The following is a 144,179-nucleotide window of genomic DNA, read 5'->3' on the forward strand; positions in this document are numbered from 1 at the left end:
TTCTTTTACCCTTATTATTTTTGGTAGTTTTAATTACATTTATTAATTAGAATTTTTAACCCTTAGAATCCTTAATTCCTAATGAAAACTAAAAAATAAGAAACTGCAAACTGACAAATATATAAACATATTTTATAATTTCTAAAAGTATACTCTTCCTCATAGTACATTTTCCAGTGTAGTACAAAACATGTTTAGTTATAGACCCAAATATCTTTTGTTTCTCTGAAAAAATTAAAAAGTCAGAAGTAGATAAACTTATGTTTAGCATTTAATGTTTATCTCATTTGGAAATGATTTAGTTATGCAATGAATATCCATTATTCAAAATCTTTATTTTATTTACATTTATTTAAATTACTTGTAGGGCACATGGGTGGCTCAGTGGGTTGAGCATCCCACTTCTGTTGGGGTCATAATCTCACAGTTGGTGGATTCAAGCCCCATGTAGTGCTCTGTGCTGACAGCTAGGAGCCTGGAGCCTGCTTCGGATTCTGTGTCTCTCTCTCTGCCCCTCTCCCACTCATGCTCAGTCTCTCTCTCAAAAATAAATAAACATTAGAAAACTTAAATTACTTGCTTTTAGCAATTATTCTTGGATTAGACATTAAACAGCTAATCATTATCTTAAATTATTTTTTTTGTTGACAAATTTTGAAAGTATAGAGACAGGATGAGCTTATTTGATTAGTAAACCTAGGTAGAAAAAGTTGTATGTGTGCATTACATTTTAATATTGACAACTTTAAACACATTCCTGTTTTTATTAAACCAACAAACTTATACTAGCTTTTATTTATCAAAGATTATCCCAGATCATGTAAACTTGAAAAACATTTGGGTTAGTTTCTATGTTTCTGAGACTATACTTGATTTATGTAAACGCTTAACTTTTCTTTAAGCCAATTAAGTAGAGCTCTTTACAAATTAATTTTGGCAATACTATTCAGAAGTAGAAAAATATCACATATCTGTAACATACATACATAGACATACATAAACATATAGACAAACAGAGATCTTATAGCTTTTGTTTTAAAATTTCTAGCCATGTCTCAAGTACAAAACTCAAAAGAATAGTTGGATCCAAATTGTGTTTCTGGTGGATGGACTAAGTAAGGTTATGCTCAGATGGCCAAAGAGTTTTTACTAAAGATTTTTTATTTGCATGCTGTAAGGATCCTTTTAGAGATGTTTTTTGAAATCATTTTGTTTTTTAGAAGCTTCTGCATACCAAAGAATGCATTCCATTGTCTCTGAGATGTTTGGTATCCTCTCTTTTAAGGGTGCCCTTTAAGGTGGACTTACCTAAGTTAAAGATTCCCCATAGCGGCCACTACAATTCCAAAAGTTCACCCATTTTCCAAAAAGGCCCAAGATCCTGGTCCATAGACCAGGTAGAATCCAACTTTGCCTTCAGATTCCCTAAGACCTTTTAACTATGAGTGGCTCTGTTTACCAACAACTGTTCTAAAACACATAGAATCACACGTTTTCCCCTCTTTTGAACAAAATAGGGGGACTTACCAAGAAGCTTCAACAAACAAAACATAGGCATGCATAATAAAGTTGGAATGCTCAAAATGCAGAGAGAACAGAGCTCAGATCCAAGAGAGATCCTCAGAATCCAGAGTCAGCGAGAAAGTAGTGAGAGTTCAGCGGCTCTGTGGGTACCAGCACTCTTTGCTCACTGGGCTTGGAGTCATTTGGGGTCTTCTTTGTATCTCACTTCTGATGCCATGAAATGTCCAAAATTCATAAGTAGCAGAAATAAAACCAATGAATTACTGAAGTAGCAATTAGTAAAAGTTTATTGTGCACACATCAATAAGACAATTTGTAAACCGGGAGCACTCAAATCAAAACATAGAATGAGACTTGGGTACAGTATTATAAAGCAGCTTACATAGAAAGCAGTAACTGTTTATTCTGCACAGTGATTGATTATAATATTAGAATTTTCTTAAGTGATAGGCAATTGGTCAATGGTTACCTCATATCAACTTTGGGAAGCAATTTAAATTTTACTTTTCATGATTTTCAGAGGCATAGGCAAGAAATGACCCAGGTCAAGTTAGTCTGGCAAAATAAGCTTTGTCTGACTAAATTGGTTTTGTCTGTTCACCGAATTTTCAAGGCTGGTCTTTGTTGTTTTTTTTTTTAATTTTTTTAAAATTTTAATAGTTTCGTTTATTACTGTTGTAATTTTTACTATTTCCTTTCCTCTAGTGGCTTTAGTTTACTCTCTTTTTCTAGTTTTTCAACGTGGAAGCTTGAGTTATTGATTTGAGAGCTTTCTTGTTTTTAATATACATGTCCATAGTTATGAATTTCTCTCTGAGAACCTCCTATGCTGCATCCCGTAAGTTTTAGTGTGTTGTGTTTTTGCTTTCATTCACCTCAAGGTATCTTTTAATTTCTTTTGTGATTTCTCTTTTGATCTATGTTATTTAGGAGGTGTGCTGTATAATTTCCGCATACTTCTGAATTCCCCAAATTTCCTTTTGTTTTTGATTTCCAAGATAATTTCATTGTGATTGGAGAACACACTTTCTGTGATTTCAGTTCTTTTAGATTTATTGAAGCTTGTTTTATGTCCTCACATGTGGTCAGTCCTCGAGAATGTTGCCTATGCACTTATGAAGAATGTATATTAAACAGTAGTTGGGTGCAATGTTCTATCCATGTCTGTTAGGCGCATTCGTTTTTAATAACTACCATTTTTGTTGTAGGACAGGAAGCTTTAGACTTTGAAAAATAAAGACAGCAGCTCTTTGGTTGAGAGGAACACTGACTATATAAGTTACATGTATAGAAAATAAGAAAAGCATTATGAGTTACTCTCTAAAAAAATATGTTGCCTTCATTTCCATTTCTGGGCTTTATCCCTTCTTAGGGTATAGGATCACATTCTTTTAATTAGACAAGTAGGCAAGGATTCAAAGATACAGAACGAGGCTTTGCAGTTGACAACTCTTTTCCTTCTTATGGAAAAATAACACACTATAAAATTTAAAAAAATTAAATTGATATCTGTCATAAAAATTAAAATTCTCTCTAGGCATTTGAAAACATATAATATGAGGGGCACCTGGGTAGCTCAGTCGGTTAAATGCCCGACTTCAGTTCAGGTCATGATCTCACAGTTCCTGAGGTCAATCCCCACTTCCAGCTTTGTGCTGACAGCTCAGAGCCTGGGACCTGTTTCAGATTCTGTCTCCATGTCTCTCTGATGCTCCCCAGCTTGCATGCACTCTCTCTCTCTCTCTCAAAAAATAAACATTAAAAAAATATTAAAAAAATAAAACACGTAACATGACACATGCTTGAATTAACAAACAAGTATCTTATAAGCTGTAGGCTTTATCCTGCTTCATTAAACAGTTTTTTTCCTTCTTCATGTATTTTTTTAGCTTTTTCCCTCAGTTTCTCCTTTCAGTTTATTTGCAGGAAGGGGAAGTGGTTATTTTACTTGTTTTTCTCATGACCTTGGAAGTTCAATGATTGATTGCTTTTGTTTTCATGATAATAAGTATAATATTGGTCTTAGTTAATAGGGCTGTTATTTAATTTTTCTAACTCTGAGTTTTCAAGTGGAGAAAAAAATCGTTATGGGAATATCAGAAAACAAATTAGAGACTTTCTTCCATTTACATGCTGATATGTGATGATAATTTATGACAGTTTTCTTACTTTCCCTTCCTTTTCAATTAAAGTGCTTCCTTCCTCTCTCTATATCTCCCTTCTTCCCTTAATTTTGCCTCCCTCCTTCCCTTCCTTCTTTCCTTGCTTTCTTCCATCCGGTAACAATTGTTGACCCTTTCTATTAGGCTTAACAATGTTTATTTCCTTAACATTCTCTTGTAGCTATATAACTTTTGTTGAGAGAATGTGAGGGAACTCTTTTCATTGAAAGTAAGAGAAACTCAATTTAAACTAGTTCAAATGTAGAGAAAATTTATAGGTTAATTTTTTCTTCAAAGAACTAGGGGATGCCTAAATACAGACAGATTCAGAGGCTCAAATAATGTAGGCAGGATTCTGTCTCTTTCCTCTTCTGCTCTGCTATTTCTGCTTGGCTTCTCTCCATGTGGTAGCAAGATGGCCAAGAATGGCCAGGAATCTTCTGGCTTGGAAACCCCAGCAGAAAGAGGACCTCTCTGATATTCATGTATCATAACCCCAGAATATGTTAATCTGCTCTGCTTTGGTCAAGTGGCCACTCCTGAGCTTACCATTGATCACTGGGATGGGGCACCAAGGTGGGAAGGGTGGGAGGTGGGGGAAATGAGGCACTGTGATTTTTAGTTCTGTCAAGATCACATGGAATCCTGATGATGAAAAATGCAACTTAAGAACCAGCTTCATCTTTGAATGAGAATATAAGGATCTTTTGGAATTAATGATGCAAATTCTTGAATCTGGAAATAGAAGCAATTTTAAGGAGACAAAAGCACTTGGTGGAATGAGCATTGTCAGTATCCATTGCAGAGAATATAGGACTTTCTCATGAGCCAGTACTACTGTTTAATGAGTTTACTGAAGCTCCAAAAAGGGAAGACAACTTTTTTGGTAAAGCATTATTGAGATATAATTCATATATCATAAAATTCAACCTTGTAAATAGTATTACAATTCAGTGGTTTTCAGTATATTCACAGACTTGGGCATCCATCACTTTATCTAATTCTATTTATTTTAAATTTTTAAGTAGGTTCCACACCCTACGTGGGACTTGACCCTGAGACTGAGTCCCATGCTCTGTCGATGAGCTAGCCAGGTGCCCCACCATTATCTAATTTTGGAACATCCTCATCATCTCAAAACAAACAAACAAACAACAACAACAAAAAACCATTACCAATCACATCCCATGTCCTCCTCCTGAGCCCCTGGCAACTACTTATCTACTTTCTGTCTCTACAGATTTACCTATTTAGGACATTTCATAAAAATAGAATTATACAACATGTGGCATTTTGTGACTAGCTTCTCTCATTTAGCATAAAGTTTTCAAGTTTCATCCTTGTTAAGGTATATATCATAATACTTCATCCCTCCTTGTGGTATAGTCACACCACCTTTTGTTTATCCATTCATTATGAATGATTCACGTATCAGTTTTTGTGTGGACATACATCGTCAATGCTCTTGGGGATGTTATTAGTAGTGGAATTGTTGGAACATTTGGTAACTCTGTTTAACATTTGAGGAACTGGGGAGGTCAAGTTTGATGCTTTCTCAGGGATGCATTCTAATATGCCTATGTATCCCAACACAAAAGGAAAATACACTGCTCCAATTTTTTCCCCCTTTATTACAGATATGAATCTGTTTCAAATACTGCCTATCATGATTTCTTCCATGTTCTAAAACTCATCAAGGCTAGAGTGGTCTCTTACAGGGTCAATCCAGTCCACTAGTCTGTGTCAAACAAAGGACCCAGCTTGGAGCTTTTTATATATGAAGGACAGTGGGCAGAAAAAAGAACACTGGGTAAAATGGAAATACAAACCAAAACAAAATCTGTAGTCCACTTGTATCACTCAGGGCTCAGTTCAGAAAGCAGAAAAAGATTGAATACAAAGAATTAGACACTCATACATCACTAAAAGGGCAGGAGGAATAGAAGTTAGAGGGTCAGTGCTAGGCTTCTGGTTTCAGGGTTGCATATCACCACCTCTCTGACCCAGAGATCAGAAACTGCTAGTATCACCCAGAAGTGAGAAAACTATGAATGTCTCATCAGTGCTTCCCTGCATCACAGCGATGGTAAATACACAGGGACATGGAGTTCAGAAGCTGCCAACTCACATCTACCCCAGAAACTTCTTTCCCCTGCACTCTCTTGGAAACAGCCTCTTCTCTCTTTTCCTTCCAAGTCTCATAGAAGTGTATATCACTGGCAGAACGTAAATCATGCAGAAGCCAGGGAAGTACAATTTTTGGCATCCCAGCTTGGTAATAGAGGGGGATGAGGACGGAATAGATGATAGAAATGAAGGCACAGTGACAATAGACAATGTCTTTTTCTTCCAGTTGTCTTCTAAATCCATTCCTGAACCTAGGACAACCAGTACCTAAAACAAGGCTTCTCATACAATAGATATTTTATAATTAGTTATTTTTTAAATGTTTTTATTTATTTTTGAGAGAGAGAAACAGAGTATGAGTGGGGGAGGGGCAGAGAGAGAGAGGGAGACACAGAATTGGAAGCAAGCTCCAGGCTCCCAGCTGTCAGCACAGAGCCTGACGTGGGGCTTGAACCCATGAACTGCGAGATCATGACCGGAATCGAAGTTTGATGCTTAACCAACTGAGCCACCCAGGCGCCCCTAAATATTAGTTATTTGAATGAATATATGAATGAATGAATACTTTATTCAGCCTTCTCTTCATCATCAAGCCTTTCCTCTTAACGGTCTTTGAATGTCTGTAGTCTCCTTACCTGTCATTTAAGGTAGCTAAATAATGCCCATAGCATTTATTCGCAAGTTTAATGTTGGGCAGTAATTCTCAACTGGGGAGATCTGGCCTCCTACAGGACATTTGGTCATGTCTAGAGACATGTGGGCCTGGGGGATACACTATTGGCAACTAGAGGCTAAAGGCCAGGGATGCTGCTAAACATTTCACGGAGTACAGATCGCCCTCTGCAACAAAGTATTAACAGGCTCAAAAAGGCAATAGTGCTAGTGTTGAGAAACACTGGGTTGGAGTACAGAATAGAGGGGAGAAAGGGGGAAAATAATTGAATGCAAAAGGAGGGAAGAACTAAATATAAGATTAGGGGCCAGCAAACTTTTTTGGTAAGGGACACAGAGGTAACTATTTTAGGCTTTTTGTGGGCCATAAGATCTCTGGTGGCAACCACTCAGCACTGCGGTTGCAACAGGAAAGCAGCCATACTCAATATGTAAATGAATGCCTGAACTTGTGTTTCAATAAAACTTTAAGGGCACTGACATTTAAACTTCATACAATGTTCACATACCACAAACTATTATTTGTATTTTTCCCAACCATTTAAAAATGTAAAAACTATTTTTAACTGTAAGTCTTACAAAGATGAAAAGGCAGAAGTTTTCTAACCCCTGATAGAGGAAGGACAAGGTGAGAGAACTGGAACAAAAATAACTATGGGAGAGTATCACATTAGTTTAGTGTTCATACTAGACAGATTAGGCTAGCTTATGCTGAGGTACAGACAACCTCAAAATCTTAATGGTTTACAATAACAAAGGGCATTTCTCACAATGCAGGTGCACTGTGTGCCGGCTACATTCTGCTCCGTGTTGTTTTCATTCTGGAATTCAGACTAATAGAGGTGCCTTTATCTGGGACATCACTGGATCTGGTGGCAGAAGAGAAATGGAGGAGGTGGGAAACCATGTGCCAGCTTTGGACATTTTTGACTAAAATCAACATCGTTCTTACTCGTATTTCAGCCAAAGTAGGTCACACACCCATGCTGGACCATGCTAGAGATAATGAGATCCTCTTTAGGGAGGGGCAGTGACTGTGAACGACAGCATAGTTTGACACACTGCGTCTCCTTAGTGCCTTCAGTTGCTTAGGTTTGGTTATTCTTGAACCCAAGTTGACTGTGTTATGCAAACTAGTGTCTTAAGTGGGGACTAGGAGATACCATAATAATGACAATAAAAGTGTCTAGTGTTTGTTTCTCCAGTGATTATTTCCCATACGTTCATCCTTTACATGCATTTTTGCATTTAATCCTCACAATAACCCGTTGAGATAGTCATTATTTTTATCCCTTTATAGGTGAGGAAACTGAGCAATAGAGAGATTGAAGGTACTTGACTACCAAGTAGCTGAAATTCAAATCCAGAGCACTCCAGTTATAAAGCACATGTTGCTTTTCTAACACTGGGGTTGAGGACAAAGGTTCTGATGATAAATTGGCAAGATTCAAATTCTGGCTGGTGCCAGACACTACTTTAATGACTTGAGCAAGTTCTCCAACTTCTCTTAGTGTTTCCGTCTATAACATAGGACATTAACAGTATCTACCTCATGGGGTTTTTATAAATTTAAATATAGAAATTAATGTATGTGGAGTGCTAGTATTTAAAACAGTGCTTGGTTAAAAGAAAAACTTTGCTACTGTTATTAGTAATGTTTTGAAAAGCTCCACTGGTCATTCTATTCCCCTACTTCTGTTCCCTCCTTATTCTCAATTTCCTTTGAGAATTGTGGCACTGAATTTTTGTTGCCACCTTATGTTTATTTTTCGACTTACACTTTACCAACATGGAGGGTAAACTATAGGAATACCATTGCCATCAACCTAGCTGTATACCTCTGCTTCCCAGACCTTCTCCATCTATCACTTTTATGTTTATTATTTGAATTCCTAGTTTATATTCATGTGGGTACATAGCAGTGATCTGGGATACAGTAGACTGCCTAGGTCAAAGGTACTAATACCGGCCCTGCCCCTTGCTACATGACCTTGCCGATCACTTCTTCCAGTTAATTTTTTTAAAGTTGATGGTTTACTGTGTTTTAATTTTGGAAACATACTAATTTTCCTCCCTTGTGAAAATCATGACAAACCAAGCAAGCAGAGTAGTAAATTGTTCTTGGCATAGGTCTATCGGTCGTCAGCCTTTTAAAAACCAGATGCTTATTGGAAGGGCCCAAAGGGCTAGTGGAGTTATTATGACGGAGGTGTACACATTTCTTTTTCACGTGGGGTAAAGAAAGCTAAGCAATTGATTCTCCATTGTGGTGCTTAAAGTGGAAGGACACAGAATAACTTCTAGGCAAGTTGGAATTTATTTACCATCGCCCTCAAACTTACATTTTTCTTTAAAAAATTATTTATTACATAAAGCAGGAGGATAAACCATTCCACTCCTTATTTGTCCACTTGAAACAATACATAGACTTGAACTGCTGGTTTCGATTATGATTAATCTGAAGTTAGGGTGTTAAGCCTCATGAGGATAGTGGGACTTTCCTGATGATTTATGGTGTTAATGTGTCTTTTCTTCTTTTCTTCTTCTTTAAATATTTTTAAAGTTCTGGTCTGGAAATTTCTTTTTTTTTTTTTAATCTTTTTTCCCCCAGTCCACATTTGAATTTGCCAGTTTAGCTGCGTAGATTGAGAAGCAATAATTATGAAAGAGCAGTAGGAAAGTTTACAAAATTTGGGAGTATTAATGGAGGCACATTATTATGTAAGTAAAGTCAAAGCTAAGATTTTCATTGTTCTTATATGCTTGAATTATCATCAGACCAATCTTAAATTATTTTATACTTCTGAAGGTCCCAAATAAATTTAGATTTTCTAGATATGGCAGACTGGAACATAGTCATTTACCTTCTTTTCTGCCTATTGGACTTACATTGTGGGTCCACTAGGCACCAAGTGCCATATTAAACATATTCTTGCCACCGGCTTCTACAAAATTGATGTCTTTAATCAAGTCACGAACATAAATTTGATCGGTGCTATTCTGTATGGATTAGGATCTAAGGGCTTATACATAAAAGTTGTAAGAAGAAATATCCTCAGATATGCACAGTCATGCTGGAGACATACATGGGTTTCCTCATTTTCACACTTAGATTGCTAGGTTAGATCAAAGCTAAACTCTAATTCCATTTAGTTTTATGGAATAATCAGCCTTCTCTCTTTCCTGACCAGTTTCCAATTATTTAGCCTTTTTCCTCTAAAATCCATGGAGCAAAGTTAAGCACTATCTTCCCTCTAATTTCATAGCATATTTGAAGGAGCTTTGTAGGGAATGGAACAGGATGACAGAGTACCAAGCATGAAAAAGGCTAGGTTCTTGAATCATATTTGCCTCATGCTAAATTATTTGGGGAACGCTGCAGTCATTATTATTCGAGAGTAAAGTGACACTGGAAAACAATATATTTTTTCAAGTTAATCATTCAGATTTATTTTAGAAAGGCAAAGAGAGTTCACTTGTTGATTTTATAGTGAAGGCAAAAGCCATTTATTTGGCTAATTCATGCAATCCTTGAGTAAAATTTAAACCTGGGTTACTTTTTAGGATTTAAAGGAGTAGGACACATGTGAATATAATGATATTAGATATGTGTAATTCTGAATAATAAAATAAAGATTAAGATGGTAATTTTGGTCCCTCAAGTACTGGTATTTAAACTTTAAAAATCAATCAAGAGAGAAGATTAAGTGGTGTTTCTTTGGTACTAAAAATGTAAAGCTAAGACCAAATTGTTCTATTTTCACAGATTTAAGATATAAAGAATGATATTTAAAGACATTAAAATGGCTATTAAATTCTCTTCAGTTTGCAAAGAATCTCCTATGAAGTACACTTAGAAGAAATCCCTGAGTACATTAACTACTCTATTAGTATCTTCCTTCATAAACAAAGAAGAACAATTTAAAAGTTTTGCAAGACATATAAACACACTACTTAGCAAAAGCAGTATCTGGGTATAAGACTCCCTCCATGGTGCTTCTAAATTAGGCCACCAAATGTTTAACAGGAAAAACAACAGATTCACAAAATTAAAACATGATATTTGAACACATTAACCATTCTTAGGTAAATCCAAAAACCATTGTCTTATGGTGTTTCTATTTTGTTTTAACCACTCAATATTGTTCTTCACTGTTTCCAGCACTTGCTGCCTAGGTTTTTCTCCTGCTCCAGCTTCTGGATATTTTTTGAAAAAGCTTTCCATCTAGAAAAGAAAGGGAAATAATGAAGAAAGTCATTTTAAGCCCAACTAGTCTTCAAGACTTTTACTTACAAACTGGATTGGTTTCTTTCTTCCCTGGAAATTCATTCTTATTGTACAACACCGAGGTACAGTCTTGGTGCATCGTTTAGATTAAGCCCATCTCTTACATTAGCAGTCATTACTGGACTTCTGGCACCATGTCAAGTCAAAGGAGGCTCTGCCATATTGGAGAAGGAGAAGCACACTAAATTGCTGGCATGGCCTGCTGTGCTTCTGGGGCTTTCTCTGTTTCCTATGCATTCCCCAGGCATTCCCTGGAAAACCTGGTCTGTCGAATGATGGCTTTCCTTATTAGCCTTTCACTTCAGGAGTCTGGAATATGTTAATATACTCTCAATTCACTTATTAAGGACTTCCAATAACATCTCTTTTAACCTTCGTTCTATTTTCCCTCTTCCTTCCAAAGTCTTTCCCCAAATTCAATTATAGTGTTGTTTGCTACTTACAAAAATGAGAATTCTTTTGTTTCTTTCTAAATTAATTAATTAATTAACTAATTAGTTTTTGAGGTAGGGAAGGTGCAGAGAGAGAGGGAGCAGGCTCTGCACTGGTCCATGAACCATGAGATCATGACCTAAGCTGAAATCAAGAGCTGGACACCCAACTGACTAAGCCATCCAGGTGCCTGAATTTTGTTTCTTTTTTTTTTTTTTTTTTTTTTAATTTTTTTTTCAACGTTTATTTATTTTTGGGACAGAGAGAGACAGAGCATGAATGGGGGAGGGGCAGAGAGAGAGGGAGACACAGAATTGGAAACAGGCTCCAGGCTCTGAGCCATCAGCCCAAAGCCTGATGCGGGGCTCAAACTCACAGACCGCGAGATCGTGACCTGGCTGAAGTCGGACGCTTAACCGACTGCGCCACCCAGGCGCCCCGAATTTTGTTTCTTAATACACAGAATATTATCATTCCAACATATAATATGCAGATACTGAAAATTCATACAATCTCTATTTGTCCAACATTAATAAATGTTTTTCCTTCTGGGAACTGAGATAATTTGAAACCTAAAAAGTCTTTAAACTCCAAAACTATAAAGGGGTGCCTGGGTGGCTCAGTTAAGTGTTGGACTTCAGCTCAGGTCATGATCTCATGGTTTGTGGGTTCAAGCCCCACGTTGGGCTCTGTGCTGACAGCCTGGAGCCTGCTTCAGGTTCTGTGTCTCCCTCTCTCTCTGGCCCTGCCCCACTCACACACATTCTCTCCCTCTCTAAAAAATAAATAAACATTTAAAAAAGTTTAATTCCAAAACTGTGAATTTTAAGAGGAATCAAATCTTGACCATCTTATTCCAGGCTACATTTACTAGGGGACACATACTATCCAAGCTTTGGTAAGCCAAAAGGTAGCCTTCTAAGCCTCCCAAGGTCTCAGCTTTCTCCACTTTTAAACTTTGTTTCTTGATTATTTGAATGCTTTTCAGTTTAGAAAAAAATAGGTACACATTTAATTAGATATAAGAATTATTTCTTTCTCCCTGTCTTCTGAGACCCGAATAGAGAAAATACCATTTCTGTTTGAAACAAAGAAAACAGTTAAATTCTTTCTTCCTGGACAAGTCCAGAGGGATTTATGTTCATACCTGCCAGAGCTGCAGTTCGGTGTTGAATGGTTCTGCTATGGTGACAATTCTGCCAAGGTTTCTGTCATTGAGTGTGTATCTAAAGAGAAGTTTAAGGAAGTAAAAGGGAATATAAGTGCCTAGAACTTTAAATCATTTCTCTGGATGTAGACATCTGCTTTTGATTTGTGCGTGTGTGTGTGTGCGTGCGTGTGTGTGTTAAAGTAATTTGCAGAGTAAGTAAAACATAGAAACACATTTAATTTAATATTTCTATTCAGGAAACATTCTTAGTAAATCCTTCACTTTTTTTGTAGACAGATCCACAACACTATCCCGGATGCGGTAGACTGCTTGCTGTATTCCCCAAATCTGTTCTTCTTTCCTGCACTGTGAGAACCCGGATAGAGATTACATTTGTCAGCCTCCCTCATAGCGAGGTGCAGATGGGTGGCTCAGTTCGTATCCGTGGAACACGAGCAGAAGCGGTATGTTCAACCACTGCCTCCTTGCTTCGGTAAAGGAAAATCGCTTGCCTCGGACTTCTTTTTCTCCCCTCCCTCCAACCTTCAACCACACCAATCGGATAAGGTCCTATGTCTCACAGAGTAGAACTACTTCAACAACTTAGAATGCTCACTTCAGCAGACTAACGTGAGAAGTAATTACGCATATCCTTTAAGCTGCTGCATGTCTGTATTTTCGATACAGCAGGGTAGCTCTAATCACCTTTATTCTGACAAATACCCCGTGCATCTTCCCGCAGGTGCAGAAATTTGAATATAAGCTATTTCTTCTTTCAAAAAGCTCTATTAGCTACTTGCATACCATATGGGTCTATATTAGCCTATATGATCTATATTAGACTAAGCAAAGAGCTAAGTGCAAAGATAGGATTTTAGAGATGATACTCGATTCCTTTCCCTTTTGCACTTTTTCTCTTAAAGAGCAAGGATCAGAAATTTCCTTACAGACTGTAATATGAATAATTATGATACAGGTAAAAATCTCATCACAACTAGTCACAGTGTAAGAAAAACAACCACAAGAACTATGTATTAACTTTGAACCACTGGAATGCCAGAGAAGAATAAAAGAAAATATATCACTATATAGAGAGGTAAACAAATGGTAAGAGAAATTCTACACTTAAAAATTATCACATAACAGAAGCAGAAACCATGGAGATAAAAACTAAGATTGTTACACACATCTTAAAAATTGTTTATACTAAAATTCAACCTCATAAAATTAAGTCAAAATTTGTTGTTTTGATGTGAAAAGAGCAAATATTTTCACTATGTAAATATTTCACTATACAGTTCTTCACTATACAAATACATTTCACTATATAAATTGGTAAAAGGGAGAAATATACCAACGTGAAATTATCAAGGAAATGAATCCACAGTTTGCAGAAGAAACATAAAGACAAAATATGCCAATGGGAAAAAACATGAAATGTTCTAATAACTAACCATTGTCAGTGTACCAGGTCCAGTGCCACCAGACCATCAGATCTTCCTTTTCCTTGCACTTATTTTCTTATATAGTTTTGATTCCTTGGTCTACCATTTTCAACATTTGTTTTCCTAAGCCCTAAACTCCCTTATAGTTTAATAATTTATTTCCAGCAGAAATCCAGCTTTGGAGAAAATCAACTGCCCATTTCCTCTGTGTTTGCACCAGGTGGCTAATCTGTCAAGGACGGTCACCCAACTTTCTTCATAATGTTTCACTAAAAATTCATGAGTATCAATCTTAAATGGACCCTCCACATTGACAGTCCTCCTACATTACCCTGGTCAATTCATTCTCTTTATCCTTGAATTACTTTTTTCAAGTGTTGTCACTCTCTTCCAACCTCCAGACATTCTCCTGCTTTCCTCCCTCTCCAACAAAGATGACCTTGTCTTCTAATCCACAGAGAAAATGTATAGTAACTCCTACATCTTTTAGTTTGCAAATGTACAAAGATACCTAGTTTTCTTCTATCATCTGTGCATTGGCTCCAACTTCTCTCTACTTAAAAACTTTATTTTTGAAAGAATCTTTTCTGGGGGCGCCTGGGTGGCTCAGTCGGTTAAGCGTCCCACTTCGGCTCAGGTCATGATCTCGCGGTCCCTGAGTTCGAGCCCCGCGTTGGGCTCTGTGCTGACAGCTCAGAGCTGGGAGCCTGTTTCAGATTCTGTGTCTCCCTCTCTCTCTGGCCCTCCCCCGTTCATTCTCTGTCTCTCTCTGTCTCAAAAATAAATAAACGTTAAAAAAATTTTTTTAAAGAATCTTTTCTGTACTACATGTTAAAGCTCTCATTCTTCACTGGGTCTTTCTCATCAGCTTTAAAATATATTAAACATATTAAAATGATCTTCCACATAAAGAAAGAAAAAACTCCTCTTCCTTGATCTGGCATCTCTCTCTTAATATCCTTTTTTCTCACCTCCACATCCAGAGTTAACTTATTTTTTTAAAGAACTTATTGTTATTTTTCTTTTTTAAAAAAAATTTTTTAACGTTTATTTTTGAGACAGAGAGAGAGCATGAATCGGGGAGGGTCAGAGAGAGAGGGAGACACAGAATCCGAAACAGGCACCAGGCTCTGAGCTGTCAGCAGAGAGCCTGACGCAGGGCTCGAACTCACGGACCGTGAGATCATGATCTGAGCCGAAGTCGAACGCTTAACCGACTGAGCCACCCAGCGCCCCAAGAATTTATTGTTATTTTTGATAAATTTTTTAATGTCTATTTATTTTTGAGAGACAGAGAGAGACAGAGTGTGAGTGGGGGAGGGGCAGAGAGAGAGGGAGACACAGAATCTGAAGCAGGCTCCAGGCTCTGAGCTATCAGCACACAGCCGCATGCAAGGTTTAAACCTGTGAACTGTGAGATCATGACTTGAGCCAAAGTCGGACGCTTAACTGACTAGGCCACGCAGGCGCCCCCAGAATCAAACTTTTCAAAGAGTCCTCTACATTTCTTGTCTTCATTTTTTCGCCATTGACTGTTTTATTAACTTGCTTGAATTTAGGTTCTGCCCTCATCACTCCACTGAGAAAGTAGATCTCTAGAGTTACTAATAGCTCTTATGCCAGTAAATATAATGGGCATTTTTTGATCTTGGATTTACTTTAAACTTAAATATTTAAGCATTTGACAAGGAACTATAACTTCCTTGAAACCATCTCTACTTCAACATGTCAAAAGAGACTCAAAGGCATCATAAATAGCAAACTGAAGCCATTGTTCTCCTTCTACAAGCCTTATGTTTTCTAGAAATCTAGGCACTATCCTTGTCCCCTCACGACGGTCCTGTTTCTAATTCACCAAGTTCTAAATGTTGTTCCTATCTCTTCATCTTCATCATTACATCCATCGTCCAATCTGCCACTACCTTTTGCTGGGACTGTTCTAGTAGCTCTCTGACTGCTTCTCTCAAACCCACTCTGGCCCCTATCTAGGTCTGTGACTTACTACCAGAGCTTTCTTTTTAAAGTAAAATCAATCATTTCACTTTCTTACTTAAAACCCTTTAGTGGCTTATCATTGCTCTTATAACAACAGCCCAAATATTAACCTGACCCTGCAAAGGTTGGCCATTATCTTTTTACTTTTCTGATAGTAGGCATTCAGCCAAGAGTGCTTCACCTCCTGTTCACATAAGTCACTCCCACTTTTCCTTTAGAATTCAGCTCAATTGTCACTTCCTTGGGGAAGCCCTTAAAGTCCAACTTCCCCTGACTTGGTCAGTTTCCCTTTTACATTCTTTCAGTGTACATAGAACCTCTCCTATTTGTAGTTATTACAGGTTTAAGTATACATGTATTAGTGTGGTTCTTTAATTAATATTGGACCCCATCACCAGATTCTCAGCTCCATGAGGACAGAGAACCAGGTATGTTTCTACTATCGTATCTTCAATGCCAGGCACAGTGCCTAGCACATAATGGATGTTACACAGTATTTACTGGGTGAAAGAATTATATTTAAAATGAGATATCAGTTTTTATGTACTCAATTAGCAAGGATAGGAGTAATTTTTTTTCTGGGTGACAGTTCTGCCACATTCATCACAAAGTTTGGAACAATTTTATGATCCAACATATGGAGATTAGCCAAATAAACTAAGATGTATCTACACATTGAAATATGATTGAGCATTAGAAATAACATTGAAGAGGGGCGCCTGGGTGGCTCAGTCGGTTAAGCAGCCGACTTCGGCTCAGGTCATGATCTCGCAGTCCGTGAGTTCAAGCCCCGCGTCGGGCTCTGTGCTGACAGCTCAGAGCCTGGAGCCTGTTTCAGATTCTGTGTATTCCTCTCTCTCTGACCCTCCCCCATTCATGCTCTGTCTCTCTCTGTCTCAAAATAAATAAACGTTAAAAAAAAAATTAAAAAAAAAAAAGAAATAACATTGAAGAAGCATACTTAAAGACATGAAAAGACATCCATGATATAGGATGATGCAGGGGAAACAGCAGGTTATAAAATCATATGTATAATATGATCCCATTTTTATAAATAAACAGCCATAGGAAAATAACTCAAGGAAACAGTGGTGTGACAATAAGGGTTATTTCTAAATGGTAGAATTATGAGTGATTTTTGCATCCTTATTTTTGCTTATCTGTATTTTGTGCAATAAAATACATACTCATTTTATAATAAGAAAATGGGGATTTAAAAAAGGAAAATCACACAAAAAATAAAAATGATAAAAATAAAAAAGGAGAATCACACTAAGTTGCTGTAATGATATTCTATAGATTCAAAGAAAGTCTGTTAATTAGAGATAAGAACACAATTTTTCTCAGTGACTTTCTATAACTCCTATAATATTCCTCTTCTGCTTTGTTCCTAGTGACTATAAATTAAAGAATATTTTGGGGAACTAGCAATGGAGAGATTGAGTAAAGACTGAAACTACTTGTATAAATACTAAAAATGTCAGAACAAAATATGTTTATCCCAATAAACCAACATCACATAGCCTGTAGCATTTAAAGGGAAATATGCTGTATATTTATCCTATTAATTACTTTTAAAACTAAAATAAAGATTTTTCTTAAATATTTTAAAAATAATATTATGTAACAATCCTCTTCTTGGATTTAATATTTACATAAGTTTTATCATATAATTCAAAAGAAATTATTTCATGTTCATAAAACTTTTAATTAAATTCTAATTAATTTTTTTTTTTGTTTGAGGCAGTCTTTAAATAGTTACAATCATGTCTCTACTGACTTAATTTTCATCCATAGTCATAAATTAAAATCAAACTCTAACACACCACACTACTGACTTACTAAGTTCATTCCCCTTCACAGTTTCATCTAAGACCTTACTGGGATAAACAAAATCAAAGAATAATTGCTGAAGTATCCTTGGAACTTTTTGGTTAAGTCTCAAACTAGAAAGGGCATTAGTGATGTGGCCATCAGTTGTCATAAAAGTCATATGACAAACCCTTTATAAAAAAGCAGCTTATTTATTTTAGGATGACAATAAATTGTTCAGGATCTTAGGCAGGAAAACCACTCATTCGAATTCTGGAAAATATTCAAGTTTGAACATATTTGTATATAGCTTGCTCATTTTTGTTTAATTTATCCTATCCAATTTTAGTGGGAAAATTCTATTTATTCAAACTAACCATAATTAATATTGGGTGTTATTTTTGTGTTCACCATGTGGTTGTAATATAATTTTATGTTTGAGTCTATGTGAAATAATGCCTCATGAGAATTAGATCATTAGACTATGAAGAAATATTAAAAGCCCTGGGCAAGGGTTTTGGAAGTAGCACTGGAAATAGTTTATCATTTTTTTTTTTAATTTCAGGATTAGGTCTAATTTACTTTAGGACCAGATGGTTATGACTTTTATGACAAAGTAACACCTGTTTTTTTCTAGTTCTTAATTATTAAGAGGAATGACAGTGAACTAATTTTTTAAATGAAATATGCATTATTTGAAATCAATCACACTAGAACTATTCAAATAGGCCTTGAGAAGTATTATATTTAATAAACAATAAGGGAATGGCCACTGTATTATGCAAAATGGAACATTATTTACTTATTTTTTTATAATAATTCAAAAGTAAGCACTCTTTATCTGCATAGGTTTCTTGCAGCAAATGCCAAAAAAAATGATTTATGGTCTTTTTGATTAAAACAAAAAACTCAGTACACGTCACTAGGCATATAGTAAGCAAATGGAAGGTACTAGATTGCATAATATGAAGTGTTATCTCCAGATAACAACATGTTCCCAATAGGTAGATTTATTAATTCCATCATGCCTTTCATTGAAATGGTTATACACAGATGGACAGGCATCACACACACATACACACGCACACGCACATGCACACGCATCAGTCAAACTTCATAGAGATGGAGCAGTTTCATTCAATAATTACAAGAACAGAAAGGGGAAAAATTCATCACAAATAGGCAAAAGCAATGTAGGGTATTGGGGCTGAAACATACAGATACAATCTGGATCTCAGAAGGATAAGAAATGTGAAGGAACCTAATGGCAGTCTGATGAATGATGGGGTAAAAAAGAGAACAGAAAATTTTCTTCATAGTTAGTATCTCTGATAAGTCATTGTCAACTAGGTAGTGCTGATGGGAAAACAGGAGAGATTAGGAGAGGATAACGGCCCATTTCCCACCGTGGGGATTGCACACAGTAAAGGTCTTTTGGTCAATGTTTGCACATTTATTTGGGATCTATTTTTTAATGGGAGTAAGCATTAAATTTAGAAGATTAGCACCAAGAATGGCAACATTTCTTCTACATGGGGCTGAAGAAATAAATTTGGGAAAGCATTCCTTTAGTTTGACTTGTTCTCTTGTCCTTTCTATTTCCCATCTTAAGATTGCTATTGCCTGGGAAATATAGGTCCCTTTTTAAGAAGTTTTCAAAATACCTAAAGTTTAATTATCTGGTCAAGGGAGATAAAAATTATCATCCATATAAGCTCAGTAAGATATAGAGCTACAATGTGAACCTAGGTCCAGAAGTTCTCACTTCGTTTTCATTAAATATTAATCGAGAATAAATATGTGTCTGCAATTATACTAAGTGCTAACACAACAGGGAGATTTATATTAACTTATTTTAACCAAACTAAAAATAATACAATTTAGGCAACTCTCCAGATTTCAGAACTCTGTAGATCAGTTAAAACAATAACTTCCAGAAAAGGAATTAGGCCTAAAATTAACTAGTATATTGCTTCCTTAGGAGGAAACTACCATGATTCTTTACTTCTAATAATATGCCATTCCAGATAGTGTATAGATGTCAGAGAAAGCACAGCAAAAAGAAACAGAATATGTAGATGATATCAAACAAAGAGAACAACAGACCACTAGCTGATTATCCCACCTGTTGACTAGATAGTCCCAGTTGAGTTGAATCCAATTCCAGGCCATGGTCTTCCCATAGCTGTTATATGAGATATATCGGATGACTGTAAACACATCCTGAGTTTTAATAAGATTTGGGTCCTTGAGAAAATCCAAATATCTAAGAAAATCCAAAGAGAAAAACAATTCAAATTTTAGCTATTAACTTTTAAAAATTAACTGCATTTATTGAATAAAAGCACTTCACCCACTTTTTATCCCACTGGGGAAAAAAAAAGGGAGCCAGTAAATTAAGGGAAAGTATTTATACTTTTATTTTCTAGAGGATAATAGTCACATCTTATTTGTTCTTCCTTAGATTGTAGGAAACAACCTTTTAACGTAACCTATATGGTTAGATTAATTACCTATAATTATAGTATAATGCAAATAAGTCCAAGATAAATTAAGTGACCAAATCAATAGATTTTTTATTTATGCCATGGCTGTACCTAGAGGGCATCCCTTGTCATACTCTAGACCAGTGAACTTCCAGAAACTGCACTTTAGTGGTGGTCCTGAATTTTTGTGTAACTTATCTTTTATCGTCTAATTCATAAGAGTCTTAGTAAGGCATGTAAGCACTTGCTAATTTTCTCATCAGATAGAACAATGCCATCAAAATAATGGATCAATATCATGTTTTATGGACTGGCAAAACGATCAAGTTCTTGATAGACTATTTTAGGGCAGCGAGAAGGAGAATTGGCATCTACTTTGAGATAAGATGGTGAAAAAGAGCCACTTGGCTCTGCCAGGTGGATACAAGGCATTGCCAATAGTCCTTACAAATTGGGTATTGCATTGTAATTTCCCACTTATACTGTGCCTCTCTCATGAGCTATAAGCTTCTCAAGGATAGATATCACATCTTATTCATTTTTATTCCCACAGTTTATAGACCTATATATAGAAAGGACATCCTCAGTGTTGGTTAAATGAATGAAGTAAATAACTCAGAAACCATAACTCTACAACAAATGAATGAAGACAGATGTTAGTTGATTTGGAGGCATAGGTTTAGTGGGAGAAGATTCATAGATGGTCTTCAAGCAGTCTTTCTGAGTGGAATATAAATGTGTGTGTGTGTGTGTGTGTGTGTGTGTGTGTGTGTGTGTGCGCGCGCGCGCGCGCGCATATCGTGGCAGATACTCCTTCTCTGCTGACAGAAACAATTTTGTTCTGGGCTTGGATCAAGGTATCCTTGATCCTAGGGAAGTAGGTAGGCTCCTACCCCAGCCTCAGAGTATGACGATGGCCCAAATCAGTCAAAGGAATTCAAGTTCTTCCTAGTCAGCAAATGATCAAGTGGTAGACCTAGAGTATAACCCAGAATGATCAAGTGTGATCCAGTTCTAGTTATGAGGGGAAGTGGAGATAATTCAACTTTAGCATAAAAGAAACTTGTGAGGAGAAACTCTTTGCTCTTGTTCTGCTTTCACTTAACATATTTGTGTGAAGACAAAATACTTGGAGCTCTAGAAGTTATGAGACATCCAATATGTTGAGGATGGCAGAATAGAAAGAGAAACACCCCAGGTCCTGGATGAAAATATTGAACCACTGCTCACAACTAGAAACTGCCTACTTCCAGCATGTTTTCATGTGAGGTTACACTTCTTTATTCCACTCTTACATGGATATTTTGTTTCTTGCTGGGAAAATATGTTTTAATAGATGTTCTCGGAAATGTATCTTACTTTAATTAGCATCTTAAAGTGACACATAAGCCATCAAATGCCATTCATATAAGTGAAGAAAAAAGTTACCTGGACAGAAGAGTAACATTCTTCACTGATGCTAATCCATACAGTAGTTTTTCTTTTTCCTGAGCTAATGAAGTTTTCTGGTATTGATCAAGAGTATAGTTCCATGAAGTCTCATTACCAGAGTTCTGCATTCCATACCGATATACCAGAAGCCTGAGGTTTACAGGAAGCCTAGAAGAAGAAACAGTGTTTCAGAGGTTTAAAGTCTTCATTTCTAAGTTTGAAGGCCTCTAGAAATGAACACATGCTGGACAGTCACCTTACAGTCCCACTCAGCCACTGCTGAAATAATTGGGTAGCATTGTCCAAAGCTTCTCGATCTCCCATCTTGCACGCAAGCCCTAATACGGAAGCACGTAGTAACCTTAAAAAACAAACACACACAAAGCTGGGGCCTTGAGCACTTTTTAACATGTTTTAACATACACTGACAAATAATTAAGTGAAAATTTAAAAATGTAAGAACTAACTTTGTAAGGTGGTCTCCGATATCATTCCATTCCAGGAAATCTGCAATGGGCTTCACTTGACTCTGGAAGTATTTCTGAAATAAAAGCACCATGTACAGTGAGTAAGAATTTACTGTTTATCAAGTTTCTTAATAATTATAATATAAAGCCCCTGTTGTAATCTTCTTTCATACTAGTCCAGAGAACTTTGGGTCTCTCCTTAGGGAAGGGACGTATTCAGTTCTATCACATTGCAAATTTGCTTCAGTCCTGAAGATAAGAACATCCTGGGTGATTCTCTAATGTTTTGTAAAACGTTGGGTAAGCCCCTTTTAAGCTCTACTTTTTAGTAAACATTTGTGATAAGTAGAGTAACACCTGACCTACCTACTGCACTAAGAAGATTAATCAAGTACTGATGACATTAAAATAGTGATAACTAATGTATGTATATTGCTTTTGGATTTACAAAGGGTTTTTATTTTATATGGTCTGCACTATCCCATTGCCATGGACAGTGAAGTGCTGACATTCCTATTGTATGAAAGAAATGAAGATTCACAAATATTAAAACATTTGTCCAAGTTATTGCATTTAGTAAGTAGAAGAGCTACAGATTTGAATCCAGAATTTCCTTAAAATCGCAAGTGACCTAGCAAAGTGTGTCAGAAATCACAAAACAAAGTAATCAGAATGACTAGCCCATCATAAACTCTCAAAGTGGAAATAACAGCAGTAAGAATAAGGAAATATAATGTTATATTTTGGTAAGAATAAATTCACTTTAACATTGACAAGTCCATTAAAAATAAGATCTAGTTAGTATCTTGTCTATTTTAACTAAAATATTAATTCTTGTATTCTTTCCAACACTAAAATATATCATTATGTGGTATACTGAACCAGAAATACGGACATACTTCAAGTTGGAAAAAAATAGAGATAGCATCTCTTTGGTTTGACTAGTCATGTCATTGTACTTTCCTTTCATTTCACTTGGCAGGTCGATGTGCTTTGGAAGCTCCTTCTCTCAGAAATCTCCCTACTCTTCTAATTGCTACACATTTACTTTCATAAGATCTAGCATTAACATCACCTCAATCACAGGGTAAAGCTCTTTATCATCTTCAAACATGCTAATGATATAGGTTACGGCTGAAATTGCTCTCTGCCATGGTAAAAAATCTTCTTCCATTCTGAGATACTTGGTCAAGTTTAGAGCCATCTTATAATCTAGAAGTTGAGCTCTAAGGAAGAGAAAAAAAAAAAACCAGTTAATTTAAAACCATAGACTAGTACTCATTTGACTGAAAGTACTCATATGGAAATCACAGAATTCAACATTAATGAGAATCCTTCTATTAAACAATTAAGAAAATGGATTTATATGGGGGGGGCAAGTCAAAGAGGTTTGTTCACATGATGCATTAGTGCTTTCATACTTTCAGTAGTAAAGTGGAAGACAGAATATTGAAAAGTACATTTGAAAAATTGCTGAGGTAAAATTTTGGATAAAAGCCATTTAGCTATGGCTAATATTGATGGACAGACATAAGCTGATTGTAATATACATATGTACCGTGATAAATATATCTTATGGAAATTACATTTGATGTGAAGAAGCATGAATGACAACACTCATGAATTATGAATACTTAAAACATTCCAATTTAACTTATATTGCCCATTAAAACATCTTTTTCATATACTTCCAAGTAACACTAATAAATATAGATTTTGTTCTTCCACAAAATCTGAAGTTTCTATCGACATTTCAAAGTTTAAAGAATCCAATTTCTTCCTCCTTAAAAGGGATTCTAGAGCCTTTTGAAATACTGTTCTCAGAAATCTGTTATGCCTCACATTTTAGACTAGGTTTTAAAAAAGAACCTTAGATGGGAATCCTGTCTTTTCAAATTACATTTTGAAAGTTTAAGTTAAATAATAAATGTTAAATTATTGAATTAGTAATATTGATGTGTTGGCTATTATGTTTGAAATTATTTTGTGAATGAATAAGACAGTAAATATATCTTGATTTCTTCCCAAGAGTTTGATTACAGGATGTACTAATATTGGACAGATAGAGAAGAATACAAATCTTTGATATCATTTGATTTACATAATGAGATATGATACACAGCTTGTTTTCAGTTCAGAGAGTTGATTTCCCCTATTTTCTCAGTTCCTGATCTTATTTAGAAGGAATTATATTTTGAAGCTTTCAACCTCCCTTATTAATAGTATAAATAATATGGAGAAATGGTGTGTTTTATTCAGAATGTTGGTTAAGTAAAAAAAAAAAAAATGTAGAATTTTGTGTTGATACTTGAAACTTGAGAATTTTCTAATTTTAATGATTCTCTATTTTCCCTGGTGGATAGAGCAACAACCATGTCCAGTTGGTGATTTTTTAAGGTGGTTATGAAGAATAGTTGTTGCTCTGAGGATCAATTTAGTGAAAAGGACAATGAAAGTTTAGGAAGGATGACAGATTGTTTGGTCAGAAGCCAAGTGGTCTGTACATTTCAGATAGGTGAAGATTGGAAGGAATGAGTCTTGGTTACTAAGGCCAGAAGAATTGGCTAATTAGGTAGCATAAGTAGAAGTAAGAAGGGAATACTATGTATTCAAATGTTGAAAATCAATATCCTATCCCATTGCCTTATATTTTCCAACATGCTTGATAGCTACGCAACAGTTCCATTTTGGTATCACTTGTTTTCTTTAAGTCTGAGTCATATGGTCAGAACTCTGGACTGGGAGTGAATTTTTGCTGATTATTATAGGGATGACATTTTGAGAAATTAGCCGATGCACCTTTCTTTTTCCACAAATTATGTTACTCCACAGCTCCTACTGGTATTTGATAACTCCAGAGGAAGAGCAGCATCATTTAACGTTTATTTATTTTTGAGAGACAGACTGAGACAGAGTGTGAGCGGGGGTAGGGCAGAGGGGGACACAGAATCCGAAGCAGGCTCCAGGCTCTGAGCTGTCAGCACAGAGTCCGACACAGGGCTTGAACTCATGAGCCCCGAGATCATGACCTCAGCTGAAGTCGGACTCTTAACCTAGGTGCCCTGAAGAGCAGTATCATTTAGAACTATGATTCTCAAATTTGAGCATACATCAGCAACACCTGGAAAGTTCATTCAATCACATACTCCTGATTTAGCAGGGGTTCTGATTTGGCAGATTTGGAGTAGAGCCTAAGAATCTGAATTTCTCACAAGCTCCCAGGTAGTATTGATACTGCTGGGACCACATGTGAAGACCTGCTTTTGAGAACAAAGTCATCTCTAGTGCCCTTCTCACATCCCCTTACAGTCCTGTGTTGGCTCACAGCTGCCACCTTCTTCAGAGACTAGCCCTTGGCCAAATACAGCCATCCTACCTAAAAGGTTATGCAATCCCCGCCCCTGGCCATTGATTTTAGGATTCAGGAATAAAATAAGCCAACTTGTTTCCCTCAAGTTGGACCCACTCTTCAGCACAATTCATAGCTTTCTAGTGGAATCTAGCAAAGCTCGACTCCATCTGAGACCATATTATGGCTTAGCTTTTTATCCCTGTCCCATTCTGTTTCTCATACTCCCTATCTCATGAGAGTTCTCTCTCAATAAACTACACATGCATTAACCCACATTTCATACTCTATTTCTAGAAAGGGAACTCAACCTAGGATATCATTCTTATGCAACTTTGAGTCTCAAATTCCATTAGTTAAATCCATAGACATACAGCATTTCTGAAAGCCAGATGTGGTTAAGAATTTTCTTTATTCAAAAATCATCCAGGGGCACCTGGGTGACTCAGTCAGTTGAATGTTCGATTCTTGATTTCGGCTCAGGTCATGATCTCAGGTTCATGAGATGGAGCCATGCGTTGGGATTTGCACTGAAAGTGTGGAGCCTGCTTGGGATTCTCTCTCTCTCCCTCTCCCTCTGCCCCTCCTCTGCTCACATTCTCTCTCTCTCTCTCTCAAAATCAATAAACATTAAAAAAAAAATCTTCCATCAATCTAGCAGAAGCCTAGCTTGATGGACTTAAACTGTCCTATAATCCAGAGAAGAGGGAAGCTAAAACTTAAAGTTTCCACCAAACTCAATGGCCAAGAGGACAAGCAGGTCTAATGAGAGAATTCTTGCTCTCCTATCTTTGGCTAGGGCAGCCAGGAAGTTTGGGGAATCCTGTAACAAAGGGTTTGTTTTTGCTTCCCTGGATGTGACCTGGAAAGACAGCATAGTCCTCAGAGAAGCTGAGGTAAGCATAGTGTCTTGCCAAACATTACTCTTTACTGGGACATTAGAAACAGTTCAGAGAGGTGCCTGGGTGGAAGGAACTGACCTCATGTGCTGATGTTCCCCTGCAAAGCCTTGGGTGGTGTGGAGAATTTCAAAAGTTCCCATGTGTCTGATCTCTCAGGGTTCACTTGCCAATTAAATTCTAATTTCTGGCTTAAAACAGTCTCTTTGCAAACAAATAGATCCTTTTTGGAGTCTTAGTTGATTACTTCTCCTTCTTTAAAAGGGAGTCCATGGGCGGTGTTGGGGTGTGGGGGAGATTGGGAGGGTGAGGTTGCTTATCCAGGTCTGTGTTGTGCTCTGGTCACCTCTCAAACACCTATAAAATGGTAAAACTAGTGACCTAGAGATCTGTAACCTGGCATAGCTGATGTTCACTGGCTGTCTTTATTTGCTAACCTGCTCCTCACTTCGGATGTCACAGGAGCCACTGCTCTGTGAAGCCTGGCTGAAATTCTGTCCATATCATTAGCTTAGGTGGCCCTTTAAGCCATCCTTTCTGCCCTTCTTCACCTAAAGACCCCTGCTCCCGCCCACTGGCTAGCTAGCCAGTACTCTCTGCTTTCCCTTATGTTACTCTTCACCCCTCTCCTGGCTGTAGCACAGAGTGGGCCACAGAGCACAATATAAGCTACTGAAAAGGAAAAACCTACAGTAACAGGTGGACAAAAAAAAAAAAAAAAAAAAGGATTCTTTCTGTCTCAGTTTTGGCAAGGCCCCTTGCCTCACCCCCCTTGGCCTAAATCCCAAAGTAAGATTCAGGCCCACCAAATTGGAACTAACATGGTCAGGACAGATTTTTGTGATTCTTAGCTGATAACCCACCACTAGCCTATTACAGGCATTGGAGAGGCTAGGGGGAGAGAGGCATTTTAAAAGAAGCCTTTAGGGGGCCACCTAGGTGGCTCAGTCGATTAAGCATCCAACTTCAGCTCAGGTCATGATCTCACGGTGTGTGGGTTTGAGCCCCGTGTCGGGCTCTGTACTGACAGCTCAGAGCCTGGAGCCTGCTTCGGATTCTGTGTCTCCCTCTCTCTCTGTCCCACCCCCACCCACACTCTGTCTCTTTCTCTCTCTCTCTCAAAAATAAATAAACATTAAAAAAATTTTTTTAATAAAAATAAAAGAGGGCTTTTGGGAGCGCTGTCAGTGTCCTGTGAATGCTCTCCTTCCACAGGGGAAAGAGGGATACAAGAGGCTTTTCCCCTTATGTCAAGCTTAGGAAAAGAGGCTTTAATGAGACCACTTGACGAGTTTTACCTGTGTAACCCGGAGTTTGGAGGCACAGTGGCCTGGCGTCTGATACCCCAAGAAATCTAAAGGATAAGAGACTATGGTTGACTACTGCTCTGGCCTCACAGTGAAGAGATAAGACTGCATGGGGTGGCCCATCCTTCCAGACTATGCTGGGAGAAAAGATACATGAATACTTCCTGTGGAGCAGAGGTGGTTCTGAGGTTTTCACTTGCTCACCTCAAGGAACTGCAGGAGAAAGACTCTTAGCAATAAAAATGGGTGTGGATGGCAAACACCCGAAGAAAACAGCACACCAGGAAAAGAGTCAGTATTCAACATCTACGAAGTTCAGACGGCACCAAATGTGGACAGTATGTCAGGCTCTTTCTTCCCTTCACCTGCTCTCCCTTCTGGCTCTCCTTGCCTTAGGTCTGGAGGAAGCAGAGGCAGCCCAGTAAGGGCGGGGAAAAGTAGAAGTTCCATGCCGAACAATGGGGAGGACATCAAGCACCTTGTTCCTGCTGCAGGTAGCCGGCCTACAACCTGCCTGAGTTGGGGGCAGGGAGGAACTTTAAAGGAAGTTGGTAACTTTGATGGTTTTACTGGACTGGCCATCTACTCAAACTGAGCCTGTCTGGGGGACTTGAAGCGTTGCAAGAATTTTTATTCCTTGTCTTAGACAAATGTACCCATCTGGATATTCATCCAGGGCAGTAAGAGTACTGGCTCCTCAAATTTGGGGACAGGGGAATCAAGAATGCATTTATTTTTAGATGTGCTCTTTTAGTCCTGCTTATGAAACATGATAGTTACATTTCTCTTTGAACAACCGAGCGGAACTGCATGAATTCTTATCCTACCCCAGGCACTTACCTGTGTAACTCCTTTTTTCTCCCTAAAGCTTCAGAGTGATCTGAATGTGTTGTGTGTGAATGTGATGTGTTTCTCCTTTTTTCTCCCTAAAGCTTCAGAGTGATCTGTACCTGGCTGCAGTCAACACTAGTGGACTCTGTTTCCCTGAGTCTTGTTTTCCTCATGTGTTACAGAAAGAAATTGGGTGATAGCTCAATAGCCCAGGTGGTAGCTCAGGTATTTTCCAGATGGGTTGCTGTGTGACTCTACACACTTTTTGGTTTTCAGATTTGTTTCACCTTCTTCCTTTCCTTATCTCTTCAAAATTTTACGGGGCTGTGGCCGAGGAGCTGAGCAAATGTGAGAAAGTCTTTCAATTCCATGAGTTATTTGCTTTATACACAGTTCCCCAGAGAGAGCTGTTCAAGAGGCTTTCACTTCTTAAAGCAAAAAGAACTGTCTGCATTGTGTTGTGATGGGAATTAAACCATAAAGAAAGATACTGCCATTCTGTGTAATTTCTAACAGCCAAGAAGATGCCAAGCTTTGGAAACGGTCATGATGCATTCAGAGGAGAGTTTCCCCCAAAAAGAATTCTTAATGGTTCTATTATGTTTTAAAATATTATCTTCCTTTACCACTTAATTTCCCAGGCCTGTGCAGTGTCTGGGACAGGCAAGCGGTACGCTTTAATTAAGTACTTGCTACAGGCCAGACATTGTTTGGGGCGCTTTATGCACATTATTTCATTTATTTCTTACAAGTCTCACCAGGTCACCTCCATTCTACTCAAGAGTCAGAGAGAGGTTAAGAAATTTACTTACGGTTACACAGAACCAAGATTTTCATCTGGTTCCCCAGCTCCTTTTTTAGCCCTACTCATTCCCTCCTTTAAAACTGTCGAGAAGGGGGGCGCCTGGGTGGTGCAGTCGGTTAAGCGTCCGACTTCAGCCGGGTCACGATCTCGCGGTCCGCGAGTTCGAGCCCCGCGTCGGGCTCTGGGTTGGTGGCTCGGAGCCTGGAGCCTGTTTCCGATTCTGTGTCTCCCTCTCTCTCTGCCCCTCCCCCATTCACGCTCTGTCTCTCTCTGTCCCAAAAATAAATAAAAAAAACGTTGAAAAAAAAAAAAAAACTGTCGAGAAGGTTTTCTGACTTCCAGTGTATTATCGAGGAAGTCTGTGTAAAATAGTTCTCTCATTCCTTTAATGCTGGCATACTATCCCTCAGGTATGCATTCAGCTCATATTTAATGAGCTTCTGCCATGGGCCAGTCACAGGAGCTGGGAATAAAATACACCGGGAACATGATCTGGGCTCCTACCCTCACCAACTTACAGTTTGGTAGCTTGGTAGGTGAGATGGACAATTAATAAGAAATGACCATATCATATCGTGGTGAAATACAGAGTCCGCAAAAGGGACACCCAACCCAGACAAAGGGGCCAGTGAAGGCTTTTTTTATGTCTAGGATGAGGCCACTACAAAGCCACGAAACCAGTGGCTGTGTCCCTAGCTCCTACAAGTATCAGAAATTCAACAAATACCAGTTGAATTAGTGGTGTTAGACTACTTGAAAACAAAACAAAACAAAACAACCCTCAAAGGTACTGTGGTTACTACTCCTCCATTTCCCTAATATATGTTGATAATTTTTTTTTTTCTAAGCGTAGGTTACGTTCAAGCCATGGGGAAAAAAAAAAAGTCAAATTTCTTAAACGGTACCTTAGTTCTGATCAATCCTAGAGCACCATGTTTCATTCTTTTTACCTTGATTACTTCAAGATTTGACAACTCTGGCCATAAAATGATACAATGGGCTTAGTTAGGCTCATAGAACTAAGTTAATGAAACACATTGTAATTTTATTAAATCAAATTATGCAAGTGCACTTTTGAGCATTTGCAAATGTCACTCCTAATTAGCTCAAGGGCTCTGGTATAGTCAAACCCTACTCAAAGGTGAGTTTTTGTGGGTCTGATAAGAGCTAATATCAGTATTTGGGCTATGAGGCTTATATGGGTTTTTAAAAAGAGAGTTAAGGAAAACAATAATGTTATAAATAGTGGCTTTGGATATTTTAAGCTATAACTAATACTTGAACATTGTTGCAACTCATTAAGAAAAGAGATTTGGGATACAATCCATAGTATTTTAAATAGTCTAAACTCATTCCAAAATTCACCTTGCCAAGGCAAAAGCATCATCGATAAGACTTGCGCGGTCAGCAGAAGAAAACCCCTGGGAAGAAGAAGAAAATGAGGTAAGAAGCACAATTTCTAAAACAAAGAATGTTGAAAAAAATTAATATCATTCAAGCTGTTGTTCTTAGAACAAAAATAAAACAATTCACAACCATTGCTACTCTTACCTTGTGGTTGAAGGAAAGATTGGTAGCTATCCATTCCCAAGTTGGTACTTCATAATTTACACGATAAAACCCAATATGATCTGGGTTTATTTTGAGAAAAACATTTCCAGCAGGATTAGAAGAGTTCAAAGTGATTCCTGTGGTAGTAAATAAACACTAATGAGAAACATGTTTGCATATACTGTAAACACAGAGAAATTAGGCCCAGAGGGTCAGAAGAAAAGAAAAGAAATATCAGCTCAAGGAGTCAAGTTTGATTTGGATCCAAAGCCCCAAAGCCTAATTCTTATTTAGTTGCCTAATTTTAGAATGTCACTGTAGTACGTGAGCTGAAAAAGAATAACTTATGTAAATAAGCGTCCTGTGATTTGTGACTTATACTTCTTACTGGTAGTAGCTTGCCAAAGGAGTGAAATAATTCTGTGCTTGTCAATCCTTCAATAAAAGTAAACAATGCCCAAAGACAGAGTGGTTCGTGCTTCTGGGGGTAGTCTGCATATTTCTAATCGTGATGGATGAATTACACAAAGAATATGCACTGGGCAGCCTGGCGAGGCGATAAAAATGTAAACATTTCAAAGAATACTTTATTTATTAAAATCAACATTCAAATTGATGGAAATGGCTATTGCCTAGCAGAACAATGATTTGAGCATCAGTAATGCTTTTAAAATGTCAAGAAGGCTCGCAATAGAACTGAAATCCAAATACAACATTCTTGATTTTGTAATCCATTTCATACTTGCTCTTCCAATTTTATTTATCTTTGTAAAGTCTTCTGTTTCCTTATTTCAGTTGATCACATCAATGCTTTTCAGCAATGGATTTGCCAAATGAACTCTCTTTCTAAAGTAGCATCCAGTATTTACAGAGGGCTCTAGTATATAGATTTTAGAAGCTCAGCATTGAAGGAACAGAGACTTAAGTGTAAGATTAAAAAAAATTCACTTAAAATAATAGCTGTGGGGGGCGCCTGGGTGGCGCAGTCGGTTAAGCGTCCGACTTCAGCCAGGTCACGATCTCGCGGTCCGTGAGTTCGAGCCCCGCATCAGGCTCTGGGCTGATGGCTCAGAGCCTGGAGCCTGTTTCCGATTCTGTGTCTCCCTCTCTCTCTGCCCCTCCCCCGTTCATGCTCTGTCTCTCTCTGTCCCAAAAATAAATAAACGTTTAAAAAAAAAAAAAATAATAGCTGTGGGGCGCCTGGGTGGCGCAGTCGGTTAAGCGTCCGACTTCAGCCAGGTCACGATCTCGCGGTCAGTGAGTTCGAGCCCCGCGTCAGGTTCTGGGCTGATGGCTCAGAGCCTGGAGCCTGTTTCTGATTCTGTGTCTCCCTCTCTCTCTGCCCCTCCCCCGTTCATGCTCTGTCTCTCTCTGTCCCCAAAAAAATAAATAAACGTTGAAAAATAACAGTTGTGCTCTGACACGACCAGTATTTATTTGTTAGTGTTACTCCTATACTCTTTAATTCATACACTCTCTCGTTTGCATGGACAATATGCAGTGTAAGTAATGGTGTGAGAATAGTATATTTGAAAATTTTCAATTTTAATGTAGTGAGGATGTAGGATGTGATATCGGAAAATAGAAGATGAAGCTGGAAATAAAGTCTGGCTCTTCAAAGTACAAGAGCCACATGCCATGTGAAGGACTCCGTCTTCTGAGAGACAGAGAAGATTTTTAAGCAGGGAAATACCATGCTCACGTCTGCTTCATAGAAAGATACCTTTGCTAGTGGTGTGAGAGAGATATTGGGAGGAGATTTAGAGTCTCCTGTAATAACGTAGGGCAAGGGGGAATAAGGGCTTACTCTAATGTGGAGGCAACGAAAAAAGAAAAGGAAGTGATGCATTCAAGAGACACATCACAGGTTAAAAGCAACAGTTGGTTTTCTTGATGTGGAAAGTCAGAGGAGAGGAAAGTGGCTTGCATGATTGGATAAATAATGATGTTGCCATTACGGAGTAGAGGAAGATGAGTTAGTCTGGGAGGAAAGATGATTTAAATTTTGGAAGTGTTCACGAGGGTTGGAAGATCTCCAGGACGCAGTAGTTTTTCATAATACATGAGTAAGCTCTTCAGCAAGACAATACTTTTTTTTAGGAGCGTTCAGAGGAGGTACTTGACAAATTATAAACCTTTACCTCACTCACGTAGTATTTATCTTTCTTTGTCATTCTCCCATGGACAGGTTGTTGAAAGGAAGCTAATCTTTTGGCAACCGTACACTTTGGATGTTTGGATCTGGAGGAGAGCCTCTTGCTAAGCACAGAGACATATGTTACAGGAGAAAGAGCATGAACTTTCGAGTCTGACAGATCTAGGATAAAACCCTTGCTCTGTGACTGACTAGCTGTGTGATCTTGGCCAAATCACTTGACCTCTCTGTGTCCCCAGTTCACCATAAGGGAAATAGGGATAAAAATCCCTCACAGGACTGTTGTGAAGATTAAATAAGATAACATCAGTAAAGCGTTGGTCACACACTGATTTGTCCAACAGATGGTAGCTATCCTCATTATTATGAAAGGGGATATGGCACAGTTCTATAAATAGCAAGGCAAATATAAATAACATTGAGAAGTTCCTGGCAATCCATCTAAATACTGCAGTATTTTAGTGTGCTTTATATATACCTAGTTAAGCCTGTCTCGGGTTACTGTGATTTTTCTCACTTTATAGATGAGGAAGCTGAGATCCAGGAAGTCAGTAGTTATGGACTTTCCAAGTTCATGCTACCTTCAGAACAGTTGTCAACAGCAAAAGACTGTTGGGTTGTTTAGTTGCATAGTGAAGTAAGTAGGACTAAAAATACTGGTGGCCATTCCCTGCGGCACATGGAAGTCAGGGCATATGTTTCCTTTCCTTTCTCCACTTACCATTATTATTTTTTTTTTTTTCTGATTTTAACGGTTGTATGTGTTCCTTACAGTTCCAAATATGTATTTGGAAGATAACAAAAAAAAGCATAATGAAGAATATAAAAATTACCCACCACTAGTTAATGTAATACTTATTTCTACTGCATGTGTGTTGTCTGTATATGTGCATAAACACGCACACAGTACACATAATGGAACTTTGCTGTTTTTAGGATTTGTAATCCTTTTCATTTAAAAGTATATTTAGGGGGCGTTTGGGTGGCTCAGTCTGTTAAGCAACCAACTCTTGATTTGGGCTCAGGTCATGATCTCTTGGTTCAGTTCATGAGTTCGAGCCCCGCATCGGGCTCTGCGCTGACAGCATGGAACCTGCTTGGGAGATTCTCTCTCTCCCTCCATCCTCCCTCTCTCTTTCTCCCTCTTTCTCTGCCCCTCCCTCACTCTTGCTCTCTCACTCTTTCAAAATAAATAAACTTAAAAAAAATGTATATTGTAAACACCTTGAAATTTTGTTTTCTATGCAGAGATCCCCCACTATCAGGGGGAAAGTAATGCATTCCTGTGAAACCTTTCATAAGCTGAAATGACATAGAAGAGTATCTCCCACTTTCTAAAAGTCTGTATAATACCACTTTGTTTCTACAAAGGATCTACGTCAGTACCTGTTTTTGCTAATCGAAAGAAATCCAAAGAGCACGTTCATTTTTATAAAAAAAGTCATTACCATACCAATATAGGTCTTGTTTTAACATGAAATGGCAGAATATGAACTTTCAGAAAGCACGGAATACCTGTATGTGAAATGGAAATTTAATGGCCACATAACAACCTGTCATTCAATTTATAAATCGTCTTGTTCTGTTTCTTGCTAGTCTTATGTATAAAAGTGTTGCATGAATTCTTTCTAGGTAGGAGTTCTCTCTAGAAAATTCCCTTTTTCTTTTATTTGTCTGGATGGTGGAGAAGACGGATAATTCCTTTTTCACAATTTCATCCAGGGGCTAATTAATTTCAATCCAGATAACTTCAGTAACAGAACTCATGTAACAGTTCTTTAATACAGGCATACCTCACTTTATTGAAATTTGCTTCATTGTGCTTTGCAGATACTACCTTTTTTTTTTTTTTTTTTTTTTTTTTACAGATTGAAGGTTTGTGGCAACCCTCCATGGAGTGAGTCCATTGGCATCATTTTTCCAAGAGCACTTGCTCACCTGTGTCTCTGTGTCACATTTGGGTAATCCTTGCAACATTTTAAACTTTTTCATTATTACTGTATTTGTTATGGTGATCTGTGCTCAGTGATTATGACTCACTGAAAGCTCAGATAATGGTTAGTAAATGTAGCAATAAAGTATTGTTTTGATTAAGGTATATCCATTGTTTTTTAGATATAATGCTATTGCACACTTAACAGACTACAGTATAGCGTAAATGTAACTTTTATGTTATGTAGTAGGAAACCAAAAGATCTGTTTGACTTCCTTTACTGCTATATTCACTCTGTTGTGGTAGTCTAGAGCCAAACCCACAGTATCTCTGAGATGTGCAGGTATACCATTTTATATAAATAGTTATAACAAACTTTAGACAACTAGACTATCAAGCTTGTGAGAGTTTGATAATTGTAGAGAAAGAAACATTTTTCTTTAGTGATGTAAATGCTTTGTTGCATTGAACTTTTTTTAAATTTTTTTTAACGTTTATTTATTTTTGAGACAGAGAGAGACAGAGCATGAACAGGGGAGGGGCAGAGAGAGAGGGAGACACAGAATCTGAAACAGGCTCCAGGCTCTGAGCAGTCAGCACAGAGCCTGACGCGGGGCTCGAACTCACGGACCGTGAGATCATGACCTGAGCCGAAGTCGGACGCTTAACCAACCGAGCCACCCAGGCGCCCCTGTTGCATTGAACTTTTAAGCAAATTCTTTTTCAGCATAAAATGACAGTTTGTGCATCACTTAATAGTAAAACAGCTGAAAAATACAAAAGTAGTAATTCTTGACTAATGACACACAATTTACACTTGGGGAGCTAAAAATTTCTAGTAGGATGCAGTATCAGAATTTAGAGTCAAGGAAGAAAGCTTTACTCTCTTAAACTAAGATTAACATGATCTATTATAAAATTGGTTGGTTATACATTTGTGGTAAAATTTTCAACAAATCACTTATTTAAGAAAATATTAATGATTGTGCTAGTAACAATTATAGAGTCCCTCCTAATCTCAGCAAGTGGCTTAAAGAATCTCCCTAAGGGGCGCCTGGGTGGCGCAGTCGGTTAAGCGTCCGACTTCAACCAGGTCACGATCTCACGGTCCGTGAGTTCGAGCCCCGCGTCGGGCTCTGGGCTGATGGCTCAGAGCCTGGAGCCTGTTTCCGATTCTGTGTCTCCCTCTCTCTCTGCCCCTCGCCCGTTCATGCTCTGTCTCTCTCTGTCCCAAAAATAAATAAACGTTGAAAAAAAAAATTAAAAAAAAAAAAAAAAAAGAATCTCCCTAAAAAGAAAGGTGTAGTTTTAATATGTAATATATAATAAACGGGAATCTAGAAAATGCAACCTGGCTACCATGATGAAGGATTATCACTGGTGATGGTTTTGTTGCTTGGAAAAAAATAATTGCAAAGAAGAGTTGGGTAGTAAAGATCTGTCAGTGTGTCTCAGTCTGCCTAGGGAAGCAGGTGCACCGTTGAGCTGGTACATGTGTTTCATATCTTTAACAGATTGCCTCCTATAGAGAACAGTGTATGTGGCAGAGGTCTATTGGTGATTTACCACACTCCTCTCTTCCTCCTGGGTATACAGCTAGAGTACATTTATTACCCTCCCTTGCAGTTAGGTAGCAACATGGGACTGACATCTGGACACAAATTGTGCGCAGAAGTAATAGATGCACTTCTAGACTTGGTCCTTCCATTATCTTCCTCTCTCTTCTGGTCAGATGCAAAGACCTAGCAGAGGAGTCGAAAGTTCAGGGGGTTGGTGGAGCCATAAGAAGGAGAAAGACAGGATTTCTAAGTTGTTATTTGGGAGTGAGCCACCTAGAAGAGATGGCAGGTGAGGAATACCTCCATTGGACTGTTGCATGAATAAGAAACTTTTATTGCATCAAAATAGCCTCTAAATACAATAATTAGACTCCCCTGGTTAATGCAATATATAAAGCTATCACAGCTTGATGAAATCTCTAAAATAATTGATCTACCTTAACTCTCTCTTTACTCTTATTAAGTAAACTTTCTTCCTGGAAAGAGATACCTACTTAGCTGGCATGAGTATTCTGGTTCACCTTGGCCAGTATATTTTTATTTGTATAAATTAACAAATTAGCATTCTTATATGTTTGCTTTGTGTGAATAAATCTTTCAAGATTTGGTTGACCAGGGCTGAATTGATGAAACTGAGCTTTTGAATCTGCAAAACTGAATTCATAATGACTGAATCAAAATTCAAACATTCCAAGAGGCTCAGCTTGAAAGAATGAAGTCTCTCCTTCTTTCTCTTTGTGATTAAATTTTAAAAAATATACACCCATAATTATTTTGATATGAAATATACTTAAATATAACTACCATAAAATTCTAGTAATATTCTATTTATATGTAGTCAAATTTGGCTATCTAAACCATCCAGAATGTATTCTCAGACCTGAAAGATTTATGAAAACGGCTAACACAAAGTCATTACCATCTCTTATGGCCTAGGAGAAACTTAGGCCATTACAAACACCTATCTTATTTATTTTTTTTTTAACGTTTATTTATTTTTGAGGCAGAGAGAGACAGAGCATGAACGGGGGAGGGTCAGAGAGAGGGAGACACAGAATCTGAAACAGGCTCCGGGCTCTGAGCTGTCAGCACAGGGGCCCGATGCGGGGCTCGAACTCACGGACCATGAGATCGTGACCTGAGCCGAAGTCGGCGCTCAACCGACGGAGCCACCCAGGCGCCCCCAAACACCTATCTTAAAATATTGTGTTTTAGTAGGATTAGTTACCTGGCATCATGTGATGACCTTCAAGTCTTCTAAATGTTAGAAAGCAGCAGATTAAAAAGAAAAAAGGGGGCATACTACTAAATGTAGGTGCACTGACAAAATAGTAGGCAGTACTAAGGATAGAGGCATAATTAAAGTATACACATAATTAAATATACATAACTAAATATACACACGTATCCTCTAAAAGCACAGCAGTCTGAAGGCAAACAAGCCTTCATGAAGCAAGGGCTTACTAAACTCTTAGTAAGTCTTAAGTTATGCACAGAACCTCATTGGGAATAGGGTGGTTTCCTGACCTGTCATCAAGGAGTTTGATGTATAGATTGTATCTTCAAGGAGTTTATAATTTACTTAAAAAAGAAAAGACAGAGCATATGGATGTTAAATAATGATATTTAAAATATAAAGCAATAATAGTAGGAATAAGGAAGGATTGATTAAACTGATTGCACAAAACATACTATAAACAGTGAGAAGAGAGATTATGCAGGGCAGGTTAGAAGAGCCTGAGAAGAGTCTGTGATAGAGGTCCTCTATAAATTACATGTTAAATTTTTTTCATGTTTAAAATATCATGTGCAACACAAATGTAAATAGAAGGCCTTGGGGGAAGTCCCAACATTGCCTGGGAAATCTCTAACTGATGAATCATCAGAGAAACCAAGAGGAGGGTGGTAGGGCTGGTAACCTGAGCTGATTGTCCATTCAGTGCACTTGGGACGTGTTTGTCATCTGTGCTCTGAGTTGAGAACTGAAGATGTCCTTAAACAGGAAACAGGAACTTATTGCATAGCCTAAAAATGGAGCAGGCACTTTGAAGTAGGAAGAGATGTCTAGTTTGCTTCTGGCTAAGGGAGCAGTCATGATTCTGAAATTTCAGATAAAGACATGTTTGTCTTCAAAGCCCTGTAAACATTAGAGCCTCTCCATTCATTCTTTCACTTATTCATTCAACAAACAATTACTGGGTACCTGCTGAATATATAGAACAACCACAACACCAAAACCCAATAAGCTCTATTTCCTTAAGAAATATTCTATGGGGAGGGGAAAGACAGCTAAATCAATAGTTATAGCCACACAAAAAAATGTGTTCAATGTAAAGACAGAGGGATACAGTTGCTGGGAGAGCCTTCTGCCCTCACTTTCCCACTAGCATTCTCTGTCCAGAGCACAGTTCTTGTCTACACTTGGTCAATCCTATCATCCATTTAAACACTACTTCTACCACCCCTAACTCTCAGCCTAGATGTCCTTTTCTTTAGTAAACTTTCTTGAACCCCCAAATCTGGACTGGTGCTTCCTTCAGTGAGCCCCCATGGCCACACCAGACACTTAGGACACATATTTGCCTGCTGACTTGTCTGCACCTCCCCAGACAGTAAGCACGGAGAGGGTAAGGACTTTTTCCCCCTCAGCATTATCTTCATGCCTACCACTGTGTCTGGCACATAAGTGAACTCTCAGTAAATACTTGCTTGAAAGAACTAATTAATTAATAAGGATTAAATTTATTATTCATATATTTTGTCCACTAAGTACATAATTCATGTAAAAAATGTTTATTGTTAACTGTTCAAGTTTATTTTACAAAACACCTGAGTAAGCTTAGTTATCTGGAAAATTCACTTTTACAGAAACCTCATTCCATGAAAATGCTGTTAGCATAGACAAATTATTCATGCTTTTAAACCTGTTAACAGCAAATCAAGAAGCTGCCAAAGCATTCCTCTAACCCTCAGTTAACCAATGGTAACCAATGGCAAATATATGTAGTAATATGTTAAACCAAATTCACTGAGAACTTTCCAATGGAATGGTAGCCTCATTTTGTGCTCTATCAGTGGTATTGCACATTTTAAAGTGTCTCTTTTGTCTTCTCAATTTTCCATTGACACATGCTTATGAGTAAGAAAATGGTCAAAAGGCAGATCACAAAAGATAGAGTTCAGTATTCAAGTAAACATAATCATATAAAAAATAGTAAGACAAAATGGCATTGATCTGGGAAGTCTAGAGGAATTCAGGAGGAATGTTGACCGTAACAATCAAAGTAATTGTTAGTATAAATGACAAAGAGAAAGTTTTATAGCAAAAGCAACAGAAAGGGTGCTTACCTTGACAGTAACAAAGCTGGTAGAATTTATAGTAAAAATTAAACACACACACACACACACACACACACAAATTTATAATAAAAGTAAAAAACCCCAAAGGTGAAAAAAACCTACTGCATTCACAGAAAAATTTGTACACAAATGTTTACAGCGGCATTAACAGCTAAAAAGTAGAAATAATCCAAATGCCCATCAACTGATAAATAGATAAATGAGAGGTCGTATATCGATACGATGTGAATATAATTCATCAGTAAAAAAGAATGAAGTATTGATACATGCTATGACATGGATGAACCTTGAAAACATTATTCTAAATGTAAAAAGCTAGCCATGAAATGCTACGTATATCATTTCATTATAGGAAATGTCCAGATAGGCAAATCTATACAGACAGTAGATCCATGGTTGCTTAGGGCTGGGGTATAGAAGGATAGAGGGATTGAGAGCTAAAGGGCATGGAATTTATTTTTGAGGTGATTAAAGTATTCTACACTGGACTGTGGTGATGGTTACACATACCTGTGAATGTAACAAAAAACACTTTAAATGGGTGAATTGCATAATATGTGAATTTTATCTCAATGAGGTTGTTTTAAAAAATCAACCTCCTGGAAATTGGATGAAAATTTACTTGCTAGGGGAAATCATAATTAATATTTTACACTATTTTGTAGGAGCAAATATGTAAATAAAGGATAGATTATTTACTTTTATCCCTAAGAAGTCACAGGGAGAGTCCATGCCAAATGCTTTTCTGAAACAAAACCTGCATGGGATGGGGTGAAGAAGAGTATCATTTGTCTTCTAAAAGAAATGATTTTGAAAGGTAAAACAAGTACAATGGTAAAAGTATAAAAAGTAGCAATCTTCTAGGATGCCCTATTATTTTTTCAGCCATCTGAAGGAGAGAACATGAGATAAGGTTTCCTTGTTTTTATACTACTAAATTTTTTCAAGAAAGGAAAAGACAAACCACAGGGGATAGACTATAGAAACATATTTCCAGTTGATTTAAGTTAGCATAGTAGCCACAGCTGGATTTTAACACAGGTACATACCAAGTAATTCATTTAGGGGGATGGATGGATGGATGGATGGATGGACGGACAGATGGTTGGAAGGGAGGGAGGGAGGGAGGGAGGGAGGGAGGTAAGAAGGAAGGAAGGAAGGAAGGAAGGAAGGAAGGAAGGAAGGAAGGAAGGAAGGAAGGAAGGAAATAGATACAGATAGTGCTTTGAGCTATTGGTGACAATTTACAACTTAGAAAAGAATTTGGAGTCATTAAAAATTCTAATATTATACTGAATTGGAAAAATGATAGGTCTAATTTAATGACAGCATTTTAAGAAACCAGGCTTGGTTTTAAGAAATTCCATGACTTACTTCTCTGTTCTAAAGGAAAAATAGTAAAGTTGAAAAAGAAGGAAGAAAGGAAAGGAAGGAAGAAATGAGGAAGGGGGGAAGAAAGAAAGAAAACTTATGCATTAATCATCCAATGACTGGGTGCGTGACACTTCTCCTTTGGGCATGGGTATTTGTTATTAAGTCATGGTAAATCATTAAAAAGACTATCACAAGGTGGAAAATTTCTCATTATAGATAAGAGCTTGAATTCATTGATAAATTACTTAAGAGTTCTGTTTTAGCTGAAATTTACATTATAAGCTCCAGATTTATTGTTGCTTCTTTACACTTACATTAGTTTAATATGGTATATTAATGCAAAGAAGAAATAAATCAATTGATGAAATTTACCTCCTGTTTCTGACCTGTTGTAGAATGTAATACTTGATACATTATCTTCAGTCCATTTAACTGGAATATTCCATCTGTAACTAAAGTTTTTTAAAAAGGAAAATTTAACTTTTATTACTAAAAAATAAAAACATTTCCCAAATAAAAATTAAAAAGCAATAGACAAGCATATTTTCCTCATAAATGAATATCCAGTGTATAGGATACAATTAAAGCAATTAATATAACACTCTTTAGAGATGAAGATAGGCTATATAACTGCTTCCAATTTCTATAAATCTCTAAAATTTGGAACTTTGTATCAACAAATTAGCTAAGCATGATGATTATTTCAATAAAATGTGTTGAGGCTTTGGAATAAAGATATTGCATAAATGTAACTCATTATATAATAACATTGACCATTCACACACATACTTACACATACTCTAATATGGTTTGTTTCTGTCAAGGAACACAAAGCATTTTTCAAATTCAGAAGACAATCTTAAAATGCCACAAAGGAAATAACACATTTTAGAAATTATGTTGAAATTCAAATTGTAGCACCACCATCATCCCTTAAAGATTCTCATGCTCTTCAAATATCTCCTATTTTACATATGAATCAGGTGTGCTGCAAAGGAAAAATTATCAGACAAACATGTTTCAGGGTTTCTTGGTGTTCTCTTTGGTTAATATTTTCTTGTGGAGCAGGGTGAAGAGGTTATTTTTGTCCTTTGGTTCCATATATACTTAACGTTTTATTTTATTTAAAAAAATTTTTTTTTAATTTATTTTTGAGAGACAAAGTGAGGCAGAGCACAAGCAGGGGAAGGCCAGAGAGAGAAGGAGACACAGAATCTGAAGCAGGCTCCAGGCTCTGAGGAAGCGGTCAGCACAGAGCCTGATGCGGGGCTCAAACCCACAAACCGTGAGACCATGACCTGAACCGAAGTCGGTCACTTAACCAACTGAGCCACCCAGGCGCCCCTATACATAACATTTTATTATTGAAATCTCATAAAAGAGGTCTTAAAGTTTTTTGATTGTTCTCATATCATGTACCATCAATCAGAAAATACAACAGATCTAGAAAGAAGATGAATGTGTTTGGATTTGGTTACCAACTCAAAGTTCACCTTGTTTTTCTACATCTGTGATCATTCAAGTCTCTAACAGAGAATGGGGAATGATACTTCTTTTCAATTTATCATAAAATTTATGTAATTCAGGGAGAACACATTTTGCCATCTCCATGAAAGAAGTAATCCTTTGTTTTATAACTGTTGAAATGTTTTATGGGATTGAGTTGTCACTAGCTTTCCTTGAGGATTTTATGGCTGTGGAATGTTTTGGGTTAGAAGTTCCATAGAACCCACGCATAAATTGTTTCTTGGGTAGTGTAGCAAAGATTGTCCCCTTGAATCCCTTTGTCATTTTTGTACACCCTAGATTCCAACGTGCTCTCCTAGCCAACAGCCAAGCACCTGGGGCTGTCTGTCAGAGAACTGCCCTCTAGCTGCCAGAAGTTCTTTGAAATTTACATTTGTGGATGCAGCCCTTCGCCAATGATGGATGGCAGGAGAATCTTCTTCGCCCCATCTGTCAGGACCCCTCTATAACAGTATCTCCACAACTTCCCCATAGGGTAGCTATCCTCTACAGCACCTGCTTGATATTTCACTTTTGCTGCTAGACCTCTCACTGCCTACTCCTTTCCCAGTCTTTCCTAGAAACCCTTCCTGAGGAGTCGCTTTCACTTGAATCATCACCTCAGCATCTGCTTTTAGGGAAGTCAACCTAAAAGTGATCCCTTGTAGCTTCTCAACAGATAGACAAAGAAGCATTTGGTAAAAATCACACTCTACCTACATGTTTCGCCCTTCCACCACTCTTCTGTTTTGGTGTTGCCACATAAACGAACATTTCTTTCCCTCCCTTTCCCCATTGCCGACCTGACTGAAAGAACAGAGTGCGCAAGTGTCTGGATGCCCTGTGTGCACAGTCAAGACTTCACATTTTGACTACCTCCTGTAAAACATGGTCTCTGAGATGACACTGTGCCCAAAAGTGGGCATAAAATACACTACTAAGTTATGTACAAACGTTGCTCTGAAGTCTGTAAGAGAATCATAAGACTAAAAGGATTGAGGGTTGAGGCTTTATGATTTTACAGTTTTAGAATCACCTACAGGATCTAATGCAATCTGAGTAAAATAATAGATTTGAGTACAAAATGTCAAGAAATGAAAATTACATAAACGGAATGATGGGAGTCTCCTACAGGACATCTAAAATTTAGGAGGATCAGATTTCATTTTGAAAGGTACAATTTACTTTTTTGTATCTAACAAGATCTGGTAGTATTAAATATGGCCAATCTAATTTTCACTAAAGAAACTGACTTTGCCCCCAAATAACACACCTACTCCCATCTTCCCCCTGTTTAACGCTGAGTGGACTGCCAGAGACATGTAAGCTTGCCTGATGCTTGAGGCCGTAGTGTTAAAACAATAACTCACACATGTGTGTAAGTTTATAAAGATTATAAAGTTTCTCATAAAAATTCCCTCATCGTGAAATATTTAAGCAGTGAGAAAAGGGAGAGGGCCATTCAGTTTATAGTACAGCTTATTCAACCACATTTTTTACTGGACAGGAATATATCTGAACATAGAGTAAGGTGAACACTAGGGTTGGAGAAAGAGCTAATTACCTTCTGGGGGGATGAGGGCATATGTTATGATCTAGTTTTTTAACCAAGTGAAAAATCATGAAGGATCACTTTTGATAGAATGTCATTTTCTCTCCTATTTGTTCAGGAGCTATTATAGATTTTTAACAAATGTTCTCAACAGCATAGCACATAAGGTTTTTCCTATGCATATATAACTTTTTTTATTTACAAAAATGGATCAAGTAGATTGACTTTATAATAAGCGATCACTAAAAATCTTGCATCTGTGAATCTAAATAAAAAACAGTATCTGAAGGTAGAAATTAAATACTAGAGAACAGTGTGAATGTTAATATAGTTCCATGTTCTAAATCTTGATGAATACAATTTAAAGATTTATTATAACTCAAAAAGTGAAGACTTGATAAAATATTCATTTCATTTACTTGCTAATAAATTTTTGTGTTTGTGTGGAGAGAAATCCATAACCAAGGAGTAGTTTAAAAAATGCAATCCCACCGTTTTAAAAACAGTGTTGGGTATGTCTTTGGCTTAACAAATCAGTAGATACATATGTCAGAAGAGAACAAGTCCTATGAAGCTTTCCTAGTGGAAGTTTGTTTCTCCAGAAAGAAAAATTTTTTTTTTAATTTTAATATACAAAAGCTATTAAATAGCATATTAAATATGGCCCATCTAATTTGTTAGAACATAAAACAGTAACTATAAACAGTTTATAGTTAACAGAATGATCACAAGTCATTATGTTGATTTTTGTAACTGAATTATCACCTAAGTCAGATCTAGGTTTCAATTCATTCATATATTATGAAGAGGAAAGAGTGAAAACAAAGCTTTTCTAGCCTAATCTTTCCTTTCCAAAATAAAGAAAAGATAAAGAAGTTTATACTGACACTCTCTGACTGATCTCACTTGGTCTAGGAACTCAAATTTCCTTTGTTTTGGCATGAACTATTAATTTTCCGCATTTGCATACAGCAAGATACCCAGTCACTCTGAATTTCATTTATTGTGACTATCTGACTATCTGACATTTCCAGAAGCAGAGTCTGATAATGGGCCTCAACAAGGTGAGCACCACTGGCTTTCTTGATATTCTTCCAGTTCAGGTGCCAGCCAAGATCTTCAAAGTAGTTACTTTATTTTTTAATTTTTTTTTTCAAAGTAGTTAGTTTAATAATACTGGGTGCTCTTCATTTTCTGATGCCTTGTACAGAAAGTCCAATTTGAATTTTGGCACTTTGAATTTCTGGAAACACCCGAGTGTGTTATTTATTAGTGTGACTTAATTTTCAAAGCCCTGAATCGGAAGCCAGAAAATAGGTTCTGTTACCCACCATATACAGTACGTGTCATAAGTGTGTCTCTACAGATCTTTCAGTTCTCTAGAAATTTGGTTAGACCACTGTAGAACAAGATGAGAACAGTATTCTAAAACGGGATTGTTACCTGTAAATTCATCCAATTCGGTTCCCTGCATAGTGTTTACTCTTTAATGAGAAATTGTAGCTCAACCCAATCTTTGGAACATTTGCCACACCCCTCCAGCCCATGCCCACTCTGCTAATGCAGACCCCATCTTCTGAATCATCTCCCACGTGAGTCACTTGCTACAATTATCATAGTAACTGGCCTTCCTGCTTCCACTCTTGCCCTGCTCTGATCTATTCTCTGTAACGCAGCCAAAGGGGAACTTTGAAAAACGTAGAGGTGATCCTACCAATTCTCTCTCTCTGAAGTCCTTAAAGTTGCACACTATTGTTCAAAATCTTCAGTGTGGTCTGCGTGCCTGGCCCCTGCCTCTCTCACCACTGAGCCCAGTGCCTGTCTGCCGTTCAGTTTCTTGGAGCCAGACTGCCCATGTTCAAACCAGAGTTCCATCACTTATACTCTTTGCGCCCTTGAATAAGTTATCTAATAAGTTTCAGTCATTTGTCAATTTCCCCACCTGTTATAATAATAAAATACTCTAAAGTGTTTAAAGTAGGGCCAGCTACTTAGTAAATACGTAGTAAGCATTGCATATTGTATGTGTAATGCTACTCCCCGCCCCTGCCCCCTCCCCGGCCCAGGGCCTTCCTACATGTTGTAGTGTCTCTTCTGAACATCCCCCATGGTCATCCCCTCATATCAATTTACTTAGCTTAAAATATCACTTCTTCAAGAAAGTCTTCTGTGGGCGGAGAGAGGGAAGATGGCGGCGTAGGAGGACGCTGGGCTCACCGCGCGTCCTGCTGATCACTTAGATTCCACCTACACCTGCCTAAATAACCCAGAAAACCACCAGAGGATTAGCAGAACGGAGTCGCCGGAGCCAAGCGCAGACGAGAGGCCCACGGAAGAGGGTAGGAAGGGCGGCGAGGCGGTGCGCGCTCCACGGACTGGCGGGAGGGAGCCGGGGCGGAGGGGCGGCTCGCCGGCCAAGCAGAGCCCCCGAGTCTGGCTTGCAAAAAGCGGAGGGGCCTGACGGACTGTGTTCCGACAGCAAGCGCGACTTAGCGTCTGGGAGGTCATAAGTTAACAGCTCTGCTCAGAAAGCGGGAAGGCTGGAGGACAAAGGGAAGGAGAGCTGCTGAGCCCCTGGACGACAGAGCTCAGTTTGGTGGGGAACAAAGGCGCTCGCCAGCGCCATCTCCCCCGCCCATCCCCCAGCCAAAATCCCAAAGAGAACCAGTTCCTGCCAGGGAACTTGCTCGCTCCGCGCGCAAACACCCAACTCTGCGCTTCTGCGGAGCCAAACCTCTGGCAGCGGATCTGACTCCCTCCTGCTGCCACAGGGCCCCTCCTGAAGAGGATCACCTAAGGAGAAGCAAGCTAAGCCTGCCCCTCCTGCCCCTGTGCACCTTGCCTACCCACCCCAGCTAAGACGCCAGATCCCCAGCATCACAAGCCTGGCAGTCTGCAAGTAGCCCAGACAGGCCACCCCACCCCACAGTGAATCCCGCCCATAGGAGAGGGGAAGAGAAGGCACGCACCAGTCTGACTGTGGACACAGCGGTGGGCTGGGGGCAGACATCAGGTCTGACTGCGGCTCCGCCCACGAACTCCAGTTATACACCACAGCACAGGGGAAGTGCCCTGCAGGTCCTCACCACGCCAGGGACTATCCAAAATGACCAAGCGGAAGAATTCCCCTCAGAAGAATCTCCAGGAAATAACAACAGCTAATGAGCTGATCAAAAAGGATTTAAATAATATAACAGAAAGTGAATTTAGAATAATAGTCATAAAATTAATCGCTGGGCTTGAAAACAGTATAGCTGACAGCAGAGAATCTCTTGCTACAGAGATCAAGGGACTAAGGAACAGTCACGAGGAGCTGAAAAACGCTTTAAACGAAATGCATAACAAAATGGAAACCACCACAGCTCGTATTGAAGAGGCAGAGGAGAGAATAGGTGAACTAGAAGATAAAGTTATGGAAAAAGAGGAAGCTGAGAAAAAGAGAGATAAAAAATCCAGGAGTACGAGGGGAAAATTAGAGAACTAAGTGATACACTAAAAAGAAATAATATACGCATTATTGGTATCCCAGAGGAGGAAGAGAGAGGGAAAGGTGCTGAAGGGGTACTTGAAGAAATAATAGCTGAGAACTTCCCTGAAGTGGGGAAGGAAAAAGGCATTGAAATCCAAGAGGCACAGAGAACTCCCTTCAGACGTAACTTGAATCGATCTTCGGCACGACATATCATAGTGAAACTGGCAAAATACAAGGATAAAGAGAAAATTCTGAAAGCAGCAAGGGGTAAACGTGCCCTCACATATAAAGGGAGACCTATAAGACTCGTGACTGATCTCTCTTTTGAAACTTGGCAGGCCAGAAAGAATTGGCACGAGATTTTCAGTGTGCTAGACAGAAAAAATATGCAGCCGAGAATCCTTTATCCAGCAAGTCTGTCATTTAGAATCGAAGGAGAGATAAAGGTCTTCCCAAACAAACAAAAACGGAAGGAATTTGTCACCACTAAACCAGCCCTACAAGAGATCCTAAGGGGGACCCTGTGAGACAAAGTACCAGAGACATCACTACAAGCATAAAACATACAGACATCACAATGACTCTAAACCCATACCTTTCTATAATAACACTGAATGTAAATGGATTAAATGCGCCAACCAAAAGACTTAGGGTATCAGAATGGATAAAAAAACAAGACCCATCTATTTGCTGTCTACAAGAGACTCATTTTAGACCTGAGGACACCTTTAGATTGAGAGTGAGGGGATGGAGATCTATTTATCATGCTACTGGAAGCCAAAAGAAAGCTGGAGTAGCCATCCTTATATCAGACAAACTAGACTTTAAATTAAAGGCTGTAACAAGAGATGAAGAAGGACATTATATAATAGTGACAGGGTCTATCCATCAGGAAGAGCTAACAATTATAAATGTCTATGCACCGAATACCGGAGCGCCCAAATATATAAAACAATTACTCATAAACATAAGCAACCTTATTGATAAGAATGTGGTAATTGCAGGGGACTTTAACACCCCACTTACAGAAATGGATAGATCAACTAGACACACGGTCAATAAAGAAACAAGGGCCCTGAATGAGACATTGGATCAGATGGACTTGACAGATATATTTAGAACTCTGCATCCCAAAGCAACAGAATATACTTTCTTCTCGAGTGCACATGGAACATTCTCCAAGATAGATCATATACTGGGTCACAAAACAGCCCTTCATAAGTTTACAAGAATTGAAATCATACCATGCATACTTTCAGACCACAATGCTATGAAGCTTGAAATCAACCACAGAAAAAAGTCTGGAAAACCTCCAAAAGCATGGAGGTTAAAGAACACCCTACTAACGAATGAGTGGGTCAACCAGGCAATTAGAGAAGAAATTAAAAAATATATGGAAACAAACGAAAATGAAAATACAACAATCCAAACGCTTTGGGATGCAGCAAAGGCAGTCCTGAGAGGAAAATACATTGCAATCCAGGCCTATCTCAAGAAACAAGAAAAATCCCAAATACAAAATCTAACAGCACACCTAAAGGAAATAGAAGCAGAACAGCAAAGGCAGCCTAAACCCAGCAGAAGAAGAGAAATAATAAAGATCAGAGCAGAAATAAACAATATAGAATCTAAAAAAACTGTAGAGCAGATCAACGAAACCAAGAGTTGGTTTTTTGAAAAAATAAACAAAATTGACAAACCTCTAGCCAGGCTTCTCAAAAAGAAAAGGGAGATGACCCAAATAAGTAAAATCATGAATGAAAATGGAATTATTACAACCAATCCCTCAGAGATACAAACAATTATCAGGGAATACTATGAAAAATTATATGCCAACAAATTGGACAACCTGGAAGAAATGGACAAATTCCTGAACACCCACACTCTTCCAAAACTCAATCAGGAGGAAATAGAAAGCTTGAACAGACCCATCACCAGCGAAGAAATTGAATCGGTTATCAAAAATCTCCCAACAAATAAGAGTCCAGGACCAGATGGCTTCCCAGGGGAGTTCTACCAGACGTTTAAAGCAGAGATAATACCTATCCTTCTCAAGCTATTCCAAGAAATAGAAAGGGAAGGAAAACTTCCAGACTCATTCTATGAAGCCAGTATGACTTTGATTCCTAAACCAGACAGAGACCCAGTAAAAAAAGAGAACTACAGGCCAATATCCCTGATGAATATGGATGCAAAAATTCTCAATAAGATACTAGCAAATCGAATTCAACGGCATATAAAAAGAATTATTCACCATGATCAAGTGGGATTCATTCCTGGGATGCAGGGCTGGTTCAACATTCGCAAATCAATCAACGTGATACATCACATTAACAAAAAAAAGGAGAAGAACCATATGATCCTGTCAATCGATGCAGAAAAGGCCTTCGACAAAATCCAGCACCCTTTCTTAATAAAAACTCTTGAGAAAGTCGGGATAGAAGGAACATAGTTAAAGATCATAAAAGCCATTTATGAAAAGCCCACAGCTAACATCATCCTCAACGGGGAAAAACTGAGAGCTTTTTCCCTGAGATCAGGAACACGACAGGGATGCCCACTCTCACCGCTGTTATTTAACATAGTGCTGGAAGCTCTAGCAACAGCAATCAGACAACAAAAGGAAATCAAAGGCGTCAAAATTGGCAAAGATGAAGTCAAGCTTTTGCTCTTTGCAGATGACATGATATTATACATGGAAAATCCGATAGACTCCACCAAAAGTCTGCTAGAACTGATACATGAATTCAGCAAAGTTGCAGGATACAAAATCAATGTACAGAAATCAGTTGCATTCTTATACACTAACAATGAAGCAACAGAAAGACAAATAAAGAAACTGATCCCATTCACAATTGCACCAAGAAGCATAAAATACCTAGGAATAAATCTAACCAAAGATGTAAAGGATCTGTATGCTGAAAACTATAGAAAGCTTATGAAGGTAATTGAAGAAGATTTAAAGAAATGGAAAGACATTCCCTGCTCATGGATTGGAAGAATAAATATTATCAAAATGTCAATACTACCCAAAGCTATCTACACATTCAATGCAATCCCAATCAAAATTGCACCAGCATTCTTCTCGAAACTAGAACAAGCAATCCTAAAATTCATATGGAACCACAAAAGGCCCCGAATAGCCAAAGTAATTTTGAAGAAGACCAAAGCAGGAGGCATCACAATCCCAGACTTTAGCCTCTACTACAAAGCTGTCATCATCAAGACAGCATGGTATTGGCAGAAAAACAGACACATAGACCAATGGAATAGAATAGAAACCCCAGAACTAGACCCACAAACGTATGGCCAACTCATCTTTGACAAAGCAGGAAAGAACATGCAATGGAAAAAAGACAGTCTCTTTAACAAATGGTGCTGGGAGAACTGGACAGCAACATGCAGAAGGTTGAAACTAGACCACTTTCTCACACCATTCACAAAAATAAACTCAAAATGGATAAAGGACCTGAATGTGAGACAGGAAACCATCAAAACCTTAGAGGAGAAAGCAGGAAAAGACCTCTCTGACCTCAGCCGTAGCAATCTCTTACTCGACACATCCCCAAAGGCAAGGGAATTAAAAGCAAAAGTGAATTCCTGGGACCTTATGAAGAGAAAAAGCTTCTGCACAGCAAAGGAAACAACCAACAAAACTAAAAGGCAACCAACGGAATGGGAAAAGATATTTGCAAATGACATATCGGACAAAGGGCTAGTATCCAAAATCTATAAAGAGCTCACCAAACTCCACACCCGAAAAACAAATAACCCAGTGAAGAAATGGGCAGAAAACATGAATAGACACTTCTCTAAAGAAGACATCCGGATGGCCAACAGGCACATGAAAAGATGTTCAGCGTCGCTCCTTATCAGGGAAATACAAATCAAAACCACACTCAGATATCACTTCACACCAGTCAGAGTGGCCAAAATGAACAAATCAGGAGACTATAGATGCTGGAGAGGATGTGGAGAAACGGGAACCCTCTTGCACTGTTGGTGGGAATGCAAATTGGTGCAGCCGCTCTGGAAAGCAGTGTGGAGGTTCCTCAGAAAATTAAAAATAGACCTACCCTATGACCCAGCAATAGCACTGCTAGGAATTTATCCAAGGGACACAGGAGTACTGATGCATAGGGGCACTTGTACCCCAATGTTCATAGCAGCACTCTCAACAATAGCCAAATTATGGAAAGAGCCTAAATGTCCATCAACTGATGAATGGATAAAGAAATTGTGGTTTATATACACAATGGAGTACTACGTGGCAATGAGAAAAAATGAAATATGGCCTTTTGTAGCAACGTGGATGGAACTGGAGAGTGTGATGCTAAGTGAAATAAGCCATACAGAGAAAGACAGATACCATATGGTTTCACTCTTATGTGGATCCTGAGAAACTTAAGAGAAACCCATGGGGGAGGGGAACAAAAAAAAAAAAAAAAAGAGGTTAGAGTGGGAGAGAGCCAAAGCATAAGAGACTGTTGAGAACTGAGAACAAACTGAGGGTTGATGGGGGGTGGGAGGGAGGAGAGGGTGGGTGATGGGCATAGAGGAGGGCACCTTTTGGGATGAGCACTGGGTGTTGTATGGAAACCAATTTGACAATAAATTTCATATATAAAAAAAATAAATAAATAAATAAAAAGAAAGTCTTCTGTGCCCTTGCCTATTCAAGCACACCTCCTGACCCATTAATTCAGGCTCAGTCTATCCATGGATACACATGACAGGAGACAGTAGTTACTCCCCAATGGAAGCTTGTTTCACAAGAGAGAAATATTTTTTTTTTTAAGTTTTCATATCTAAATAGTCTCTAGCAGTATTAAATGTGGCCAGTATAATTTATTAGAACATAAAACAGTAACTGTAAAAGAACCAGCTTATAGTTATTCTGGGACACCTTTGTCACACCCTATAATTCTCCCTCCTCATGTTATCTTAATTGCTACTGAATAATTGCTCTTGTGATGATTTACATATAAGTAACTTTTTGTGTATAAGATCAATGAGACTATTAAAGAGGAGATAAAGAGGGCAAAGGGCCTTTTCGGTGGAAATTGGGCACTGAAGATTAGAGACCAGCTGAAAGTGACCGTGGGTGCAAAAGTCTCTCTACCCAAACCAAGTATTCAGAAGTTGAAAGATGGGACAATAAAAATTGGCATGGGCGATGAACCTGTTGTGGTAATCGTTTCACAATACACATAAATCAAGCCATCATGTTGTACATCTTAAACTGATATATGACATCTGTCAATTGTTTGTCAATGATATTGGGGGAAAAACTGGCAAGGGTGACATTGGAATGATTTCCAGGGAACTAGTGCTACACAGTGTTGTTCCCATTTATCAGGATGCTGTCTAGGAGCAGGCTTTTCTGGGTAATGGGGGGCTGAGATGATATCCCCAAAGTGGTAAACCCAGGTTTTTGTGGCCAGCCCCATACCAGAGCTCCTGAGATCCTGATTCCACTCTCTTCTGTTGGGAGAGATTGGCATCCCAGAAATGTATACAAAAACAACCAAGTATACGGAAATGGACATAAAGATTTTTTTATACAAGCTATATTCATATAAGTGTGGTAAGTGTGAAATATTTGGCTGTTTGCACATTTTGTCAGCTTGTACAATATTTGTAGAATCATTCCAATTTCACCCTTGCCAATTTCTAAAAGTCTGGCAAAGTGAAGAGAAATAACATATTGTATTTATAATTTTAACTGAAATTCTTAGGATACCTTAACTCAGTAGTCATGTTTAAACGTCTTGAAAACTCTGAGTTTGTAAAGTTAAAGGTTTGATTCTTAATATGTTGAAAATGCCCAATAAATTTGGTATACAGTATGAATTTTCATTACATTCATAAAAAAAATATAGGTATGTTTTTTAAATTTGATTTATAAATCTGTGTCTTTAGCTGTTTGTATTTTGAAATTATAAATGAGATTTAATAAAATTTTAAGTAGTGATGTTCATAAGTTACTTATAAATGATATATGCAAGAGAATTTGATTGAGTTTATAATTGCTGTTTAAATATTCAGGAGAACTTCATTTGTGCAGTTTGTAAATAAAAAACATTCTTAGCAAAAACTGGAAGAACTGCTATTGGAAGCCAGTCTCCTTTTCCACCCTTCCCACAGCCCAGCCCCTCTTGGAAACATCCCCTTTTAAAAATGCTTCTGGGGGCGCCTGGGGGGCTCAGTCGGTTGAGAGTCCGACTTCAGCTCAGGTCACGATCTCGCGGTCCGTGAGTTCGAGCCCCGCATTAGGCTCTGGGCTGATGGCTCAGAGCCTGGAGCCTGCTTCCGATTCTGTGTCTCCCTCTTTCTCTGCCCTCCCCCGTTCATGCTCTGTCTCTCTCTGTCTCAAAAATAAATAAATGTTAAAAAAAGAATGTAAAAAAAAAATGCTTCTGGGGTGCCTGGGTGGCTCAGTCAGTTAAGCGTCCAGCTCTTGATGTGGCTCAGGTCACAATTTCATGGTTCATGGGTTTGAGCTCCGCATCAGGCTCTGCACCGACAATGCAGGGCCTGCTTGGGATTCTCTCTCCCTCTCTCTCTGCCCCTCCTCTGCTCACGTTCTCCCTCTCTTTTTCTCTCTCTCAAACAAATAAATAAAACTTAAATTTAAAATGCTTCTGGATTTAATTCTTCTGACGTCTAATTCTATAACTCTAGCTTTTTAAATTTTTTTTCAGATAGTATTTATTAACTCATCCATGCGAGAGGGTGATTTAGTTTACTTATACTGCTTTCTCTTCCATTTGCCCTTTAACAGTCAAAATTTAGGGAAGTAAAATTATTAGACTTTCTCTAGGTTATAACTGTTCCTTTACAGTAGTGGAATCATGTTGCCATTTCCTGTTTCATAAATTTCAGTGTTGCTTTCTCTCCCAACTGTAAAATAGGAGCAAAATCTCCTACTTTACAATGAGGAGAAACTGTAGGATATCCTATGGAGTTCTGGTAAATAAACAACTGGCTCTTGGGGGACCGGGGGAGCAGAATGCAGTATTTGCTAGTTTCCATTAATTCAGTGATGGATTTTAAGCTACCAGCATAATGGTGCTGAGTTGGGATTCGAGTCAGCACCAGCCCACCACTGAATTACTATCCTGACACTTTCTGCCACCTTTCCTTCCTCTTCCACCTCATTTTCTCTGCCAGCCTTTTTTTTTTCTTGTTACAATGTTAAGACTGTTTATATTTACAATCTACTCTGCCACTGTAACACAAGTTTTACATGTTGTTCATTGTTGATTATAAAAGTTAAAAGCCAACAAGTAACATTTATGAAATTATACTGTTGTATACGTATGGTTGTCCAAGAGGTGGGTTGGAGTTACATTTCTTTCTCTATGGGCTGATATCTTGGCCCCCTGAGTCACTTAAATAAAAATTTACCCTAACAGCCTGACATAAGAGTCAAAAGGACTCCTTTTTATTGTATGGATTGTCAGTAGCATAAAATTATTCTACTGGTTTACATTCTTGGATCACAATTTTTACATACAGCCTTGATTTGGTTTCTCTAGTTTTCTTCTTTACAGTTGCCCAACTGATGGGCATTCACAAACTCATAATCTCACCGTTTTCTCAACCATACTTGCTTTCTCATGGCAATCACCTACCTGAACCCAGCATCCTGCTCTTATGCATGGCACTGCGAGCCCCCTGGGTAGCTATTGGCCAGCATTTCCTTTCATGACTTTCCTCTGTTGGATACAATGTTTCCTGGATGTGTTTCTTCTCTTTCTGATTTTTCGTATTTTTTCTCTTCTTCCTCCCCTGGGATGTACGTAGCCTTAGTAACTTTCTAAAAAGTGCTGTGTAGAAAGCATTTTCCGGAGTTGCATGTCTGAAAATGTCTTTGCTGTTCATTTGCATTTGGTTTAGTTTGGGAAGAGAATTAGAAGTTGAAGATATTTTTTGCTGCAACCATTTTAGATGATTGTTCCATTTTCTTCTTGCATTCAAGGTTGCTGTGGACAGGTCTAATGTCACTCTAACTCATGTATGCTTGTTTTCTGGAATTTCATGAGAATGTAGCTAGGTTTTTTTGTTTTTTTTTTTTTCTTTTTGTACTGTGACCTCAACGGGGCTTTGTAATCAGAATACTTGTGTCCTTTATTATTTGCCCCTCAAGTTTCTCTGTTTCCTTTTTTGAGAGACGTCTGTTAGTTGGGTGCTGGACGTTCAATATTTGTCTTCTCTTTCATATTTGTCAGTTCTCTGCGTTTGCCCTATAACTATAGAGAATTCCCCAAATTTCTTGCCACTTGGTCTATTAATTCTTTGACAACCACAAATTTAATCTTTCAGAGCAATTCTATATTCCAAGTTTGTTTTTTCAAAGATACTCTGCTCTGAGCTAATGAGTGTTAATAGCTTCTTTGATCTCTGAATGTATTTCATAAATTTATTTTCTATTTCCTCAATTTTGTTCTTACAGTGACAGGTTTTTGTTTGTTCAACCTTTTATGCTTTTAGATTTTTTTATGTGTCTTGTGATCTTAATTGCCCATTCATATTTCGGGAAGAAGGACTAAATTAATTATTCTTGGTGTCCTGTATGTAACCCCTCTGCTTTTGAGGGGGAAGGTATATTTTTGAAACAGCCTTTTCCTCTGGACAGAAGTCTGACTGGGAGCTCTGAGCATGTATGCAGGGAGCTGGCAGTTCCAGCCCACCCATCCTACAAATGCCATGAGAAGGAAAGCTGTATTCTGGGCATCCTAACCAAGTGGAAATCTTTAGTTCTCCTCCACTGTTTTAGTCCATTTATTTGCGGGGGTTGGGGCGGTGGGGGAGGTGGGGCAGGGGGTAGAGTCTTTGGATTTTTGCCTTGGGTCATTGCCAGACTTTTGGCAGACTTCTAAGCGCTCCAAACAGAGGAAAGGTTGTTAGTAGATGACGGGAAAGTGGAGTGGGGGTGTGTCTGACTGGCACAATTGTCCTGAGTCTCGACTTCAAATTAATTGTCCTATTTTCAGCCTCACTTCTCACTCCTGTGCTCCACTCTTCATGCTGACAGTCAGCCCGGAGCCTGTCTAGGGATAGGGAAGATGTTTCCACCTCTACAGCAAGTCTCTTTTTATCTGGCTTCATCTTCTTCAGTTTGTTTGTTTTCTATCAATATTTCTCCTTCTGGCTTTCCTTCTAGAATCTATATAGCCCCTCCTCTTTCTTTCTCTTATGAGTTTATTTCTTTTAGCACTTCTTTATTCGGTGATTTCTGGGAAGAACAGGACTTGGAGGCATGTGTTCAGTCCACCATCTTGAACCTGGAGACCATGGACCTATGTTTGAATGCTTTTGGTTCCCTAAAGACATTGTGCTTTAATATTATCTATCAATCACGTACTGGAGACTAAGATCTAAGCAAGTGGCCAGTATTTCCATCAAATTTCTGCTTTTTTCTTCAAATGCCCTAAAGAAAATGATCCTTACCCAAGAGCTGAATGTGGCTCAGAAGAATTCGCTTTTGAGTCCAACAGAAAACGTTTCTGCGTGATGTTCCTCATATCTTTCACATTAAGTACAGGATAACCCATCTGTTTGGTCCATGTATCCATTACTTCTTTCACTGGTAAATTACTTGCCTGATATTAAAAAAAAAAACAAAAACGAGGAATAATTAACAAATTAGGGAAAATAAAAGGATAGAATAATCAGATCAAGAACTGATTGATAAATCATATGTTAATCAAAGAAATACTTGGGGATAGTCTCCATACCTCTTCAAGTGCTCTCCAAAAATGCTCAGTTTTTGCATTCCCAAATTTGTGTTTTTTCAAGTAAATCTGTATGTGAAAGATAACAAGTATTTTAGAAATCAATGTATGCTTTTCTCATACTTCCACACATGAGCTGAATCCATCAACATATTTCACTCTAATGTATAATATGGCAAGTGTACCTGCAATAAAAATCCAATGACACATGGCATGCAAAACATTTTGTAACCTATAAGAACGTCAAATAATTTATTTGTAAAGCACAAGGAATATTTTTCCTTATTAATGATGTAGCTTGGTTTTTAATTTTTTTTTTTCATTTTTTATTTTAGAGAAACATAGAGTGTGCAAGCAGAGGAGAGGGACAAAAGGAGAGGCAGAGAGAGAGAGACAGAGAGAGAGAGAGACAGAGAGAGAGGGAGACAGAGAGAGAGGGAGAGGGAGAGGGTCTTAAGTAGGCTCAACGCTGAGTGTGGAGCCAGACGCAGGGCTTAATCCCATGACCCTGGGATCATGACCTGAGCCGAAATCAAAAGTCGGATGCTCACCCGACTGAGCCACCCAGGAACCCCTAGCTTGTTCTTTTTTAATAGTCTAATGGGCTTGTGCACAGGAAAGGAAAAGCTTAATTTTTTTTCAGGACAAGAAATATGAGATACTTAAGGGCAGTCAAGTGTTCAGTAAATAGTCAACAGTCCATAACATTTGTGATCCAGTATGAAGAAAGACCCATAATTCTATGATCTTAAGTTAGAGCTGTCAACCTGTCACCACTGGCTACATCCCTTACCTTCATTTATTAGTGATGTTTTCTCATCTCAGACACTAGATGACCCCACCACACATGAATGACTGAGGCAATATGCAAAATATGCAAAGATAAGACAGGTGAGCTTGTCTCTAAGCCAGGGCTCAGCAAAAAAAAAAAAACTTTTTTTGTAAAAAGCTATATAGTAAAGATTTTAAGGTTTGTTGGCTCTATAATGCCTGTCACGACTACTCAACTCTGCCTCTGTAGCACAAAAGTATCCACAGATAATGTATAAATGAATAACCAATAAAACATTATTTATGCATTCTGATATTTGAATTTCATGTAACTTTCATGTGTCATAAAATATTGTTATTCTTGTGATTTTTCAACAGTTCAAAGTTGTAGAAATGATTTTGTGTGCAGACCTTAGCAAAATGAGTGGTGGGCCAGATTTGGCCTGCAAGTCGCTGTTGGTAGACTCCTGCTTTAAGGAAATGGATATACAACCTTTTGAACAGTAAGAATGATAATGATGATCCTGATCATGAATAAATTTGGGAAATTATTCGCTTTAAAGAATGTCTTTACTCTTCAAATGGCTTTAAAATATGAATTATTTTTAACTAGAAAGCTCTCCCCTTTAACGATTTTGTTCACAGAATCTCTCTATACGTGAGTTTTCAGATCCAATGTGGTAGGTCCCTAAAGAAAATCCCCACTTTTCTCCTAGTCTCATAATTGGGTGCCACTTACGCCACTTCTCCTCTGTTGCTGTCAGGAATTGTCCCATGTAATAGGGACATCTTTGGGGCACCTGGGTGGCTCAGTCGGCTGAGCATCTGACTCTTGATTTCAGCTCAGGTCATGATCTCATGGCTGTGGGATGGAGACCTGCATTGGACTCTATGCTGGCTGTGCAGAGCCTGCTTGGGATTCTCTCTCTCCCTCTCCCTCTGCCCCCCCCCCCCCGCTCACGTCACTCTCTTTCAAAAAATAAAATAAAATAAAATAACATCACTTTCTTAAGTGTTTCTTGAGCCTTCAAGGAATAACAAGTGGTTGACTTCGCACATGACATTTTCACTCAAAGTGACTATAATTTTCAGGAGGTACTGTGCCTAAGTCACATTATCTTCTAAATTCCTTTCTTTTCAGGCATAGACAGATAAAACAATATTAGCAGCCAGCTCCAGGAAGCCTGGACTAGGGTTGCGACCAGTTAGGAATGCTGCCTTTGTTTTTGTTCTTTCGATTAGTTCACTGCTCAGCACTACCACTGGAGGGCAGGCAAGGGAAGGGAGAAGAAACGAAAGGCGCTCACTGGATATCAGTTTTAAGCATTTGTTCCAGAGCTTTGCACAAATCATTCATTCTAAATAAAATAAATGGATACTTGAGTATTAGTAATGAATTGTAACCATAGCTACCTGTTAATGAAAATTTCTAGTGAGTAGTAGCTTTTTAAAATTAATTTAGAGGAGTTTATTTGTATACTCACAATGCCTTGAGCTTAGAAACATGCCATCTTGGAATTAGAAGGGACTTTAAGTATTATTTAATACAACTCACATTTTGGGGGGTGAAGGAAACTGGTGCCTAGAGAGGCGATGAGATTTTTCTAAGGTAACTTTGAAGGAATTCTGAATCCTTAACCAGTCTGTGTGGTTTCTGTCAGTGGTGTCGTTATTGTTACTGCTTTTTAAACTGCAGTCTCTTGCTTCTTCCGAACCATAGGCTACATAGACATTTATATAAACAGTATATTAAAAGACATCAATTTTGAGGTGCCTGGGTGGCTCAGTCAGTTAAGTGTCCAACTCTTGATTTTAGCAGCTCAGGATCTCACCCTCATGAGATGAAGCCCCAAGCTCCATGTAAAGCTCCGTGCTGAGTATGAAGCTTGCTTAAGATTTTCTCTCTCCCTCTTGTTCTCCCCTCCCCTGCTTGTGTGCACGCGCACTCTCTCTCTCTCTTTCAAAAACGAAGACATCAATTTTATTTTGTCTATATTAGTGCATTTCTGAATACTCTATATTGAGAAATTTCTTTCTTCACCTTGAATAGTCACAATGCAGTCGTTCCACTCAAAATTTCATGATGACCTACATCCCCCAATAATAGTCCCTCATTAGTTGGGTTTGGTGTGGTAAGCACAAAAGGAAAAGAAGACTGTTTCTGTTACTAGTATCCCAGGAAGGGAAAGGACAAGTTGCAGCTGAGCCATTGCTGTCCCATCAGGGCTATTTCTTATACTAGGAGAAAAAGAAAGGATGGATATATTTCTCAGCTTGATTTCACGACCATATACTGTTACAAATTCCCCATTACCTATTATCATTTCTTATGCACAAGCACAGCCTTAAAGATTTTCCAGGTGATGGCTTTGATCTTATTCCCCTTCACTACTACCTACTTTGAGGTCTGAGATAGGGTTTGGGGGAAGGTGATGAGCTTGAAAGAGAATAGACAGCTGGCCATCCCCAGATTTAGTACCACACTTTGGTCAGCTAATGAAGAGTCACTTTGGTCAGAAAGTATTTGCTAGGGAAAGATCTTGAGCAATATCACAGATTGTGGAATTTAGGGGCAGCAAACATAGAGTGATGCTAATTCAAGTAAAGACACTATTCAGATACTTGAATGAAGTAAAAGAATGTTCCAATTGGCTTGAGAGCTTATTGAGTGTGGTCTATACTGATCATATGCTGTTTTCAGATATTAGCTAGTGTTTGAAGATTGTAGGGGAAAAGTGAGTGTTTTAGTGGCTAGTGGGTTGTGTGTGTGTGTGTGTGTGTGTGTGTGTGTGTGTTAATTTATTCCACAGCACTATGATGGCATGAAAAAAATTAATATCTATTCATTCTAGTTTGGTTTCTAGCTCCATCTGTAGTCACAGGGTAGAGGAAGACATATTTCACTTGAGAAATATTAGTTTTAGATAGGACTAGATTTTTAATTAATTATACCATAGATACCAGGCTAAAGGAAATATGAGAGTATTACTGAATTATTAGAATAGCTATTCACTTTTAAAATTTTTTTTTTTCAACGTTTTTTATTTATTTTTGGGACAGAGAGAGACAGAGCATGAACGGGGGAGGGGCAGAGAGAGAGGGAGACACAGAATCGGAAACAGGCTCCAGGCTCCGAGCCATCAGCCCAGAGCCCGACGCGGGGCGCGAACTCACGGACCGCGAGATCGTGACCTGGCTGAAGTCGGACGCTTAGCCGACTGCGCCACCCAGGCGCCCCATAGAATAGCTATTCACTTTTAAAGACTCCTGGTACATCTCTAGGAGTTGCTTTAAAAATCATTTAATTTGAAGTCAGCTTTGAAAATTCCAAGAATGTGTTATCCATCAGTTTCATTTAGAATGAAACTATGCAAATGGAATTTTAACTTAATTTTTAAAAAATGAATTGTCGGGGTGCCTGGGTGGCGCAGTCGGTTAAGCGTCCGACTTCAGCCAGGTCACGATCTCGCGGTCCGTGAGTTCGAGCCCCGCGTCAGGCTCTGGGCTGATGGCTCAGAGCCTGGAGCCTGTTTCCGATTCTGTGTCTCCCTCTCTCTCTGCCCCTCCCCTGTTCATGCTCTGTCTTTCTCTGTCCCCCAAAAAATAAAATAAACGTTGAAAAAAAAATTAAAAAAAAAAATGAATTGTCTTTGTTTTTTTCTCTGTGTTGTTTCTTACAGACCATTCATTCATTTAAGAAGCACTGTTTGGATTGTCTATCATGTGTAATGCAGTCTACTAGGGACTGGAATATATACAAAGATACAGAAGACAGAGTTCCCCACTAAAGGTGCTCACAGCGAGAGAAGATATGATGAAATGTGACTTTGAAGCTGGTGGAAAAGTTACAAGGTGTTCTAATGTACACATAAGAACAGGCACACGGCTTCTCCCTTTCTTCCAGTGTCCACAGAGAGTATTTTATTAGTAGACAAGAGGAGTAAAATGCATTGATGTACCCCCTGAATATCTCCTAAGTCTTGGTCGTGTAGTCACCTAGGAACTTTGCCATTGGGTAAAGAGACTGTTTCTTTTTGGGGTGGCATAGAGACTGCTAGATGCCACATAAGAAGGCTCGGTGGTGGTAGGAGCTGAAGGAATAGTGAGCGGACATTGTCCTGGGGAATCACATCCAAAAGGAGTACTGGTACTCTTTGGGAAGGCTGGCAGGACGCTGCTCTGACCTGTTTTCTACGTTCTGGAGCGGCAACCTCAGCACCACTGCTCTGCCTAACCACCCGGGGCCTCACAGTGGGGAGGATGGAGGAGAATGGGAAGAAGCAGGAAGACAGTTCCGACTCCAGGCTGCAATGGGCCAACCTACAGACAGGACAGTTGCAGGGACAGAGTGTAGCCACGCTGATGCCATTAAAACCCTGAGAGATTTGGCTTAGGTTTTCTAGAAAAACAAAAAAGAAGCTGAAATACCCACTGGGGCAGTATGCCTAAGGGGGATGTGTGCAATGCTCTTGAAAATGTACTGCCATTTCTGCTTCCAAAAGGAAGCAGGCCCTCTTTATTCCTTGACTCTACACATTCCTTGAATGTGTGCATTTGCCACTTTGAAGTCCAATAATAAGGAAAAAGTCCTTGCACGAACTATAAAGGAAGACTTTTATAGATACACTTAGATCTTTATGTCATGTCACTATGGACTGAGTTGTGTTCCCCAAAATTCATACATTGAAGCTTCATCTCTAATGCGATTGTGTTGGCAGATGGGGTCTTTGGGAGGTATTTAGGTTTAGATGAAGTCATGAGGGTGGGACCCTCATGATGGGATCAATGCTTGATGATAAGAGGCACCAGAAAGCTCTCTCCCTCGGCTATGTGAGGACACGGGGAAAGGCAGCCATCTGCAAGCCAGGCAAACAGCCCTTTCTAAAACAGGAATCTGCGGTGCCTTGGTCGAGACATCTCAGCCCCCAGAACGGTGAGAAAATAAATTTCTGTTGTTTAAACGACTCAGTCGATGTATTTATTATGGCAGCCTAAGCCAATACACATGTAAAGGATATCAAAAATAACTAAGGACTCCATGTAACTTCTCCATGAAATTTCTGCTAAATGGTAATTAGAGGTAACAGTGTGGGCACTTCGCTGGATGTGAAGTCACCTTTCTGTGTTTTGCTGTTTAATCTGTCCCTGCGTAAGGAGAGGAAAAAGTAAAAGAGGAGTAGTTCCTTGATTAATCACATACCGACATTAAGCGTCCGACTTCAGCCAGGTCACGATCTCACGGTCCGTGAGTTCGAGCCCCGCGTCGGGCTCTGGGCTGATGGCTCAGAGCCTGGAGCCTGTTTCCGATTCTGTGTCTCCCTCTCTCTCTGCCCCTCCCCCGTTCATGCTCTGTCTCTCTCTGTCCCCAAAATAAATAAACGTTGAAAAAAAAAATTAAAAAAAAAAAATCACATACCGACATTCATCAGCCACGGACCGATGTGCCTCACGCGTAGAACTATTAAAAGTCATAAATCATACCTGACATCCTTTTTGAAACTTCTCTGGGGTTATCCAGTCTTCAAGCATCCTCAGAATGGAAACGCCCTATGGTGGAAAAGAATAGCAAATTGAACTAATAAAGGATACCAGTGACCACTGTCGTGACTAGTATTTCATGATCATATGTGTGAGATTATCTCTTCAATATGATTCCACGAAATTACTTGGCTATAGCTCCATGGTTTTAAAATAAAAATAGCATTTGGCACACCTCCTGTATCTATGCTTCTAAAATAACAAAAGGTCAAGAGTAGTTGATAAAGGGGCCATCATTTCAGAGACTTGGGGGGTTAAATAATTATTGCACTTCATCAAATGAACCAGCAGATGGAGCTTTTCTAATGAAAGAGAACCGTTAGAAAGACTTAGAAAACTTATTTTTCAGTGAATAAGGAAAGTAATTCCATGATAAAATTCTGGCTACTTCTTAAATTTATTTCAATACTTTTCAAAATACTACATTTTGTGGAAAGAGTTGAGGAATTATCTGGTCAAATAGTTTAATATAGATATATCATTTAGGTATAAAATCCTTTTCAAAAGTAGTTCATCTCATTTGTTTTTATTTTGTCTGAAGAATCTAATGAATACTTCTGCTCTCTACTTTCTCTGCACATGTTATAAGATTAATACTAAAATGCACTATTGATAAATTTTTATATCCATTTTCAAGTAACTTGCCGGAAGAACATGTGCTTCTCCCCATCTGTTAGCAATTTTTACTGCAATTTATTAAGTATAAATTATTTTTGCACAGAGAAGACTAAAGGCTTAGAACATTTATTTCTGACCTAGTATCTTAAACCCATGGAATATCTAGGACTCGGAAAGAAACCGATTTAATAAAATATAAACATCTCCATGTGAGTAATTAGAATATCCTGTAAGTGGCCTAGAAATGTTCACTTTAACAGAAATATAAAAGAATCATTAGCAATATGAAAGAAAAATGAGAAAAGAAGCCTAAAAAGATGCTGTGGGAATGACAGGGAAAGCCAAAATTATGATGCTATAAATTTGAAGTAGCCATCTATAGAAGGCTTTTCTCACGTAACCATTTTATCTAGTATTCATTTTAATAATTAAAATATTTTGTCTTAAACAAGACTAGGCATTATCCAGAATAACAAACTGTATTCATTTCCAGTGGCTTTTGAGCAACTTAGCATACTGGGTAAACCTTGAGCAGCAAAAGGGAAATAACTACATCATGCTGCATGCAGGCATGAATACATTTGGAGGAGGAGCTGTAGGAAGGAAACACTGTGGGAGAAAATGGGTCGCTGCAGACCTTCAGTAGTTCTGCAAAAAAAATTTCTTGGATAAAAATGCCCCATCTGCAACATGCTAATAACGTCATCTTTATGTCTTATATAAAAATGGATAAAAGGAATTCCTTCCAACTGAGTTGGGTTTCAGTTCTTCCTGGAAGCACTAAAGGATTCTATAGAAAAGATGTCCCCATATATGGCGTTTTCCAAAGACCACATAGCAGAAAAAGAAGATTCACTCTTTTAAAAAATCAGATAAAAGAATTTTAAATTTGAAGCTTAAAGTGTACATGTTCAGTTAGAATGAGAGAGGCTATAAACAAAAGTGAAGGGAGAAATCTTTCAAAGTCTGATTCAAAGTCTTGTGACAATGACCAGCATTGATCGTTTTGACCGAAAAGTCCCAACTACTGAATATTCAGCATCCAGAAATAAGTTCCACACTGTTTCCTAAAGCCCATGAGCATAGTCTAACCTTCTTACCGTTTTTAGGCATTTACTAAAAGTCACTAAACAGGAAGATGCTCACAACAATGTCCTATCTTCCCCACCTTGCTATAGGATATTCCATCAAAGACAGATGTTATTTCAGCAGGAGTTGTCACAGTGACAACAATTGGGTGCGAAGACATCAAAGAATCGTCCTCTTGTACAGGTAACACGTCTTCAAGTAACATCTGATCTCTCTGAAACGACACAACGCACCAAAGAAATACAGCACTTCCTCTATAATGGTCCATATTTCAAAATATCAGTGATATAAAATTGGGGGAGAATAAATATAAATTGCTCAAATTACTTAAGACAAGCGTTAGGTGTCCAAATGAATCACATGTTGCACTGATTCATCTGCATGGATTCCATTCCCTTCTTCTAGTATAATTCCTTTGACTCCGCCCCTATGTGACAGGCCAAGAAGACACAAGCATCTGTGAATTCTGTCTCTGCCACTTCTGTGTGACTTTCGGACATGTGCCAAGCTTTTCAAGCCCTATTTCCGCACCTGTGCAACGGGCATGTTATCGCCTCACACCTTTGTTCTCCGAATTAAGTGAGGATACATGTTGATCTGCCAAAAACTAATGTTCGGGATTTCTTTTTTTCAGTCAACTAATCATTAGAATTTGGATGATTCATAATTAATCAAAGAAAATATTAGCTTTTGCCATAGTTCATCGTCTTCTCATTCCAATACTATGTTTTCTTGGCAAAATACAGTGGTTGAGAGGTCTAGCCATCTAGTCAGACTTCCACAGCTCATAACTCAATTTTTGCCATTTCCTAGATACGTAGGTTTAAGCAAGCTCCCGCACCCATCAAATAGCGGTAATAATGGCATCTACTTTTTGGAATTGTTAGAGAATTCAATGAGATAATGCGTGGTAAGCATTTGGCATAGTCTCTGGTGGAGTGAAACCCAACACATTAGCTGCTATTATTATTTTGATTCATAATCAATTAGATTCTGAAATCTCATTCTGTTAAATCACTACTTAAAGAAAAATCAAAAGCCTTATTGGTCTTCTTTTATTAAAAATATTCCCCAAAGAGGAGCATACTATATTTACATTTTCCAATTTTGTGATTTCCATTTATAATAGACAAGGTACTATTGTCAAGTGATGACTGCCAATCAAGGTAATTTTGATCTGGACTTAAAACTTTGTGCACCTTTTATTTTATTTTTTTTTCCAATATATGAAATTTATTGTCAAATTGGTTTCCATACAACACCCAGTGCTCATCCCAAAAGGTGCCCTCCTCAATACCCATCCCCCACCCTCCCCTCCCTCCCACCCCCCAACAACCCTCAGTTTGTTCTCAGTTTTTAAGAGTCTCTTATGCTTTGGCTCTCTCCCACTCTAACCTCTTTTTTTTTTTTTTCCTTCCCCTCCTCCATGGGTTTCTGTTAAGTTTCTCAGGATCCACATAAGAGTGAAACCATATGGTATCTGTCTTTCTCTGTATGGCTTATTTCACTTAGCATCACACTCTCCAGTTCCATCCACGTTGCTACAAAGGGCCGTATTTCGTTCTTTCTCATTGCCATGTAGTACTCCATTGCTTTGTACACCTTTTAGATGCAGAACGCATTCAGGTCTCAGGGTCAGGAAATTTGACTCTAGTCTTAGTTGTGCTACCAATTTTCTATGTGAGATTGGAAAGTTAGATTACCTTCCTGGGCATCAGAGTTTTCACCTGTAAAGTGAAGCTCCACTATTATGGTACTTATCAGGCTCTCTTACAGTCTGTCTTTTTATTTATCTGTCCCCTCTACCCACCATACCCTTAACTGGGAGCTCCTTGAGGGCAAGAACTATGTTTTGTTCAGTTTTGGATACTCTGTAGTGTTCACTAAAGATAGAAGACTGAATGAGTGGATAAAGAATGAATGAATGGGGGCAACTTGGGTGGCTGAGTTGGTTAAGTGTCCTATTCTTGGTTTCGGCTCGGGTCAGGATCTCACAGATCGTGATTTTGAGCCCCACATCAGGCTCCATGCTGACAATGCGGAGCTTGCTTGGGATTCACTCTCTTTCCCTCTCTCTCTGCCCTTCCCCTGCTCATGCTCTCTCACTCTCTCTCTCTCTCAAAATAAATAAATAAACTTAAAAAAAAAAAAGGAATGAATGAATGATGATGAATGGGTGAATAAATGAGTTGGACCATGTGATTAAATTTCACTTAAGAACTGCATACTAAATTCTTTTGAAATTTCATTGGTGTTTTGAAATACTGAATTGGAATATTAAAATGTTATATATATATATATATATATATATATATATATATATATATGACAACAATTTAAAATGTTATACTTTCTTGCGATACCTTGATATAAGTATGGCATCAGGATATTTTATACAAAATAAAGGACAACATATTTTTTCATTTATATAGTTTAGTTTCAATAAATTACAAAATCAACAATTTTCAACATATATGAGTGATTCCCAACTAGTGGAAAGTTTGTCCCCCAGGGAACATCTGGAAACATGTGGACACATTTTTGGTTTTACAGCTGGGGAGGGAGGGTTACTTGTATCTCTATATGGGCCAGGGATGCTCTTAAATATCCTACAATACACAGGACAGCCTCCACCATTATCAAGCACTCCTGAATTATCTGGGCCAAATGTCAGTAGTTCCGTGGTTGGAAAACCCTGATGTAGATTAAAAGTTCTAAAGCAGGAATTGTTGCAAGTTAACTTCTTCATTTTTTAAGATAGCTTGTACAATCGGCCAAAGGCTTCAAGTTTGTCTTTTTATTTTTTCCAGTAGAGGGCGGTAGTCTTATAGTACACAACTTTCTGTAATTCTCTACTTTTACACATCTACACATTTACACTTTCATATATACTAACAGACAGGCATACCTACACCATCTAAATAGAGATAAAGACAGATTTAGCTTTTCAGAAAAAAATCTTTAGGGTTCACAGACGCCTTTGTTCCAGGCCCCTCAGGGACATAAGGTAGGATAATGGTAGTTACACGTATTTTTAGGAGCTTTTAAGCTTACAAGAGAGAGAACAATGTTCTTCTTTTATAGAGGAGAGAACCAACTCAGGATACGTCACTTGCTCAAAGTCACATTCTCTGTAACACTAAGTTTGTGCTCTTATTTCTTTACCACACTATTTCACCATAACGTAAGTGGTTTGCAAAATGAGAGATTTTTCAAAGGACTAGCACTACAGACACTTAAATATAGAGCTGCATTGCCTAAGCTCACTATTTTTTTTTTCTTACTTTGACACATGTTATTAAGGGACTCTATCAAGGATATCCTCAGACTGGGCTGGTCAATTGCTCTCCGAGACCTCGGCACTCACCCTAAGCCAGATAGAGTTCAGTGGAGCTGACCGATTCTACTCCATACACACAATGGGCTTGGCCCCCCAGTTCACCATTGCACCAGGCCCCTGACTCGGGGACATTGTCATTGTGTACAGGTCTCAGTCACTTTCATGAGGAAAATAGACATTTGGAGCTTATGTGTTTAGGGCTCACCATTTGCCACTCTTTTTCTGCTTGGTTTACTCCCAGGAACTCAAAGAAGGAAGCAAAGCCTTCATTCAGCCACAAGTCTTCCCACCATTCCATGGTCACAATATTTCCAAACCACTGGAATTATAAGCAATAAAGAGATGGTTAAATTTTTATGCTTGTGGTAGAGAGGCCTAGACAATTTCAATACGTTTATTTGTCCATGAAAATGTCACTTGACACAGAAGTGGCAGGCATTGTACTTAATTAGCATTTATTTCCTGCATTATTTCTCCTGATTTTTTTCCACTTCTCCTGATTTTTAAATGATCTTAAATTCTCTTTCGTTTATTGCCTTTATTTTAGTATCACCGGGACTATTTAAAGTCATAGCAAAGACTCCTGTATACTTACTACAAGCAAAACAATGTGTCTTAAAAGGTTTTTATGGTAAAATATTTAGTAGCACTAAGAAAGACTTTCAAGCAGGATTTTCTGGTTGGCCGTTTTTTATTTGTCAAGTTATAATTAATTTCAGTTATTCCTATGGTCTTAAGCTACTTTAAAAAACAAGCGAAAATTTGAGGGGCATCTGGGTGGCTCAGTCGGTCAAGGGTCTGACTCTTGATTTTGGCTCAGGTCAAGATTTTGTGGTTCGTGGGTTTGAGACCCGCATCAGGCTCTGCACTGACAGAGCCTGTCTCCCCCTCCCCTGCTTGTGTGTGCACTCATGCTTTCCCTCTCTCTCTCTCTCTCTCTCTCTCTCTCTCTCTCTCTCTCTCAAAAAAAGAAAAAGAAAAAAAAAGCTGATTTGATGCTAAGATTCTATACCTGATGCACAAGTTCATGGGCAACCACACTGGCCACCCTCTGCCGGTTTGATGAAGCTGATTCCTGAGGGTCATAAAGCAAATTTGTTTCTCTGTAAGTGATGAGTCCCCAGTTCTCCATAGCCCCGGTGCCAAAGTCTGGAATAGCGATTTCATCTATGGAAAAAGAAACAGTCCCATGAGAAATACTTCTTTGCATTTGTTTATAACATTTCTTACCAAATTAAGTTCTTTGGATGAATGTGTTTTAAAAAGGCTAAAAATAATTTCTTAGAATAAAAAACAATAATCTATTTGTGTGAACTATTCAATCTTCATGCACTCAAACTTTCCATGGAATGCTTCCTGTTGACTCCAGATATCAATGTGTCTTCTATTTTTCAAAGAAGGATACTAATGGCAATGCTCTTTTCAGTCCTCTATAATTTTATGTCTTTGTCTCTGTCTGTACTTCATTTTTATTAGAAGTGCAGGGCTTTGAAGTACACAGAGATATATTTCTATCCAGGGATGCAGAATATTAGAGAATATAAAATTCCACTTTTTCCCTATTTCTGTACAATTTATCAGCTCGATTCCCTACTAATTGAATAGGGTCCCATCCATTTGTGTGCACTAAAGAAGTTGGGTCAACACGAAATAAACTGTATTCTTTCTCAATTCTCTTCCAGACCTACCATGTCGGGTTCTACCAGGACTTTCTATTCTTTATTTTTGTTTGGGCCCATAATCTTAGATATAATGATAGGAAGAAGCGGTGCTGATCAGTTCCATGTCAAATCGCAAAACGGAAAATGTTGAGCTTGATTAGTGGACAGGATGCAATTTCTTCAGTTAATGAACTATAATAAAAAATGTAATTTCTCTATTAGCACCCAGAATTTCCATGATTCTAGTTAAAATAAGGATTCCTAAACCTTTTTATAAAGAATGAAAAATGGGTATATTATCTTCAATAAAAATCAAGATTACAGCAGTAGTTTTCTTTTTGTGTCATCGTCATTCTTAGGTTTGGCTATTTTGTCACAAGAACACCCACTTAAAGGGTGAAGAACTACTCCCTCCAAGGACCAATATTTTCTATAACATTATGGAGTATAATTTGTACCTAATCTTTGAACAAAAGGACTTTTTTTGTGACGTGGTTTCTCTAGTGAGTATTAACGTTATAATTAATGAACTCTAGTGTAGTGTTTAATAAACACTACACTAGAGATCAGGAGGGAACAAATGCAGAAGTCATCTGTAAAAAAAAGTCTAGGAAACAGTTAATTCTGAAAGGGCTGAAATGCATTTTATTTTTTTTTTAATTTTTTTTTTTAAATTTTTTTTTTCAACGTTTACTTATTTTTGGGACAGAGAGAGACAGAGCATGAACGGGGGAGGGGCAGAGAGAGAGGGAGACACAGAATCGGAAACAGGCTCCAGGCTCCGAGCCGTCAGCCCAGAGCCCGACGCGGGGCTCGAACTCACGGACCGCGAGATCGTGACCTGGCTGAAGTCGGACGCTTAACCGACTGCGCCACCCAGGCGCCCCGAAATGCATTTTAAAGTATAAAGAAGGAGTAAGGGAGAATGAGGAAGAGAAAAGGAGCAGAGAGAATAAATTTCTAAGAGCTCCACTTCCCACTTTATCCTGGGTGGTACAAGTGAGATAAAGAGAGAAGAGACTTTTAAATTGATGTGCTTAACATTTTATTAAATATTATTCTGATTTTGATGAAAAGTTGTTTCTCTTCCTTTGTCTCTGTAATAGTTGGGAGCTGATGCCATTGAAGAGAAAACGGACCATCTACAAAGGTGCTCAGAGCCACAGCTATTCCCACTCAGAGAACCTGGTTTCCCAGTCACTTTGCACTGCTAATTTGTTAAAGTACAGGCATAAATTGAAATGGAGAAATAAATTTTGGGTTGGTTGGCGTTCTTGTTGCCTCCATTTTATCCCTACAGACATCTATATGGATGTTTCATTTAAAGTCTTTGCAAATACCACGCAAGCTTACTAATAAAGCATTTTTGCTGTTGGTAGAAGTGTCATATCCATTTCGATTATAGCCTTTTTATTTTAAAAAGAAAACGTTCCCCCCCATTAGAAAATATATATATATATATATATATATATATATATATATATATATGTGTGTGTGTATATATACATATATATATATATATGTATATATATATATATATTTTTTTTTTCATTCTAACTGCTGGAGAATCTAGAATTAGTCTTGTCCAATGGAAGGACGGGAAGAACATAGGACTCCGATAGCATCATTTATCTCTTTTAGTTATGAACTCATTGATGGGAGAGCAGCAATGTAAGCTCTTGGAACAGTAATGACTTTGAAATCAACTAATCTAGGTTGCTATTTCTGGCTCCATTATTATCAGCGTCTGCAGTTCCACACAATACTTTAATCTTTATTTGGAAGTAAAAGTCTTTGCATTTAACAGGTAAGAACAGAGTAAGTATGGACATTACTCTTGGAGGAATCCAAAATGCGTCTTTCAGGGTCTAGTAAATATTAGACACATATTTTAGGCATATAATAAAAAGACTAAGGGGTGACTATTAACTGAAAATGCTAAACCTGGAGGAAATGATTTAACTTAGGCGAAAGCAAAGGCAATATTAAAAATAAGAAAATAAAAAATGAGTCTCACCTAATTTAGGAAGAGCATAATCCATAGCAAAGTATTCTTCAAAATAATCAAACACAATTTTAGTTATGGTTGCAGCATATTCAGCTGTGTGCTTTTGCTCTGGCTGGACATATATAGTGAGCTATTAAACAAAACACAAAAATTCAGTGAAAATTATTCTTTGCTTGATAAAACACAAAAACTATGACATATAACAGAGTGGAGAGAAGGTGAGCTTTGGGTCCAGGTAGAGACTTGTTTGAATCCCAGGTCTTTATGGTTTTGGACAAATCACTTCACATCTCTGAGACTGATGTGTAAAGGAAATTATGCTGTATAACATTCTGAGTAATTTCCATAACTAGAAATTATGTAAGTCGCAACAGTTGGCATAGTGTCCAATATACTTTTTAAATGTTATTACTTTTTTCTATTTAGAACATATATTCTTAATATCTATGTGTACCTATTTTTCTATCAATTTCTTTTTCTTTCTCTCTCTCTCTGTGTGTGTGTGTGTGTGTGTGTGTGTGTGTGTGTGTGTGTGTGTAATCTGCCTTTGAGGAAATGAGTCATGTGATTTTCTCATCTAAAGAGCCCTTAGATACATTTTTTTTTTGCTTGCACTATTCATTACTGTCCAAATTACCCTTTTGATATTTTAACTATTTTACTCCCAGAGTCTAAAATATAGTGATTCAAAATTTTCTGAGAGGGAGGCATCTTGACAAACTACATCAATTCTCTATTTGTGTGCCTATGACATGATTTACAAATCAAATCCAAGTATAAACTTTTTACCCCCCAATTTCAAGCATGTATGACCCAGAATAGCCAACACAATATTGAGGGAGAAAAACTAAGTTGGAAGATTGATACTACCTGACTTAAAGACTTACTATAAAGCTATACTAATCAAGACAATGTGGTATTAGCAAAAGAATAGACAAATAGATCAGTACAACACAGTAGAGGGCCCAGAAATAGACCCAATAAAAATAGTCAAATGATCTTTGACAAGGAAGCAAAGGCAATACAATGGAATACAGATCATGTTTGTAACCAATGGTGCTGGAACAACTGAACTTCCACATGCAAAAAAATGAATTTAGATACTGACCTTACACCCTTCACAAAAATTAACTTAAAATGGATTGCAGACCTAAATGTAAAAGGCAAAACTGTAAAATTCCTAGAAGATAACATGGGAGAAAACTTAGATGACCTTGGGTATGAAGATAACTTCTTGCAACACCATGAAAGAAATAATTGATGATTTGGACTTCATTAAAAACTTCTGGTCTGTGAAAGACAATGTCAAGAGAATGAGAAGACAAGCCACAGACTGGGAGAAAATATTTGCAAGAGACATATCTGATAAAGGACTGCTACCCCAAATATACAAAGAGCTCTTAAAATTCAACAAGAAGAAAACAAACAAGCTGATTAAAACATGGGCCAAAGACCTTAACAAACAGCTCATCAGTGAAGATACAGAGTTTGCAAATACGTTACACAAAAAGATGCTCCCCATCATATGTCATGAAGGAGATGCAACAGTAAGGTACGACTGCACACCCACTAGAATGCCAAAATCTGGAACACTGACAACAACAAATGCTAGCAAGGACATGGAGTTCCCATACACTGCTGCTGGGAATGCAAAATGCTATAGCCGCTTTGGAAGACAATTTGGAAGTTTCTGACAAAACTAAACATACCCTTACTATATGATGCAGTAATTGTGCTCCTTTGTATTTACCTAAAGATTTTAAAACATGTCCAACAAATACTTGCACATAAATGTTTATAGCGGCTTCACTCACAATTCCCAACACTTGGAAGCAACCAAGATGTCCTTCAATAGATAAATAAACTGTGGCCCATCCAGACAATGGAATATTACTCTGTGCTAAAAAGAAATGAGCTATCAAGCCATGAAAAGACAGGGAGAAACCTTAAATAGATATTACTAACTGAAAGAGGCCAGTCTGAAAAGGCCTCGTACTGTATCACTCCAACTATATTATTTTGGAAGAGGCAAAACTATGGAGACAATAAGGAGATCAGTAGTCGCTAGGGGTTAGGAGGTGGAGGAAGAAGGAAATATGAATAAATGGACCACAGAGGATTTTTAGGGCAGTGAAAGCAATCTGTAGGATATAACAATGATACAAAAATAACATTATACATTTGTCCAAATCCATAGAATGTACAATGCCAAAAGCGAACCCTATGGTAAACTATGGATTTTGGATATTATGATGTGTCAATGTAGGTTCATCTTTGGTAAAAAAAAAAAATGTACTATTTGGAGGAGTGATAGTGATAATGGGGTATGGCATGCATATGTGGGGGCAGGAGGTATATGTAAAATCTTCATACCTTCCCTTCAATTTAATTGTACACTTAAAACTTCCCTAAAAAAAGTCTTTTAAAAATAACTTTGAGGAATTCAAGTGAAGCGTACTTGCTAAACTTATGGCCAGATTCAAAACCCTCAAGTAAAGCAAAATATGCAGTCATTTGGTAAATCCAATTCCATCTACCTAATGGCACAGGTGACCCATAATTTTAAAAAAGGAAAAAAGAAAGAGAAATTATGCCTACTTTCTTCCTTTATTATGCCAAAAGCATTGCTAATTTTGGTATTCTTATAGGCACGGATCTTGAGCCATTTTTTCTCAGCTGTGAACAACAGTGGAAAGATCCAATAATTTAATGGACAAATACCAGAATGCCTGGGTGGCTCAGTCAGTAAAGCATCTGGCTCTTAATTTCGGCTCAGGTCATGATCTCATGGTTAGTGGGATCGAGTCTCGAGTCAGGTTCTGTGCTGACAACTCAGAGCCTGCTTGGGATTCTCTCTCCCCCTCTCGTTCCACCCCTCCCCCACTCATGTGTGCGCGCGCGCACACACACTCTCATTTTCAAAATAAGTAAACATTTTGTAAAAAGCAAATAAAGGACAAGTACTGAAAGAGCATCCCTGAAATTACCAGTGCTGGTTCACTGTTCCCACATCCACTGGGTCATTGACATTCTTGCTTTATTTGCAAAAGTAAAGATGTGTTCATCTTCATCTCTAAAGGCAACACTATTCACACAACTGTCATCGCAACATCCTTTGAGGTTTGTTTTTGTTTTTTTTCAGCTGTCAGGATAGATGATACATTTTCTCACTGTCTTCTCTTTCTATGGAAACAATGACATGCATTTTCCAAGAAGTTCAATGAAACTAAGGATCCAGTCGGTGGCCACTGTACAGAGCAGAGGTAGTTGCCCCCTGTGAAATCAAAACTATCATGACTAGACAGGATGGCTCCATTAGATGCAGAAATTCTGAGAATTTTTCATCTGTGAATTAATTAGGATGTCAAAACTCCCTCAGAATTTCTACTACATCTATTCTCATTAAAAAACTTCAGGAAGGTAGTTCCACCATGACTTCCTCCACTGCTATTGACACCCTACTTCTGTGCCACACATAATGTTTGAACAATGAAACGTTGAGAAAGAGGGAGAAAGAGGAAGAAGCGATAACAGTGAGTCCCTAGACTCACCGTTGAGAGTTAAGAGGAAGAAGAGATAACAGTGGGAACCCCAGGTGGAAAATGGGGAAGAGAAAGACTGTGCTCTTTGTACCAGATCTTCTTTCCCATGCTAGTGGATCAACTCCCTTTAAGCACAATGCTTCTGAGACAACATATTCTGTTTTTTCTCACTCTCTAGACTTCTGTTGGTAGATTGATATCAATGTGGATTCAATGAATGAAAGTAGTCCTTTCTTCTTTTGTTTCTGAGAAACTCAAGCCCCCAGAGGTATGTTCTGTCTTCATAGTCTAACCAGTCTGAAGATCACATGGGATCCATGACCCTTATTTTGAAGGGTCATCGATCATATTTTATGACCATTGCTCTGATCAACTGAGCTAAGCAATCACAGAATATACAGATTCAGACATTAATCTGGTAACATAACAGCCAAAGTTTATCTACAAGCGTGTCCTATCTGCTATATATAAAAAAAACCATATTCTTAAAGACGGCCAACTGCCAACATGGTGTGCCATTTGAAGCTTCAAAATCCTCTCATGTGGCATCCATTTCATAGCAGGTCATCTGTGATGTTCAGATTTGCTGATTCAAGCGTTCTTCCCTCTGCTGCTGCCTTCACTCGTCCTCTGCTCAGCCCTTCCTGCTCTCTGACCTCATCTTCAACTCATGCTCCATCTGTATCTCCCGCTCCTTTCTGTGGGCTTTAGTAAAGGTGGCTAGCCTTCCTCCACCATCAGCCACCATCTGTCCATGACAGAGTTCAGGAAATTACCCCGAATTGTCATCACTTTGAAATAATTGCCATCTTTCTTGTTTATGTGTTTGCTTTACTGTGATGATTTTTTTTAAGTATATGACTGGCAATATTGAAACAGCTTGGAATGAGAAAGAAGAGATGCGTGCATATTCTTTCTTCTTGCCTTCTGAGTCATATATCTTTTATTATTCAAGGACTCTATTAAAGGTCAAATATCAAGTTTATATATAAGCTTTACAACCTTATATATAAATACAAAGTTTGTAAGGCTCTAAGAACCTAATTTGTATGCATATATTTAGTTTGCAGAGGCAGCAAGTTCCCCAAGTAAATGAAATGACCAAGGTATACCACTGTTGGATACCATGAGTCATATCTCAAAGTACTGAATCTATGGAGCTAGTGTCCAATTTAAAGTCTGTGCCTTCTAATGCATATATTCAGCTGATTATTCTTTTGGGAAGAGTGATACATCTGAGTTATCGTTGTTGTTGTTACTTTTCTCTGATCATATGGGAACTGCCTGTAAAGAAGACTTGCAGAGTTCTTAATATTGTCCCTTTCATTCAAGGGTCTCCAGGAATTTGAGAGGAGGAATTTACGTCCATGAGAATTAGGAACCTGATTGGTTGCTGCCATTTCCTTTATGTGTCATCATTATGATTAATCATTAGTCCCACGGAGTACTTTAAAATTTCCAGGTAATGGAAGAAGCACTTTCCATGCAATGTGTCACTCTATGCATCAATTCTGTGAATCTGAGACTATTAACAGTAATAGAATATAATATTTTGCATCACTGACAAGTTTCACTACTCCAGTTTTCACAATGATAAAATCCAAAGAGTTCTGAAAATATAAAGCTTTTTATGTGTTCAGAGCAAACTAATTTTGCAGACTCATCTGACCTGAACAAATGATAGTTTTTTCTAATCTTTATTTTTTCTCACCACAAAAACTGCTGCAGAAATTAGTATTTCTCTTTGACTGTAAGGTGCTGCCCCAGATCCTGCTGTAGTTATTCAAAACTATGCAGTATTTGTACCATTTGACCTTCACAAATCAGAAAATTGCTGAATTTTAACATGCAACTAGCCACATGGTTTTAGAGAAGAATTGTAGAACTCTACATCAGACTTTACAGTTTGAAGGGTTTTAAAAAGAAACTTCCTCGTGTGTACATGAGACCAATGAAGACTAGGGCGAAACTGACTAGGATTCAGCCCAAAGTTTGGTCTTTACTGTATCATACTGCCTCTTTTCTCTACCCTAAGAATGAAACCTGACTTTCCCTAGCTGCAAAATAGGAATAACAGCACCTATCTTGTGTGGTTGTGAACATAAAATAAGCTAGTATATGAAGCAGTGTCTGACACGTGAGAGTTTTATGCATCCTATCGAGAAGACTAGTATCATTGCAGGTAATGTACTGAATTATTAACCTCTGTGATTTTCTTTGTCTGCACTTCCTTATAGGTGAGCGATATCCACATTACCAGTAGAACATTAAGAGAATACAAGGGGGAAAAAAGTGGAGTTTTTCACTTCCAAAATAGGCGTTTCATGCCCACACAATAAACTTGAAAGCCAAAAGCTTTTGACTTGCAAAAGTCTCATTAGAAAGGCTTTTAGGGACTGCTGGGTGGCTCAGGTGGTTAAGGTTAAGTGTCTGACTCTTGATTTTAGCTCAGGTCACCATCTCACTGGGAGATCAAGCCTGGCATCAGGCTCTGTACTGACAGCACAGAACCTACTTGGGATTCTTTCTCTCCCTCCCTCTCTCTCTGCCCTTCCCCTGCTCATACTCTCTAAATAGACAGTCAGACAGACAGACAGACATAGAAAGCAAGCAAGCAAGAAAACAGCTTTTTAGAAAAAAAGCGGAAGGCCAAGAAAAAAAGCAAACCATAGAACTTATGCTGTAACAATGGACTGGAACGAGAACAGAGGAAGGTCCAGACAGCTTTCCCTCAAAAAATTACAAGAGAGTTACTTGTGCCAGTTCATTTGAGTCAAAATTTAAGTTGTTTGGTGCCTGATGATTACAACTGCTGCAGAATTTTCTTAGAACAAAAACCAAACATTAAAGAAGTCTAACTTACCTCATAGAATTTTATATTTTAAATTAGTATTATGTTTATCTTTTTGTAAATTTAAATAAAGAATATGAATCATTCGCAATCTTCTATGGCTTCCTGGATTGAATACATGCTTTGGGGGAAGATTAAGAGCCATTAATTTTGAATAGCCCTTCCAATAAAGGAAGGCATCTTTTTAAAAAACTCATAAAAATGTTATTGAAATTAAACTCATTCTGAAAACTTTACAAAGCCACAGCAAACATGTCTTTTTAAAATAATAAAATAAACCTATGTCAAAAACAGCTCTGAGGCAGAAAATTGTCATTAGAAGGAGAACTGCTACAGGTAAGATCCACTGGCGAATACGACAATGAGTGGTCAAAGTTTTAAGGAGAAATAGGATACGTACATAACCTTTAATTATCTCTCCCTGCATATACTTATTAATTGCTGAGGTGGCTATAATATATATCCATAAATTCTTTGATAGTCCTCCCTCCAGGAAGTGGAGTTTAATCCCTTTCCTCTTGGGAATGGGCTATACTTAGTGATCACTTGTAACAGATAGAATATGGAAAAGAAAAATAGTAATTTATACTAGGGAAACCTGGCAGATACCACCTGAACCAAATGACCAAAGTTAGCATCACCAACAATAAGTTGTGTTGATAGCATGTGTCCCCTGATATGATCTAATGAGAAGTGTACCTTTTCTCTGAGGTATTTTCCCTCCAAATCCAAAACCCCACTCTAATCATGAGAAAACTTCAGGGATATTGAGGGATATTGTACAAAATATCTGACCAGTCCTCTTCAACAATATCCAGATTATTAAAAACAAGGAAAGATGGAGAAAATGTCATAGACTAGACAAAATTAAGGAGACATCATGACTAAATACGATGTAGTATCATCTATTAGATCCTGGAACAGAAAAAACACATTAGTGGAAAAACTGGTAAAATTAAAATAAAGTCTGTAGTCTAGTTAATAGTTTTGTACCAATGCTAATATCTTAGTTTTGATGAATGTATGATAAATCGTTTTGTAAGACGTTAACTTTGGAGGAAGCTGGGTAAATGTTACATGGGAATTCTTTTTTTTTTTTTTTTTTTAATTTTTTTTTTCAACGTTTATTTATTTTTGGGACAGAGAGAGACAGAGCATGAACGGGGGAGGGGCAGAGAGAGAGGGAGACACAGAATCGGAAACAGGCTCCAGGCTCTGAGCCATCAGCCCAGAGCCCGATGCGGGGCTCGAACTCACGGACCACGAGATCGTGACCTGGCTGAAGTCGGACGCCAACCGACTGCGCCACCCAGGCGCCCCAAGGGAATTCTTTTGTATCTTTGCAACACCTGTACATCTAAAATTATTTCAAATAAGAAGTTTAAAAATATATGAGTATGAAAACAATAAAACTTATTTCTAAGAAGACTATTTCCATGTAGGAGAATGCATAAATTAAAATCCATGGCATAAAACCAAAAACTGCTCTAAAATATAAAGTTTATTTTAAAAAGCCCCATGATATACATATTCCCTGCCCTCAATCTTTCCAATCCAGACAAATGGACCAAGCCAGAAGCAAGTAAGAATACACAGGCAGTAGGAAGGATTCATTCAAAGGTATAATTCTATTCAGGAATCATCCTATAACATTTTGGAAGCAGGCACAATACAACCTCTTCCACTGAGTCAATCAAATTAATATGGTTATAGTATAAAACTAATTAAATGGACAATACCAGCCTCTCTTAGTGAGTAGTCCCCCTCAACTTCCTCCGTCTGATCATGAAAGCCAAGGAATTTGACTACAGTTGAATTAATCTCTAGCAAAGTAACTGCTCCTTTTTTGCACATCCCTCTTTACAAAAGACGGAGGTCAAAAGCCCAAAGAAACCCAAGTCCTAATTAGAACTTACTGTTTCTCAGGAACGGGGTCACTCTTACCATTTAATTTGTCCTGAATTTGGTTCCTGGAAGACTAGTGCCAAACTAAAAAGTCTAGCAAAGTTATTGAGGTCATAGGCCAAATGTACTTCAGATGGCATCACAAAACTAACTTAGAATGATTTTTATATATGGTAATATAGGCAATTTTCCTTTTTCCTTTTTTTTTAACATTTATTTGTTATTGAGAGACAGAGACAAAGCATGAGCATGGGAGGGGCAGAGAGAGTGGGAGACACAGAATCCGAAGCAGGCTCCAGGCTCTGAGCTGTCAGCACAGAGCTTGATGCGGGGCTTGAACTCACAAACTGTGAGATCATGACCTGAACTGAACACGGACACTCAACTGAATGAGCCACCCAGGCGCCCCTAATTTTCCTTTTTTCTACTTGCTTTTTTCCAGCCACATTTTCTATAATGTATGGGTATTAAACCTATAACTTAAAAATATATTCATAATCCACATTGTTGTGGATTTGAAAATGGAATGCAATACAGCCCAATAGAAGACTTTGAACTAACTTAAGAGGTTAATGACATGTTAATCAAGGATATTGCTTCCCAAAATTTGACTCCTATATAAACAATAGAAGTACATTTTATTGATAGTTTGGGAGTTAATTCAAAAGTCATATAATCTCTACATTTTGTACTAACTGTTTTTCTAGAGTAGAATCCAGTGATTTCATTTATTTTGTTTTTTCATCCCCCATAAATTATTTATTTTATAACTGGAAGTTTGTACCTTGTGACCCCCTTCACCCATTATATGTACCTCCCACCCCCTCCTCTGGCAACAACCAATATATTCTCTGTAATACAAGCCTGTTTTCTTGGTTTGTTTTTATTTTTGTTTTTTAGCTTCCACATGTAAGTGAAATCATACAGTGTTTGTCTTTCTCTGACTTATTTCACTTAGCATAATGCCCTTGAGATCCACCTATGTTGTAACAGGTGGCAAGACTTCTTTAATGGCTGAATAATATTTCTGAGTGTGTGTGTGTGTATTTATACACTTGTCCATCAACAGACACTTAAGTTGTTCACATATCTTGGCTATTGTAAATAATGCTACAATGCAATGGAAAAAAGACAGTCTCTTCAGCCAGTGGTGTTGGGAAAACTGGACAGCAACATGCAGAACAATGAACCTGGACCACTTTCTTACACAATACACAAAAATAAACTCAAAATGGATGAAAGACCTAAATGTAAGACAGGAAACCATCAAAATCCTGGAGGAGAAAACAGGTAACAACCTCTTTGACCCTGGCCATAGCAACTTCTTACTACACATGTCTCTGGAGGCAAGGAAAACAAAAGCAAAAGTGAACTATTGAACTTCATCAAGATAAAAAGCTTCTGCACAGCGAAGGGAAGAATCAACAAAACTAAAAGGCAGCCTACAGAATGGGAGAAGATATTTGCAAATGACATATCAGATAAAGGGTTAGTATCCAAAAATCTATAAAGGACTTATCAAACTCTACACCCTCCAAAAAACAAATAATCCAGTGAAGAAATGGGAAGAAGACATGAATAAACATTTTTCCAAAGAAGGCCTCCAGATGGCTAACAGACACATGAAAAGATGTTCAACATCCCTCATCATCAGGGAAATACAAATCAAAACCACAATGAGATACCCCCTCACACCTGTCAGAATAGCTAAAATTAACAACTCAGGAAACAACAGATGTTGGCAAGGATGCAAAGGGGAACACTTTGCACTGTTGGTGAGAATGCAAACTGGTGCAATCACTCTGGAAAACGGTATGGAGGTTCCTCAAAAAATTCAAAATAGAACTACCCCACAACCCAGCAATCATACTACTAGGTATTTTTCCAAAGGATACAGATGTGCTGATTTGAAGGGTCACATGCACCCCAATGCTTACAGAAGCACTATCAATAATAGCTAAATTATGGAAGGAGCCCAAATGTCCATCAACTGATAAATGGATAAAGATGTGGAATATTACTCGGCCATCAAAAAGAATGAAATCTTGCCATTTACAACAATGCAGATGGAACTAGAATGTATTATGCTAAGCAAAAAAAGTCAGAGAAGGACAAATACTATTTGATTTCACTCATATGTGGAATTTAAGAAATAAATCATATGAACATAGGGAAGGAGACAAACCATAAGAAACCCTTAAATACAGAGAACAAACTGAGGGTTGCTGGAGGGGAGGTGGGTGGGGGGAATGGGCTGAATGGGTACTAAGGAAGACATTTGTTGGGATGAGCACTAGGTGTTATACATAACTGAAACCATTATTACACTTGGATTGAAATCAACTTGGATTGAAATAAAATTTAAAAATAAAAATAAATAAAATATAGTAAATTAAATTTTAAAAATAATGCAGCAATGAACGCAGGGGTGCATATATCCGTTCAAGTTAGTATTTTCATTTTCTTTGGATAAATACCTGAAGATATTACTTAAAGATTTTACTGACTTTAAAACCCTGAAACAATCAACTAAACCTGAAAAACGTCCTCAGGAGATTTCTTACCAACAGAGTTATAAAAAGTCTTTCCATCAAAGGCTAGCCTCAATTATTGCTAAATTTTATTTTTCAGGACTGAATCAAAATGCATTGCAAATAATATTCAATAAAGGAAATATACAAAGTTAAAAGTCTTTTGAGCTACCTTCCAAACTCAGTTACCTTTCTTCTTAACAGTTTTTTTGGGATAAATCCTCAATTCCAATTTTTTCTCATGAGCAGCAAGGACATTTTAAGCATAACGAATGGTTCAATTACTAATACCTGCTGTGTAAATAATACCTGCTAGTAAACAATTCAGAAGAATATAGGTCTGGATTCTATGTTTATTTATATAAAGGAACTTTTGCCAGAATAGTGAACATACCCAAAGGTTTAATCAGGGTATTACTGATTGTTGATTGCACAATATAATCTGATTATGAATAGCAAGCGATTAATGTACCAAAATAACACTGTCAGAAGCAAAGTATCTTTTGATTCATGAAATTTCTACTAAAAGTATCGCATTACACAAAAGCTACCTCGTTCCATTTTTTTAAAAACTGAAATAGAAGTATAGGGACTTTGGGTCAAGATGGTACAGTAAATTAAAAATTTGATGTACCCCCACATACTGAAATGATAGATGCAATGGAAAAATGGAAAACCCACAAGACATATCAGGACTTTAAACAACACAAATATCTCCATGAACTTGATAAAAATACAAAGCAGATGGCAGGACTGAAGCCATAAGCTTATTGGTAATTAGTAACGGGTTACTGGGGATCAGAGCCAGATTATGCTTTGGAAATCATGTTTTATTTTAAACTTGAACTACTGATTTCTGATTGTTTTCTCATAGCTTTCTATTTTATGGTGATCATATCTTCTTGAATCTGAGAGTAATAATTAAAGGTTGTACAGGTGAGAAAGTTTAATTTTTTATGGCTTTTTTTGGAATTCTCTTTAGTTTCCCCAATCATTACTATTGGCCCCCAGAGTGTTTTTTTTTGTTTATTTGCCTTGGATTTTCTTTTATGTTGTTTGTTTTCCTCAGATGCCTGTTTATCTTAAGTTGTCTGTTCAGCTCTAAGAATGTAGTACTGAGGCTGGTTTGCATTTCCATTGATGTCACATTTAAGTATATTTAAGTAGGTCGGTTTCCCTTTAATTTTTTCTAGAATGGGAGATTGTACTGGGGTACCTGTGCTTGAGTGTTAACTGTTAGGTTTCAATTTAGAGTGAGTGGGTAGGAAAAGCCAGGCAGGGAACCTCTCAAATGCCAATGAGGCAGAATTTACCATAAATTGGCATTCATACTAGATGCCTTGCAAGTTCTCTAGTAAGGGTTCTGTCTACCTTTTGTAGAAAACAGCCCTACCAGATTTTGCAGGAGGGAAAAATCTGGTTGCCTGTCTTCTGTAGATGGGGTGGAAGGGAAGGGCCCCTACTTTGTTTAGCTCCATGTTTCACTTTCACTGAATTCTCCCAACCCAGAGTCTCTGGGAAGTGTCCAAAGAGATTATAGCATTCTGTTTCCCTTTTACCAAATAGATCATCAGAAAGCAATATATTATGACAATATTCATTTCCCACCCAAATGGTGAAAACTTAACCAAATTTACAACAGAATAGTATGCAGTCAGCTTTGATATTTAAGAAATATTTACCACTCAAAGATACCATTGGGATCTTCTGCCAAATTGTATTTTCCATTATGTCATCTAAAACCTTTATACAAAATCCACCATTACAGCTCAGCTAACTAACTGGTATGGGCTCTGATGACTCATCCAGCCACTATCACACCTTACAAATAAATATCCTTGGTCAGAGGACCAGGTGCATTGGAAATGCAAACTCACCGTCACTATAGGAAATAACTCCAAGTACGCTGTCGGTTGCTGATGAGTTGACTGCATTTTCTTTTTCTTTTTCTTTTATTATTATTATTTTTTTTAATGCTTATTTATTTTTGAGGGAAAGAGAGCATGAGTGGGGGAGGGGCGGAGAGAGGGGGACAGAGGATCTGAAGCAGGCTCTGTGCTGACAGCACACAGCTGGAGTTCATGAACCATGAGTTCATGACCCGAGCCGAAGTCAGACGCTTACCCAAGTGAGCCACCCAGGTGCCCCTACATTTTCTTTTTATGCAATTACATCATCACTAGTGAATTGTTTAAGCCTTCTGCTTTGCCTTGTCATTTCCACCCAAAATTTTAAAAATTGCCCAAAAAGCAATCATTAGGTTTTTAAAAAATTGGTGTAGAACACACCTGCACATGATGAAAAACATTCATGCAACTGAATTGCAGGTGATGAAGAAAGCACCTGCAGATAAAAATTCTATGACTGTGAGGAGTCTGTAAGAAAAACCAAGCTGAACTACTGCTTTCACCTCTGTGTTAAGCAGGAGGAGTGCCAGCAAGGACATTCAGCACAATATAGAAAAAACAATTTCCTCTTTCTAGCAGCATTTCTTTCTTACCCCTACTATTATCTATTAGCCCCCGGCAGTGCTCTTTACCATGACTGAAGGTCACATCAAAGCAACACGTGTGGTAAGGGATGACAAAATTCATCATGATATACAACCCCTTTGAAAAGGTGTTAGGACATTCCCTCATTTGCTATAATTTGGTTACAGTAAAGGCAGCATGCTGGAAACCACGCTCGACTCCTACTATACCAACATTAAGGTAAATTTCCTTAGGAGATAGTGTCACAGGAAATGGAGGAATTCATCCCTTCCCTCCAGTGATTGGTGAAGAGGTAACGATATTTTCAGAATATCATATTTCAGAAGGTTTAGCAGCATACAGTATCCACCACTTGCCAGTTGGGTGATCTTCAGCAAATTACTTAAACATATTAAGTTTCGACTCTCTCATCTGTAAAATAGGAGTGATGATTTTTTTCCTTATAAAGTTATATTGCAAATATATACATATATGTGTGTGTGTATATATATATATATATATATATATATATATATATATATATATATATAAAATAGATAGCACAGAGGTGGACTAACGGAAAGAAAATCAGATTAAGCAAGTGTTTAGGGCATGAGCAAAATGGGAGCCTTCAGAATGAGAAGAATAATTAGGTAAAAGTATTTGTGTTTTCAAAAGAAAATTATTGAATTAATCATCTTGATTTCTAAAAGCTTATTTATCTCTTACACTGTAAAAATATGCTTTTTGACACTTTGTTGTTATCTTATTTTGAATTGCATATAGGAATGGCATCACAAACTTTGAAGGATATTCATCTTCCTATGGTTTCCTCCTTCCTCTCTGGCCTCCATTCAGGACCCCACCCAAACACATATACTAACCACTTCACTAAACTGGGCATGCTCAAATATTTTAATATACTTGTGCTGATATACTTGGGAGCTAGCTTTAGATTTATAGTGAATTTTCCCTTTGAAAGAATTCAGAACTATTCATTCCTATGTCTGTCGTGTTTATTTCTCACATGTGTCCTTTCAGCTTATGATTTTCGATATTTTCAGTGCATCTATCATCAAGCTCATAGACCCTGATGACTAATGGGCTTTCCTAGTCTGTTAAGTGGGGGGGAAAACATTAAAAAAATAGAAAATTAATCACAAATCCCTAGGTAGGAAATTTTTAAAAATATAATGGGACTCGGGGCACCTGGGTGGCTCAGTCAGGTAAGGCTCAGGTCATGATCTCATGGTTCATGGGTGCAAGCCCCCCATTGGGCTCTGTGCTGATGCTGTGGAGCCTGCTTGGGATTCTCTCTCTCTCCCTCTCTCTCTGCCCTTCCTCTGCTCTCTCGCTCTCTCTCTCTCTTGAAATAAATACATAAACTTAAAAAAATAAAAAATATATAATGGGACTCACAGGTACTCCCCTTTTAGATATTCTGTCAACGCGGTCAAATTGATGTACAGCAAAGCACACCAGGTAGGTGCTCATAGGGACGGACTTCTTGAAAGTTGTTCTATTCCATTTATGGTCCAGTGACTCTTCTTTCTATTGAAAACAAAAGATAATCTTTTATTTATCAAAAGATCAGTCACAGACAAGACAAACAAATGATTCCTCCAAACCTGGAGTTTTAGTCAGAAGTCCTTTGTCAAAGCTTAGGGGTAAAACTTCCTCTTACCCATGAATGGTGATATTGAAAAAGACTAACGGAAATGGCACTTAATTTTTAGACCTGTGAAAGAGTGATTGAACTATACACTGTACGAGGTTTCTCAGGGAAAACACAACTTTGACTATATAGGAATTCGTTTGTCTTTCTACATTAAATATACAATCCCAACCATGATATTTGAGGGGATAGCAGATCTGTCAATGAAGAAAAGGCTAGTGCCCAATGCCTCACACAAAGGAAGAACTAAGCAAATGTTTGTTCAGGGAGGGCAATTGCTGTACCAGGCATAGCAGGATGTTGGGTTCTCTTTTCCATCTCTGATGCCTACATCAAAGACCCAAGGTATCATCACTAAAGTCACTGTCTTGATCATCACGGACAGAAGAATTTCATTACTGATGCCACTACTGACTCCCATCTGTCTGGTTTTCTGCCCATGCAGGCTTTGCCTTCCTCTTCCCCAATCACCAGGCCTAATATTCCATCCCCATATACTTGCCCAATTCGTGCTACCCACTGTTTAAATATTTCCATGTGCCTTGTAGTCACACAGTAAGTCACCGCAGTGGGAAGCTTTCAAAGGGGCTTAAGTGAGGAAGGTTGGACTAGAATCGATGCCTCATTGACAAGCAAGCATGGGTGTGCAAGTGCTTGTAGAGAAGTATCTGAACGCCAGCAAAGTTACTCTAGTAACCACTACTAGTGAGAACTCCTAATGACCCAATATCCTTCTTCTTCCAGGACTATTGTCTGGAACTAGTAAGAGGTGAAGAATATATTCTGCAAAATGAAAAGGTCCTCTGAGAGGGTCTTAAGCAGAAGTTGGTAAGGTTTGCATCCTTTCTCCTCCCACCTGCCCTTCCCATCCCGACCAAACATTGAAAGGATCTTTTACCCTGGCCCAGCCTTTTGGGTCAGTGTGCCAGACTCTTTTAGTTTATCCTTTTCTCTTTCTTCTCCAGTCAGAGCTCAACTGCTCAGGTGCCTGACACCAGAATAAAACAAATTGATCAACTAATTCACATTGCAAGGCATGGTAGCTGACAATTTACTTTTGAGCCCTCTTAAAGCTTTTGTTGGTTTTACTTTGTTCTTGCTTTTCTGAGGAATACTGGTCATTAAGAGGGATGAATTTCAATGATGACATTTCAGACAGTGGATCAGAACAATGGCAGATATAATTTAAGCAGGGTTTTTTTCTGGTATCAGTTAGAGGACAACTATATATAAGGATGAGACTGACCCTTTTACGTGTCAATATATGTGCATTTATTCTATGTATAAAGTACAATAATCCCCAACTTTAGTTAGCTGCATTACTCTTTCTGTGGTTGAGGGGCAGTAATGGAGGAAAAAGTCTTATGTCAGTAATTACACAGACAGAAGTTACTGGAGCCTACTTTTTTTTTTTTTTTTTTTTTTTAACATTTCATGATCACTATTTGTTCACTAGAAAATCTTTGGGCATGAGTTTCCTTGGAGTTGGCTTCTTTACTCCAATATTTAAGTGATGGTTTTCTGCAGCAGGTCAATCTTAAACACTGGGCTTCTATTTATGTGAAAATCAAGAATAGGCACTGGGCCCAAGAATATTTTTAAGTCTCTAATTCCATGAGTTTGCCATTAGTCTGTCATGACTAGGGGGTTGTTTCAGTTAAGCAGAGCCCAGCCGATGAGGGTCAACTGTATTCACTCTTGCTTGGAACCCAACCATGGCTTTTTGACTAGACTAGGATATGTCAGGTTAAAGACTTCTAGGACTCCAAGAAAAGAGATTGTCAAAATGAATTTTCAAGCCTCTAATGAACTATGAGGGCACATTTAATTTTAGAATTCATTGGGTTCTCTCATAGTAGATAAGATAATTTACCTGCTATTTTAAACAGACGATCTGCAGAAACAAAAAAATTTTTTAAAGGACTTACCTCCACTGGCATATTTGAAATTGCCCTATATTCTTTGAGGTGGGTGATGGATATCGTATAGGTTGCCTTTTTGTTGGGCTCATCAAAACAAGGGAAGGATTTCCTGGCATCTGTTGGTTCATGATCAGTGGCTGCTATGCTCCTTAGAAACAAACACACAAACAAAATACATGTCACCTCTTCTCACAGTCCCTGTGTTTCTATTCCTATAGAAAAAGTCAACTATGTAATTACAGCTGCATGAATTTATAACTACTATGTAATTATATTGCAGGTCTTAAAATGACCTTCTATCCAGAAAACTATCAAATAGTTGTCAAAGCCTTTCTTGGAATTTTTAGGTCAACAAATAAATGAAAATCTGGAAGTTTCCAGATTTAGATATTTTATATGAATAGTTTGATATTTTGGTGCCATAACTAAAAATCTGTGAACTGTAGATAAGCAGAAATAAATCCAATTATGAACTGTCACTTTTTCCACTCAAAAGCCATCAAGCAACAAGTAGATAAACAACAAAGCCAAACTCAAGGAGTTGTTTCTAACTGTCCTTCTGAGAGTGAACAGCTGTGTCCTGTCACAGAGCAGAGGAGTGTCTTCCAGAGTCCCCAGCTCCTGTCCTTAATGGCACATTCTTTCTTATTTATGTTGCACCGGGGACAGACTCCAATTTCATTTCTATGCAAAGGCAGTGCTCTGAGTAATCTCCCAGGTGAAATAGCCTTTGACCAGGTGGAAAACCTGCTTTTGAAAAAAGAGCATTTTGAAAAGCAGGAAAACCCACTTTTGAAAAGAGCATTTTTTATGGCTCTAACTAGGCAAATGCCTTTGTAAATTAAAATGTTAATGTTTAATATTTCCATCATTTCAAGGTGGAAATAACATTTTTTTCTGAGTAACTGCTCAAAAAATCAATGAATATATACTTTTTAAAGGTAGTTATATCACAGTAAAATATTGCACACTTGCTCATTAGAAGAGTAAGCAGAGTAAAAAGCATAAAAGAAAGGGGGAGTACAGAAATGTTGACATATTTGTTACTAATTTGGCTAAGAAAAATATTTTGTCCTTCAGGCATATCATAAAGAATATGAAGCTAAAGTATTAGATCATTCATTCATCCAATATTTATCAAACCCTTTCCTTCCACACTCCTTACCCACCCACCCCATCCCTCTCCCTGCCAGGCATTATTCTAGGTGCTGAGGGAACAACAAAGACTAAATAAGCACATAGGAGAGTGATAAGAGGTATACGGAAAATAAAACAGGGGAAGTGAGAGAGAAAAACCTAGGAAAAGTTGTGGGCACCGTTAGGTAAAATAGTCAGGGACAATCTCTTGGAGTAGGTCATGGTTTACTGAGGTCTGAATGATGAGAAAAAGCCAGACAGGGGAAGCATAAGAAAATTGTATCCTAGCAGAGAGAACAGAAAAGTGCACAGTCTCTAGAGTGGAAAAGAACTTCATGTGGTTGAGGACCTGAATGGTGTCCAGTGTGGCTGAAAGGTGTCCGCTGAACTAGAGGGACTGGGGCCAAAGAAGTTTGGTCAGCAGAGGCCATGCTAAGAGTCTGCATTTCATTTTGGCTTAAGGATGTATTATATACATTAATTTATCCAAAAGATAATGTGCCATAGGTCAACATCCACATAAAAGAAATATTTTTTTAATTTCTTAAAAAAAAAAAAACCTCTCTAGATATAATAATTTCCTGTTAAAAACTCAGCCAAGGGGCGCCTGGGTGGCTCAGTCAGTTAGGCGGCTGACTTCGGCTCAGGTCATGATCTTGCGGTCCGTGAGTTCGAGCCCTGCGTCGGGCTCTGTGCTGACAGCTCAGAGCCTGGAGCCTGTTTCAGATTCTGTGTCTCCCTCTCTCTGACCCTCCCCCGTTCATGCTCTGTCTCTCTGTCTCAAAAATAAATAAAAACATTAAAAAAAAACACAAAACTCAGCCAAGAAAACTAATCTGTAAAAAGTAAAACCAGAAAAGTGGCTGTCTTTTGGGAGACTGTTGCCTGAGGGAGGGAACTTTCTTGGATGACTGAAAAAAATTTCTATCTTATTAGAGATATGGGTAACAAAGATGTGTGCATTTGTCAAAATGCATTGAACTGTGTCCATTAGATTTGTGTGTTTAACATATGAACATTTTCCCTAAAAATAATTCTAAGTGAATACTCAGTTCCAGTAAGTAAGTTTGTGTTTTCTAGTGGTATGTGTTAGCAATTCAGAAACAACATTCTCTGTGTCCTAATGGCTTGAGCAAATGAAAATAAATAAATAAATAAATAAATAAATAAATAAATAAATAAGGATAATGGAAAGCAGGTTTCTCACTGTTGGGGAAGAGAGTTATAAATCTGGAAAGGGGAAAGACTAGAATGTCTCTCCATATTCAATTATAATTGCAGGTTTGGTGTAAATTCAATGATTTTTGTGTGTAGATATAGGTAGGTGGATATAAAAATACAAACTGAGTTCGCTCTGCTGAGCGGGAGTAGCAGCACTGACAAGCTTGGAGCAAATGAGCAAAGCTAGTTCCCAGATGATGAGTTCTAAATACCACTCCCCACTAAAAGGAACCAGGACTCCTTAGAGAAATGGCCAATTCCAGTGATGAGTCAGCAAGAGTCCAAGATGATCTTGGAACGTCTTTGCTTTGCCCAAAAGTAAGGAAGTTCTCAAAGAACCATGGGAACGAGTCAAAAGGACACAGCGGCCCACTTGAGTGGACTACCATGGTCGAATCTGGGAGAATTAGAATGTCAAAATTAATAATGAAATTATAACCCATTGACTAAAATAAGAATCCATGAATCCTTACTCTGATATAGATACAGATATAGATATTTATGGGTGGTGAGGAGAAGGGAAAGTTGTGGTTTTTTTCCACACATAGATTGCCTATTAGTGATTTTAGGAGGAATGATGGCCTTAGAAAATCGTCAGTGGATGCCAAAACATATGCGTGACTGTTTGATGAGGAAAGGCGTATCTGAATGGTTTCAAAGAATCTCTGGAAATTACTTACAAAGAGATAAATTGTAACTTTACAGTGGAGGAAGTATTAGGTACCACCTTAAGCAAGTGATCAATGACAGCATCACTAATAATGGTCAAACCAATGGAATCTGTCTCCTGATAGGATTTCCTGAGAGGGACACAGCACCACTTTTGTGAAATGCCTGACCCCAAAAAAAAAAAAAAAAAAAAAAAAAAAAAAAAAAAAAAATGCTTAACCTGCATTTTTAAATCATGAGGAAAGTCAGATAAACTAAAACTGGGGGACATTCTCAAAATAACTGTACTCTCCAAAAATATCAAGGTTATGAAAGACAAAGAGAGGCTAAGGGACTGTTCCAGTTTGAAGGAATCTAACAAGGCATAACATTAAATGTAATGCATGCATTCAGACTGGATACAGGATTGAGAAAAATAGCTCAGAAGGACATTTTAGGTTAATTGATGAAGTTTGATTATGACTGTGGATTGGATAATCATATCAATGTTAAATTTTCTGATTTTGATAACTGCACTGTAGTTATGTTAGAGAATGTCCCTTAAGAAATATATACTGAATGTTAAAATGTAAAGGGAAATAATGTATCAAAATACGCTAACGGGAAGGGGGGGCATGAGTGGGAAGGTGGGTAGGACAAAATGTTAACATTGGTGAATCTGAGTAGAATGTTTCTAGGAGATCTTTGTACTATTCTTGTAATTTTTCTGTAAGTTTGAAATTCGTTCAAAATAATAGTTATCCTAAAAAGCTTCAAGAATGTATTCTTCTTCAACAGAGGTAATTCCTGATTAGTTTTGTGATGATAATAGCTTAGTCAATTGAAGTTTCTAATACAGTTCAGACAGTAGAGAGTTACAAACACATCAGGATATAAAGAAACCTGCACACTTTCCCAGGGTGCTAAGGTTTTATAATCAGCTCCACCAAGCCCCAGCCCCATGTTTAGTCAGCTGCCTTTTCTTCTGAATTCTTCGGGCTTCTGATTTCTTCCAGAGGCAGAAGAAAAAGAAAAATCACTCTCTGCAAGAATGTTTCAGTTTAGTCACACCTCAGAAATAAGCCAATTAACTAATTTGGGAATAGGAGTGGGTTGGGGGGGGGTGGGGCGGGGGGGGGGGAGAGAGAGAGAGAGAAAAAGAAAGAAGGGGAGAGGGTACAGGGGCAGGGTGAGGAGGGAGGAGGGAGTGGGATTCCCCTGCCCTAAGCAATAGCCATTGGTAGATTTTTAAATGCTCTGTTTCAGTTTCTGCTCTGGGCAAGAGCACATACACCCCCCCCCACCCCCACCCCAAGCACCCACAGAGAGAACTTTCAGTTGTTCCTCACCTTCTCTCTTTAAAAGAGGCTGTGCTTGATTGTATGCAAAAAATCCTTCCCTAAATTAGGGTATCTCAGACTTGCCTTTGGAAATGGAACAGAACGGTGTTGATGGTGTCACTGGGTGCTGTGTTTGGTCTATCTCGGTGGCCCTATCAGTGAAGGTTAATCACACCAAGTGTAGCTCAATTATAGTGACCTGTACTTACACTGATGTAAGGTAAAGTGACACTCAACAAGCAGAAGGGCTACAAAATGCGTATTGTTTTCTGGCTTATTCCCCATGATTTCATGGGGAAAACCCTCTTCTAAGAGTAAAAATTCCTAGATTCCAATCCTACTTCAGCCCTTTAAAGTGCGATCTTGTGCCAGTCACAAAACATACTGATTCTTAGTGTCCCGATCTATAAAGCCTGGTAACCAAAGCACATCTGTCCCCATCACAGGGTTATGTGGGGGTAATAAGGGATAGATCACGTGTAGTAATATATTTGAAATTCCCTTCATATTTACATAATGGGATTAGGATACACCTCACCCTATTTCCTTTAACTCTAGAAGGCTAACTATGCTGTATGTTAATGCACTTTCCACAATGAACAGACTTCAAAATTCATTCATTAAACAAGAGTATCTGTCCTGGAACAAAAGTACTTGGTATATAAATACTGTAGGCAACATAACAATATTTTTCAATGGTAACTTGTTATTTTTTCTCATGAACTCCTATAGAACTCAAAAGCCCCTATTTATATCTGCTAAATGTCATCCAACGTTACTGAAGTTTTCTAAATACATGCAAATTTTAAACAAGGTATAGAAGATGCAAAACAATTTTAGGTCATACCTTCTTGGGGGAGGTTTTACTCGGTGATTAAAACCTCTTCTTTTTAGAATCAGTTGTGTTGTGCTGCAAATTAATGGGGAAAGCCTGGCTAAGTGCACGATGTGTTCAGGAGTGACTCGTGAGCATGTCCTGAATAATTATAATGCCAGGCAAATGTGCTGAGCTAAACCATTTTTCCGTAGGGGCCTCTATGTCATGTTAATAAGTCACTTACTAGACCAGCACATTAAAAATACAATTCTGTGTAGCTTATTAATTCACAAAAGGGAAGAAATCCCTCTGACTTCTCAGAGTACATCAGATCAAGGTGACTTTAGAGAAAGCTGGAGGAAGAGGAGGTGAGATGCAAGTCACAGACCAGTTCACTCTGAATCTACTTAAAAAAAAATTTTCCTTGATTACCTCATATATCATCTGGCATCTCCAATGAAGACTCTCAGGCTATGTTCAGCAATTTAGTAACTTAAACCAGCAAAATAAATGGCAAGATCTGTGTGAAAACCTTCAACAAAGGCCTTCTGATGGAGACGAGGCAGCCACAATTGCTAAGAGGCTGTGCAGACTAAGGAGAGGACTGCAGAATTAAATAGGGGAGCTGATTAGCGCCAAGACAACCCATCTAGATTATTCAGACTCCAACATATTTTCATGGTGGTTTGAACGAACCAGTATTTTTTAAATGTATCATGGTTTAGCTTTGCTTTCTTTTTTATTTATTTAGTTTTGAGAGAGAGAGAGAGACAGGGAGAGAGAGAGCGAGCACACAAGTGAAGGAGAGGCAGAGAGAGAGAGAGACAGAGACACAGAATTTGAAGGAGGCTCCAGGCTCTGAGCCGTCAGAGCAAACACCGGTGCAGGGCTCGAACTCGTGAACTGTGAGATCATGACCTGAGCCTAAGTCAGATACTTAACCAACTGAGCCACCCCAGACACCGCACCAGTTAATTATTTAAATGTATTTTCCAGTTGCTTTTTTTCTATGTAGAAGACATTCAAGGTCAAGTAAAATTTGTTTCCTTGCTTCCAAAATAAAGGAAATTACCATGCCTCCTGCAACAGGCAACAAGACCAAAAATAGATATATTGTTTATTGATAATAGTTATACTGATAGCTCAACATATCAGTCTAAGAATATAATGAACAAACTGACCTACAACTAAAACTTCAAGATTAAACCTACAAATGAGTACACATCTCCATGCATGTGCAAATATATCATACACACACACACACACACACACACACACACACACACTTAACTAGAACCATCTCACTGGTTTCTTTCTTTCTTTCTTTCTTTTTTTTAATGTTTACTCACTTTTGAAAGATAGAGACAGAGCACGAGCAGGGGAGAGGCAGAGAGAGAGGGAGACACAGAATTTGAAGCAGTCTCCAGGCTCTGAGCTGTCAGCACAGAGCCTGACGCGGGGCTCGAACTCATGAACCATAAGATCATGACCTGAGCCGAAGTCGGACACTCAACCGACTGAGCCACACAGGCACCCTCACTGGTTTCTGTTTTGCCATGTTTTCACATTAATTCCTAATCTTTCTTATAAGCCCTAACCTTGTGCTTCAGACTTACGTATCCAAATGCCTATTGGACATGTCTTCCTAGATGTCTGATAGGCATCTGACAACAAAGTCATGACCTTCCCCCCCAAACCAGGTTCTACCATTCTATTTCCAGTATCAGTTAAAGGTGTGAGCTATCACACCTGTGATATATTGTGGCATATTGTACACATAACTAACTCACCTCTTTCTCACAGTCAAGCAGTCTTCAAAGCCTGACCATGTCACCTCCAAACGATTTTCTCCACTGTGTTCTCCTCTGTCTGTCCTGAAATAACTGTTCTACCTGATCCCCATCTTCTCTCTCCTGGATCACTGCAAGATCTCCCATGTGCCCCCACAGGGACTTAACTCTTTCCCTCACCATCCACCTAAATAGCTGCTAGTTAATTTTTCCTACATGCCTGCCATTAGCTAGCCTTTCTTTCCCATGCCCCGCAATGAAATTTCCAGAGTTATCTCCAGCTCACCTCTTCATCTAAACCTCTCCTACAAGCTAATTTCTTTTCCTCACTCTGCTTTTCTCACTTGTGCCTTTCCTTTTTTATCTGCTTTTATGTTCTTGCTTGCCTCTGCCTTTTGACATCCCACCATTATATCAGAATTCAGCTTCAATCCTAGCAATGCTGTGAATACCCAGAAAACCCAAACTAGCCTCCATCTGTCCCTCGTGTAAATTCTAATTGTAATTCCTGCTAATTCCAATGATTCTCAGTCCTTGAAATATGAAGACTGCAGTCCTAAGTTAAAAAAAAAATTTTTTTTTTACCAATTCCTCTTCCTTTTGAGGAGATGGGGAGAAAAGGAACCCAGAAAAAATGTCCGTCCTGACTGAGTGGGAAGACAGAGAGGTTACTGGTAGACGTTGGACTGCATAACGGGAAAAGGGCTCTGGCTACGCAGCATGTCCCAGCATGTGCCAGAGGACAATAGTCATGTGAGAGCCTACATAAAAATGCTTCTTTATATTCATTCAGTAATATCGAAGTACACTGTGTGCTAGACAGTGAACAAGAGAGGGACAGCCCTGCTCTCAGGGACCCACAGAAGATTTCACAGCCTCACACAGTTGGGAAACTGCATACTCCAGAGATTCATGGCAGTCTCTAGAGATTCATAATGTATGTTATTCTATAAAAGTCTCTCAGAAGTTCCATCATTAAAAAAAAAAAAAAAAGGAAACACATTTTTTTTTTTTGTATTTAGTATTATTGCCCAAACTAATTTGGCCACAGAATCCCTCCCCTGATTTTGTTCTGGAAATATCTGTTAATATCCTTTTCAACTAGAACTCTGTGGAACAGCAAGCTGGGAAATGCTGTGTAAGAGTAGCTCAAATACCAAGAAGGAAATGCTGACCCTTAGAGAGAAGAAAACAGTATACACTTTGGAGACGAGAGTAGAAGGCAACTCTGTTTGGGAACGGAACCACTGGAAATGTTTGCTACACAACACAGTGAGAGGGTGGCGGGTATTAGCGGTATGCTCAGAAAAACATTCCAAAGGTTCTGACCCTTTTAAAAGTAGTTTCTTCCGATCACAAGGAACAGACCAGAAAGTAGGAAAAAATGACTTTTAAGTTTCTCAAACTTTCTTCTCCTAAGCCTCACTATAGCTCTGTCCCCAGCAAGATGACAGGTGGGTATTAATGCCAGGGAGCTCTAAACTGACTCTACCTTCTTCTCCAACTCTCTTCTTGCCTCTGAATCTGAGGGAAAGCAGCCCAGACGGTTGGTTCCTCTCTGTGACATTCAAGTTCAAGTCCTGGTTGTATATGCAGAAATCAGGAAATGTTGGTTGCTACTGAGCACACTCGTGTTGAGTTTGCGTTGTGGTGGCAACGATAATATCCCAATGATAATATGCAACAGCCAGTACTCAGTCCTGGAGTTTAATTTTACAATAAGACAGAAGAGGCAGAAAATATCATTGGACTGTATACTTAAAAAGCGTACTGCTATGATGGTATTTTAAATTGCATGTGCATCAAATATCACGCAGCTCGCTCTATAATATGAAAGAAAGGTGCTGCTCCCAATGAACTCACTCCTGCGTCCTTATATGGACACTGTGGATGAGAACCCCTATAGGCCTGCATTGTCAAAATGTTATGTAGAGGCTGGAATAAAAAAATGTATGGACTTTCCTCATACACTTGAAATATTTCAAAGCAAGATAAACAAAAAGGGGTCCATTTAGCCTAACTAAGGCTCCTGAGTACGTGCCAGGACTGTTCCCAAACCATGTATGCAGTGAAGAACTGGCAGCATCCTGTGTAATGTGATAGCGTCAACTACTACTGATAAAAGCAGACAACCTTGGGCTCCCAATCCTCCACGAGAACCTGAGCCCCCCCCATCTCGCCAATCTTGCTGTAACTTAGATTTGCTGAACAACAATCACAGACAGCTGAGTTTCAGAATAGCGGCTCTCGGGTGTATATATCTTACGGTAAAATTACCTGGCCAGTAAAACAATCCAGAGTTGAATGAATACTATATATGTTCGCACATAGTGCTTTTTTAAACTTGTGAAATACATAACAGAAATTTATTAATGGAATCTTGTTCCATCTTTGTTGGCCTTCTGTCGTGCACAGAATTTTTATAATATTTTGCTGGCTTTACTCAGAGGAAATCTCTATTGTTTTCTCAACCCAAGAAACGATTTTAACGTCTTAGCAACAATCACTTAAAAGTTTTGACTTGTTTTCACTTTAACTAATGAATTTTTAGAATCTCTTGAAAGTGAGTATTCTTCCAAATACTAGGCCTTTCCCCCCCCAAATTGGAAAGTCTAAAAACTCATTTAATCACTAGCGAAGGTCAGAGAAATAGACACTGTTACTCATCATTTGTGGAAAGGAAATCTGGGACAGATCTTTCAAATTCAGTTTGGAGACACATGCACACACATGCACATGCCTTATATATATGCATATGTGTGTATACGTACACACCTGCATACATACATATGTACTTTGTAGTTTGGGCCAATTTCCTAGGAAGTTTCCTAGAGAAATATTAGAAAGCATTACACATATTTTTGTAAGGATGTTATTACATTTTTATGGGTATTTATTAAAAAAGGTAAAAGAGTAGGAGAAACGTCAATGCCCAAATTTAATGGAAAAGTTGATTATATTCATATAATCAATGATCATGTATCTATTAAACCATCTACAAATCACGTAAAGGGGGGATATATTCTAAAAGCTTGTTACATGATACTATGTACAACATAAGGCCCTGTTTATCTGTGCTCAGAAAAAAATACTAGAAGAATACCTACTTAAATATTAACAATGACTATACCTGAGTGAGAGCAATTTTCTCTGGTTCAAGTGTTCTGCAGTGAAGGTGTGTCATTTATGAAATAAGCAAAATAAATGTTACAAGTTTCTCGATATATTTGTACTCTTTGACCCAGCAATTAATTCTATTTTATTGGATATCTCCTAACATAAGGAAATAAACAGATATATACTTAAAGGCTTACTTACAACTATGGTCTTTTCTGACTTGTTTATTGTAATACTGAAAGCAACTTAAATGTCCAGTATTAGGAAACAGGGGTTAAATAATAATGCACTATTATTAGTGCATTGCTAATATTTAATTTAGCGCATGCTGAGTCTTTAAAATCAGATTCTTGAAAATATAGAAGAATGAGAGGAAATGCTTATATGAAGTTAAAAAGGTATGTAGATACATAGACATAATATGATTACAATTTGATTGCCTAAAAAATATTCATTAACATGTTACCAAAGTTACCACTGGATGTGAAAATTCTCTTTATTTTTTTTTATTTTCCATCTTTATAATTTTCCATGCTTTCATTATTTTTAATTTTTGTAAGGAGAAAAAAATGTCAGCCAAAAAGAAGCTTGTTTTATTACTAACAATATTAAGATATCGTATCTAAATGAGCGTGCTCTCCAAATATTTTCTCAAATTATCATTTCTGCTCAATTTACTAGTGTACCTCACAGTAAGACAGAGATACTTAAACATTTCATTTTAGTCCCTGGGTCTCTCTGACAAACAGTAGGAGGAATTTTGACCAAAAGGCTTACTTTGCTCCAATGGTTTCCAAGATGCTTAAAACAACATAGGGCAGGGATATTCAGTGGGCTGGCCCAGACTCACATTTGTGAATGGTGACACTTAATCATTTACTTGTCAAGAATCCATGTAAGCAAGGTCAAAGCAGTTTCAAGTTCAGTGATACCTCAGTACAGCTTTCCTTCCTGATGCAAGGGCCACACCCACAGAGTGAAGGGTTTTTTTTTTTAATTCATTGAGAGAGTTTATGCCTTTAACATAGTTCTGGTAATAGCATCTGATTGATTGTCAAGGCAAGTAACCATCTTTGCTAAACACGGAAATGTACAAATACGTATACTAATTACTTAATATATTTTTATGTCTTTAATTACCTAATATATCTTTTATATTGCAATATATCGTTTATGGAGCATTACCATTGCATACTGCATGATGGACAATAAGCCCAAAGATTTATCCGTGTGCTGCCACTAATGGGTGGACTCAGTGAGTGTTTATTAAAAATTTATCAGTGAAACATGGTTCTGGCCATTATAAAACAAAGACATAATCCTGCCTTCCTTCCTAGATACAGACACAGAGACAATTCCACGGATTCTACATACTCTTTCAACATCTTTTCTCCAAAAAAAAATACTCAAGATTATAATTGACATTTACTGACTTTCACTTGAATTTAGTGTAATACATTTTTTAAAGTTCAGTTTAAAATCACTGTCCTACAGCCCAAGACTAATGGCAGTGAAATTTGCCAAACACGTGTAGTTTAAAAATCTGAGGTAGTTTCTGTAGGTAGTTTCTGCATTCCGACAGGATGCAGTACATTATGATTTCTCCCGATGAAATAAAAGAGTTACACTGATTTTTTTGAACTCCATGCAGCTCACTCAATACTTTCAAGTTTTAGGACAGGCTTGGAAAATACAGCAGGGCATGGGTTTTTGTCTCCCAGGCGAACAGGCAGAATTGAAACCAAGTTTAGAAAACAATCAGACCAACGAAACAATTAAAAAGTGGGAAGTGAAAAGGAAAGGAAAAGAAATGAAAAACAAGTAGGCGAGCCGAGGGTAAAGGAAGCAAAAGTTAATATTTACTTGATCTGTCCGTTCTCCACGTAAGTCGTTCTGTAAAACCCCACGAGCGAGCCGTTCAGCCAGCCGGCGAACTCCATGGTCAGGTGATAGACATCCTGGCCACTGCTGGGTGCAAGCTCCTCTCCCGCCTCCACCACCACGTACTCCTGCTTTTTGTACTCGAAGCACCGCCTGACTTGCACCTGCTCCCCCGAGGGCCTCCTCAGCTGCGGGAGCCGGGTGAGCCTGGTCTCCCGCAGGTGCAGCCACAGGTGCCGGGTGGGCGCGCTCACGTTGATGGAGATGGTCACGCTGCCTGTGTACGTGTCCTCCTCCAGCAGGGGCTTCACCTGCAGGTCGTAATGCACTGGGTTGATGAAGTCCGGCAGCCTGAAGTTTTTCCAGCCTCCACTTTCATCTTCGCTGGCAGGGCAGACCCCCTGGTCCTGCGGAGGGCTCTCGGTGGAAGGAGAGTGGGAAGGAGCCGGAGCTGTGCCCTGCCCAGCGTCCCCGCTGGAGTGATTCGACCTGGTCAAGCCCACGGAAAGTCCTACTATTAATCCTACCGCCACCACCACCGCACAGATAATAGCCACATGTTTAGTTTTAATGCAGTATCTCTTGGAGGCCTCTCCCTCCGCAAAGTTCATTTTTGTTTCCAAAGTCAAATATTGCACATAAAAGGATGTTAAATTTAACTAACTAACGTCAGCTGACTTCCTTTTTAAATTGTTAGGAATTCCCTGGCTTGGCAGCCTGTGTTCCTTTTTCCCACACCCCTCTCTGACAGCCTTGCGTCTTTCCTCTCCCCTCACGTTCCCCACCGGCCACTGAAGGATGAAGGCGGAAACCAGGGGGTGGGATAAGGGCTCCAGAAGACAGGCTGAGCTGGAGGAAGAGGACTGCCGAGAAGACTGTCACAGCTCCCCTTATAAACGAGGCATCCCCACTCCACCCCTCCTGCTCAGGAGTGAGTTAAATATAAAGAAGGGCTTAGCTTATCAGGGAACGGGAGGATGAATCTTTGCCAAAGCTCTGTCAGCAGCTTTCAGAGAGAGGGCGTATGGAAAAAGAAGTGTGCTTGCGACAGGAAAACTCAACCTTTGCTACTGGGTCTATGGCTTCTTCCTGTTGTGCTCACAGTCTCTCTCTCCTCACCAGAGGGCTTCTTGAATTTCAGCTCTTTAATCAGGTAGCTTGCCAAAGAAGCTGTTTTCTTTTCGGTTTTTTTCCCCCCCTCGTGTTAGGAAAACATTCAGACTCTGCCTTTACCGGAGTCATATCCTGGGCTTGCATGTTCAAAGCGATACCTAAATTCAAGGACCACTTAGGTGCTCAGTAACTATTTGTTGAATTGCTGGGTTAACAAAGCATAGCCAAGTTGCCTGAAATCGGTTCAGTATAATGCTGGATAGAAGGAGGGAAGGGAACACAAAATCAGCCAAAGCAGTACTGCAGCTGAAAAGCATAACAAGAAGTAAGTAAAAATAATAATAATAATAGTAAATAAAATAAAAAGGAAAGGATTGAAAGGACAGAATGACAAAGGAGATAAACTTGTTAAGTTAGATAGCTAAACTGGTGTAGATAAACTCCTCTCTGTAGTTTGCCTGTGAGTGAGATTGGCTTCATTAGACTTCAAAGTGTAGATCATGTTTGGAGCAGATTCCAGATGTGAAAGCTGGCTTGTTGGGAGATCCATTATCTGTGCAAATCTATCGCCTCTGAATGATAAGGTCAAGACGGAAATCACAGCAGAGACCTGAATGTTTATGAGTAGCTAAGGTGTAGACCCCAAGCCACCTCTAATAATAACAATACAATAATAAGTATCAAAAATTTGAGAGCTTTCTATGTGCCAAGCACTCTGCTAAGTACATTATCGAAGCTATTAGTGAAGTCTTCCGACAACTCTGTAAGGTTGGTACTATTTTGATGGCCATCTTAGAGATGGGAAAACTGACATTTAAAGAGGTTAAGGCACTTGCTCAAGGTCACACAATCAGTAAATAGCAGACTTGGAGCTTGTACCCAAGTTGTCTGGGTCCAAAGTCCATACATCTAACTACACTGTTCTTTTACTACCTTCTATTCTCTCAGAGCCTCCAGATGGTAACATACATTGTAAATCTCCAGACAGGATATGCTGTTGAATAATTTCTACATTTAACTGGTGATGAACGTTTTTAGTGAGGTAACTTTTCTGGGACTTGTGTTCCGTGGAACTCCCTGAGAAACGGTACTTTATACTGTTCCAAAGTACCAACTAAACAAAAGGGCGGGGGGGGGGGGGGGAGACTTTAAAAGCAAGAGAGTCCATTTTGCTCTGTACATTTCTATTGTTTTCTTATAAAATAGTAGTAAAAATAGAATTAAAGGGAAGAGGGATATATTTTTCTAGATTACAAGTTCATCTTGTGTTTGTTAACTTCACACTCTGAAACAATCCTAGACTTTTTAAATCATAGTGTGTTTAATTTTGAAAAATCAAATCCCTGTGTTTTAGCCCTTAAGAGACCCCCTTTTTATTGGAAAGATCACCTGACATTTCATTAGATGAAAGGGAAAATGTGGATCATATTTATCTCAACATCATGACTAAAATTAAAAGTATTTGGAGGAATGTACATAAAATTGTGTTAAACTGGAAGCATTTCTAAAAAGTCTCAGCTGAGGCAAACACACCTGAAGCTCTTAAATTCAACCTCATCTAGAAAGACAGCAATGTTGGGGCGCCTGGGTGGCGCAGTCGGTTAAGCGTCCGACTTCAGCCAGGTCACGATCTCGCGGTCCGTGAGTTGGAGCCCCGCGTCAGGCTCTGGGCTGATGGCTCAGAGCCTGGAGCCTGTTTCCGATTCTGTGTCTCCCTCTCTCTCTGCCCCTCCCCCATTCATGCTTTGTCTCTCTCTGTCCCAAAAATAAATAAACGTTGAAATAAAAATTTAAAAAAAAAAAAAAAAAAAAGAAAGACAGCAATGTTACCACCAGGCCCTATGCTTGTGGCTAGATTGAACAAAGTAGATAATAGACTTTTGGGATAAAGTGAATTTAAGGGGGATTAAGAATGGTCAACTGCTGGGGCGCCTGGGTGGCTTGGTCGGTTGAGCATCCGACTTCGGCTCAGGTCATGGTCTCGCAGTCTGTGAGTTCGAGCCCCGCGTCGGGCTCTGTGCTGACAGCTCAGAGCCTGGAGCCTGTTTCAGATTCTGTGTCTTCCTCTCTCTCTGCCCCTCCCCCACTCATGCCCCGTCTCTCTCTCTGTCAAAAATAAATGAACATTAAAAAAAAAAAGAATGGTCAACTGATATAAAACTCTCCCCCGTTCTGCCCAAAATTCCGCCACGTGGGACCCATTATTTAAATGTAGTATTTTTGATAGAGGAAATGAAATACCTTAAACCCATGTATGTAGTGTGTGTGCATACCCACACGCACCCATTTGTGTAAATTTTGAGTCTCAGCCCCAGTTCTTACCACAGCATCTTGGTATCAACCCGGAAGGGCTGCCTAGACCCCATGAAGGGCACTGCATCTTATCAGTATCACATGTTAGAGGGTTGCCTGATGTTGTAGATATAAAACATCCAGCCAGCTACGTGGGGATAGCAGAGCCAGCATGTGCACTGAACACATCTAGGAACAAATTATTAGGGGTTACTAAATACAAAGCCCCTAGCTCTCATAATTTGATGACACTGCATTTCATTGCAGTAGCACTTGCTATCCTTCCTCTCCTTGACACTGAAGTATCGAGTCTGTGGCAGGAGCCTCTTGATCTTGAAAGCCAAATCTAATCCACAGCAACGGTCAAGGGCAGCCACTGATGGAGGAGAGAGAGAGACAAAGAGAATCTATTCCTACAAGGAGACCAATCAACCATCATAGGCACTCACCTAGATTAAAGTTTATACTGATGAATCTTGTGTTGAAAAATCTGCATTAGACATAGGTAACTTGAAAAGGCTACCTCTGGTCAGTTTCCACTTAGCAGATTCAAGCCAGTGGAGTGAATGCAAAGCCATTCATTATGGATCGTAGACCACACTCCCCCTGCCCATACCTTTTGACAATGTGTGTTATCATTTTGTACCCAGGGAAGTAAGTCCAATATCTGTCCCCTATAGAGCATAAGTGTTCATTGTTTGCTTATCGAATAAACAAATAGATAAATAGAATGTAGGGTAGAGAACACCAAGGATCCAGAATGGGAAGCATTCATGGACATAATATGCCAGAAAAGTTGAGATAAAATAAACTCAGTTCAAATTTCAAGAACGGTCAGAAAGAAATTCCCTAGAGGTGAGGACATGGAAATCATACCTGGTCTTGAGTAGGTAAGGGACTTTCTGGCTAATTCCTTTCCAGAGCAGGTAGATTGATGCAAGAGACCCACTATAATACTGAATAGATGATGTGTACCTCCCTTTTACACTTGGAGCTTTAATTTAAAGATTTTTGTTAGGTCCCAGGAATTACATGTACTCCAGAGACTACTGGCACTTGTATGGACATAGGATGCTGCCAACTCACCAGAGAACTAGGAACAACTCCAAAAATGTCAGTAATTAATACAACAGTGTGACTATTTGTCTAGCTCTTTACTCCTATTAGTTGATCAGAGCTGAACTCCATGGTTTAGCAGAATAACAGGCAATAATGACAAGCTAGAGTCATGACGGAGGAAGCAGAATCTGCAAGTCGGGCTGTATAACATAGGGAACAGGGAGGAGGGGAACCCGTTGGTCTTCGCCTTGCCACAGGGTCACTCTTATCAGGCATGTCAATTCTATAAACCCATGGTCAATCCAGGCATTTCCAAACGGTAAAGGTTTCACTAGAGTTGAAAAAGGAGAGTGACATTGCATATGACTTAGCTGATCGGGAAGGCTAAACCCATGCTGGTGATGTTCACTGTGACCTTGGTCAGTGATATTTTATTTCCTATTCTTCATATTTCATTTGGCCTCAGCAAAAGTTATAAGGGGTTCAATTGGTTTTCAGATTAAGTGATCTCAACTATCTTTTTCCAACACCTGAAAATAGCTGCACATATCAGGACAGAAAATGTTCAGCATGCCACACCGAACTTGGGTTGGCCGGTCATAATGAATTTGTCCAATGACTGGCACAATATGGAGAACTACACTGCAGTGAAGATGAGGAAGAGGAGAGTGAAAAAGACGGTCAAGAGGCAAGGAAGAAGAGAGGGAGAGAGGAAGAAGAAGGATGTTTCAAAGATAATGATGAGAAGAAACCTCCAACACGTATCCAAATGTAATTCAATATAAATATTGAATTTATTCAATTTATTTGATATTTTAATAATTTTTAATAATTTTATTTTAATAATTTTAAATAAATTTTTATATTTTAAATATTTAAATATTTTTAATTAATTATATTTAATTAAATATATTTAATTAAATATATTTAAATTTTTAAATATTAAAATTTAAAAATTTAAAAATTTAAAATATTTAAATAATTTTAATAATTATCAATTTATGCAATATAAATATTGAATTGAATTCAATATAAATCCAAATGTAATTCAATATAAGATAAAAATCAATGAAACAACAGGCTTGTGTCCTCTCTATTCCGTATTGTTTCCGGACTGATTCTGAATGGCCTTCTGCAGGTTTTTCTGGGATACACAGATCGTGTTCATGAAGTCCCCACCCACGTGACCCACGGGCACCAGGGTTTCGTGAGTCACAAGCAACAATCTTTTTGTTTCTTTTACTCATTTGGATCGCCCCGGAAAAAATCAGTTCACTTTACCCACCTCTCAAAAAGTGTCTGCAGGCCACTATTCAGTCATTCAACAAATATATATTGACTCAATAAATATTTAAAAATTTTTTCATTTTTATTTATTTATGTATTTATTATTATTTTAGAGAGAGAGAGCATGTGAGTGGGGGAGAGAAGCAGAGGGAGGGAGAGAATCTTAAGCAGTCTCCACACTCAGTCCACACTGGGATCAATCCCATTAAACCAGGATCATGACCTGAGCTGAAATCAGGAGTTGGACGCTCAACTGACTGAGCCACCTGGGCACCCCAATAAATATTTAATTTTTAACAAAAATTTACTGGACAAGGAATTCTAGAATAAATTTTAAAAGATGGACATTTTTTTTTTTAATGGTTATTCTTGAGAGAGAGAGAGATAGACAGAGCACGAGCAGGGGGGAGGGGCAGAGATAGAGGGAGACACAGAATCCCAAGCAGGTCCCAGGCTCTTCGCTGTCAGCACAGAGCCCAACACGAGGCTCGAACTCACGGACCAGGAGATCATGACCTGAGCTGAAGTCAGAGGCTTAACTGGCTGAGCCACCCAGGTACCCCAAAATATGGACATTTAAAAAAATTTTTAGTATATACTTCTAAAAGCATGTGTTTACACCCCTGCTTTGTTCTTAGAATGTAGAGATTTTGAAAATATTCAGAAAAGCAAAGAAAATAAACAAAAAGGATTTATTATTTCTGTAATTTTAAACTACTTTTATATTGGGTTCCCTAATGTGCAGTAATACACTGGGCGACTGTGGTAGGATAGAGAAGCAACAAAAGAAAAATAATAGCAATAATATAGGCTAGATTTCTGTTGTTCTAAGAATTTCAAAATTATCTTTATAAATTTTCTCAGTGCACTAAGCAATGGCTGTATATTCTGAGTGTTAAAACCTCCTAGAGTTCTTTTTTTTTTTTTAATTTTTTTTTTCAACGTTTATTTATTTTTGGGACAGAGAGAGACAGAGCATGAACGGGGGAGGGGCAGAGAGAGAGGGAGACACAGAATCGGAAACAGGCTCCAGGCTCTGAGCCATCAGCCCAGAGCCTGACGCGGGGCAAAACCTCCTAGAGTTCTTAATTCACTCAACATTCCCTTCCAGTCTTTGTAGTGTCAAAATTCTTGGCAATATTTTCTCTGTCCCTTCTCTCCTATCTGCAGAAGTCTGCAAAAAATCATGTTAATGTAGGGAAAACATCTCACCCAATGTTCTTTCAGTCTATGAGAGGACCAAGTGAATTATACTAGCAATGATGATTTGGGAGCCTGTTTCCCAGAAAAATCCTAGTAGATCCATTCTTCATCTTCAGGAATATCACTTATTTCTTTCAGAGGAAAGGACTATAATTTTCCAATTTTTATTTATTAACACTGGTTTGAAGATCTCTTTATTAATTACCACATTAATTTTATCAAATAAAGTTGTCTTTAATTGTTGTTTCCTTTGGGAGTAAAGACTTGAGCTGCATTAAAATGATCAAAGTCATCCTTGGGGGAACAGGGATGTTGTTTCTCCTTTTGGTGCTCTCTTTTCTTAGCATGTCTTCTGGTTTTTGTTTATCACTCTTTTCAGTATGCTTTTGTCTTAAGCATTACTCTTGCTCACAAGAGTTACTGAAGCATTACTCTGGCTCACTGGCCAGAAATAGTCACATGACTCCCTTTAAAAGCCAAGAGGCTGGGACAGGTAGGCAGCCAACAACCCTACCCTTCAGGAGAGGGGCGTGCATCTTTGGGGGTCAGCTAGCCATGTCTGCCCTATGCTGTCCTCCCCTCATTGTAGGATTTATTTTGCTGCAGTATATTTCACTGCAGTAACTCAGAAGAAGAAAAAAGGCCATCCATAGATGAAAAATACTGTGCCAATTGCTGTCAACATTTTTATAAAGACCTGAAGGCCATAGCCAAGGCAAGGTGCCTTCTCTCTTCACGTTCTTATAAAGATTATTCAGCTGCGTGCTGATAGTTTATGCTTATTTTTCATCATCACTGCTCTGTATGTCTATTTCAACTTGATTGTTTTCTGAACAGACTTGTACTGGGAGGGGAATATATTTTTATTTTGCTTTCCAAAGGTCATTTTATTTGCACTTCAGACTAATGTAGAAACAAATGTAAGTAAATGTAATTGCATTCAAGTGGAAGGAAAGAAGAAGAAAATGGAATGACCCGGAACCAACCTTCATGGTACATACTTGGGACCAGATGTCTTTTATTTGCTGTCTTTTTAATGAATCCAGCAGTTCTGTGAGTTAGTTATTATGAGCCCCAGCTGCTACTTACCACACCGTGCTGCCTCCAAATGTAACAGAAGGAATTTAATACTATTTGTGGGTTAGTCCAGACTCCTCCCTGAATAATTTTGTATTTTGGTTACATTGAGACTGTGTAGATCTTGCAACCAGCCTGGGCAACAAATCACAATATTGTTTCTAAGAAGCAATGTACTACAAGGTCCAATATATAAGGTTTGCTTATTTATCTGGTCTTCCAACCTATCAGGTCATCGGGAGTGCCCCTTCCTGAACATGTGGGGTGGCTCTTGCATTACTTTGTGCCCTCTAATGCCCTGAGGGTGCTCCTCCCGCCCTGGGGTGCTGAGAAATTGGTTTGGTGATCTACGTAGTATAGGTACCGTCTAGCTTATTAGTTAAATGATGAGAAATATTAGCCTAGTGAAAGAACAAAAAATAAGCATGAGAGGTGTGCCACACTAATGCTGTTTAATGCAAACTATTTGTTATTCTATGTTTCAAATAAGTCATGGATTTGAGAAGCTGAGTGAGTTATCATCTCAGAAGATTTTAATGAAGCTGTTTCATTTTCCTGATGATGGATGGATCCTGTGTCTCAATTCCAGCATGACAGACATGAAGTAACTATACCCGGATCCATATCCAGAAAGTCAGCCATGTGACTTTCCCGAGGTAACCCTGGCTGTCAGTTCAAGTTCCCATCCAATCTGTGATTTCAGTCATAACATTTAACATTCCATCCTGCATCTCTCTGAAGGGCAGCATTGCTCATTTGTCCTAAGCGCTTATAAAACCATTTGCATGATGAGTGTGCGTTGTTCAGTATAGAAACCCCAATTCATTTTGTTGCTTTCCTTTAGCAACTGAAACTCAAGACTGCCAACCCTAAAGCAACAGTGTCCATACATGGCAATAAGACACGTGGAGATTTAGCTAACAATTTTATCAAGTTGACTGTTGTAGATATTCAAATCTGATAATAAGGACAAAGTTACATTTGAGATCTAAGGTAATTGTGGCTTATTGGCAGTGACTGGCTAATTGCTCATAAAGCACATTTCCCTTTCCTTCTGGGTTCACAGTGGCGCCAACACTTTTAAGCCTTCTTTGCTGTGGAAATGGAATGCCATGTTAGCTAATAGAATGTGGGAAGGAATGATAGTATTCTCTTCAGACCTGGTCCGTGAATACCACCTGTGTGACCCCACACTCTCTCTTCCTTGGCCTGCCAGCTAAATGTTGACACCCAGGGAAGTCTGAAGTCATATATTGAAAATGGAAGAGTCACAAGATGGAAAGAATCTCAACTTCCCAATGATCACATACCCCTTCCCAACTCCATACTACCAATGGACCCTCCTACGAATAAGAAGTTAAATTCTATTTATTAAGCTATCAAAAGTTGAAGGACATATCCTCCAGCATGATTTTAACTAGTATTCTTTACCATACATAATCATTTTAATTGCTGAATTTTTACTTCAGGCTGGTAGTTGTCAACCATGAACCATTTTGCCCTCCCCTCAGGGCACATCTGGCAATATCTGGCAACATCTTTGATTGCCAAGACTCAGGGAGGGAAAGTGAGGGGATTTCTATTAGCACCTAGGGGGTAGAGGCCTTGGATGCTGCTAAACAGCCTACAAAGCACAGGACAGCCTCCTCGTGCATTAGCCAGTCCGACTGTCAATGGTGCTGGGGTTTGGCACCTGCTTTATACTATATCTACACGCCAAACATAAATATAATTAAATATTTTATTAACTTCATTATATGCCTTATTCAGTATTCCTCTCATGCTGTTTTGATTCGTTTCTGTTCTTGTGTTGGTTCTGTGATACACTGATAGCTTTGTCGACTCAATGTCATTTGTGCAAAGCTTTAGAATCTATTTGTCTCTCCACCGTCATAGCCTCCTCACCCAGTCCTCCCTCCCTCTACACTATACTATTTTCACCACCAATGTGTATTGCCATGTCTCCAGCAAGCCTCACAATATCTGGCATAGAGTAGGCGTTTATTAAATGTTTGGTGAATGAAGACTGAAGGCGTATAAATAAAAGCACCGGAGGAAAAAAAGAATGAACCATTCCTTGCCCTCAACCCTTCTCTCCCTCAGCATCAATGACACTACATTGCTTTGGTTTTTGTCTCCCTATTCTGTCTTCTTAAGGTTCTCTCCTCTTTTCCCCTAAATGTAGTTCTTCCACAAGTCAGACATTTTTCTTTCTTTCTCTTCCCCCTTGTATTATTCAGTCACCACATCTGTTCAGAAAACTCCCAAATTTCATCACCAGTCCCAATTTTCTCCTGAGATTCAAGGTCAAAGCTATGCCAGTCTGTGTGCACTTGGGTATCCCACCATCACCTGTAATAATTTGTCTAAAGCTAAGTATCATCACTCGCCACAAAAACATTGTACCTCCTCCTTCCTTTCCGTGTTTGATTGGTTTATGAGAATGACAATTCTTTATTGGTATTAGCCAAGACTCTTCCCTCCCCCTCACATACTGCTGAATGGATTGTAGCTGCCCGACAGCCTCAGCTTCTCTTTCCTGCCTCCCTGCATTTGGCAGAGCTTGTCTTGTGTGGCTTCAACTCGCCATTTTCTTGTTCAGATTTTAAAAGTCCAGAGCAGCACTGATTAATAGAAGGCATGATGTGAGCCACAGATGTAGTTTTCCATTTTCTAGTGGCCACCTTAAAAAATGAAAAAGAAACCAGCGACACTAACTTTAGTAATATATCGAATTCACGCAATAGGTCCAAGCACTATCATTTCATGTACTCAAAATTTAAAACTGAACTCAATATAAAAAAAATTAAGGACCCATTTTACATTTTCTTCACGCTATCAAACTCCAGTGTATTTCAGGTTGGCAACACACCTTAATTTGGACTAGCCACATTTGGGGGCTCCGTACGTACATGTAGCTAGTGGCTACTCCAGTGGACAGCACAACTCTAGAACTTCAGGATTGTATCTCTTGCTGTTTTGGGTTCATAGTATCTGGTACAATGTCTGGCACATGTGTTCAACTAAAGAAACTAATTTTACTTTCATGGAAATTGCTTTTCTTTACTCTAAAGTGCTGTGGAATGTGTACAGCACCGTCTTTTTAAAAATTTTTTACATTTAAATTTAAATTTTTTTTTTAACGTTTATTTATTTTTGAGACAGAGAGAGACAGAGCATGAACGGGGGAGGGTCAGAGAGAGAGGGAGACACAGAATCTGAAACAGGCTCCAGGCTCTGAGCTGTCAGCACAGAGCTCGACGCGGGGCTCGAACTCACGGACCGCGAGATCATGACCTGAGCCGAAGTCGGACGCTTAACCGACTGAGCCACCCAGGCGCCCCTAAATTTAAATTTTTTAAATGTTGTCCATTCCCTCCCAATCTTCTCTCCCACACCCCCCCACCCTGCCCATCCTGGGCTCTCTTTTGGGCATCATTTAACGTTACTCCTTCCCTAGGAGATTGTTTCTTACAACGTGGGTCACAGGGCAGTACATAGCAAATGTGCCTTATTAAGCCTTTATTGAAGACATCTGACAGGCAGATACACATGCAGATAGAGTGAATGTTTCACATTTTAAGTCTGATTTTTCTTTTTTATTAAAGAAAAGCTTTATGAAATTTTTCTGTGTAAAATTTATTTTTTCCTTTCTCAATCCCACACAATACAAAATACACAGTAGCCGGAGTAATGTTTTTAAAAGGCAAGTACTCGGGGCGCCTAGGTGGCTCAGTCGGTTAAGCGTCCAACTTCAGCTCAGGTCATGATCTTGCGGTGCGGTCCGTGAGTTCGAGCTCCGCGTCGGGCTCTGGGCTGATGGCTCAGAGCCTGGAGCCTGTTTCAGATTCTGTGTCTCCCTCTCTCTCTGCCCCTCCCCGGTTCATGCTCTGTCTCTCTCTCTCTCTCTCAAAAATAAATAAACATTAAAAAAAAATTAAAAGGCAAGTACTATTACTTCTTCCTTAAAACTCTCAATGAATTCCCAATGCAATTGAAACAACGCTGAAACTCTTTTTCCATAGCCCGCAAGTACCACAAGTTGTCTTTTCATCCCCTGGGGTTCCATCGTCTAGAGCTTTCTTTCTGTTCCTTTTTTTTTTTTTTTTAAGTTTATATATTTATTTTTAGAGAGAGAGAGAGAGAGGGTGCGAACAGGGGAAGGGCAGAAAGAGAGAGAGACACAGAATCTGACGCAGTCTCCAGGCTCTGAGCTGTCAGCACAGAACGCAGAGCCCAAGTAAGCGAGGCTCAAACCCAGGAACTGGGAGATCAGGACCTAGCAGAAGTCGAAGTGGGAGGCTTAACCCAGGAGCCACCCAGGCGCCCCAGGGCTTTCTTTCTGTTTCTGTTTACTGAGCACTCCAGAGTCCCATTTCTGGGCTATTTCTTTAAAACGCATTTCCCCAACACCTTTGCAAGTCTGCCTCCTTCTTGCCACTCACGCGTCATCTCGAACGGCACTTGCGCAGAGGCACTTTGCTGATTACCTTAGTGTCATTATTCCTGCCATTCTCCCTCCTTCCTCACACTTTCTATCCCATTATGCTGTTTCCTAGATTCCACAACCTTCTCTGGACCTGGAGCTGTTCCACTTAGTTATTAATTCATGTGTATTGTCTGTCTCCCCAACTAGAATGTAAGCTCCACCAAGCGGGGACTTTTCCTTGTATCCCCATTGCTAGAAGTGTGCCAGGTACACAGAAGGCACAAAATAAATATCTCCTGTTTGGGGATCTAAACAAAAATTGGCTTTGAACAATGCACAGTACCTGTGCCTTGTTTTCTCCCTCAAATGGTCACAAGATCGACTCCACATAGCATAGGAGCGCACCTTCCATCTCTACATAGAGAAAGCCTTTTCTCGCGGTTTCCTCAGCTTCTCACTGTCACCATTCTCAAACTGTCGGCACCTTGCCAGGTAGCCACCAAAAGGGCAATTATCCTGACTCCACTTTCCCTTTCTGCCTTTCACCAAGTTCCTTGAGAGACTTCCTTATTAGTTTCTATAATGGAATATCAACTTGAATCAATGAATCTCAGTGTTGTCCTTTGGTCTACAAAGGTGAAATCATGGTGCTATCTTCGTAGGGCTTGGGTTTGTGGTTGAATTGCCACTTATCTGTCACACCCACACCCTAAACTTAATCAGAGCCCTTGTCTGCAAAGCTGGTGTGAGTCTGTTTTAGGCCTTAGGTCAAAATGGAAATTATGAGCCTGGTTTCATTAGCATCAGAGCCTACCCATTTTTTTTTTCTAGTTTGTCCTAAAACTTTATCCAACCATAACTTATTTAAAAATAAAGGCGAATATGTTTTTCATAAGAATATGGCAACTTAGGCTGCAAAGCAATTTTAGGTATAATCTCACTTACCAATAAGGAAACTAAAATCAAGGTGAGATTTAGTAACCTTCCAAAGGTCACTAAGCCGGATGAGGAAAGAGCCACATTTAGACATCCAGCCCAAGGTTCTTCCCACTACATTTAATAAAATTCCGTGTTTATTATTATAAGATTAACCATTTTGCAATATTTAATAATTTCTTCTCTGTCACAGTACCTGGCACATAGAAGGTTATTGATAAATTTGGCAACACATGAATGAACAGTCAACATGAAGGTTGAAAAACATTTTTGTGTTTACGAATTGGCTTCAAATAAATATTGTTAAAATGTCCATACTACCCAAAGCAATCTCCACGTTCAATTCAATCCCAATCAAATTGCACCAGCAGTCTTCTTGAAGCTATAACAAGCAATCCTAAAATTTGTATGGAACCACAAAAGACCCCGAATAGCCAAAGTAATATTGAAAAGAAAACCAAATAGGAGGCATCACAATCCCAGACTTTAGTCTCTACTACAAAGCTGTAATCATCAAGAAAGCATGGTACTGGCACAAAAACAGACACACAGACCAATGGAATAGAATAGAGTCTCCAGAATTGGACCCGCAAATGTATGGCCAACTAATCTTTGACAAAGCAGGAAAGAAAATCCAATGGAAAGAAGACAGTCTCTTTAACAAATGGTGCTGGGAGAACTGGACAGCAACATGCAGAAGAATGAAACTAGACCACTTTCTTACACCATTCACAAAAATAAACTCAAAACAGATGAAGGACCTGAATGTGAGACAGGAAACCATCAAAACCCTAGAAGAGAAAACAGGAAAAAACCTCTCTGACCTCAGCCGCAGCAACTTCTTACTTGACACATCTCCAAAGGCAAGGGAATTAAAAGCAAAAATGAACTATTGGGACCTCATCAAGATAAAAACTGCACAGCAAAGGAAACAATCAACAAAACTAAAAAGCAACCAACAGAATGGGAAAAGATATTTGCAAATGATATATCGGATAAAGGCCTAGTATCCAAAATCTGTAAAGAACTCACCAAACTCCACACTTGAAAAACAAATAATCCAGTGAAGAAATGGGCAGAAAACATGAATAGACACTTTTCTAAAGAAGACATCCAGATGGCCAACAGGCACATGAAAAGATGCTCAACGTCACTCCTCATCAGGGAAATACAAATCAAAACCACACTGAGATACCACCTCACACCAGTGAGAGTGCCTAAAATGAACAAATCAGGAGGCTATCGATGCTGGCAAGGATGTGGAGAAATGGGAACCCTCTTGCACTGTTGGTGGGAATGTAAACTGGTGCAGCCACTCTGGAAAACAGTGTGGAGGTTCCTCAAAAAATTAAATATAGATCTACCCTATGACCCAACAATAGCACTGCTAGGAATTTACCCAAGGGATACAGGAGTACTGATGCATAGGGGCACTTGTACCCCAATGTTTATAGCAGCACTCTCAACAATAGCCAAATTATGGAAAGAGCCTAAATGTCCATCAACTGACAAATGGATAAAGATGTGGTTTACATATACAGTGGAATACTACTTGGCAATGAGAAAGAATGAAATCTGGCCATTTGCAGCAACGTGGATGGAACTGGAGGGTATTATGCTAAGTGAAATAATTCAGGCAGAGAAAGACAGATACCATATGTTTTCACTCATATGTGGATCCTGAGAAACTTAACAGAAGACCATGGGGGAGGGAAAGGGGGAAAAAAGTTACAGAGAGGGAGGGAGGCAAACCATAACAGACTCTTGGATACTGAGAACAAACTGAGGGTTGATGGGGAGTGGGGGAGAGGGGAAAGTGGGTGTTGGGTATTGAGGAGGGCATCTATTGGGATGAGCACTGGGAGTTGTATGGAAACCAATGTGACAATAAATTATATTTAATTAAAAAAAAAGGAATTGGCTTCAGTTTGGAATAGTGGTTATAATGTCTTGGTGTTTTTCATTTATCTGCATTACTGCATTCCTTTAGCAGTAAAGCATAAGTTGACTGTTACACACAACAATTTAAACAATATTAACTTATATGATTATCTGTCTCTCACATGCTTCATTTTGCAATCACTTCTGCCTGATGAACACCCTATGTGATATGTCTCCATCTTAATATTAATAATGGAACATATAAAAATCCACTTCTGATGTGAACAGTAATGTTACTTCATTTACTTACTGGTACTTAGTTCTAAAAGGGGAATAAATTACAATGGGATTGCCAGATTTAATTATCAATACTTACTTTTCACATAGAAATGGTTTTAAAATATTCAGGCACTGGAATAATAAAAACAAAGATTTGGCATTATATCTTTGAATGCTCTCTTCCCGTACTCACGGTATTTGAAAATTTACATGATAAATGTGAGAAAAAATTTTAAGTTGACATTAAATGTTGGATGTTGTAGGAAGTGGAAAATAAAATAAAGACTTCCTGAAATTTCAATCTGAAGAGTAATTATAATGGTGACGATAACTCTATGGAATAAAATGCCAATCTTTGTTTAAGATGTTTTGAAGCTTATGCTCTAAATTTTTAATGACACAGTCGAGCCAACTCCAGAAACGGTCTCATAATCTGATCACTTATAAATAAGCCCTGCAGTGGGTGAGCGCCTCCCTCCTGCTCCAATTGGAATACCCACCCCGCACTCCTCACCAGCTGTGCACCCCCTTGTCCAACTTGCCCCAATTTGCCTTTGCACACAGCATTGTCCTTTCCTTCCCCATGGGCTTAATTGTCTTTATTTCTTCAATTCCATGTGTCTTCATTTTCTCTAGCTCTATTAAAATTCCTCTTGGTACGTGCAGAACATTTTTGCTCTTCTGTGTCCGGGGTGGGGGAGGGGAGGAGTAAGCAGCATCCTCTCTCCGCTTCACTGGCAAGCAGTCCTGCGTTCAGCAGTTTTCCAAGCATCCAGTCTAGAAGATACTTCCACAGACAGCAGAAAAATGATGCTACCAGTCTGGCCTGAACATACACAGCAGTTCTGGAACAGCTTTGGGTCTTGTCCGTCAGTCGTGTTCACTGACTCGGGTAATGATCAGAATGATGGGTGATTCCTCGCACTATTTCCTACTCAGTGAAACGGTTCCCACCTTGTGAATGATGGCTCTCCTTCCTCGCCTTGGTGGAGGTTAAGAGTCTGCAAGCAGTTTTGTGGGACTGCCACAGCTTGAGAACCAGGAGCATCTGGGACTCACCTGTCTCTAGGACTTAATGTTTTACCGTTTCGACTGTGAGAAATGCAGAATGTCATAATGGTTGCCGCTCTCCCTTTCTTGAAACTCTCCTTTACCTCTGAAGGTGATCTGGTGAAATGCAAGTTCTATGGAAATGAGTCAGAATGGGCTCTTGGGGAGGGTGTAGCGGGGGGATTCAAAATCTGTTCATTGAAATCCTCTCAAGCTCAGCATAAGCCTCATTTTTTTCCACGAGGCCTTTTTAAGCCATGCCAGCTAGTGACTGCACAGCCTTTTGAGCTGAAAAACGTGTTTTTTTTTTCTCTACCACATATTTGATTACCTTTGACATTTCTTCTATTGCCACGTGATATTGTTATTGACCTCTCCTTCTCTCGTGCTACTTTTAATAAATATGTGACTTATTTCCCTCCTAGATCACGGACACTTTCATGTCAGACACTTCTATATTTCTCACAGCATGTAAAGCTGCCGTTCTTGTGAACTTTCCTTAAAAATTTAAAGATGCATTTATTTTTTTAAGTCTATTCATTTAAATTCAAGTTATTTAACATACAGTGTAGTATTGGCTTCAAGAGTAAAACCCAGTGATTCATCATTTGCATATGACACCCAGTGCTCATCCCAACAAGTGCCCTCCTTAATGCCCATCACCCATTTAGCCCATCCCACACCTACCTCCCCTCCAGCAACCCTCAGTTTGTTCTCTGTATTTAACAGTCTCTTACGGTTTGCTTCCCTCTCTGTTTTTATCTTATTTTTTTCTTCCCTTCCCCCATGGTCATCTGTTGAGTGTCTCTAATTCCACATATGAGTGAAATCATATGGTATTTGTCTTTCTCCGACTGACTTATTTTGCTTAGCATAATATATGCTAGTTCCATCCACATTGTTGCAAATGGCAAGATTTCATCCTTTTTGATCACCGAGTGATATTCCACATTATACATATGCCACATCTTCTTTCTCCATTCTTCAGTAGATGGACATTTGGACTTTCCCCATACTTTGGCTATTGTTAATAGTGCTGCTATAGGGGCGCCTGGGTGGCGCAGTCGGTTAAGCGTCCGACTTCAGCCAGGTCAAGATCTCACGGTCCGTGAGTTTGAGCCCTGCGTCGGGCTCTGGGCTGATGGCTCGGAGCCTGGAGCCTGTTTCCGATTCTGTGTGTCCCTCTCTCTCTGCCCCTCCCCCATTCATGCTCTGTCTCTCTCTGTCCCAAAAATAAAAATAAACGTTGGAAAAAAAAATTAAAAAAAAATTAAAAAAAAAATAGTGCTGCTATAAACATTGGGGTGCAGGTGGCCCTTCAAATCAGCACATCTGTACCCTTTGGATAAATACCTACTAGTGCAATTGTTGGGTCATGGGGTAGCTCTATTTTGAATTTCTTGAGGAACCTCCATACTGTTCTCCAGAGTGGCTGCACCAGTTTGTATTCTCACCAACAGTGCAAAAGTGTTCCTGTTTCTCCACATCCTCACTAACATCTGTTGTTTCCCGAGTTGTTAAGTTTACCCATTCTGACCAGTGTGAGGTGATATCTCATTGTGGTTTTGATTTGTATTTCCCTGATGATGAGTGATGTTGAGCATCTTTTCATACGTCTGTTGACCATCTGTTATGTCTTCTTTGGAAAAGTGTCTGTTCATGTCTTCTTCCCATTTCTTCACTGGATTATTTGTTTTGGGGGGTGTAGAGTTTGATAAGTTCTTTATAGATTTTGGATACTAACCTTCTATCTGATACGTCATTTGCAAATATCTTCTCCCATTCTGTAGGCTGCCTTTTAGTTTTGCTGATTGTTTCCTTCACTGTGCAGAAGCTTTTTTATCTTGATGAGGTCCGAATAGTTCATGTTTGCTTTTGTTTCCCTTGCCTCCAGCAACTTGTCTAGTAAGAAGTTACCATGGCTGAGGTCAAAGAGGTGTTGCCTATTTTCTCCTGTAGGATTTTGATCATTTCCTGTCTCATATTTAGGTCTTTCAGCCATTTTGGATTTATTTTTCTGGATGGTTTCCACACCATTTATTGAAGCTACTGTCTTTTTTCCCATTGGATATTCTTTCCTGCTTTGTTTAAGATTAGGTGACCACATAGTTGTGGCTCTGTTTCTGGGTTCTCTATTCTCTTCCATTCATCTATGTATCTGTTTTTGTGCCAATATCATACTGTCCCGATGACTACAGTTTTGTAATGCAGCTTGAAGTCCAGGATTGTGATGCCTCCCGCTTTGGTTTTCTTTTTCAACATTTGGCTATTTCTGGCTATTTCTGGCTATTTCCTTTGGCTATTTCTGGCTCCAAAATGTATTTATTTACATGTGGGTGAGTCCGTGGGTTCTTGCAAAATATGGTGTCTGCTTTAGAGGTGCCAGAAACTGTAGCTTTTGTAAGAACTCAGGTGGAAAGCAGGTGTTTCTTTTTTTTTAACGTTTATTTATTTTTGAGACAGAGAGAGACAGAGCATGAACAGGGGAGGGGCAGAGAGAGAGGGAGACACAGAATCTGAAGCAGGCTCCAGGCTCCAAGTTGTCAGCACAGAGCTGGATGCAGGGCTCGAACTCGTGAACCGTGAGATCATGACCTGAGCTTAAGTCGGACGCTTCACTGAGCCACCCAGGCGCCCCATGGCAGGTGTTTCTTAAATCAGTGTGTCCTCATGCGTGAAAGGAAAAATAAATTCTCTGTCTTCCTCTGATGGTCCCTACAACTCTACTCTGGAGAATTACCCAGGCTTCATAAAGGCACAGGCTGGGCTGCTTTATCGCCACATAAAATATGGATAGTGCAAAAAATCTGGCAAATGTAACCAATATTTTCAGCAGGAGTATGCTTGTTGGCTTCATTCCACTCCTGAGGTACCTCACACTGTGTTCCCTTTTGCACTGCATCCCAGATACACAACTAATAAGCCAGTCTATGCAAAGTTCCAAGGCAGAAGGACCTGATATATTTATTACATTCTACCAAGTATTGTCCTCTCCACGGGTGAAGTTGTTGAGAAGGGGTGGGTACAATTTTAATTTTGTGTGGGCGAAACTTTTCAAATATGATGTCTGAACCTGCTGTTGTTATGGAGGAAAGATTTCATAAGAATTCCATGGGCTTATTGGTGGAACAAACATTGAGACCCCAACCCAATGGCAGCACCAAGAGTAGGGTTAGCCACCCCCCCCCCACAATCTCCCTCATTCTTTGACAGAATGTGATTTTTTTTTCAGTCTTATGTAAAATACTATGTAAACACAGCTTTAGGTCTTTTCTTCTAATAAGATTGCTATCTCTCTTATTCAGACAATCTCAAAACATCACTCCTTCAGATCTTCCTTTCCAAGATGGAAAATTTTTGAAGTCTGCCTGATATTCAAAATTGGGTGGATTTACACTTTCATCCAAGACTGACTAACAGGCACTGGATTTATGCTTCCATCTGAAACTATAAAAGATGGGGAGAAAGGAAATACATGATTTTCAGGACAGCAGACATCAGGCAACTTAGGATAGTTACCCTTGCAAGAGAGGAAACAAGTTAGATGAGCCCATTTTTTCCCCAGAAAAAGTGAGTTTCCAGGCCGTGGTTCAGAGAAGGGGAACACAGGAGGAGCCTAACAGATTCCAGGTGTTGAAAATATGGAGCTAAGAATCCAGGAAGCCAAGGCAACTAGAGGTCACAGGGCAGGGTACCAAAGAGGAGTGGGAAACCCAGAGATCTACAGTGTGCCCCCCTGACTGTGTGACACAATACTCGGTGTATCTACGTAAGGAAACTGTTAGAGACAAGGGAAAGAACCAGAGAGGATAATACAAGCACACATAGGCTGGGTATAGTTCCTGAGTGTCAGTCAAATGGGAAATCTCTATGTGCACAGGGCATTGGATAGATTGAAGGGTTTAGTCAGAGCCATGGGAAATAATTAGCCAAAGACTAAACATGGCTTTGGTCTCACCTGATAAATCTTAAAAACAAGACCCAGAGGATCGAAGTGTTTTCCTACTATCTTAACTATATCCCAGAACAAAGCTCAAAAATATTGATAGGAATACAAAAATATCCAGCACTCAACATGATTTACAACACCTGGCATCTAGTCAAAGATTGCTAGGCATGCAGAGGAGTGGGAAACAGGAACGTTAGATGGATGAAAAATCTATCAATTAAAACCAGAACTGACATACATGTTAGAAATAGCAGACAAGGGGCACCTGGGTGGCTCAATTGGTAAAGCGTCCAACTTCGGTTCAGGTCATGATCTCACAGTTTGTGAGTTCAAGCCCCGCATCGGGCTCTGTGCTGAGCTCAGAGCCTGGAGCCTGCTTCAGATTCTGTGTCTCCCTCTCTCTCTCTGCTCCTCCCCCACTTGCTCTCTCTCTCTCAAGAATACACAAACATTAAAAAAATTTAAAAAAGAAATAGACAAAAACAGTAAAACAATTATTATAACTATATTCTGTATGTTCAAAAAGTTAAGTAGATGTGGAAGAAGTAAAAATAGCCAAATTGAACTTCCAGAGATGAAAACTACAATGTCTGAATTCAGAAATACACTGGACAGGATTAATGGTAGCTCACACATTGCAGCAGAAAAGATTAGTGAATTTGAAGGCATGACAGTAGAAACTGTCCAAAATTAATGGATCCATGTGCTCTGACTAGGTCAGGGAAGGGCATGGAAGGTCCTAGGGAAAAAAGTTTCTATGAAGGTAGAAAGAGAATTGGTGAGCTGATCTGTGCTCCAACTGTGTAGTCAGGGGGAGCTGTAGGTTTGGGTTTATGGCTGGAAGACATTAGTACCACTCCCAGATTAGTCATCCATTTCCATGGGGTGGGAGTGTGGGACTTTCATATCTAAAGGGCGGTAGTCTGAGTGACATTAAGAACTGTCACATTTGAAGCTCAGACCAGTGTTAATGCTAATACTTGTGGCTTGATGATGGCTATCCTTTCTTGCACCTTGAAGAACGACTCTGGTGATTGCAGCAACCACCATGAAGGCACCAGTAACATGATCCAATGCTGGCTAGGATTAATGGAGAATTTCCTTAGACTATACAGGTTTTAACTTCATTAACATGTAGAAACAGCATAGCACGTTTTAGACACCCAGCTTCTCACAGCATTTGTGGAGCTTGTCATTCTCAGAGACAGAACAATCTGAGTTCTGATTCTAGCAGCAAGCCAAAGGCAAATATGGCTGGTCTTTCATAATAAGTAAGCATCCTGTGAAATTCTGGAATATATCAAGGAAGGCAGAACCTAGCATAGAAGAGAATTGATCTTCTTGTTAACGTGAGCGTGAGTGTTATGTTTTTGAATGCTCCTGGGGGTAGTTATTATGTGTGCAGTTGAAACTTAGACCCTCCAATTGCAGAGGAGAAGTCAAAGATGTGTCTGTTATCTCTTTATCTGCTAAAGCATTATTAGAGATATGTACCAAAATAAGACAAGAACAAATAGTCCTGGAATAGATATTTTGGGGAAATCTGCCCCATTTAAAATTACTTACTTGCAGATTTCACGTGATGAAACTTTATTTGTACTTTCTTTTGCGAAACCTTACAGTTCAAGCACATAAACATGCTTACAATTGCATATAATGATTTAGGACCTATTACACAAAGGTAGTTGTAACTATGTAAAGCCATGTAAAACATTAGATCTAGAAAAATGCTTTCCCCTAAAGTGTACATAAAATAAATGAGACTAAGAGGGAGTGGTAGGAAGAGATTGCACTAATTTGAACAGAACTGCCCATGCACACAAATCCCAAGAATTCCAACAGTTTGTTATTTTCAGGTAAATCTCCTTCCGAATATGTAGTTTCCTCTGCTCATTACAATGGAAATTGTATCCAACCATTTTGTAAATTTAAAAAAAAACATATCCCCTAATTATGATTTATATAATTATATATAGTTCTATAGTCCAAAGCAAAAATGTCAACTATACCTTCCTTTTACTATTTTAAAAAATACCATTCTTAATATTTCTTTTGTACTCAAAGAATAGCTTTCTAAGTGAATAATTTTAAGACCATGAGAACTAAAAAGACATTAACTTAGCAAATATACTATGTTTGAGAATTCATGGGTCTTGGTTCTTTGTGGGTTGTATTTTTAAAAGAAATACCTTTTCAGTGAGTGTTCTTGAATTATGACACTTTCAAACCAAATCATAAAACACTGCAGAATTGGAAATAACTTTTTAAAATATGTTAATTCAAAAAAATAAAATTCTCAGGTAATTATATACTTTACCTATGGCTAGTATTTCCACATATACAGATTATGTTTAAAAAATCAGACAAATGACCACCCTACACTTGTCAGAATGGCTAACATTAACAACTCAGGCAACAACAGATGTTGGCGAGGATGCGGAGAAAGAGGATCTCTTTTGCATTGTTGGTGGGAATGCATGCTGGTGCAGCCACTCTGGAAAACAGTATGGAGGTTCCTCAAAAAACTAAAAATAGAACTACCCTATGACCCAGCAATTGCACTACTAGGCATTTATCCAAGGGAGACAGGTGTGCTGTTTCAAAGGGACATATGCACCCCCATGTTTATAGCAGCACTATCAACAATAGCCAAAGTATGGAAAGAGCCCAAATGTCCATGGATGGATGAATGGATAAAGAAGATGTGGTATATATATACAATGGAGTATTACTCAGCAATCAAAAAGAATGCCATCTTGCCATTTGCAACTACATGGATGGAACTGGAGAGTATTATGCTAAGTGAAATTAGTGAGTCAGAGAAAGACAAAACTCATATGACTTCACTCATATGAGGACTTTAAGAGACAAAACAGATGAACATAAGGGAAAGGAAACAAAAATAATATAAAAACAGGAAGGGGTACAAAACAGAAGAGACTCATAAATATGGAGAACAAACAGGGTTGCTGGAAGGGTTGTGGGAGGGGAGATGGGCTAAATGGGTAAGGGGCATTAAGGAATCTACTCCTGAAATCCTTGTTGCACTATGTGCTAACTAATTGGATGTAAATTGTAAAAAAATAAAATAAAAAATAAAAGTAGAAATAAAAAAATTTAAACATAAAAAAAATCAGACAAATGAGCATTTCAGATTTAAAGGAAAACTAAGTACTCAATTTTCCATGCTTTTCTTGTCATCCTCAATAGGGTGAGAGCCTACTCATTAGTAAATTTCTTAATAGGTAAAAATAAATAATGACATGAAGTATATTCAATTCTTTTGGCCACTTACTAAGATTCAACCCTAATGTACTAAGTCAAAAGTGGATGTAATATTAGGAAAAATAAAAATAAAAAGCTAAGGGAAACAGCTTTGATTCACTCATGGGAATATGACCAAGAAACCAAAACAAAAATCATAATTATACTTGTTAATTTGCTTTACTTTAAAATGTCAATACAAACTATTCCAAGAGATTATGCCTTACTGCTCCAGAAAAAATAGCATCCTGAAAATCATACAGAAGCAGGAAATTGTACTAAACAGGCAGCTCTCCCTAATGAAGTATTCCAAGCTTCAATACCAACATAAACTTTTTTAGAGTATCAAGGTGAAAGTCAGCCCACGATTTCTTGTGAAAGCCATTCTTTCCCCTGTATATGAAAATACCATTTATCAGAATCAGAACCACCAGAAAAATACTTTTCAAGTCTGTTGTTATTCATGTAATATGGATAATAGTGCTAGTTACATGAGTTTGATGTCAATGTATTGCCCAGTCTACATAGCCACTTCTAGGGACCAGTGCCAAACAGCACTCGGTTCTTAACATTTTTGGGGGCGCCTGGGTGGCTCAGTCGGTTAAGCAGCCGACTTCAGCTCAGGTCATGATCTCACAGTTCGTGGGTTCGAGCCCCGCATCGGGCTCTGTGCCGACAGCTCAGAGCCTGAAGCCTGTTTCAGATTCTGTGTCACCCTCTCTCTGACCCTCCCCCGTTCATGCTCTGTCTCTCTGTGTCTCAAAAATAAATAAACGTTAAAAAAAATTTTTTTAAATAAAATAAAATAACATTTTTGTGGGGATCTCAGCTTACATTTAATAGAACTTAAGGGAATTTCTCAAACTTTTCTCAATAAGTCAAGAGACTGAGGACTGGTGATGCAGAGACACCAAGAGTCTATTTACATCTGGACTGAATGACCTCTTTTAAAACATTTTTCTTGGGGCGCCTGGGTGGCACAGTTGGTTAAGCGTCCGACTTCAGCCAGGTCACGATCTCGCGGTCCGTGAGTTCGAGCCCCGCGTCGGGCTCTGGGCTGATGGCTCAGAGCCTGGAGCCTATTTCCGATTCTGTGTCTCCCTCTCTCTCTGCCCCTCCCCCGTTCATGCTCTGTCTCTCTCTGTCCCTCTCTGTCCCCAAAATAAATAAACGTTGAAAAAAAAATTAAAAAAAAAAAAACATTTTTCTTAATGCTTATTTATTTTTGAGAGAGACAGAGACAGAGTGTGAGCAGGGGAGGGGCAGAGAGAAAGCGAAACAGAATCCGAAGCAGGCTCCAGGCTCTGAGCTGTCAGCACAGAGCCCCACGCAGGGCTCTGTGTGAGATCATAACCTGAGCCAAAGTCAGACACTTAACCAACTGAGCTACCCAGGCGCCCCTGGATTGAATGACCTCTTGAAGCAAAAGTCATCGTAAGGGAAGAGAGAGACCTCAAGTATATTCTAGCCCAGTACTCCACATCAAGAGAAGGGTGATTTCTGAAGACGGCTGTGTCTGTTGTTTGACTCAGGTTGCCCACCTTGACTTTTGGCTGAGGCCATGCAGTGACAGAGAGACAGAGAGGCCTGACCCAGTTCAGCACTCTTGCTGACAGGGTGGGACGTCTGCCAGCAACAGAAGATTTTGCCAGGGATGGCGGCACCGACCCCGCTGGGTGTTAGTGGCTGTACCTGCAACTGGGCATAAGGACCAATGGCATGAGAGGGTCAGCAGTAGAGTACTACACATCAACAGCCAGTGCCTTCCTGAGGCTTGGCCGATTGAGGGGCCATAACCATGGGGACCAGAACAGAGCAGGAATGTTAGAGAAAATGGTGGCTATGACGCAGCAGCTGAAAGTCCTATCTGCACGGGTCACATGCTTGCAAATTCCTAGATATAACTAGAGGACTTTGAATGGGCCTGAGGGAATCCAAAGAGTGGGTTGTGGGAATACACTGTTTGGAATGCGGCACAGACTGTAGAAACAGGCTGTCTGGGTTTAAATCTTGCTTCCGCTGCTTGTCAGCTATGTCAGCAAATTAATAGTTGGTTTTCTCATTAGTAGTACTTACCTACCCCATCAGGCTGTTATGAGGGAGAATGAAACAGATTCTGTCTGCACAGGAAACTTTCACAATTTTGCCTCATTAGGACTGTGATATAGCCAACTGTGCTGGTGAATCAGAATATGAACTTTTGGTGATTAATGTCCCTTCACAAGCACACATTATTTTTTTCTCAAGCTGTTTTATTTAAATTTACTTTAATTTGGCATTGCGAAGACTTTCATTGTAAACTACATCTAAAATAGAGGTTTTGCTTTCAATGACTCCTTTTATTTCTGTTTCTTGTTTAGCATGCCTTTTGCTTCTCACAATGTATTTAGGTAAGGATAAGGAAGTTATAATGATATAAAGGTATACTATGTTTAAATCCATATCTGTATCCATATACACATCTCTGCTTCTCTCTCTCTCTATTTTCAGTCTATATCTTTTCACACTGTGAGCGATTGCTGGCAAGATGATTGCAACAGTTCTCCTGTACCTCTATGCTTGCCTATTAGTGTTGCAACTTTGTGTCAGATTTCCCATCAAGAGGTAGGGCTTATGTTTCCAACTTCTTAACATGGCTGGCCTTGTGATTCACCTTGACCAATAGAATGAGGCAGAAGTGATGCTGTGTGGCTTTAAGGAAGTCCTTGCAGAGGACTTCCAGAATGGCCAGAAAGAAGATTCTCTCCTCTCAGAGACAAGCTTAGCACATACTTGCCTCAAAGAGTAATGTTAAAAACTAGATACAATTTTTCAAAAATAATGATTTCAAAACTATGGAAATTCACCACAGTTATATAACAATTTGAGAAGCATAGATTCAACAAAAATTACTAAACCACTGTACCAGCAGCGGGAATTTGTGAAGTTTTAGGCTGAGGCTGCATCCTTTCTGTATCCCATGTCCCATCAGCTTCGTGGCACAGAGTTCTACCAGGGCAGAACAGGCAGTGAAGATGGGCAGCCTCAGTGCCTGAGCAGACTGATTGATCTGAAACAGAATGCAGAAAAACACATGCCCACTGGTATTGATGATAATAATAATGATCTCTGGCAAATATGCAGGGAAGCCAACATTGCAGTTAGCCTGAGATCACACTAGTTGGAACAAGTAACAGATTAGCAGAACAGCAAGAAATTTAACAAGGAGATCTGGAAAATGAGATAGAATAGTGGGTCTTGGTAAGCTCCCATGTATTTCTAGGGCTCAGGAAGATTGCATTTATACACAAGGACATGCTTACACACTAGAAAGACTGGAGAAGGCTATCTGTCATTGGCTGAACATGGGGCCTTGTGCACGCAGAAAGTAAAATCTGGGGCAGACTTGTAAACTGCCTGTAGTTTCAAAGCATTCCCCAAGCCACATACAGGGCCAATGGCAAAGAGTAGAAGCCTCAAAGCAAACTTCTGACCTGTTATTGGCTGAGAGTTATGCTGATCCAGGGGAAATTCTAGGAAGCCAGATTTAAAAATAAAAAAAATTAAAACAAACAAACAACTAGTCAGAGACATCAATTTCTGAGGGGGGGGGAGGGCAGGGGGGAGGGCTGTTCAAAAGCAAATATGAGCGGGCAGAGAAAAAGAATCAGGAAATTTGGAGATGGATCAATAGAAATGATCCAATCTGAAGAAAGGTTAGAAAAAAGAATAAAGAAAAATGACAGAGACTCTGAGACCTGTGAACATATTAAACATACCCCCATATGTGTAATGGGAGTCCCAGAAGGAGAGAAGAGAGGAAAAAACCCAAAATTTTGGAGGAAATAATAGCCAAAAATTTCTCAGATTTGATGCAAATCATTCCATATCCAAGAAGCCTGAAGAACTCCAAATGGGATAAACAGAAAGATATCCACATCTAGAGATATCATAATCAAGTTGTTGAAGCCAAAGGCAAGGAGAAAACCTTGAAAACAGCAAGAGGAAAACAACTAATTATGTACAAGGAAACCACATTGATATTAACAGTTGACTTCTCATTAGAAATAGTGGCGACCAAAAGGCAGTGGCATTACATATTTAAATTTCTAGGAGTAAAAAATCTGTGCCAGCAGGTGCCGTGCCAAACTATATGGGAGCCTGAGGCGAAATGAAAAGTCCGTAATACTCATCTTGCTTTTGTTTGAAATTTTGACGTTTTGCTCATCGTGGATTTTACTGCACCAATTTTGGTTTTAAAATATTGCATCAGAATATTTTTCTTGATTCCTGAGATCTTTGGTTTCCCTTAAATTTTGTGCCCAAGGTGAGTGACGCACTTGCCTCACCTTAATCCCAGTCCTAACCAGCAAAACCGTGTTTCAAAAATGAAGATGAAATAATGCATTCCCAGATGAACAAAGACTGAGCAAACTTTTTGCTAGCAGACCCGCATTACAAGAAATTCTAAGTCCTTCAGACTGAAAGGAGGAACACCATATAGTCAGTCAAATCCATATGTATAAAGAACACTGGTAATTACATAGGTAAATATAAAGGGCAGTATAAATATTCATTTTTTCTCTTCTTTTAATGACTAAAAGATAATTGGACAAGCCAATAATTATAAAAATGACATAAAGACCAAATATTGTGACAATCGTAGGAGAAAAAAATGAGAGTGGGCACTCAGATATATTGGAGCAAGGAAATGAGATCAGACAGTTAACTAAAATCCACAGGCAGAAGTGAGCATCAGAAATGGTAAATATGTGGATTAATATAAAAGACTCTATGTCCGTCCTCTCTTCTCTTCTTTAGAAGACATAAAATGTACAAAGAAATAATTATGACCTATAAGACAATAATAGCACAGAAGAGGGGAGAGAGAATCTAGTTCCCTTGGAACAAAGTTTATATCTCTTATTTTCACACTCATGGAACACTGCCCATGACCATGATGACAGAGAACAATAAAACTCTGGAGAATTTACACTACCTAATTTCCAGATTGTTATCAAGCTACAGTAACGACAAAGGTGAGGTATTGATATAAGAAAAGAGTGGTGCCGGGGTGGCTCAGTTGGTTAAGCATTCAGCTCTTGGTTTTGGCTCAGGTAATGATCTTGCAGTTTCATGGGTTCCAGCCCCACAGTGGGCTCTATGCTGACAGTGGGATTCTCTCTCTTCTCTCTCTGCCCTTCCCCCTCTCGCACTGTCTCTCTCTCAAAATAAATTAAAAAAATAAATAAATAAAACACAAAACAAAACAGAATAGATACACAGAACAATAAAAGAGAATAAGGAGACTAGAGCTGCATCCACAAACATATGGACAATTAATTTTTCACAAAGATACCAAAGTAATCCATGAGGAAGGAACAGTGTTTTGTTTTGGTTTGGCATTTGAACACATAATACTAAAATAACTGGATGAAAGATGCCAGCCGTATTGAAGAAAATGAATTTTTATTTGTAATACTTTGCCACACCCCAAAAACTTAACTTGAATTGATCAGAAACCTAATGAAAAGTAAAAACTACAAAACCCCTAGAAGAAAATATTCGGGACACGCAAAGATTTCTTAGGACACAAAAAAGAATTAAATTAAGAGCATTAAAGAATTGATTAATCGGACTTTACTCAAAACCTCTGGTCTTTAAAATATACCACAGAGAATATGATAAAGCACACTAGAGACTAAGAGAAACAAGATTGAAACAATCTGATCTTGTTTAGTAAATTTGAGGATTTGCATGTCCTGTGATCCAGCAGGTCCATTCTTAGGAGAAACTCTTATATGCTTTAGGCATAGAAATTGCATATGGGATCTGGGGGAGAGAGAGATGGGTTTATTTCCATCTTAAAATCTCATTGTGTCCCCACCCCCATCTCCCCACCCCCCACTTTTCTGCCACTGAGAAACAAAGCAAAACAAAACAACCACGAAACACAAAACTTTGTTAATAGGGTCCTCCTATATCTTTCTAGTCCTTTTTTCAGAGCCAATGACCCACTCCACCTCCTTACACTTGTGCCTTCTAATCTCCAGAGGTCTTGAACTATGTTCTATTGTTCAAAATCCTATAGGCAGGTGTGTGTGTGTGTGTATGTGTGTAACTTTTTTCAAAGCATACACAAAACCTCCCTCCATGACATTTCCTCCTCTCTTTCTAATTTCCAGTCATAATATTCATGACTCAACTAAGCTTTGAAAGGAAAAAAAAAAAGTAAAACAAGCTAACGGCCTAACAATGCCCTAGTTTCCAAGCGTGTCACCTTTGCTGCCCACAACCAGCTAATGTGGGAGACCCTGAAGGCCCTGTCCGTGACAACTCCTGACCTGAGCTCCAGGCCAATGTGGATTTTTGTGACTGCCACTGCCACTGCAGGGTACCTTGTGCCATCCCTGCTGCTAGATGGTGCTGTCAGAAGATGAAACTTGGGGGCGCCTGAGGGGCTCAGTCGGTTGAGCAGCCAACTTCGGCTCAGGTCATGATCTCACAGTTCATGAGTTCGAGCCCCAGGTCAGCATCTGTGCTGACAGCTCAGAGCCTGGAGCCTGATTCAGATTCTGTGTCTCCCTCTGTCTCTGCCCCTCCCCTGCTCGTAATTTGTCTCTCTCTCTCAGAAATAAACATTTTTTTTAATTAAAAGAAGAAGAAGAAGAAGAAGAAGAAGAAGAAGAAGAAGAAGAAGAAGAAGGAGAAGAAACGTTGCTGGAAGAGCAAGTTCATCCAATCTAAAGCCATGGAAATATTTTCTTGTGTCAGTACTTCTCAGGGCAAGACAATCTGGGTTTTCCTGTTGTATAAACCTACCCATGTTTAACTTAGGAAGTACTTGAAGCCACGGGTATGTCTCTGGTAACGCACCCTACACCTTACTGAGAAGGAAACTCCCCCTAGTTTAGTTCTGCTGTGGAATATGATCTCTCCTGTCATCAATTCTCTTGAAGCAATGCAGTTCATTAGGGGTAAGTTTACATAAGAAGTTAACTGAGAAGCCCAGTAAAACCAGATTTAAGAACATTTCACCATATGATGCACTGAGAATGTTGCAAACACTGTTTTTTTCTTTACCATCCCTCCCCATTACTGTTGTGAGTAGTGTATATATAATTTAAATATATTAATGTAATTCATACATGTTAAATAAGTGTAATATAATATTAAACTAATACACTCTATTGTTTTAAACAGTTTAGGTTTAGAGAAAAATGAGGAGAAAGTACATAGAGTCCCCCATATGCCCCCTTATTCTCTTCCATTTTTCCCCAATTATTAACATTTTGCATCAGTTTGGTACATTTGCTACAACTGAGGAGCCAATACTGATTCATCGTTATTCACTAACGTCTATAGTTTACGTGAGGGTTTATTCTTTGTGTAAATTCTATGGATTTTGGCAAATGTATAATGAAATATAGCCACCATTAAATTACAGTGTAATACAGAATGGCCTCACTGTCCTAAAAATCCTGTGTTTCACCTATTCATTCCTCCCTCTCACTTCCTCCGTCTCACTTACTTGTTTTACAGAGAAGGTTTTCCTTCTCTGTAAAACAAGTAGGTGACGTGTGCCCTACTTATTTCTCAGGAGTTTTATTAGATGATGTAAATTAAGTGTGTGACACTCAGCATTGTCCTAGGTGCTATGGGTAAGGAGATCAATAAAACAAGGTCTTCCTCCTCCCTGAGTTTATCCAGAGGAAGGAAATAACCATAACAATATTAATGTGCAGTGAAGTATCAGAGATGCTCCCTGATGGACGTTAGTACAGGGCACACCTTGGGCACCAAGGAGAGAGACTGTGTCCACCTGGGATTAATGAGGAAGGCTCCCTAAACGCAGTAACACTCAGCCTGATGTGTGAATGTTATCAACTTACCTCAGGGTGAATCACTGAAATGCACTGAGTACTGAGGATCCCGGGTACTTTTGGATGCCATCATCTACCTTTGAACTTGGAGAGACTAGCTGAGCAGTTGGGATTAGAATTTCAGGGGTACTAAGTCCTGGCGGTGACATTTTTATCATTTTGTTTAGTTTTGTGGGTTTTTTTATTTTTTAATGTTTATTTCTTTTTGACAGAGAGAGAGAGAAAAAAACAGAGCATGAGCGGGGGAGGGGCAGAGAGAGAGGGAGACACAGAATCTGAAGCAGGCTCCAGGCTCCGATCTGTCAGCACAGAGCCCGACGCGGGGCTCGAACCCAAGAACCGTGAGATCATGACCTGAGCCAAAGTCGGATGCTCAACTGACTGAGCCACCCAGGCACCCCGTCATTTTGTTTAGTTGTTAAAATTTTGTCATTTATTTATAAGGAACACTTCATCTACTAGTAAATACAGGACTGGTAGAATATGAAAAATTATCATTTTGTAACCCAAAATGTAATGATCATCAAGAATAGATTTTTATCAACGTTTTTTTGTTTTTTGTTTTTTTTTTATTTTTGGGACAGAGAGAGACAGAGCATGAACGGGGGAGGGGCAGAGAGAGAGGGAGACACAGAATCGGAAACAGGTTCCAGGCTCTGAGCCATCAGCCCAGAGCCTGACGTGGGGCTCGAACTCACGGACCGCGAGATCGTGACCTGGCTGAAGTCGGACGCTTAACCGACTGCGCCACCCAGGCGCCCCAAGAATAGATTTTTAAACAATAGTTTAAAGGTTCTTAGGGCACAGGAGAGTCTCTCAGTTTTAAAGTATCCACCCACAGATGACTTCTTGATTACAAAGGACAAAATTTGCTTTTATAATGGAGAGATCACCACATTAACCAAGTGTTCAAGCTTGGCAATGCCACTAGTGGGGTGGCCTGATGTCCTGCCTCCTGATATGTGGCAGGAGACATTTCGCATCACCTGCAGTGTGTTCATGCCAGAAATGTCCAACCTGAACCTTAACACAAGGAAACAGACAAATCTGGAATATGGAGTGTTCTTCAGAACTCTTCCAAGGATTTAATATTATACACAGAGGAAGCACTGGTCCAGATGAAAACTGGGGGAGTCTGAATGAACAGACATAAGAGCCAAATCAGTATATCAACGCTGATTGGATCCTGGATTGAAAAAAAAGAACAACTAGTAAAAAAAGGATATGATGAAACAATTTAGGAAGTTTGGATATGAACTGCATGTTGGATGTGGTTATCAAACTAATAGTGATTTTCTTAGTAGTGGTATAGTTGTGTAGCAGAATCCCCTGTTCTTTTTTTTTTTAATTTTTTTTAATGTTTATTTATTTTTGAGAGAGAGACAGAGACAGAGCATGAGCGGGGGAGGGGCAGAGAGAGAGGGAAACACATAATCCGAAGCAGGCTCCAGGCTCCCAGCTGTCAGCCCAGAGCCCAACTCGGGGCTGGAACCCACGAACTGTGAGATCATGACCTGAGCCGAAGTTGGAGGCTCAACCGACTCAGCCACCCAGGCGCCCCATTCCCCTGTTCTTAAGAACTGTTTTTAGGGGTAAAGTGTCCTCATGTATGTAGCCTAATATTTGGATGGCTGAGTAAAAGGAGTGTGTGTGTGTGTGTGTGTGTGTGTGTAGACAGAAAGAGGAAAAGAGAGAGAGAAAGAGAGAGAGAGAAGGAGATCAGGTGTGGCAAAATATCATTTGATGAATCTAGGTGAGGCTATATGAGCATTTATTGTATTGTTCTGTGACATCTTTCAATATAAGATAAAACATACTTCTTATTTAGTTTTAAATGTTTTAACGTTTTAATATCATGTTTATAATGTATATCAGTATACATATAGGCATGTATAACTTAACAATACAAATCATTTGCTTTGTATGTTTTTAATCCAATGGAAAATTTACCTTCTAGGCTTGTTAATACTAATATCCAACATTAGCATGGCACATCACTTGGAACAAAGTTAAAAACTATATGAATGCAAATAACTGAATGAAAGTATGATTCTGGAGGTTACTTAAAGTAGTAATCATGCATTAGTATGAGTGTATATCTATATTCAATTTTATATCACTTATGCAGTAAAACTAAAAATGTATGATTTATACCAAGAGCACTTACACTTGCATATATGTATGTGTGTATACCTAGATGCATACACAATCACGATATATAAGTTTTGCCTGGGTGGCTCAGTTGGTTAAGTGTCCAACTCTTGATTTTGGCTCAGGTCATGATCTCACGGTTCTTAAGTTTGAGCCATGCGTGGGACTCCACACTTTCAAGGAAGAGTCCTGCTAGGAATCCTCTCTCTCTCTCTCTCTCTCTCCTCTCTCTACCCCTCCCCCACTCACCTCATGGCACCAGGTACCTCCTGTGTTCTCTCCCTCAGATTATGCAGATTGTTCTGTTAATCCTCCGATCGATTTCCGAGGAGTTCTAAACGCTTTGTTGTTCATGTAGCTGTGTTCAAGGGACAAGACAAGCCCATCTTAACTCTGCCACCTTAACTTCCCTTTCAAGATCTCCTGTATTCTTACTACGTGGCAATGAGAAAAAATGAAATATGGCCTTTTGTAGCAACGTGGATGGAACTGGAGAGTGTGATGCTAAGTGAAATAAGCCATACAGAGAAAGACAGATACCATATGGTTTCACTCTTATGTGGATCCTGAGAAACTTAACAGGAACCCATGGGGGAGGGGAAGGAAAAAAAAAAGAGGTTAGAGTGGGAGAGAGCCAAAGCATAAGAGACTGTTGAGAACTGAGAACAAACTAAGGGTTGATGGGGGGTGGGAGGGAGGAGAGGGTGGGTGATGGGTATTGAGGAGGGCACCTTTTGGGATGAGCACTGGGTGTTGTATGGAAACCAATTTGACAATAAATTTCATATATAAATAAAAAAAAAAGAAATAAAAAAAAGAAAAAAAAAAAAGATCTCCTGTATTCTTAAACTGACAGAAGGAGACCCTGCCTTTTATATCTCTCTTTGTCCCTAGATCACACTGTACAATGCTCTGCATAAAATGGGCATAACATAGCGTTAGGAGGAGGAGAAGGAATGATAGTGAATATGGGAAGCCATTATTCATACTCAAAAAATATGAGAGTGGTTCAGTAAATCGTTTTAACTTCCAATTTAACAGATGATGCTTTGCACATGGTCGACACTGGAAATACTTGTTTAATAAGAATTATTTAAATTATCTGCCTTATGACTCAAATTTAAATTGATTTGGTCAATGAGAAACACTTGTTGAACACGTTCTGGGTGTCAGGTGCTATATGTGGCTACAGAGAAAAAATGAATAAAAGGTCCCTATCTTTGAGTAGATCCCACAATACAGAACAGGGTACAAATATAGAAGCATACATCATGCAGTACAATGTGGCAAGGGTTGCCAGGTTTTAGTGGTTTCATGTAAATTCCAAAAGCAGTCTCTACCCATGTAGACAGTGCTCGCCTTCATTTTCGAAAATCCCCTCCAATGGATGAGCAGTTTTTATCTTTCAGCACGATTATTAAGATGATGCTCTACTGTGGTAACACGATTTCTGAAGAAGTCGCTGTCGCTCTTCTCTGCTCTACTTTGTAAGTAATAAATTTTCCCCCTCTGGTTGCCTTAAAGTCTTTCTCTTTATTTTTGGTTTTTAGCAGTTTGACTATGATGTTCCTGTGTGTGTGTGTGTGTGTGTGTGTGTGTGTTTATCCTGCTCAGAGTTCAGAATTCTCTGTGCTTTTCAGACATTGTGGTTTGTTGTCTTTCAATAATTTCAGAAAGCTTGAGCCATTATCTCTTTAAATGATTCTTTTTCCTTGATATGTCTCTCCCTCCCTCCCTCTCTCTCTCTCCCTCTCTCCCACCCTCCCTCCCTCTCTCCTCTCCTTCTGGATATGTATTTACACCTAATGTCAGAGTGTTCGATGTTGTTTCACAGATCTTGAATGCTCTCCTGTTTTATCACTCTTTTTGGTCTGTGTTGAATTTTGGATGATTTCCATTTTCCTACCTTAAAGTCATTGGCACTTCCTCAGCTGTGCTTATCAGCTCCATCCTCCCTCTTGGGTGTGTGGCAAATCTTGAAAGGATACCATAAGGCAGGCAGCTACCTGATTCAGGCTATATAGTACGGTCAGGCTCTCCTCTTGGTAAGGAGTGACTCTCTCTGTCATGTTCCCCATTCTCTCTGTCCCCAGTCTTGGGGTGGGGTGATGAACACAAGTTTCAGAAACATCAAAATTAACTCCTAAACAGGAAAGGCTGAGAGACCCCCAGGCAGACTGATCAATACATTTTGCCAGTTATGTTATTTTAAGCCAAACCTCCAGGCAGGCCATGAGAGAAAGAGGCAAAGCTGCAAACAGTGACAGATCCTGCCAAGAATGACCAAGCAAGGAACAAACCATGAAGAGCCTGCTGTGAGTCACAAGGCAGATCCCATAGCCTCATGTGTGCACCTGCGCAATCAGCAAGAAGTTCTGAATATGGAAGATCATGATACCGGTATCCAGAGAGGACAGGGTACACAAAGATACCAAACCCTCCATCAATGGATATATGCACTCCCTCTGGATAGAATTACCATCTTCCCTCTCAGCCAGTCTAATTCTTCTATCACAGAACTGTTTTAAGCAATGGCTGTGAGAATGTGTTCTGGAAATACTTGAAATAGGATGACAGAGTATGTGATACAATGGAAACATGTCCATATTTATTTTGTATACGTCTATTGAATCTTTCAGCGAACATTTTGTATAATATCTGTGTAGTGAAGAAATGTTTCGGGGAAGCTGGGTAGCTCAGTCGGTTGAGCGTCCAACTTCGGCTCAGGTCATGATCTCACAGTTTGTGAGTTTGAGCCCCGAATGGGGCTCTGTGCTGACAGCTCAGAGTCTGGAGCCTGCTTCAGATTCTGTGTCCCTCTCCTTCTCTCTGCCCCTACCCCATTCAGGCTCTGTCTCTCCATCTCTCTCAAAGATAAATAAACATTAAAAAATTATTTTTAAAAAGGAAAAATGTTTCTTTATCTGTACAAACACTACATAGAATACAGTGGTTCTTAATTCCCGTTGTGCATCAGATTCACCTGCTGTCATGAATGGATGCTTGTATTCCCCCCAAATTCCTATTTTGAAACCCTACCCCCACACACAATATGATCAGAATTGCTGACTCTGGAACCAAACTGCCTGTCTTCGATTCCTGGCCTGTCAAGTATCAACTGTGATGTTAAGCCAGTTCGTTAACCTCTCTGGGCCTCAGATTCTCATCTGTAAAATAGGAACAATAAGAGTACCTCCCTTATTGGATTGTTATGAATATCCAAAGCATTGTTCAGTCAGGTGTTCAGACCAGAGTCCGGCACATAATACAGTGCTATATTAAGTATTGACTATTTTTGTCATTTATTCATTACAAGAACTCGTGATATACTGCTGACAAAGGAAGCGGGGGCCATTTTAATCAGGCTCTCGGGTAAGAAATTTAAGACAGATGTGCTAATTCCTTAGTGCGTTTGGCCTTGGCTATGACAAACAAGCAGCCACGTTCTATTTCTGTTGTACAGAACTCTGGTTCAAACTGAGAAATAAAGGACACTGAAGTCCTTTATTTCTTACTAATAACTCCCCTGTTTCAACTAGCACCCCAGCTCTGACTGAGTATAGGAACACCATGAGGATGCTGCAGTGTCTCAGGTATTAGGACTGGGGTCATTACATCTCTGAGCCTAAAAAGGAAGAGCACTGCCTTAAAAGCTGTGATCTTTGGGGCGCCTGGGTGGCTCAGTCGGTTGAGTGTTTGATTTCGGCTCAGGTCATGCTCTCACGGTTCGTAAGTTGGAGCCCCAGGTCAGGATCTGTGCTGACAGCTCAGAGCCTGGAGCCTGATTTGGATTCTGTGTCTCCCTCTCTCTCTGCCCCTCCCCCACTCATGCTCGCGCTCTCTCTCTCTCTCTCTCTCTCTCAAAAATAAATAAACATAAAAAAAAAAGCTGTGACTTTTGATACAGGGAAGGACCTCTCATAGCCACTGGGAGAAATCTGGAGAATGAATGCCCCAACCTCACCTTTCTCCCTGCCTCCTTCCCTTTGGCCAAACCTAACGCGTCAGCTTCCCGGGACACCGAACAGGTGGAGAAAGGTGGAGAGGGCAAACACACTACCAAGCACAATAAATCTTTACTGAACACTTGCTGCTTGAAGGCACTCTGCTAAATAATGGGAAGGCTATTCAAGATCAATTCAACTCAGGCCCTGCCCTCCCGAACCTTGCAGACCAGTGGGTCAGAGACACTATATGCATCTGTCAGAGTGATTTTGGTTATGTAAATAACCAAAATGTAAATAGACATCTCCCAGAGTGATTTAGGTTAAATGCTATGGGAGTATTAGAGAAAGGAGGGTTCAGAGGGGTGATAGTGGCATTGGATGAACAAAGATTTCATGGGGAAAACAGAACTTCTGTTGGGACTTAAAGGATGAGTAGGATGCAATCATGCAGAGATGGAACATTTTGGGTAGAGAAACTTAGCAGAGCAGTGACACATCCTGGGGCCTAGAGTCAGAAGAGCCAAGGTATGAGGAGGGAAATAATGATACATAGGGTCAGAAATGTTTTGGGTCACAGTTTCACGGTGTAAACTTCTGCGAAACAGAAGCTGGGTTCATCTTGAACATGGTGACGGTATTGTAATGCTTATATAAGTAAAGACTCATTCGTTCTTAAAATTAGTTAGGTAATACACTAAACAGACTGAAAGACATGGACTGAGAGTACCAGCATTACCAGAGCATTTGTGGAATAGGTTTTTTTGTCACTGTATTGAGTGAAGAGTAACTTTCAGGGGTGCCTGGGTGGCTCAGTCAGTTGGGCACCTGACAATTGATTTCGGTCAGGTCGTGATCTCGCAGTTCGTGGAATCGAGCCCCACATCAGGCTCTGCACTGAGAGCGCAGAGCCTGCTTGGGTTTCTCTCTCTCCTTCTCTCTCTGCCCTCTCCCACCTCAAAATAAATAAATAAACACTTAAAAAATAAAGAAGAATAACTTTCAGGATCTCCTCTTTTGTGATGTAAAGCACAATATTTATGCTGTAATATGTGGCTATGAGAAAACCTGAGTTGTAAGTATGATCTTTAGCTGGAGTGCATTTTATACCCTCTTGTTATTTCTCAGGATTTCAGAATAAGATCTAGACAGTTGGCAAAAGGGAGCAGAAAACTCAAAGTTTTCTTGTTGTTAGAGATTTTGGGGGGTATTTTTTTTTGGTGGGACTGCAGTGGGGAGAGAGTATTAGAGCAAGTTATGTGGAAACAATTTTAATTCTGTAATCAAGATCCACAACCCTGAAATTTCATCAGCTGCATAGACTTGAGCAGTCCTAAAACCTTTCTGAACCCCAATTTCTTCTACTGACCTATGCGGTGGGGGATCCCCAGGGCACGTACCTATGGTAGTACACACCGAATCTGGCACATGTCTGGGGAGGCGGTGCGCATCATGGTCTAGCCAGGTCCTGACAGATTCTTACCTGTGGAACAGAGTGGTGGCAAGGCTTCATCCTCATCCTCCTGGAGCAATCTAATCATGACACTCTCAAAATTTTCAATTCCTCCCTATTTCCTATTAACGATTTCAAAGTCTATTTGGCAATGGTGTCCACTGATATAACAAAAACCACTTTCTGGGATTTCCCCGCCATTTTGTTCCTTTTCAAGAACACTTTTCTCCCACTTCATAAAATCACTTCGTGTTCCCAATGCTCACTGCAATCTTTTCTATTTCTATGACTCTCTTCGTACCATTTTCATGCCCCTGAATTCCCTGTTTTTCCACGTTTGTTAATACCCCAAACGTTCTGGTTCTTCAAAGCTCAATCTAAAGTCCACCTATTCCTTGAAGTCATCCCTGACATCTCTCCAGCAGCACCATTTATTTCTCTAAATTTCCTGGCATTGTCCCTGCATCTGCCTCTAGCCCAGTCTTCCACCTTGAACCACTTTATGCACGAGTCTTGTCACCTCTGCCAGACTGGTAGAAGGATGACAAGATCCACACATGAATCATTATTGTGTTCTCCACAGCACTGAGCACTGAACCTTGCAACTTAGTAGGTGCGTTGGATGATCTGGAATCAACTTGGCATCACTGCCACCCCCTCAGCTCTCCATTACAGAAGAAGCTGAGAACTACATTTCCCAGAATCCTGTGGTAATGAAAGGCACAAGCACAATGTTTAGAAGAGAAGGGGACCATTATTTTCTGCAGACAGATGACCAAGCAGATGTGAGGTTCTAAGAAGCTTCTATGCCAGATTCCTGAGAATCATCTGCATCAGTCCAACAGGCTGAGGGGTCAGTGGAGTTCTAGACATTCAGGGAGTCTTTTGTGCCAGCAGCTGAGAATCTTGTGGTGCTACAGGCTGAGATTGTCACTGACAGCCTCCCTGACCTTAGTTTCCCTACCCTTCCAACCACTGTGTAAGCCTCTAATTCCTTGCATTAAAAATATTCACGGTTGGAATACAAAACGACATCTGTTTTCATGCCCAAACCCTGATTGGTTTATTTAATAAATATTTGCAGAAGGAAGGAAATACAATTCTATCACACGGACAAGTCTGCAGATATTCCACTTATGTTTATTGTTCAAAGGGAAAGAAAGTAACATCTATGGTGAGTTGATTATGGGACCAGCAATTTCCCATGCAATATTTACTACCTCCCAATAATTCTGAAAAGTCAGTGTCATTGTTCCCATTTTATACATGAGGATGTGGAATGAAGATAATTAAACAGATACCCTGACTCCCAAAGAAGTACATTTTCCACTCTCTGATGTTACTTTAGTGTATGTTACTTTAATGTATTTAGTGTATGTCAGCTTAGTGTATGCTTTTGTGGATAATCACAATTTCAGGAACCATTGGAACCCAATATCAGCCAAATGTTCAGAACAGTTTTTTCTGCCCAAACTATTAAGTCTTGAGTTTCCCCTCAGTGATATCGCTGAATAGACTACCTATAACTAATGGATTTGATTAAAATATTTGAGTCGACTTTTCTTCAATTATTGAGAGACCACATGCTTTCAGGCTGCTAAGAATGAGTCCTTCTTATGGTGGATGAAATGACAAAATTAGAATTTTTTTAAATATCTGAAATTTGAGGTAAAGTGGGTTTACATATTCAAAATTAGAAAGACATTGTAAATAAAAGACTAAGCAACATTACCTTTTCTATTACCCTTTAATTACCTACCAATGTCTGTTGAGAGCCCTTGGAGCTTATCCAATAACTACTTCTTCTTGACCTTAGGGAAATGCTGAAGACTTTGACCCTAAATACAATGACCTGAAATGCTTTTGAAAGATTTACTGTTCATTGCAAACTATGCAGAATGTTCTAGATAATGCAATTTTATATGTGCTTATAAACATTATAGTCATGCCATAAATAGTTTTCTATGTTGAGCAATGATGTTGGTTTATGTGTTTGATTTAAAACATGAACAGAGGGGTGCGACTCTTGATTTCAGCTCCTGTCATGATCCCAGAGTTGTGGGATCAAGCCTCCCATCAGGCTCCATGCTGACAGTATGAAGCCTGCTTGGGATTCTCTCCCTCCCTCTCTCTCTGCCCCTGCCCCATTCATGCTCGCTCTCTCTCTCTCTCTCTCTCACTCTCTCAAAAACAAATAAATAAGTTTTTAAATAAAAAATTAAACATGAACAGATAAAATTACCAAAAATATGTAGGAATACAATACATTTCAGAAAAACTTTATTCAAAAGAAGAACTATGTTTATGAGTTAACACAACATTTTTTTTAGAAACTTGGCAATTTAAGCACTCTCAACAATAGCCAAATTATGGAAAGAGCCTAAATGTCCATCAACTGATGAATGGATAAAGAAATTGTGGTTTATATACACAATGGAGTACTACGTGGCAATGAGAAAAAATGAAATATGGCCTTTTGTAGCAACGTGGATGGAACTGGAGAGTGTGATGCTAAGTGAAATAAGCCATACAGAGAAAGACAGATACCATATGGTTTCACTCTTATGTGGATCCTGAGAAACTTAAGAAAAACCCATGGGGGAGGGGAACAAAAAAAAAAAAAAAAAAAAAAAGAGGTTAGAGTGGGAGAGAGCCAAAGCATAAGAGACTGTTGAGAACTGAGAACAAACTAAGGGTTGATGGGGGGTGGGAGGGAGGAGAGGGTGGGTGATGGGTACTGAGGAGGGCACCTTTTGGGATGAGCACTGGGTGTTGTATGGAAACCAATTTGACAATAAATTTCATATATAAATAAAAAATAAAATAAAAATAAAAAAAAAAAAAAAAAAGAAACTTGGCAATTTAGAAAATTGGCGATTCCACAAGGGATTTTTGTTGTGGTTTGCCCTTGGTTATTTATTCTCTTTGTACTAGCTCTGGATAGGTAAAGTGCACTTCTTGAAATAAGAAAAAGAAGCTGGCTTTACTTCAAATGACAGAGTTCTTATATTTGCTGAGCAATTATGACTTGGATTGGGTATGTGATTTTTTAATTTCTAATTCTGTCAAAATTAGGTGTTTGCGGAGACACAGAAATGTCAGTTTAAATTTCCAGAGAAATGACAGGTTGTTGTTCAAAAGCATATCTTATTTTGTGATGATGACTCCAAATCTATTTTGAATGTTCATTTACTTCCATTTTTTTCAGGATGATGTGACATAGCAGTAAATGTTGGGTAGATAAAACAGTCTCACGTTGATAAACAATATAATCAATTAAAATAACTTATCAGCAAAACACATTACATTTCAGAAGTAAAATCTTCAGAGGACAGGCAAATCACCTTGCCTTATCAGATTTTTTTAGAGTAGTGACATTTATAAAATGAACACCAATTTTCCCTGCCTGTACTAGAGTGAAATAAGTTCAAAAATCCCTCAATTATTACGTTCAGTTAACCAAACATTAACTTGGCCCGGAGTTTGCTGTGACATGCATCTTGAGGGCCTTGTAAGTTTTGTCACCTCGGACTGAATCACTGCTGACTGTTTATCAAACACATAACCTTCAGGGAGCTGAATAAAGCTGCCTTCCCTAGAAGACCCTGTATAACTTAATTAAATAATCACATTCAGGCTTATAGATGAGGCAAAGAGCATCATTTACTTAGAAAGGGAAATCTTATTCCTTTC

At 38.9% G+C, this 144,179-nt stretch overlaps 1 protein-coding gene and 1 long non-coding RNA gene across 2 annotated transcripts; both read right to left on the bottom strand.

Moving 5' to 3' along the window:
* Nucleotides 1-8,783: 8,783 nt before the first annotated feature.
* On the bottom strand, nt 8,784-102,138 carry ENPEP (glutamyl aminopeptidase). Its single transcript, XM_025921337.2, has 20 exons — nt 101,240-102,138; nt 89,313-89,454; nt 87,129-87,260; nt 72,419-72,539; nt 69,753-69,907; nt 68,946-69,059; nt 65,480-65,614; nt 63,637-63,702; nt 57,388-57,453; nt 57,101-57,252; nt 41,487-41,566; nt 30,734-30,870; nt 30,548-30,603; nt 23,067-23,217; nt 21,992-22,065; nt 21,781-21,885; nt 21,522-21,692; nt 19,733-19,873; nt 12,353-12,431; nt 8,784-10,710 (listed from the first exon to the last, which is right to left on the bottom strand). Exons 1-20 carry the CDS (start codon nt 101,866-101,868, stop codon nt 10,558-10,560), a joined length of 2,859 nt encoding a protein of 952 aa, XP_025777122.1. The 5' UTR covers nt 101,869-102,138; the 3' UTR covers nt 8,784-10,557.
* On the bottom strand, nt 34,323-35,862 carry LOC147581819 (uncharacterized). Its single transcript, XR_015250292.1, has 2 exons — nt 35,527-35,862; nt 34,323-35,291 (listed from the first exon to the last, which is right to left on the bottom strand). It is a non-coding gene; the product is annotated as an uncharacterized LOC147581819 (long non-coding RNA).
* Nucleotides 102,139-144,179: the final 42,041 nt, after the last annotated feature.

The sequence above is a fragment of the Puma concolor genome, chromosome B1 (genome assembly GCF_028749965.1).
Source record: "Puma concolor isolate L17-30 chromosome B1, mPumCon1.1.hap2, whole genome shotgun sequence".
NCBI lineage: Eukaryota > Metazoa > Chordata > Mammalia > Carnivora > Felidae > Puma > Puma concolor.

Excerpts from the sequence above, each read along its gene's own strand:
- ENPEP (XM_025921337.2), bottom strand. The coding sequence starts at position 101,868 with ATGAACTTTGCGGAGGGAGAGGCCTCCAAGAGATACTGCATTAAAACT. Across the intron at positions 57,454-63,636 it reads AGTTTCAAAAAGGATGTCAG|ATTTACTTGAAAAAACACAA; the intron begins GTATGATTTATG and ends TTTCACATACAG. Across the intron at positions 41,567-57,100 it reads GAGCCACATTCAGCTCTTGG|TTACAGATGGAATATTCCAG; the intron begins GTAAGGATCATT and ends AAAAAACTTTAG.